The following is a 116,188-nucleotide window of genomic DNA, read 5'->3' on the forward strand; positions in this document are numbered from 1 at the left end:
ATCTGTAAAATGTAGGCAAAGGAATGCTTGAATGAAGAAGGGAACCGATATGGCGAGTACAAGAAAGGCCCGTATCACAGCTCTTCAACAGTGACTCCAGTTTTTTTCAGCTGCAAATCAAAGGCAATGCGAGAAAACGCTGTGGCTGAGAATGAAATGCCATTCTTGTACGATCTTGTTGAATCCCGGCTCACGCGCACCACCGGTATGGATACGGATGCCGACGACGACCACTTTTCTTGACGGTGACCGGACCGCTAGGGGAGGTCACCCAGGTCCAAGCACGCGAGCTTGGGGAACAGGCCAGACCGGGGGTGTAGGAGAGCACAGGGACAAGGCCCGTGCCCCTTTCACGCGTGCGACTCCCGAGCAGAGTCAGTTTAGGTTATAACCTAAAACCTCTTCCCTACCCCACCAAGAGCTTCAACCTCCAAACTCCCTCCTGCAGTGCCGTCTCAAGGTTTTCCTCTCTCAGTCAACTCATTTTTTCCTTTATTCCTTCTTTCGTCCTTTTCAAAATCTTCTTCTTTCTAAACACCATAGCGTTTTCAACATGGTTGACGAAATGGTAAAACGAGCAACTCGTGAATTGGCGTAGAAACAACCGGCGACGGGAGGAGCAATAGTAGGCGTGGAGAGAGCGAGTGCGACCCTTGGTTTACCTGAAGAAGACGATTTAAGTGGTAACTCGGGTGGTTAGTCACATTTTTGCAACCTAAGTTATTGGCTTGCATATTGATAGAGGCCCAAGTTGTTGGCTTGCGTTCACGACATGGAGAAATTCTAATTAGAACAATCTGTTTATCAGATTCGCGTGTGGATCGCAAGACTAGAAACAATGACCGTGAGTTTTGAGGAAGTTTGGAAACTTCATCAAACGGTTAGTTATCCTTAATAACTCCCTCAGTAGCCTAAGTTGTTGGCATGCTTATTGTTGTCATCGTTTATGATGTTCATCGTTTTGATGATGTCCTTATGCTAGATATGCGTCACAAGAACAATAATCGTGATGGTACCCGACAGGTCATCAATGAAAACACAGACAGCAATGATAGTGATGCTTTTAAAGGTTAGCCCTCTAAGTCGAGGAGTGGCAATAATAATTATAGGGAATACTTATGTATCAAACGTGATGGTTTATCAGAAATTCCAGGACCAATTGAATCCGTTGATAAGTCTGCTGAGGCGATAGCAGCCAAGTACAAAGCAATAATTTCAAGTGTTCCCCAAGTTGGGCTCGGAGGATCGGAGGTTTGGGTGACGAGAGGCGACGTCAACGCTACAATCCCATCAATTGCAATTGATGATCCTGTGGATACTCCGGCAACTCACAATCGTCCGGACGTTGGATCTCTCAGCTTGGTGAAATCAGATAAAGGGATGATGTGGGAAAAAGTAGCCGAAGCGGTGGCAAAAGGCGATAAACAAAACGCGGATTTTTTCTATAGGATGTACAACAAGATGTCTGATCCTTCTTCCAATTTGGCAAAAGATCAATCATCTGGAGAAGTCACAAGTGATTGTTTGAATGTGTCAAAACCCGTGATTGCGAGATCAAAGTTGACAGATGGCAACAGTCCCTCTTCTAACACTGCTAAAAGAGACAAAACAACCATCGTTTTTATCAAAGGATTGCTCCCAAAACATTTTGATGTGGGCTTTACTCCGTTTTTCGACAAGAACATCCGTGAATTCAGAGGGCCCTTACCTTTGACCATCTTTGACAAAGATTGGCAAGAGGGTGTGATTCAAGCGCATACAACTAAGCAATCCAGGTCTGATGAGAAGGACAGTAGTTACCCCGGATACAATTATCCTAACGAATGGACTCAAACATTTGCGAAGTGGACCTCTAACCACAGAGATTTCTATAGGACGTACAAAGATCTTTACAACTTCCCAGAGTTTGCGGAATGTATCTTACAACATAAAGCTGACCGCCTTGGGGGTGAGGATTCTGCAGTTTGAGCACTTGCAAGGTGTAAAGCGTACATAAACTTCTCATGCCATCTCTTGTTTGACGTTAGGGTCCTCATTAGACAGAGGGAGGTAAACCAACCTTCATCAAAACACAGTCAGTTGAACTCTTCATTAAACCCCCAGTAATCCATCAAACTCACATGTTATCAATTGCAAAACAGACACGCAGACAAACAGGAGTGATGGCGAGTGCATCCATGCGGTCATCATTGTTTTGGACCTTGTGATTGGTAAAGTCGGCAACATTGTTCTTGCCATTCCGTCTGACCAGCTCAATAAACAAAATTGCTAGACCTCATTGCTGCCATGTCCGCATTGCCCGATCATTTGAAAAGTTGTTGCTGGATCGCCATGCCCAACATGAACAACCCTTTGGACCCAGGACCGAATCTGACCTAGGCCTAGCGCCATCGTACTTGAAATTACCGGTGTGGTGAACAAGACGGTGGAGGCCCTCAAGGAGGCTAAACTCAAGACATCAAGCCCTCCCAGGATCTGGCCCTTCCAGCTCGAGGCTCTGGCTTTCTGCGTTTCAGGATCAAGACGGCGGATACTGGTCGTGGCTTTCATTTCTGCTGGGTTGCTCTCATGTTATCTACTTGTTTCCCTTCCCTACTTGATTCTTTCTGTCTTCTTTTCTTATCTTCTTTCTTTCTTATGTTTTGTTGCTATGTTTACTTTCTTTTTTTTCTTTTCATTCATGCGCGCGTTGGAGAGGAGTGTAGGTGGTGGGTTGGTTTATTTAGTAGCCTTGTTTTGTTTGTTTTGTTCTTTTGTCTCATTTCTTCTTTCATATCATCACAAGTTGTATGCGCGCGGCGGGCACGAGGGCCTGTCGCGCAGCCTGTCGCGGATCTGGAATCCAAGTTCAGCTGAACTTGGAGGATGGATCCGCATGGTATTCTGCTTCCGACGAAAAGATATCATCATGTTTTTGAGCTTATTGATCCGGATCGTGAAGATCCTTCCTGAGACTTCCAAGTTATCTCTTTTCCCAAGCTTTCAAATCCAACGATATACTTCCTGAATCTATTAAGAGAACACTTAAAGAGCTTAACAACCACACTCGCCAAGGGCAATCCAACTCCCTCGTTCTGTCCATCTCACACAAAATCCTCTCCCATACTGCTATCCATATTCTCGATTCTTAGCGCTCACCAGATCCGGACCTTTCGAAGAGGGCAGCTGAAGCACTTTCCCCTCAACCCGCTGTCTACCGCGCACAGGTAGAAGCGCCATATTGGTCCCCCGAGCCGGGATCAAACCAGCGACCTCAAGATTTACAGTCTCGCCTCAGGATTTTGAGACGGACTAGTGGTCTTAGGGCGGATTTGGTTTCTTGAGATTTCTTTGAAGGCGTTTTAGGATCCTTGTTTTAGGATCAAGATCAACCCAAACTTCCTCGGTCTCTTTCGGTTATTGCTTTCATTTTTTTTAGTTTTTCAGCCGCGGGGCACAGGAGAGCTATAAGGAAGTCCCCTCCATTGTGCACCTCTAGGGTTTTCTACACTTGTCAAAAGCATCACCCGCCACGCTGTGAGCCGCCCTTTGTTGTTCCGCTTTTGCCTTAATCTAGTGGATCCAGCGCGATGGTCAAAATCAAGTCGCCAAACAAGCGGCTATGTTTTGACGGAACTAAGGTTGAGAGGTTTATTGAAACCTACGAAATGGTGGCGAGTCTGGATGAGGCGACAGAGCTGGATATGGCGAAGCAAATACGGTTATTCCTGGCAAACAATGAGTTGTTGGACATCCTCAAGACGTTGGATGGTTTCAGCCCTCCCAATTGGCCAAAGCTGAAGTCAGCCATGATCGCGTATTGGGGAAAGGTGGACACTGCGCGGTTTACGACGAGAGACTTGACGTCCCTAGTGACTGATTGGTCGTCGAAAGGAGGTGTGGCTACGGCAGAAGACTATCAGGCTTTCCGTCAGTCATGGGAGCCGATACAGTCTTATCTTTTGTCCAAAGCGCATATTGATTCCGTGGAAGAAATCCGCAACTCCTACTATCAGTCTTTCTCGTCGATGGTTCAGGATGAGATCAGGCGTAAACTAGTTCGGGATAGGACTATGGTGACCACTCTTGATAACCGGTTTAAATTGCCAACTTTCCAGATTCTTAAGGAAGCCGTGGATGCAGTCATGAAGGAACAGACCGCGCTCACGTTCGAAGAGTCGAAGACCAGCCGACCTGTGGCGCCGTCTCAGTTCCTGGACGGTAACTCGGTGATGAGAAAGATGGGCGAGGAGAGGCGGCCTAGAGAAGCTCCTGCCGTGCCGAAACCTGCGCCGGATATGGACGAGCTGTTGAAGTTATTTGAGGCTTTCGAGCAGCGGATTGACCAGAAGATCGCGGCAATACCCGCTAAGCCGTCGCAGCCGTCGGGCACGAGACCGCCTATGGTGTTCTTTTACTGTCATCGTGAAGGGCATGGGACCAAGAGCTGTTTTGAGCTCCAGAAAGACAAGGAGGAGAAGCTCGTCGAACAGAAAGGCACGAACTTTTTCCTGCCAAACGGCGCGCTTATTCCCTGGGATTCTAGCCGACCCATTCAACACGTTGTGGCTTCCTTTCCCTCTCCGCGCGTGAATCAGGCAACCGCGGAACCTTTGGGAGAGTATAAGGCGGGGTGCGGCTCCCTTCAACAGTGGTACCCACCCGCAGTTTCTTCCCAGTCGTTCTCAAGCGCGTATGAGGCGGATCCGGCTGGCAGGAAGCGTCACAAAGACCCTAAACTTTATAAGGCTCCTTCTGTTCCTAGTAGTGCGGCTAAGCAACCAATCAGGCGCACTCCAGTCCCGAAGGAATCCCAAGAAACGCAGACGATGGAGGAGGAACCAGAGCTCTTTGAGCGTGGTTCTGGCGACGCACAGAAGGAATCAGATTCACGTCCAGATACACCGTCTCAGGCGGTGAAGCCTGTCGGCCCAAAGGTCCGTTTTGAGCGGGACGTTGCTCGTGACCATCCTAATGCTGTCAATGGTGCGCTGAAGAAGATATTTGACTTGCCCGTGCCCCACATGACCGTGGCGGAGTTGCTCGCTCTAGCGCCTACCGTCGCAGAGGGTGTAAAAAAATGGGTGTCGCGAAGGCGCGTGGAAGTTGGCGCGGAAGAGCTCAAGGTTCACTCTGGCACTCTAGCCGAGGGAGACGAAGTACGGGATTTGGGGGCGGATCTAAATCTTTACTCCTGCCCGCTAGGTTATCTGTCTTGTCTCATAGGTGTTGAAGGGAACAAGGGATGAATACTGAAGTTCACAGACAAACAGTCTTGTGACACTCAGGAGTGAGAGAAAGATATGGTTCTGATTCACTAGGGGAAGAAACTCCTAGAACAACTCAGTATAGACTATATACACGTTGTTAGTGTTATGGATTGAAGCATACTACATAATGGATATAAGCATATCTCAACAATAGGCGATGGAGAAACTCCAGCAAAGCCACTTATTGATTCTGGTTCCCAGCTTAATTTGATATCCGACACAATGGCAAATCAGTTTAACTTGACTCCGAGAGTTAACTTTCAGTCTGCGGTCTATGGTATCAATAACCAGGCCTGCGAATTGATAGGTGTGGCTGAGGATGTCCCGATTTGCGTCGGAAAAACTATCGATAGGACTTGTCACTTTTGGATCACGCGCAATGACGGACTCCTGATCTTGGGTCGTCCTTTTCTGATGGACGTGGCAGCCACCCTCTCTTTCAACCCGCAATCCGGCGAGAAGATTATCATCCCAGATGCCAGTGGTCGCGACATCGAGTTATTGCTGTGTTCAACTGGGTCCGGGCGATGGGAACGTGAATTCCCTGGTCAGGGATGCAAGGGGGTGCTGGCGCACGTGGCGCGGCTTCCCAACGATTCTAACAAGGATCATCCTTTTTTATGAGCTCTGCTGGTTCGATTTACGGCGGTCTTAATTTAGGTCCTCGCAGTCTTGCCGTTGAATCAGCTCAAACTTTAGAGGATCATCGGCCCGCTTTCCCAATTTCATCATTCTTTCTTGATCAGCAAAATAGAAAACCCAAAAAACATTTCAAGATACTCAAAACCATCAAAAAGAAAATCTCAGCTCGATTTCAGTTCAGTTTTCAATCTCAAGTGTACATTAGACAAGGTGCAGCGGAGGAGGATACTGGAATTCCGCGGAGGCAAACTGAAGCAAAAGTAAGTCCTCCCAGTTTATGCACCTCCAGGGTATCTAATACCTTTGTGAAAACCCTGCCTCGTGCCACTCTTGTGAGCCGTCCCTATTCGCCCGCCTCTGCTTGCAGATCTCAGAAACTGCTTTTGACGGATTCAACTCGCCATGAAGATAAGAAATTATCCGTGTTTCACCTCAAAGAGGACTCAGCTCTTCATAAGGAACCCTCTGCGCTCTCTCAGCTCTTGTTTCAGGAAGCTTTACACGATTGTCTCCGTAACGAGAATAAACTTCTTAAGCTCCACGATGAGGGTAAACTCGTGCTACTCCGCAACGAGCCTAAACTAGTACCGCTCCGCAATGGGCATAAACTTCCTTTGCCCTGTAGGGAGTATGATCCGGAAAGCCTCCGCAAAGAGGGTAAACTAGCCCATACAACGGATATGGGGTACAATGTACCGCTCCGCAACGAGCTTAAACTATGTTCACATCAAGTACGCGGCGAGGGAGGCATGGTGTTTTTTGGGCCATCGTGGAGGGCATTTGGGGTAAAAGTAAGTTCCCACCAATATGCACCTCCGAGGCGTGATGCTCCGTTGTTTTAGAAAACCCTGCCCCGTGCCACATACGTGAGCAAAGAACTTTCTTTTGGATTTTCTTTCTCAGACAAGGCGGTTTTCGAAGACCTGTCGGAGCATCGGACCTCTCTTCTTGTGGAAGCTGGACTCAGGCATAAGGCGCAGGTTGCCTTGGCGGAATCTTGGTGCAGCGGCGACTACTGACTTTCGCGGCAAAGTACAAGCCGGTATCGAAGAAAATCAAACTGGTCAATCAGCCTATGCCGCAAGGATTAAATCCCCCTCTCCAACGGCCTCCGCTTTCGCGTGATCCGTACTGCGGTCTGCCTCGATCTCTAGCGGGACCATTTGTGCCAAAGGGAAGGGTCACAGAAGAACGGTTAGGCGTAGTCAATTTCGGACCGGCTGGTTGGCTTTACCCGGCGGAATTAGCTCTGATCAAGAACGTGCTGGCCGAACGTAATCTGGCAATAGCTTTCACCGAAGACGAGTGGGGATTATTGAAAGAATCTTACGGAATGCCGTATATCATCCCTGTCGTGGAGCACGAACCGTGGCAGAAGCGGAAGATCCCTATTCCCGCTGCTAAGATGGACGAATACTCAAGGCTGATCCGCGAGAGGGTTTGTAATGGGTTGTACGAGCAGTCTACGTCAAGCTACTCGAGCCCTGTTTTCTGCGTTCTCAAGGGAAATGGCAAATTGCGGATTGTTCATGATCTTCAATCGCTCAACAAGGTCACCATTTGAGACGCTGGACTCTTGCCTGCCACGGAGGAGTTTGTGGAGTCATTTTCAGGACGGGCTTGTTACGGATTGGGGGATATCATGGGCGGCTACGACGAGCGCGCTCTCCATCCGATTTCTCAGCCACTCACTACCTTCGACACACCGCTGGGGCGGTTTCAGCTTACTCGATTGCCCCAGGGAGCCACCAATTCCGTGGCAGTGTACCAAGCGCAAATGGTTTGGATCCTTCAAGACAAAATCCCGGATCACGCGGGTATTTTTATAGACAATGGAGGGATCAAGGGCCCAAAGTCTGATTACAACAACGAGTTGCTGTCGTGGCATTCTGGTATCCAAAGGTTCATTTGGGAGTATGCAGAGACCTTGGAGCGCATACTCTTCCAAATAGAGGAGTCAGGATTAACGGTTTCTGCTTCCAAGCTCGCGGCTTGTGTGCCGGCTCTCAAGATCGTCGGGCACGTAGTGTGCAAGAAAGGCCGAAGGATGGCGCCAGCTAAGTTTAATAAGATTGTCTCGTGGCCGACTCCAACTAGCGCAACAGAAGTGCGCGGCTTTTTGGGCGTTGTAGTATATGTCCGGATTTTCATTCCTTCCTTATCTCAAATCTGTCTACCCCTTCTTCGACTGACGCGGAAGGACGTGGACTGGCTTTGGACTGAAGAATGCAAGAGGGAATCTCAAGACCTCAAGCAGATCTTGGGCAAAGACATAGTGCTGGTTAAAATTGATTACAGTCCCGATGCTGGTAAAATCAAGCTCGCGGTAGATTTGAGCGCTCACGCGGCTGGCGCGGTTCTCACTCAGGCAGATTCAAATGGACTCGACCGCCCAGCCCTCTACGAATCTCTTTTGTTCTCAGACGTCAAATCCCGGTACTCCCAAGCCAAACTGGAATTATGTGGCGTGGCGAGGGTTCTGAAGAAGCTCCAGATGGTCCTGTGGGGGCAGCATTTCGAGTTGCAGGTGGACGCGCAGTCGTTGATCCAGATGATTAACGCACCGAGCTTACCAAACGCGCCCATGAAGCGATGGGTTTCATTCATTCACTTATTTTTGTTCGACATCGTGCACCGCCCTGGAAAGTCTTTCACTATGCCCAATGGACTGTCGCGGCGTCCCCAAGGCAACAACGAATCCGACTCCCCGTCCGATTTTGATGAAGAAGCTCCTCATATCCGACCGGCCTGTGTTTTCTCAGCGCAGCAAAAAGAATACTCAGGTTACCAGGAAGGTTACTGGCGCGCAATGGAAAAGTTTCTGGCGACATTGGAGAAGCCGGAAGACATGTCTTTGAAGGACTTCCGGGCTCTGAAGCGTAAATCCTCTGAATTCTTTCTGCAAACGGGTAGGCTCATGAAGCGTGGAACTCCACTACCGCGCGTTGTTGTCACCGTTCCAGCCAAGCAGGACTCAATCCTTCATCAGTTACACGAAGGCCTAGGTCATAGGGGTGTGGCGGAAACTTACCAACGCGTTTCTGAACGATTTTGGTGGCCCTCATTGAAGCAGTCTGTTATCCGGTGGTGTCAAAGCTGCGACGCCTGCCAACGACGCGATCTGAGACGTCCTCAGGAAATTCATTATCCGACTGGGGAAGCTACTGTCTTCGGCCGCGTTGCAATGGATGCAGTCCACCTCAAAGCTAGCGGTGCCAAGTACTTAATCGTTGCGCGAGACGATTTCTCGGGTTGGGTATAAGCAAAAATTCTAAACAGCCTCACATCAGAAGCAGTGGCGGCGTTCCTGCAAGAAAATTGGACCATGTGATACGGCCTCGCCCAAGCCTATTCAACAGACGGCGGATCTGAGTTTGGAGGCGCGTTAGCGGAGATGTTACAAGCCCTTCCCGGCCAGCACCGTGTATCTACTCCGTACTATCCTGAAGGACAGGGTATGGTCGAGCAAGGGCACGGTCCTCTGAAGGAGGCTCTGGTTAAATTGGCTGGCGAGAGTGGCAAGAATTGCTGTAAATTCCTACCCTTGGTCCTTTTTGCAGATCGGATCTCGACGAAGCGCACTACAGGCTACTCCCCTTACAAATTGGTATTTGGGCAATGCGCGGCGCTGCCTCTGGACTTAGAGATTGAATCCTACCTGGGTGTCGACTGGGACTCTGTGAAGACGACTGAAGATCTTATAGCAGCGCGCTTCATTCAACTAGAGCGCAGTGAGGAGACGCGCGGGATCACGTATCGGAAAATGATGGAGTCCCGTGGGGACTCGGTGCGCTACTGGGACGAGAAACGCGCTGACCGAATTCGAGACGCTCTGTGCCCTGGCAATATGGTCTTAGCATACAATCGATCTCTTGAAACCCAGTGGGGTCAACTGTTTGCTCATAAATGGAATGGGCCCTACCGCGCCGTCAAGCAAGTGGAAGGGGGATCCTACGTGTTGGCTGAGCTGGACGGGACGGAACTCAAGAGGCGTTTCTCGGCGGATCAGGTGAAGAGATATCATTCGCGCGGGGGCATTGGAGTACAGAAGTAAGTCCTCCCATGTGTATGCACCTCAGGGTACTTGCTGCCGTCGTTTTGAAGCATTACATTCGCCACACATGTGAGCCATGCGGGATTTTTTTCTTTCTTCATCCATTCTTCAACAGGACGACGCGAAGGAAGGAGCAGACTAGGGACAGTCTGCAAATGGTGGGCGGATGTGGTGAACAAGACGGTGGAGGCCCTCGAGGAGGCTAAACTCAAGACATCAAGCCCTCCCAGGATCTGGCCCTTCCAGCTCGAGGCTCTGGCTTTCTGCGTTTCAGGATCAAGACGGCGGATACTGGTCGTGGCTTTTATTTCTGCTGGGTTGCTCTCATGTTATCTACTTGTTTCCCTTCCCTACTTGATTCTTTCTGTCTTCTTTTCTTATCTTCTTTCTTTCTTATGTTTTGTTGCTATGTTTACTTTCTTTTTTTTCTTTTCATTCATGCGCGCGTTGGAGAGGAGTGTAGGTGGTGGGTTGGTTTATTTAGTAGCCTTGTTTTGTTTGTTTTGTTCTTTTGTCTCATTTCTTCTTTCATATCATCACAAGTTGTATGCGCGCGGCGGGCACGAGGGCCTGTCGAGGATCTGGAATCCAAGTTCAGCTGAACTTGGAGGATGGATCCGCATGGTATTCTGCTTCCGACAAAAAGATATCATCACGTTTTTGAGCTTATTGATCCGGATCGTGAAGATCCTTCCTGAGACTTCCGAGTTATCTCTTTTCCCGAGCTTTCGAATCCAACAATATACTTCCTGAATCTATTAAGAGAACACTTAAAGAGCTTAACAACCACACTCGCCAAGGGCAATCCAACTCCCTCGTTCTGTCCATCTCACACAAAATCCTCTCCCATACCACTATCCATATTCTCGATTCTTAGCGCTCACCAGATCCGGACCTTTCGAAGAGGGCAGCTGAAGAACTTTCCCCTCAACCCGCTGTTTACCGCACACAGGTAGAAGCGCCATACTGGAAACAGTCCCAACTCAAAATCTCAGATGACTTCTTCCTTGTCTAGATTGCCGGTACAAGCATGAAACCGCCGAGCAAAGCTGCTCCTTGGATTCAAGTGTGCTGTGCTTTTACCTTGAGCATTGTTCAGCACGTTTAAGACTTTCAAGGTCTGGTGTCTAGTGGAAGAATACACAATTGTTGGCAGTACTTCATCATCTGGGATGGATTCTTCAAGACCGAAAAGCTGGAGGAGATCATCTTCAGAGCTGAGGGCGTTTTTCATTGTAATGCGCCTGTTGGAATTTCACAGCTTGTTCTCTTCCTTCTCCGCTCCTCCATCTGTCACACTCTTTCCTTTCCCTGCAGATGCATATGCATTTCATCTTCTGTCCCACAACCTGGCCCCTAGTTGTAATAGGTTATATATCACCAGCATAGATAGAATAAAGAATCATCAGTTCCTGCGCCTGTTCCCTGAGACCTGAGAGTCTCTTGTAGTGAGGGGCCTTTTTCCCCTTCACAGCTCAGCAGCTTGGCCCTTTCTTGGGCTCCCTTGTTTTGTTCTCCGCCTTGAGCTTTCTTCCTCAGGCTTGTTTTTCACTCATCCCTCCGGCTCTGAGTCCAAAATTCTTCACAATTAACAGTCTTGCGCTGCGCTCTCAAAACCCTCTGGTCTCTTGACTTCATCCGGACTCCGTTTTTTTTCTCAAAACCAGAACCTCGTCTCCTCATCTGAATCCCTGGCCGAATGCCTCACACGCACAATCCTCAGCATCTCAAGCCCAACTCTCATTCTCCGGTTCAAAGATGGCAGCAAGAAGAGTTCCGCTATACCTTGATGAACACAACTACGAGTTGTGGTCATTTCTCATGACCTCGAAACTTGATTGGATTGGTGCTCTAGGTCTTGTTCAAGGTACCGTCAAGCCACCCTCCGCAACCGATAAGCCGGACGAGAAGAATATGTATCATGAGCTCAATCGTCTTGCGTATCACGAGATCATCAAACATCTGGACGACGCAAACTTTACCTATGTTGCTCAGATGCTCACAGATCAGACGTCATTCAACGGATACGCTGTATGGATGGTCCTCAAGCAAACGTACAGCGGCGACGATCATGTTGCCAGGGATCTTGCTCTCAACACCTTTCTCAATATAGAATATCAATCCCCCCCGGCCACCTTCATAGCTGAGATTTGAGCTGCCAACCATTGACTTGTCTCTGCCAAAGTCGGTCTCAACGAACAAAGCAAAACGGCGCTGATCCTTTGCAAGCTTCCATCGGCCAAATACAAATTGTTTTGGGATGGAGTCAACGTTGGGTTTCCCAACAACACAGTACCCCTTCTCCTGGGCCGACTTGAGAAACATGTTGCTCAAAATCGACTCCATTGATCGTCAACAATCACTCAAGCCACGTTCCTCACCACAGATGAGAAGTACTACATGTGCCCCCACTGCAAGAGGGACTCCACTATCTGTTCCCACTGCGACAAGGCCGGCCATCAAGAATCCCTCTGCTACGAGAAACACCCCGACCAAGGACCTTCCGGCACAACCAATTCTTCATCCTCCAAGCCATCCGCTTCCAAGTCAAAACCCGCTGCTCAAGCTCATCTCGCCGCAGTCCATTCCAACTTCTCATCAGTCAATCATCACAGTTTCACTGACAATCAGATCAAGTCGGAAATGAACTTTCAAGCAATGATCAACAACCCAGAATTCAAAAAGCTCAACATTGGTAAAGGTCTCTAGGCTTCAGTTCTGTGGTTCATCAGCTGGGGGGGGTGTTGGAATTTCACAGCTTGTTCTCTTCTAGAGATGGCACTTGGGTACCCGTTTGCGGTGTGATGTGCTGTGCCTGTTGCAATGCCAAAAGGAAATATGAAAAGGTATTATGATAGTACAGTTACATACAGGTGGAACCCATTACAAGAGGAGGAGATAATCTTACACAACAGTTACAACAGTTACACACATACACCCTTTGGTAGCCATGGCGGATTGGACGGAAGAATACACGACATAGATACAAGGACGAGGGAGGAGGAAGGAAGGAGGATCAGAGAGAGGCTTTGACCCCCAAATCATGGAAAGGAGGAGTATTATAGTTGGGTGCAGAGTGCATGGAAGGTGGCTTGGTTACATAGCAACACATTCTGAAGGATATGGAAGGTGGCTTGGGTACATAGCAACACATGACATCAGGCAGTGCAATATATGCAGGCAGATAAGGTGTACAAATAGTTCACTGCAGCATAATTCCCTCATTGTTTGTGTGGCTGTCCAGTACAGGTGTACACATGCTGTGCAACTGAGATCCCCTGCAGCTAAATTCCCTCAAACACATCCCCCTGGAGTTAAAATCCCTCACTCTTCAATATAAAAGAAGCTCTTCTCCCCCCCATAATTTCTCTTTTTTTCACCATCAACCTATAGAGGTCTGGTCACATATGGTAGTTTAGCAGTAGTAGTCTTGAGTAGCGTAGAGTCAGTCAGTCAGTAGAGTGTTAGTACAGTAGTAGAATCAACAACCAATCAACCAACCAACAACCTATTCTCCTTATTAGCATATTAGTAGTAGTAGTAGAAGTAGAAGTAGAAGTACAAATTATAACATCAACAACAGTAGAGGAACTTCACCATAACAAACCACATTATCCTTAGTTATAACCGGTCCAAAAACTCATTGAATTAGATATTTAGGTCTGATAGAGATTACTATATAAAAGTAAGAGCTATCTTGGAATCTGCCACATTTTCTTAAATATTGATTACAAGACTCTTGGTTATTTGCAAAGTACTATTAGAGGGGCAGGTCTTTCAAACCACCCGTAGATTGTAATAGCCTTTCAACCTATCATACAATTTATTTCCCCCTCAAAGGAACTTTGATTACCCATCCATCCCTGGAGTGCTACAGCGGGTACCTGGCACCCGCCAGCAGGTACCCGGAACACCCGCTCAGCACCCGCCGGCGGGTGCCAGGTGCGGGTGCGGGTGTTCAGATTTTGGGCAGGAAAAAAACGGGTACCCCCCCATCTTGGTGGGCCAGATGGATCGGAGGGATCTCTCCATTTGAAGAGGTGGGAGGTGTACATACCACCTCAAGCGGAGCGATCCCTCCGCCCAGAGGTGTGTACACCTCCTCGACCGGAGGAGTCCCTCCGGTCAAAAAGCTTGCGCACATCTTTGACCGGAGGGATCCCTTCGGTCAAGAAGGTACTACACCCCTGGGACTCCGGGAGGAATCCCCGGGTCAGCGAGTATATTGATGACCGGGAGGATTCCTTCCCGGTCATCGATCTACTAGATGGCTGGGAGGACTCCCTCCCGGTCATCAATATAATTGATGGCTGGGAGGACTCCCTCCCGGTCATCAATATGATCAATGGCTGGGAGGACTCCCTCCCGTTCATCAATATGATCAATGGCTGGGAGGACTCCCTCCCGGTCATTGATACACTACCAAGATGTATGAATTTGCGATGTTGTATATTGATCAATATAGCGTATATTGATCAATTCATATTGATCAATTTTTTTTTTTTTTTATTCCTCTTGATACCTTTGTCTGTTTTCCATGTCTCCTGGATACTATTCTATAATCTCTCTCCTTCTGCCTGTGTTAGCTTCAAGCCACAGGAATTTTTTTTTTCTTTTGCCTGATAACATTCATAAATTTCTACATACACCACTCAATTCTTCCTGAAAAAAAGACGTTGCAAGTTTTAGGATTAATCCAGGGTAGCTGAGGGGTCTCAATTTTTTTTTCTTTTTTTTTTTACTTCAACAATTGATGTTATCAGAAGTCTCCAAATCAACTGTTTTTCAAAAGAGGAAAAACATTGACCCCTGACCTCTCTCATGATACCATCCTGCACACATTTTTAATTTGGCTGGTTGAACTTGCTCAAGATATTGCATATCATACTTGGAGTGCTACATGCATAGAAGGCCTTTTTGAAATTAGTTTACCATGGTTTAGCATATTTTTGTCAGGTTCTTTTTTTTATCTACTTTTGTTATCAACCACAGATTAATGAGGAATATTTCCACATAAAATTTCATTGGACAATTTTTCTGCATATAAAACCCAGAAATATTTTAAAATATAATTTATTTGGGGTCGCATCCATTATACAGCAGCAACAATGTGATCAGTTCCCAAATATCACTAATTTGGTAGTTTCTGGCCCTTTCTGCCACTATATCTCAACACAGCGTGGGAGTTCTTCCATGATATTGGTATCAAAATGATCAATAGCCCCCAAGGATTCATTTTGTACCTTAAATTACCACATAACCCAAATGTAGCAGCTACAATCTGATCAGTTGCCAAATGTCACTAATTTGGTAGTTTCTTGGTGTTGCTGCCACTATATCTCAACACAGCCTGGGAGTTCTTCCATGATATTGGTATCATAATGATCAATAGCCACCAAGTATTTATTGTGTACCTTAAATGACCACAAAACCTCCAAATGTAGCAGCTATAATCTGACCAGTTGCCAAATCTCACTAGATTGGTAGTTTCTTGGTGTTTCTGCCACTATATCTCAGCGCAGCATGGGAGTTCTTCCATGATATTGGTACCAAAATGATCACATGCCCTCAAACATTCATTGAGTACCTTGGATGACCACAAAACCCCCAAATGTAGCAGCCACAATGTGATCAGTTGACAAATATCACTAATTTGGTAGTTTCTCGGTGTTTCTGCCACTATATCTCAGCGCAGCATGGAAGTTATTCCATGATATTGGTACCAAAATGGTCAAACACCCTCAAACATTCACTGAGTACCTTGGATGACCACAAAACCCCCAAATGTAGCAGCCACAATGTGATCAGTTGCAAAATATCACTAATTTGGTAGTTTCTCGGTGTTTTGGCCACTATATCTCAGCGCAGCATGGGAGTTCTTCCATGATATTGGTACCAAAATAATCAAATGCCCCTGAAGATTCATTGTGTACCTTGAATGACCACAATACCCCCAAATGTAGCAGCCACACTGTGATCAGTTCAAAATATCACTAATTTGGTAGTTTCTTGGTGTTTCTGCCACTATATCTCATCACAGCATGGGAGTTCTTCCATGATATTGGTACCAAAATGATCAAATGCCCGTGAAGATTCATTGTGTACCTTGAATGACCACAATACCCCCAAATGTACCAGCCACACTGTGATCAGTTGCCAAATATCGCTAATTTGGTAGTTTCTTGATGTTTCTGCCACTATATCTCAGCGCAGTGTGGGAGTTCTTCCATGATATTGACACCAAAATGATCACATGCCCCTGAAGATTCATTGTGTACCTTGAATGACCACAAAACCCCCAAATGTAGCAGCCACAATGTGATCAGTTGCCAAATATCACTAATTTGGTAGTTTCTTGATGTTTCTGCCACTATATCTCAGCACAGCGTGGGAGTTCTTCGATGGTATTTGTACCAAAATGATCATATGCCCTCAAAGATTCATTGAGTACCTTGGATGACCACAAAACCCCCAAATGTAGCAGCCACCATGTGATCAGTTGACAAATATCACTAATTTGGTAGTTTCTTGATGTTTCTGCCACTATATCTCAGCACAGCGTGGGAGTTCTTCCATGATACTGGTACAAAAATGATCAAATGGCCTCAAAGATTCATTGAGTACCTTGATGACCACAAAACCCCCAAATGTAGCAGCCACCATGTGATCAGTTGCCAAATATCACTAATTTGGTAGTTTCTTGGTGTTTCTGCCACTATGTCTCAGGCCAACATGGGAGTTCTTCCATGATATTGGGACCAAAATGATCAAATGGCCCTAAAGATTCATTTTGTACCTTGGATGACCACAAAACCCCCTAATGTAGCAGCCACAATGTGATCAGTTGGCAAATGTTCTAATTTGGTAGTTTCTTGGTGTTTCGGCCACTATATCTCAGCGCAGCATGGGAGTTCTTCCATGATATTGGTACCAAAATGGTCACATGCACTCAAACATTCATTTGGTACCTTGGATGACCACAAAACCCCCAAATGTAGCAGCCACAATGTGATCAGTTGCCAAATATCACTAATTTGGTAGTTTCTTGGTCTTTCTGCCACTATATCTCAGCGCAGCATGGGATTTCTTCCATGATATTGGTACCAAAATGATCACATGCCCTCAAGCATTCATTTGGTACCTTGGATGACCACAAAACCCCCAAATGTACCAGCCACAATGTGATCAGTTGCCAAATATCACAAATTTGGTAGTTTCTTGGTGTTTCTCCCACTATATCTCAGGCCAGCATGGGAGTTCTTTCATGATATTGGTACCAAAATGATCAAATGGCCCTGAAGATTTATTGTGTACCTTGGATGACCACAAAACCCCCAAATGTAGCAGCCACACTGTGATCAGTTGCCAAATTAGTGATATTTGGCAACCATTCACATTGTAGCTGCTACATTTGGGGGTTTTGTGGTCATTCAAGGTACACAATTCATCTTTGAGGGCATTTAATCATTTTGGTACCAACATCATTGAAGAATTCCCAGGCTGCGCTGAGATATAGTGGCAGAAACACCAAGAAACTACCAAATTGGTGATATTTGGCAACTGATCACATTGTGGCTGCTACATATGGGGGTTTTGTGGTCATTCCGGGTACTCAATGAATCTTTGAGGGGATTTGATCATTTTGATACCAATATTATGGAAGAAATCCCACGCTGCGCTGAGATATAGTGGCAGAAACACCAGAAACTTCCAAATTAGTGATATTTTGCAAAACAGTCACATCCTAGCTGCTACATTTGGGGGTATTGTGGTCATTCAAGGTACACAATTGATCTTTAGGGAAATTTGATCATTTTGGTACCAATATCATGGAAGAACTCCCACGCTGTGCTGAGATATAGTGGCAGAAACACCAAGAAACTACCAAATTAGTGATATTTGGCAACTGATCACAGTGTGGCTGCTACATTTGGGGGTTTTGTGTTCATTCAAGGTACACAATGAATCTTCAGGGGCATGTGATCATTTTGGTTCAAATATCCTGGAATAACTCCCACGCTGCGCTGAGATATAGTGGCAGAAACACCAAGAAACTACCAAATTAGTGATATTTGGTAACTGATCGCATTGTGGCTGCTACATTTGGGGGTTTTGCGGTCATCAAAGGTACTCAATGAATGTTTGAGGGCATGTGATCATTTTGGTACCAATATCATGGAAGAACTCCCAGGCTGCTTTGAGATATAGTGGCAGAAACACCAAGAAACTACCAAATTAGTGATATTTGGCAACTGATCACATTGTGGCTGCTACATTTGTGGTTTTTGTGTTCATTCAAGGTACACAATGAATCTTCAGGGGCATTTGATCATTTTGGTACCAATATCATGGAAGAACTCCCACGCTGCGCTGAGATATAGTGGCAGAAACACCAAGAAACTACCAAATTAGTGATATTTGGTAACTGATCACATTGTGGCTGCTACATTTGGGGGTTTTGTGATCATCAAAGGTACTCAATGAATGTTTGAGGGCATGTGATTATTGTGGTACCAATATCATGGAAGAACTCCCAGGCTGCTTTGAGATATAGTGGCAGAAACCCCAAGAAACTACCAAATTAGTGATATTTGGCAACTGATCAGGTTGTAGGGCTACATTAGGGAGTTTCATGGTAATTTAAGGTACACAATGAATCCTTGGGGACTATTGATCATTTTTAAACCAATATCATGGAAGAACTCCCAGGTTGTGTTGAGATATAGTGGCAGAAACACCAAGAAACTACCAAATTAGTGATATTTGGCAACTGATCAGATTGCAGCTGCTGCATAATGGATGTGACCCCAAAACATTATTTCTGGGTTTTATATTCAGAAAAATTGTCCAACAAAATTTTATGTGGAAATATTCCTCATTAATCTGTGGTTGATAACAAAAGTAGATAAAAAAAAGAACCTGACAAAAATATGCTAACCCATGGTAAACTAATTTCAAAAAGGCCTCCTATGCATGTAGCACTTCAAGTATGATATGCAATATCTTGAGCAAGTTCAACCAACCAAATTAAAAATGTGTGCAGGATGGTATCATGAGAGAGGTCGGGGGTCAATGTTTTTCCTTTTTTGAAAAAAAAAGCAATTTGCAGACTTCTGATAACAGATCAATTGTTGAAGTAAAAAAAAAGAAAAAAAAAAATTGAGACCCCTCAGCCACCCTGGATTAATCCTAAAACTTGCAATGTCTTTTTTTCAGGAAGAATTGAATGGTGTACGTAGAAATTTATGAATGTTATCAGGCAAAAAAAAAAGATTCCTGTGGCTTGAAGCTAACACAAGGGGAAGGAGAGAGATTATAGAATGGTATTAAGGAGACATGGAAAACAGACAAAGGTATCAAGAAGAATAATAAAAAAAAATTGATCAATATGAATTGATCAATATACGCTATATTGATCAATATACAACATCGCAAATTCATCCATCTTGGTAGTGATATGATCAATGGCTGGGAGGACTCCCTCCCGGTCATCGATATGATCAATGGCTGGGAGGACTCCCTCCCGGTCATCGATATGATCAATGGCTGGGAGGACTCCCTCCCGGTCATCGATATGATCAATGGCTGGGAGGACTCCCTCCCGGTCATCGATATGATCAATGGCTGGGAGGACTCCCTCCCGGTCATCGATATGATCAATGGCTGGGAGGACTCCCTCCCGGTCATCGATATGATCAATGGCTGGGAGGACTCCCTCCCGGTCATCGATATGATCAATGGCTGGGAGGACTCCCTCCCGGTCATCGATATGATCAATGGCTGGGAGGACTCCCTCCCGGTCATCGATATGATCAATGGCTGGGAGGACTCCCTCCCGGTCATTGATATGATCAATGGCTGGGAGGACTCCCTCCCGGTCATCAATATGATCAATGCCTGGGAGGACTCCCTCCCAGTCATTGATATAATCAATGGCTGGGAGGACTCCCTCCCAGTCATTGATATAATCAATGGCTGGGAGGACTCCCTCCCAGTCATTGATATAACCAATGGCTGGGAGGACTCCCTCCCAGTCATTGATATAATCAATGGCTGGGAGGACTCCCTCCCAGTCATTGATATAATCAATGGCTGGGAGGACTCCCTCCCAGTCATTGATATAATCAATGGCTGGGAGGACTCCCTCCCAGTCATTGATATAATCAATGGCTGGGAGGACTCCCTCCCAGTCATTGATATAATCAATGGCTGGGAGGACTCCCTCCCAGTCATTGATATAATCAATGGCTGGGAGGACTCCCTCCCGGTCATCAATATAATGATCAATGGCTGGGAGGACTCCCTCCCGGTCATTGATATGATGATCAATGGCTGGGAGGACTTCTTCCCATTCATCAATATAATGATCAATAGCTGGGCGAGGACTCCCTCCTGGTCATCAATGAGCTTGCTGACTCTGAGAATCCCCCCCGGTCAGCAAGTGCATGCATTGCTGACCGGGAGGGATTTCTCACCGGCAGTGAGTACATATATCAGAGCGGGTACCCGCCCCTGCACCCAGCACCCGCCAGCAGGTACCCGGTATACCCGCCGAGCACACGCCGGCGGGTGCCGGGTGCGGGTGCGGGTGTTGAGAATTTGCAAAATTTCAGGCGGGTACCCGCACCCGCGGTGGGTACCCGGGTGCGAGAGGCCATCTCTATTCTCTTCCTTCTCCGCTCCTCCATCTGTCACACTCTTTCCTTTCCCTGCAGATGCATATGCATTTCATCTTCTGTCCCACAACCTGGCCCCTAGTTGTAATAGGTTATATATCACTAGCATAGATAGAATAAAGAATCATCAGTTCCTGCACCTGTTCCCTGAGACCTGAGAGTCTCTTGTAGTGAGGGGCCTTTTTCCCCTTCACAGCTCAGCAGCTTGGCCCTTTCTTGGGCTCCCTTGTTTTGTTCTCCGCCTTGAGCTTTCTTCCTCAGGCTTGTTTTTCACTCATCCCTCCGGCTCTGAGTCCAAAATTCTTCAGCACCATATCATGATTTCTGGCCGAGACAACTCACCCCGGACAAAAGTTATATTATCATGAGTTATTTTTAAGCTAACAATGATTGAATCAATTGCCTGGGGTTGGCAAGTGGCAGACATCAGCAGAATTGGTGTGCCAATTGCCATCAGTTTAGCTCCCATGTTCTCATAACCAGGCCGGAAAATTGATAGGTCTTGAATCTTCCCATGCAAATTCAAGCCTTTTGCTTGCCCACTAGCAACCAAACCACACATGTAGATCATGTGAGCCTCATCTACAACGGCTAGCTAGTAGTACAACTCTTGAGAGCAATTTTTCATTCAAGAATATTTGATGGAAAATATGGTTGTTCAAGAATACTTTGGGGCCATGAGAAGATCCAACTGGGGGTAAGGTTAAAGACTGAAAGAACATTATGAAAGTATAGTCCCCTCTCAATATTTTTTTTTCTGTCTTGCTATTCAAATTCATCTTGGTGAGGTTCACCGCTGAAATGCCAAGCTTGCCCTTTTCTTGAACCTATGATCATATAAATTAATTGTAAATGTTGGTCCATTCATTATAGTTGTATAAGAAAGATGCTCACCTGTTTATCCCCAAGCAAGTCCAAAGGGTTGATAACCAGGACTATTGGATTTTTGGTTTCATCATACAAGTTAGAATACATTTCAGCAGTTCATGATTTACCAAATCCCGTGCCAGCAAGGGTAAAACAGTGTTTTTCTTGCGCCAATGCTACTACTTCTTCAATCTGAAGGGCCTTTGGTGGTTCATTGAATCTCAAAGAAGAATTAGCTTTGATTTCAGCGTATAACTTGACTGGGTCTTTCTGTTGGAAGTCTTTGCCAATAAGAAGTTTGTTTCTTGTTCTTGGTCAATTTTTGTACGGTGCAAGCCTCAGGTGGCTGCAATAGACATGATGTGAATGCTGAATCGGTAGAAGGCTCTGAAGCGGGTGTGTCTGATGGTGTTTCTTGGATTGGTTGGCTTGGAGGTGTGAGGCTAGACACTTCCTGATGTTGTAATATCTTTCTGGATTCTCCATGGAATGGGCACTTGTTGCTTGGATTCTCCTTCCTTAGTTATATATCCGTAGCACTCTCATCATTTCTCACGGCATATTGTCAGTAATCTTGAGAGAGATAGACCTGCATACAACTGTCAGTGAGGTTGTGAGATTATGGAAATTCAAGTTGTTAAGATTGGTTGTGGTGCTTTTTTGCCTTTGAAGCACCTGTACAACCAGGGTTGAGGAGCCAGAGGGTTAAACAAAAGACAAAGATTTAGCCATGCATCTTGGCTATTATTTGGTGTAACACACTATGAATAAAAATGATGAAGAGAGGTACAAAAACTGATGTAAGTTTTTTTCTACTTGCATGCGGCTCGACATATTTTCCTGCCACACCAACATTCACCGCTTAGGTGTATCTCCCTCCTGCAGGGGGGCCTTTGGGCGCCCCTTGACTTGAATAAGTTTGTGTTGTAGCCTAAAAATCCTTGGTCCTGTATTGCTCCAACTCGCCCGCCTCCTATGACTGCCACACTCCAAATGTGGAGTTTGTCCACCCCACCGTACAACATCCCCCCTCAAACTCCACACCCTAAATACAACCAAAAAGTGAAACTAAAAGTGAAATGAAAACAAGTATTGAGGAGGAGTAATAAATGGAAATGTTGACAATAGAATATTGAAATAAAATGAGACATAAAACTGGTGAAAAGAAATAAGAATCATGATGAAATAACAATAAGTTCTATCATAGAAAAATTTTACCCATTGATACCGCATGAAGATTTGGCCGGAGTGTTTTGGTGAAAAAATCCGCCAGATTTTCAGAAGTTGATACCCAGTCGAGTTTGATGTTGTGTTCCCGGACTGCGTCATTGACAAAAAAGAAATTCCGCTCCAAGCTTTTCATGCGTCCTTTAGAGGCGTTGTTGTCTGAAACCAAGACGGCCGCACGGTTGTCGCATTTGATGTTGAAATTGAGATCAATATTGAGAGATTTAAGAATTGGAATAAGAAATAAGAGAAAATCGACCGAGGAACCGAGAGAAATGAACTCGGCCGCGCACGTGGAAGTCGCAACTACTTTTTGCCGTCAAGATCCCCAAGCAACTGGACTACCCAAGATAGTGATAATGAATCCGGATGTTGATCTTTGAAATTCCCCTCCCCAGTTTGCGTTGACCCACGCAGTCACATCATTTCCAACAGGGTGAAGTCGAAGCCTTTTCGAACGGGTTGAGTGAATATATTGGACTAGATGTGATAGCGCGTTCCAATGAGAATCATTGGGGTTTGAGCTGAATCGTGCAAGGTAGTTGACCGCAAAACTGATGTTGGGACGAGTCCCTAAAGCAAGGTAATTAATCGATCCAATGAGAGATTAGTACAGAGTTGCCAAGACCGGCTCCCCCCATGAGGTAGTGAGATCGCATGCCGGCAGTGGAGTGTTGGTAGGAACAAGCGTTGGGTTAACTTCTTCTTTATATTTTTTAACCAGTTGGTCAATCAGGAGGTGTTGGCTCAACAAGATGGAGTCGTTTTCGTACTCGAGCTTGATGCCGACCAGCTTGTTGGGTCTTGAATCCCATTTAACCCGCAAACTGCCCTCCATCTTCTCCCGGAAGAGGTTAACGTCTTGCTGATGTGTACCAAAAACAATCCCGTCATCCACATGGATCCAAACAATGATAACCGAATCGCCCTTCTTGTATTGATAAAGGCACTCTTCGACCTCATCGCATTCAAAACCCCAACCATGTAAAAGTCCTTTGAAATGTTTCCACCAGCAACGGCTGGCCTGGCGAGTACCGTACAGAGCTTTTTTGAGTCTGAGGACTTTCCCGGCCAAGTGAGGAAGTAAATCAACCGGCGGATCTACAAAAATTGTCTCCTCAATCGGGCTGTGAACAAATGCCCCCGTGATGTCAAACGAGTTAATGACCCATTTGTTCTTCATGGAGAGAGTGAGCAGAACCCGGAGTGTCAAAAGTGAAGCCGTAGGGGCAAATGTCGATTGAACATCTTTACCGATACGTTGCTTGAAGCCGCGAACCACAAATCTTGCCTTTAGTTTGTTAACAGAGCCGTCAGAGTTCCTTTTGATGTTGAACACAAAGCAAGTACCGATCGAGTGTTTGTTCTGCTTATCTTCAATTTCGAATGTATCGATTTCTTCCAATTGAGACCATTCGGACATGCACGCCTTACGCCATGCGTCCGAATCAGGAGAATTAAGGGCATTCTTAAGTGTGGTCGGAATGTCGGCGTCGGAAATAGCTTGTAAATGACTGATTTGAGAATCTTGTTCCTCACATATTTCTTTGGTCCGCTCTTGTCCCAAAGTCAGAACTCTACGAACAATGGCATTATTAGCAAAATCGGGGGGAACTGGAAACAAAGGCTTTCCTTGAAAATCAAGGAATGTTGCACACTCAGAGTTGACAACCTTCTGGGAAATCGGATTCCAGAAAAACCAGCCCCGTTTGTCATCTTGATATCCAACCAAGTAGCTGGTCCACCTGCGCTGATCGAGTTTGCGTTGTCGTTCTTTTGGAATATGGACAGCTGCCCGGGCACCAAACGGATAAAACAAGTTTGCTTCTGGTTGACGACCCGACCACATTTCCAGAGGTGTCGTCTTGCAGCGTTGATTCGACAGGCGGTTGACCAAGTAGCAAGCACACCGATACGCGTGAGACCAAAGCTTTGACGGAAGACCAGAATGAGACAGTGTCAATCGGGCGATATCACCCAAAGTGCGATTGAGTCGTTCCGCCTCGCCGTTCTGTTCAGGGGTGTAGGGAGAAGTGAAGATGATCTTGCTGCCAATTGAGTCGAGGTAATCGGACAGAGGTTGAACGGTGTACTCCTTGGCGTTGTTGCATCTGATGAATTTTGGAGCCGAATTGAAATGGAGAAGGAATTTTTTTACTAGAGCAATGATGATATTCGGTGCCTCGGAGCGAGATTTCATGGGGAATACAAATGAGTACGTGGTTGCATGATCACGAACGGTGAGCAGAAATCGATGGCCGGACACGTTGGGATCAAAAGGTCCCATCACATCAGTAATGAGGAGGTCAAGATGTTGTTTGCGTGGAATGACTTCTGGCAGTGATTGTCGACAACGTTTGCTTTTTGTTTGTTTGCACGTCTCGCATATGAACGGCTGCCATGATTTTAGATTGAAAGACGGAACAAAGCGGTGAAGAAAATCTTTTACTATTGAATCGGAAACGTGGCCGAGGCGACAATGCCAATCATATGATGGAGACGAAATCTTGGTGGAAGAACGGGTAGAAACTTGATACGCGGCCGGTTGGAAAAAATGGAAGGAGTCTGGAGTAATTATCCAAGATTGATTTCAAAAGTGAGCAGTGATAGAAGCGAAAGAGGATGTCAAGATTATGTCGTTGTTAGGAAGGAAAAGTGGTTGAAAACCGGTCTCAATGAGCTGTCCTAGACTAAGAAGCGTTCCGGTCATTTCCGGACTGAATAGGACCCTTGGGATTGTTAGGGTACCATCCCCATTGACCATCGTCAGGTGAACACTGTGCGTCGCCAACATGGAGCCCGTAGACGATGCAAGATTCAGTTTCATTGGTGGTTGGATAGGGCGGAGCGAAGAAAAAGATAGGAGAGATCCGCTCACGTGGTGGGTCGCCCCAGAATCCAAAACAGTGCCAGCGCCGGCGGCACCATTCGCATCCGCACCCACCGCTGACCAAACTGCCGCATTCTGGTCAAGACCGGTGGGTGGGTTGTTTGGTGGTGCGGCCTGACAGGCGTAACCGGAAGCGGGGCGACCAAGGTTGGTGTTGGGAGGTGGCAACTTGGCATCGTCGCGGAGGGTTGGGCAAGACGACCTCCAGTGTCCCAGCGCACCGCAGTATGAGCATGGCTTGCCCTCATGCACTGCCGGGTCAGATGGGCCTTTGTTGCCCTTTTGGATATTGTTGAGTGCCGCAGAAATGTTGTCGACCGTGGGATTTCCAGGCCTACCCACGTTCTGAGGACGTTGTGTCGTGTTTCTTGCCGGAGGAGGTGGCCGTTGTTGTCCAGCGTACCCACCGCGAGTATTGGGTCGAAGATTTGGTTGTTGCGATGGATTCCAAGGTGCTTGTCTTGAGGCTCCCCAAGCTGGAGCCAATCCGTTTGGGGTTGGATACGCCCGGAAGACTGAAATGTTTTGTTGTTGGCCAGAGTCAAACCTAATGCTCTCGCCGTAAGCCAAGGTGATGATAGTTTGGACGTCCCGAGCCGTGATGTTTTCTTTGGATCCGAGTTGAAGAGAGATGTTTTGAAACATTTGCGACCGAGACATAGTAGGAGGTACTGGAGAGACTACTTGAAGTATAAGGCTTTCGACCAGAGGAGGCAGCGCCACATCGACTTTCTTGAGATCGGCAAATGTGTTGAACAGTTTGTTGAAGAAGCCTTGAACCTGAGATGGATCAGTTGTCAGGCCCGTAACGCGAAATTCAAGAAGTTTATCGACGAGTTCCATCTGTTGGAATCGGACTGTGCCCTGGAAATTTGTCTGGAGGGCATCAAACGCTTCCAAACCGGTGGTGAATCGATCCGTAATCAACTGAAGCTCGTCGTGGATGGTAATTTGGATAAGATATAGGATGCTCGTGTTTTCTTGATCTTTGACCTTGGTGTAGTTTTTTGGATTGTTGAATAGATTGGGGATGCTGAGCGTAAGTAGCAGAACCCGATTGAGACTCCTCTTCCATTTCGTGAAGTTAGATCCATCGGCTGCCAAGGGTTCTACGTCTTGTTTGTAGATACCTGGTTGTTGAAGGAACTTGGTTCTAGGCGTTACTTTGGACGTTGACTGTGACATGGATAGACAGGGAGATTTTGGATCTAACAAGAGTTCCAAAACGTTTGATGGATCTTCTGTTGACGATGTATCAGAGGGTGAGTGGGATGGCAATGTACCTCGCAGAACGTTGAGTTTTGGCCGATATTCTGGAATTGGGATAAGAGTTGTTATTGATAGGCCGAAAGGGTTCTGGACTACGCGGTAATTGATGGGAACCGGAGTCGGATTGGATAAGCCTTTGTCTATGTGCCGAGTAACAGTTTTGGAGAAAACGTAGGATAGAGCCGATATGAATGGTGACGGAGGACGGTTGATGTCTAAAGGATCCGCTTTTTCTTCGAACGGTGAAGGAGGTAATGGGGGCAGGTTCAGAAGCGCTTTATAAGCCTTTGTCTGTTTTGGCCGCTTCGGTCTTGTTGCTGGAGGTAAAGGTCCCAAGAGTTCAGGTTGATCTCGACAAGTTTTGACCATAAAACGGGTCGTATATCGCCGGAAGTCAATCAGTGAAGGCTAGCCCGTTGGTAGACCGAGAACTCTTAATCTGTTGTAGCCTAAAAATCCTTGGTCCTGTATTGCTCCAACTCGCCCGCCTCCTATGACTGCCACACTCCAAATGTGGAGTTTGTCCACCCCACCGTACAACAGTTTGGACTGGAGGTCAAGGAGAGCAGAGGCAGGCGCTTCGCGCCCAGGAGGGACTTAGTTTAGTTCAAAAGATTGTCCCACCCAGCCCCTTCCCGATGCAAGAATGCCTCCTTGGCCTTCAGTTACCCCTCCCGATGGCCGCCAATGTAATAGGTCATCAAAGGGAGAAGACAGTGGCCATTGAGAGGACTCTCCTCCTGTAGATGTGCAGTTGGAATGGCCATTGAAGGGAGTGTTTACTCCATTTGATGGCCAGTATCCTTGTTAAGCATGTACAAGCACCAAGGATTCTGCCCAGTGGGAATGAAAAAGTCTTGGCAAGCATTATATATGTGCAGGTGATTGCCAGGGAGCAACCTCGGCAAGGATGTAGACTAGCTGGTGAATTGTAAGGAGAAATATTCCCCCCGGGCCTGGCGAGCCAAGTGAATTACAAGGAGCAATATTCTCCCTGGGCCCAGCAAGCAAAGACACCTTCTGTTGTCCGGCCAGCCAATACACATAGCTGCTGTCCGCCTGGAGCAGCCTTCCTTGGCTAGCTGGTACAGACTGCTTCATAGTGGAATCCTTCCCAATGTGCAGGTGCTCACTGAAGAACACTCATCCCAGTGTAGATAAGGTGCACCCGCTGGACAAGCCACAGATTCCATTTACCTTTTTTTACACGGTTTTTGTTCCGGTGGAGACTGTTGCTGATTTGTCCTCGCAACTGGCTCTCTTTTTGGAATTAGAGAAGTTTTATTCAATTCCTCATGTAAATGTGGTCCCAGCCAGAAACCACAGTGATCTCCATACAGGTTGGCACATCTCTGACTTAAGCACATACATGCAGAAATCCTCCCGCAGGTATCTCCGCTTGTGAGATTTGTAACTTGAAAGGGGTTCACATCTTTCTTGAAAAGATCCGCAATCTGGGATATTTAATCAAATATGGCAAAAATTCAAAGGTTCTTCAAAGTTAATTTGGAAAATACCATGACTTCCACTCCAGACTGCTTGATTCTTAAAAATCAAAGTCTCACTTTATAGCTAGCCTGCTCAAGGCATGTGTTTCAGAGCTTATGTAGCCCACTCAAGATAAAATCTGCTTGTTGACAAGCCAATAATTTTGTATTGAAGACAGGAATCATGTAGAGGCATTGTGCATGGAAAGATAAGGGAAGTGGAGTTGAAAATGGACCATGTTATTTTGAGAATTGAAGAAAGATTTACACCTTTTATGCAGATCAGAACCAGTTGGATTGGTGAAGTTTGGTTCCAAGCAGGCTTCCTTATTTTCAACAACAAAACTTTTTTTTCAATTTGATCACCAATGCAACAAAAATGAGAGATGAACAAGGAAGAATGATTAGATGATGAACAAGGTGAAGGAGATGAATGAGCCAGTCCCTGCACTCAGTTATGTCAAATCCTTATTTTGCCAGCAAGATGAGAACTTGGTCCAAATTAAGAGGACATGAAATGTGGCTTATTAACATAAATAAAATTGCCTGCACCAAATGTATTCACTGGGTAGGTGCATTTGAAGCCTGCAAGTATCAAATTGCTTCATGGTAAATGGTTGCGTGGAACCAGGCAGATCTCAACATGAGGAAAGTCAGAGAGGGGATGAAAAGGATTCAAAGATGCCATTTTTGAGTTTTGCCAGATAAAACGGCCCCAACACAGGTAGTTTCAAGAAGAAAAGAAGAGAATGTAAGATAAATGGGATATGTGTGCTTTTTGTGTTGCTACATAAATGAAACATTTGATATTGATCTGAGCCAATGGGCTTGTGCAGATGTGACAATTCCCAGAATTTTCAGGTTTTTTGTAACTTCTTCAAGTGGCCCAAACAATTTTGAGCTGCCTTTCACAAAGCCCATCAAGCTGTAGTGTACACCAAGCCCTCTTGCTGTCACCACAGTTGGACGAACTGTTCTGAGGCTAGCCACCTCCCAATGGCAAAAGCCATTCTTGGTGAACCAGCCCAAATCTTTGTCTTTTGAGACTTCTGATGCTTGCTCATCTGGGAGGAAAGCCTAAACTACTGGATAAAATTGCAGGAGTTCCAGCGTTGTTTTGTGGCCTTGTCCATGCATCTTTGGTGGCATTGAGAAGTTGTAAAAATGCAGATACATTTTTGCAAAGGCAATCATAATGGAAGTATATAAACCTTTCTTGCTTTTTTACCACAGTAATACTAGTTGACTGCCATGTTGTCCAAGTGAAACATCAGTTGGATAAATCATTTTCAGAGTCCAATTCTTTGAGATTTGAAGTTTTTGTGTTAGCCCATTTCCAATCCCTCTTGTCCTTGATTGCATCATTGTGTTTCTGGCGCAGATGTTCTGTCAGAGTTGACTTCTTTTTGTCATGCGCAGTATTGATTTCAAAAGTAGCTCAAAAAACCCAAGTGGCATCATCAAGATGTTTTTTTATCATGCAAGACAATCAAGCGCTTACTTGGACTAGGTTCTAATAAACGTCCTCCAAAGATGATCCTAGGTCACTGGATACACAATGCTGTCATGCGGTCTCTCAATGCTCAGCTGACAATCAAGAATTGATAACCCCAGATTCCGGATCTTTGTTGGTGGGATAAAAAAAGATTGGCCGCTCCCTTGTGGATTGCTTAACCTGAGTAATAGTCCGAGATTTAACAGAGCCGCTACCTCCCAGGTGAGATGGATGGATGAATGCGCTTGACAGCATAGGCAGACAGGCCTCCTGCTTTTCAGGTGCGTAATCTTGCCCAGATGGCAAGGCCTGTATTTCTGCTTTTTTGGCTGGCCTGAGGATATTGTCGTCCAGTTCCATCTCCCCCAAAAAATCAGTCAAGCAAAAAACTGTATTCTCAACTTCTTTTGCTTTGAACATGTTGGTCAAATGCAATAGTTGAATGGCAGATGTGTGGTCTGTGATCTTCCTGTTTCTCAACACCACTATTTTGGAGTTTCCTTCAATGATCATTGAGTTCAAATCCAGTGGTGCAGTGGGACTGGTCTGCAGATCTGGGCTGTCTGATAAGGAACCAGATCCCACTGCAAGAAAAAGTCAGGCAAGTGACAGCAGTTGACATGAGGCATTCCCCTGTGTAACTTCCATTCTAGCTCGACTCAAGCAGACATCAGTTTTTTTGGCACAGTCACTGTGCATCATGCACAGTCACTGTATGCACAGTGACTGTGCATTGAAGCTTGGTCAAAGGCAAAATATGACAAAGGCTGAAGTTCCATCACCAGATTCCTTAGAGCTCTCACATGTCAACTGGTGGCACTTGCTTGACTTTTTCTTGTAGTACCCAGAACCGGTAACGGATTCAGAGCTAGCACCAGATTCAGTAGAAGAAGCGCCGCTTCTAAGGCGCAGCGCGGGGACTTTGAGAGCCCCGACGACAAAAGAACCTCATCCGCATCTTTCAACTTTTGGAGGGTGCAGCTAGGAAGTGGCAGTTGCTTTTCTTGATTCAAATCACCCACATTCGTTAGCCTCCGAACAATGAAACCGTCTTCCCCGAGCTGGCATTCCCACATCGGTCGACTTGCCTGAGTTCTTTTGACGTCTTTGGCTCCGCCAATAAACCCCAACTTTTCAATTGACATAGCTCTTAGCCCTGGGATGTGAGTCTTGCAGTTTTTGACCGTAGCACGATAGACGGTAGGATTAATACGAATCCCTTTAGCACGCGTCGGGACTCGAGTGCAGTCAGATGGTTATTTACATTGGCGCCCTATTTCTACAGAAAGGATATAGGGGATGAAGAGCGCCGGTGACAATTAGGAATATCGGAAGTGAGGGCTCTGGATCCTTTTTCCATCCTTAAAATTGTTTTAATCAAAATTTTAGTCGGTAAGATGGTAACATCCAATTGGAATAGAAACCCGGGGTCAAGGGATTAAACTGTACGGTACATTGACGTCTTGCGACTCTGAACTTTTTGCAGGTCATTAATTCCATGATCGGACTTTCGTAAGCTTTGGTCCCTCTTTTACGTGCGCGAGACTTGGCAAGTTTCCGTTCCAGTTGTTGAGCAGCTTTGTCTTCGCAAACTCTGAATGATTCTTTGTTGGGATCGACAAATGTGGTGATGGGCAAGTTTGCACGCTCCCTTTTGACTCTGGCGACGTAATGCGGTCTTGCAGGCGCAATCCTCGAAGTGCTTTTTTTGTAAGTCGTAGCAGATAATAGGTTCATGTGTGAATCAAGCATTAAAGGGACTGACAATATTTTGATCACATTGGAGCAGAACGGTTGACCCCTACATCGCTTGACTTGAAAATCTGTTGAGAGGATATCCACGAACGCGTATCATAAAGGAGAGCCTAGCTCAACGTACATACGAGCAGGAATATGAGTACAACATGACCAGATTCCCAGTAAAACAATTTGTGAAATAAAAGCTAAACTTACCATTGACATCCAGCTTGGCCACTCCATCCACCTTGACGACGGTTCCGAATGGTGAAAATCGGTTCCGGAGGTCTTGAGAGGTCTTCACTGTTGCACCAAGGCCACCAACGTGCAAGCGAAACTCTTGCTGCTCGGCCATCATGCCGCCTAGGTCGCCGGCTGGCCCAATACTGCTGACTGTAACTTAGCTGCACATTGCACAAACACCCTCTGCAGCTGATTGCGGCGCTGGCAACAGCATGGAAGGTCAGGCCAATTTTCGGCGTGGGCTTACATGGACTCGTCACCCACTGAAGTTGGGATTCACTAGCTAATCTGCTCAGTGTGCAAACTAGGTAACCCAAAAATGCATGCATAACCTGCAACTGTCAATGGTTGATCACTCGCATAGCTTGGGCCCTGCGCAGAGGGAACATAGCCGTAAAAGACATCTCAGATTAACCAAGTAAATGTGGAATGAGTGCAAAAACAGAACAAAAACCTCCTTGCAGCCAACAATGGCCGCAAAACATTCATTAAAGATAAATGGAAAGAGGTAAAGGGTATGTTCAACAACTTCGAGCAAATCTGATAAGTAATCAGAGTCATCATTGTAACACAAGCCAGTGTCGACATCATGGTGAATGAGAGACCCGGTCTACAGCATGCAAAACGATTAAGCAAAGACAGCGAGGGCACCAGCGGTGGCAAGCATGAGAAATCCGGGGCTAACGAAAGGGAATTTAGGGATGGGTGAGTTGGGGTCAAATTGTAGTTTGAGATGAATTTGCAGGGCTTACATTGCTCGAGACGCGTCGCTCTTGGGGGCCTGGCCTGCTGGTGTACCGGGCGTCGTAGTAGCAGTGTTAGTGGAGCTACCTGCACCGGATGAAGGGGTGGTCGTAGAACCGGTGGAAGGAGTAGGGGTGGTTGCACCGGTGGCTGGCTTGGCAGAGCTGTTTGAACCACTGGGAGAAGGTGCAGATTTGTCGCTAGAGCCGCCGCTGGTGGGGGCGGCGGTCTTGCAAGTCTGGGTGCTGGATTGAACGGAAAATTTGTCCGAGTAGTTCAATTGGCCTTTGCTGTCTCGGATTTGAACGGTCAACGAGGTACCAGCGGGTTGGTCGACATCCCTAGGAAGATTCAACGGGAAGAAACAAAGTAATTAGTGAGAAGCTCGTTGAAGAGCGGTTCAAGATTAAAGGACACAGATGATGGGCGAACCAAGTGAGGCTGTTATCGGAGTGTTGGCCAAAATCTTTCAGAGCGGCACTAGTGGGCTCACCACCTTTGATAATGCTGACATAGACAGGCGGAGTACCACCAGTCCACTGCAGGATAATGCAACACGATGGTCAGTAAGACTCGTGCAAATGTCAACAGAAACGATGAATACTAACCGAAATGGCAACAGGAAGACAAGCTTGGACAGAGACTTTTGGCAAGTAGTGGCAATACGTCAGTGGCTAGTTTGCGTGCGAGAGACAAGTCAAACCGAGTTGCTTACGAGGGGTGTTGACAGTCAAAGGAGTTCCATCTCCGGCAGGGGCAGCGGAGGCGGCGGGGGCAGCAGGAGCGGCACCTTGACTAGCGGCTAGGTTGAAGAGAGCGGCCAAGGTGATGATAATTTGGAGAGACATGGTTTCTGAATTTGATGTGAATGCAGAGAAGCGAAGAAGATTGAGAGGTCAGGTGTCAATAAAGCAAGCGACTGATTGATTGATGGCTAAAGGGTAAATTGGAGATTCGGGACTCGGGACTCGGAAAGGTATGATAGACAGAGGGAGTGGGTTGAGGAGGAAAGGAAAAAAAAGACGGGGGAAGTTTGATTTGGAAAGTGTGCGCTCGGTTGGGACAGGGGTACGCGGCAGGTCTTATAACGCAGGGCGGACTGGGGCAGTGGTTCCACGTTGGCGAGCCGGATTGGCAGAGCCGATAATTAGGTTGTGGCTGAGATGCCTGATTGAGAGTCAAGACTGAGACTTACCAGGGTCGATCTTGGGTTGGTAGCGAGGCGGAGGAGTGGTGGTGGGAAGAAATAGGTAATTGGGAACAACGAAGGACAAGTCTGGTGAGTGAATGAAGATGGTATGTAGTGGTCAGTGGTCAGTGGGCAATAGGGGCTGGCAGCGATGGCTGGAGCTGGGTATTAAAAATGCACGAGTTTCCTCTTTTTTTTTTTGGTGGATGGTGGTGGCTTGGCTCGCCCGGACGTCAACCCAGCAGCGACATGGCGCACCCTCGAAGTCTCATGATAAACAGGGACCACTCTGGCAGCCGTGGAGCCATGACGCTTAAGTGCATAGAGACACTGTCAGCATCAGTGACAGGCGTGAAAAGCCAGAAGAAGCGGGTGGGAATCGTGGACAATGACGCTATCGACATGAGCACCGCTGAAGTATGCACTTACACACGAGTAGTATGCGGCTCTTGCTGTCCGGAGATCGCTCCTGATCGCTCCAATGGGTGGCCGTCTGTGCGATCAAGAATGGCTTGCGGCGAATGAAGAAGAGTTAGAGAGAGCGTGGTGGCTGGCTAACTTAGCTAATTTCCCTCCTCGGGGGAGCGAAGGAGGGTCCCTGCGGGACGGTGTCCCCCCTCCACATAGAGAGGGACTTAGTTAAGTTAGGGTGGCTGGACTGATCGGCTTGACATGAGTGTCGGCTCTTGGACTACAATACTCCAGGAGCTTCTTATGCATCATCCTGCTGACCGCCAAGTCTCCGAGGCCGAGGCAGGGTCATCATGAAGCTCTTGACTTTATCCTGCTTCTGCCACTTCCGCCGGCTCCTCAGAAACAACATTGACACCATTTGATTCTGACTCACTGGGGCCACTGTCGACGGCCGTCACAGCCTACAGGGGAGTCACGCCTCTTTTTTTGCTGAGACAAGTGGTCTCGGTCTGCTCTGGCCCTTCCCAGGGTTCGTTGCCACGTGAAGACCCAATGACATCGGAGACCGCCCCTGACCGCCCTCAATGTGGCTGTGATCAAAATCAATCACACGGAGATAAGTCTCATCGAAGGATTACATCTGGGTACATTGCGTTCTGTCTGCTGGACGCTCGGCTTCCGATGAATTCAGAATCGACTGCAGCTCGGCAGCAGATTTCGCGGTTCGAGTGCTCTCATCGATCATCTGTCCGTCCACATGGTGATCAGTTTCCGGAGGATCAGCCATCATCAACCTCAAATCATCCCACCCTTCCCGAAACATCAATCCAATCGAAACCATTCCGTAATCCCCCAAACCTAATCCAAAGGGTTTTTGATAGCTAACCTCTGCTATGTAAATATACTCATCACAAATTTCCGATCGTCCTTATCTGAATCCAGCTACAACCACGAACAAAAGTATTCCCAACTTCGCATTCCTGCTACCACTGTGCCAACCAATGATGTCTTACTCCTTTTGAAGTCCATGTCTCCAATATACTTGTGGGTCATATGAAACACCACCCAATGAATTTGGTCACACAAACTAAACCATCCCACCAGACTGGCTTGCTGTCTGGTTTGAAAAATCTGTGATTGAGTGTAGTTTACCTTGGCTTTCATACAAACAAAATGCCCCAATTCCTGTGACAGAGTTATGAACATTGATCCATTGAGGTAATTAGCATAACTCAACATGCATGGATATATCAAGAGAAGGAATCTTGCTTCATTTCACTCTACCATACATGTAACCATCCACCAATTATTTCCAAAAATTCTACCTGAAATGTTTTTTGGGAGAGCACTGGAAGAATGACATGAAACCAAGACTGGGCCTATTGCGCTAAATCACATTAGCTCTGCTCAAAGCTAAATGTAGTTGAGAGCCACTGAATTTTCAGGCTATTATAATCAGGGGGGTTTGCAATAGGATAAAAATAAAAATTTATTGTCAATTTTAAGGCCTTTATCAACAAATTTTTATAAATATGGCAAGATGTACAGGATTGAATGTCCCCTGAAAACCAGAGCAACTTCTTCATTTTTAAAAAATTGTTCATCAAGGCCTTAAAATTGGCTCTAAAATTTTACTTTTATCCTATTGTGAACCCCCCCCCCCCCCCCCCCCTATTAGCTTGAGCTGTGATATCAGACCCTCACAGGTGCGCAAGGGGCTATCACTCAATATTGGCGCGGTACAAATACCACACCTAAAAGCGCACTAAGACAACTTAAGGTTGTAACCAACCAGAAAGAATCACAGAAATCCAAAGAACCTCCATCAAGGATAGTCCAATGAAGGTTTGTACTGTAAACTAGCCTCAAGAATAGAGATGACCGCCGCGGAGTTTATCCCGCATAACAGAGACTGACTCTATATAAGTAAAGGTCTCTATTGAAGAGGAGAGAGACCCTTGATTTCCTGATACCAAGCCCGCGCATATTGTAGACTACTTATTATCTAAAGTAGTATCCAATTGGGGCTTTTGACAAGAGGTCCTGTTACATTTTTCCTTCTACCTTTCCTCCTTACTTCTTACTTCACTCCAACTCTTCCTCCAACTCATCCCTTTCCTTTTGCTTAAACCAGCCTACTTCCCACCTCCCACCTCACTCAAGTAAGTCTTTTCATTCCTGATACTATCTGAGTCTATCCTTGAGTTCCCTATCTCCAGAGGTCTGCCAGACCCGGTAGCATTTTCTCTACCAGTCTCCCATGCTACAGGGGGGTTTTCATCTCACAATATTATTATCTTTGGTACTTGTAAAGTACTTTCCTATTTGTTGGTTTACCACAGAAGATGTGCCTGCCGACATGCTGAGCTCCACTAATCCTACATTGCAACTAATTAGTTGGCTGCTTCAGCTGATTAACTGCAATTTGCAGCCAAACATGTACTTTTTCTTGAAAATTTTGTAGCTGTAATTGTAGCTTACTATCAGCTAAAATGTAATATTAGCTCAGGAGCCATAACAACTGCTATATTGTAAAAGCTACAAAGCTAAGTGTAGCACAACCAGAATTCTGATAGGTTACTTGTGCTACTAATAATATAAATGATTGACTGCTGGATAACAAGATCAATAGGGGCAAATGGCCCCCTATGGCTAATATATTTTCTGATATCTACTCCTCTGCACTGGCAGATATTGTGTCAGACATCAAAAAATAAAATTCCTCAAAGTGCAATATTGTAACACACTTCCTTTAATGTTAATGGTAAAAGTAAAAAAAAAAAAAACTGTGTGAATATTGGTATGTTACCAATAACCGTACCATACCTACCCATGGGTGGTGTGCTACTTCTTTTGATTTTTAGTAAAATAGAACACACCTCACCCATCATAGGAACCTACAAGGGCAGACAGATACCTGCTGAAGGGTGGCAGATACCTGCAAACAGGTTTGAAAGTGCCATCTAAAACTTGAAATGAGTCTGCACATCTGGCCTAACTGGCCAACCAATATGAATTCTTGGTTTTACATTTTGCCCTGGGTAGATTGAAGGGTGAAATCAAAAAGAGATTTTTGAACTAGCAATATATTTTCTTCACTGGCATCAACTTATATTGATAGGTTGAACTCAATTTCCTTGCAACATGTTCTGGGGTGTGCAAATTGCACATATGGATTATCATGAGTAGAGGAGGTGTATACATGGAAGCAATACACAGTGACACACCTGAGCATTCCAGCTACAACACAACACTACCAATCAAACTTTCAAAATTAGAGATCACATGCAATTTTGGTCATAAGCTGTTGCTCAACTTGGTTGACCCACCAAAGGAACTCCCAAAAAAAGTGAACAAGTCATTGAATGACTTCCTGTCCAATCTAGGACACTTCCAGATGTCAATATGGACCAAGAAAGTCCAGATTTCTGCATGCAAATCAGCTTTTGAGGATCTAAATTAATTCAATCTTGAGGGGAGCCCCAGGTCTTGAGGGGAGCCCCAGGTCTCAGCAGGAAGTCACCCATGTGTTGAAACTTGTGCTCCATTGTGCGCTCTGCTTGCTCTGTTCTGTGCTTTTCTCTGCGCCGCATATCACAATCACCATTCTTAACCTAAATATTCATCCCGGCCACTCACTCACCATTCTTGCTCCAACATCACCTTCATTATCAATCATCAACTACTTACTCAAGATTCCAACATTGCTCAATTCCAATCCACATTGATCCGCTGCTATCTAAAAGATCAAGATGCACTCTGAAACCACTCCTCTCACTTGTCTATCACACAAGTCCAGCAAAGGTCTAACTTGGAACACCTGCATTAGCTTCCAACTTGGTGAGAAATGTAGCCCATCATCTCCATACTCCCTCCTCTCATTGACCTTCAACACTAACTTCTTTTTTTATTCTTATTAGTCTTCCATCTTAGATCTCTCAATGCTATTTGTTTTACTTCTTATTTCTCTTGTTTCCTATAATCATAGGGTTTGTCTCCTCTTATTCTTCATCTCAAGTTATCCACTACTAATCTTTGTCACTCGTTCTCAGATTCATTAGACTCATCTCTATCCTCCTATCTGTTGTCTATTTTTAGATTTATAGCTTCTTTTTCAGGGTTGGTTTATCTCTTTTCTTCTTTTCTCTTGCTTGACTTCATTGTTCTCACAATCCTGTTTTTTCTCCAGCTTCTGGTCTTTATCTTTAGTGAAATACAGTCTTAGGTCCAATACCATGTCATCCCCCAATCATCAACCAGCAATTCCCCCCAAAATCATGTGCAAATCTGTGCAAATCCATTGACTTTGGTCCTTTTGGTGTCATGCTTTTTTTTCTGATTACTTTGATGATCATTTTTTTCTATAAATCTTTTGGGATTCAAAACTAGATAAAACACAAAATCTCAACATCTAGACATATGAAGAACAGGAAAAGAAAGAAAGAAAAGAGAGAAGAGAAGAGAAGAGGAAAAACATAGAAGTGCTTTTGTATGTAGGAAGATATATCTGTTTTGGAATTTAAAGAAACACAAGAGCAAGGAAAGATGGATGTATGTGAGGCACTTTCGACCTTGCTTTTGCAATGTAAGATTAGTTTCTTTTTTTTGAATCAGTTGGTTTCCCTCATGAAGAAAAAAAAAACTCAGGAAGAGAAATAAAATGGAGTTTGGTTTTATATACATCGGACTAAAACACATTTAACCTGTTGTCTAAATTTACATATATATTGATATATGTGAAATACGTCTTGATGCTTTGCTTGTTCGACTGGATTCAACCTGGGATATATGGGTTTGCCTCATTCAATCTTCATAATCCTGTTGTGCGGGGTAAGATCGATCTTGAAGTCAGTTGGAATCGCAGGAATTGGGACAAATGATGGTGAATAGTTACTTACCTGTAGCAGTTCGGCATCATCATCCAAGCTAACTTGTCGGTATCCTTGTCGACCTCCACCAACCCACTTAGTGACCAAAGGACTCGTGATTAAATAGCCCCACAACGCGCTTCCGACGCCGAGCAGGAACCAAGGAATGCTGGCTATCGTGTCTAGCATTTCACTAACTCCGGTCTCACCACCTGGTCTGCGACCTCCATCTGGCAAATGAATCACTCCTCGTCTCCAACCCGAGACATCTCCGCCTGCTCTTCGTCTCATCCACCAAAAGCCGCCCAGCCCAAAGAGGATCGCCGGGGCCACGACCACAGTTCCCCACCAGAATACCCCGTGTCCGGATGCATTGGGGCAAATGTGCTGACGGCCCTTGTCGAGTTGAATACCTCCTTCACAACTTGAATAAGGTATTTTCCTGAACTCCGTTCTTTCATGCCAGAACGATTCATTCCAGGCGCAATTCGGTTCGGAGGCTAATGGCGTAGCGCCGGGTACCAAAACACATTTGTGACTGATCGGGTCCCGTCTATAATTGAATTCGCACTCGAAATCCTCCTCGGAACACAAACAATTCCGCTGGATTTTGTGTGGCTGGGGTAGTTTCTCGCCGACGTAACAAAGACGTGAGGGTGATCGGACTCTGCGGTAGTATAAAGTCTGGCGCCCAAACAGGCACGGCTCGGTTCGAGTTTCTGATGGTGACCATAATTCAAAATCGTCATGATTCGGATCAGTTGTATCCAAAACACCTGCGGCCCAAAAATTACCGATTCAATTTATCAGCCACTTCAGTCAATAATTTGTGATCCCTTATCCATGACAAGACAAACTGACATTTCACATTTGTGATCTTCGAGAAGTCCAAGTGAATGACTACGGTACTCTGTCCAGATTGCTTTGTGAAACCGAATAAGATGAACTTCCGGCTCGTATCGTCAGGGACAGTCAGGATTGACGTCACTCTGATCGGCGTATCCCCGAAGACATATTCACTCCATGTAAGACCTTCATCAAGGGTATATTTGACTCGATCAGTTGGGCCTTCATCGTTTACCAAGACCAAGATCGAGCCCTGATCTCCATATTCCCACATGTGGGCATCTTTTGCAACCTCTTCCCATGTGAAGCCGCCATCCCGAGTTAAGAACGTGTCCGACTCCTTGTAAGGCGCAAGACTATGGCCGACATTCCCAACAGCCATCATTAAACCAACGGCGGAGGGGGAGCTGTAAGTGGCTCGCGGATCGACTCGCTCGGTGTAGCCATGGATGTGAAGTGCGCAAGCCGTCGACGAACAGCTGTATGGCTGTCCAAGAGAGTCCTTGGCCGGTGGGGCGATTGGCTTCCACCGACCACCATCATTATGTGTGATTCGGGTGACTAGTTTCTTTTGTCGAGTGACGATTGCTTCATCTGGATTACTGACAATATTCATGACGGCTATTCCGTCAAGACCCATCATCTTCTCAAAGTCGACATATCCTTTACTATTGCGATTGACGTGATCGAGGGATAAGGAATAATAGGTACCGTTTGAATTAGACTTGAACAGAGATCCGAATTCCGATCCAGCTTGTCCATTCGTAGTCACGTGCAAAAAGACGGCATCCGTTGTCGACTCCAAGACCGTGTATGCTTTATTCTCAATCTTGAGGTTCGGGGGGAATTGGGCCAACGCAAAATGAGATCCGTCCATTGATGCAAACAGGTTCAAGTGTTCTCCGTTTGAAGCGATTTGGGCGACAACCATGAATTCTTCGAACGTAGCAAATCCAACGATCGACTCGAACAGCCTCTTCTTTTCATCATAGAAGTTGCGACCTTCGATTAATTGAAGTGGATTATCGTCCATCGCTTTCTGCGAGCCCCGTTTGTGTTGATATGCTTGGCAAAATATGAGTCGCTCGTCAGCCTTGAATTTCTTGTCGCGCCCCCAACTACAAACTCGAACATAGTCGTCGATTTTATTCCAATAGCGACCGTTATCCTTCGAATAATAAGCCACCGCCTTGCAATTGTCACCCTGACTTTCGATGCATCCCTCGCTACCAGTCCAGATCAGCCAATCTGGCCGGGTGGGATGGAAATCCAATAGAGGTATCCCCAGAAGATTCGCTTCCAAGGGAGTCCTGAGATTATTCCAACTGGAGCCTTTATCGGTGGTATAATAGATCGTTCGATCCGGTGCAATAAGATAGGCCCGATCACGAGAATAAGGATGAATTTGCAGCGAGATAAACTTGACATCTTTCACTGGTTCATCCCAGCTAAACCCTTGATTTTTAGACTGCCAGACCTGGTTCTCGGATGTAAAGACTAGCACGGTGTGACTGTCTTCAAAATAGACCTGCTCCAAAACTAATCCGGGGAATTGGAATCGTTGATGGGTTACTTGACCAGGCGCGGCGTTTCCTTCGGTACAATCCTTGAGCTTAGGTTCATCCTTCTTCAATCCAATCGCACGGTTACATGTATTTCCTGGTATCAGTCGATATCCAGATGAGCCAAGAAACTTGTCGTTGGGGTTGGCACATTGGCCGGCTGGAATCGTCTCAGGTGCCGACAGGATACATAAGCCATTGTCGGGTGCATAGTTATAATCACTAATTGTTAATTGTCAGCTAGAGCTTTGCATATAAACTTCCAAAAGAAGACAATGAAATAACAAACCATTCAAAATCTTCGTCGGTACATGGACAATTCTCTTCATGACTCTCTGGTTCCTGGAATTTCTCTCCGACGTAGCAATCGGCATCAGGTTTTCTGCGTTTGAAAAATTGCTAAAAGTCCGGGCAGAGAATTCTAGTCTCAGTAAAAGAAAGCTTGAAAATTTGGGTGCAGCAATAAAACCAAGCCCGGATGGAAGCACCTTATGACCCATCAAACAGTCGGGATGACCATCCACCTTTCTGGCATACCAGTTTTCAAAATCCGAATCTTTGCACTTCTTTCGATTCATTTGACTGAAGTCTAGTTGGATCACTACTTGTCTGTCGGCCTTTGACGACGAAGGTAAAGATTTTTTAGGTATCGTTCCCAACAAGAGGAATTTTTGAGAAGTTGCGTCGGGTACAGAGGTTAATAGCTTGACTCTCAGCTTTTGGTTGAAGTTGTAAGTCGACCTATGAATGTAGTGCGATGTATATATCGATAAGTGAGACGAAGGAGTATGCATTAAAACGGAAATGATAAGAGATAGGGACAAACCAAGTTTTCCCAAAATTGAAGCTATAATCCACCTCATCCGTGGTTTCCTCGTCATCGACCATCACCAGTAGACCACCTTGATCTCCGATTTCGTATTTCCTTGCACCCTCTTTAACCATTTTCCAATTCAAGCCGCCATCTATGCTTAGGAATGTATCGCCTTCCACGTATGGTAGCAAGTGTTCTCCGACATTTCCTATCCCCATCAATATCCCCGGGGATGGCGTCGAGAATACCCGTCCAAAATTGTGCGGTTGAGTGACGGAATGGAGATGTAGAGCGCATGATTGAATATCTGAGACATCACAGTGAAATTTGCTCCCATGGGCATCGACGGCGGGGGCCTTGACCAAGGACCAATGGCCTCCATCATCGAAGGTGATTTTAGTTTGGACTTTCTTGCGCTCTTTGGAGCCTTTGACTTCGTCGACGTTCAAAACGGTATTTGCGATGGAGATGCCTTCGATGGAAACAACTTTCTCGAAATCTACGATACCGGATGAGGAACGAGAGGTATTTTCTAGACTTTTGATGAAATGAGTTCCATTTGAATCAGAAGTAAACATCGTCCCTGCGCCGGCGGCTGGGTTGGTTAGAACGTCGACCATGATTGAATGGGGTGTTGATTCGACGATCGTGTACGCGTTTTCTTTGAGACCGTGACCGTGTGGGAAGTTAGCTCTTGCCCAATTCAAGCCGTCACTAGTGACAAAGAGTAGCATTTCATCTGGACTGGATTGGCCGTCGATCGCCTCTGAAAAGATGCTACCAGGCTTCAAGGCTACGACGATGTATCGCTGTACAGCACCCATTCCGACGACACCCCGACCGTTTTTGCCGAGACCGAGATCGACATACTGACGGTCTTTGACAAAGAAATCTTTGCTGCTGTATAGACGGGATTCACGATCGTTAACCATTTGGCCGGCCAATGCTTTCAATCGATCGAGTAATGATGCCGAGGTGGATTTCAAGCTTTTCGAATCAGACTGATCGCCAGGGGCCTCCTTGGTTATACAGTAAATCATCTCTTCTGGGACGGAAGACGAGAAGTGTTTGTTTGAATACGCCCACATGCATTTGGTCGAATGCTGGATCATCATTTTGGGCTGCGTTTCGAATGCATCGGAAGTAACCCAAGTCTAATTATTTTATTTTATTTTGAAAAGAATTGGAATGATCAGCATATTGCTCGGAATAAAGCGAAGACGTGGCTTACTTCATCGTAACATAATTTGCCCTTCCAACTTCCCAAACTTTCGCACTTCTGACCGCTGAAGAGGATCCAATTCCATTTGGTGGAGTGGAAGGCTAAGGGGGATCCAGAGATGCTCGGTTGATCGGAGGTGGTAAAGCTCTGCCAGCTATCTCCCCTGTTGATCGTCCTCCAATGTTTACTGCCCCGACTGAGGATGAATGCAACCCGGTTATCCCAGGTATGTTCGACGACCAACCAAGCGTCACCGGTGGGTACGGCTGAGATCAAGTTCCAGGTTTTGCCTTCGTCAGTCGATCTCCAGACCTCCCTGAGGATTGAATCGTGAGATAGGATGATCGGTGTATCCTCGAAGTAAATTAGCTTGGATGGCATATGCTTGAATTTTGTGATAGTCGAGCTGGGATCTTTGGCTGCATTGAGAGGGAGGATGAGGCTTGAGAGGATGAGGAGGATGATGGTGAGGAGGCTGATGGTTGTTGATTTGAGAAGTGGATATGGGTAAATTGAGGAGCTGGGTGGATTCCGGGATGTGGTTGGGAAGGTTCTTTCGGTTTTCGAGGAGGAGGATGTTGCTGTTGTCTTTGGGCGTGTTCCTGGCTGAGTTTTGTCATCGTGGTAGTCCATCCTTGTGTTTGTTGGCTGATCTGTAGTTCGTTCTGCGTGAGTTGCTGTTGACCATCCACCACTAATCTGCCGCTGCCAGCTGGCGTGGTCTTGATGACGACAGACCCTGGGGGACATGTCACACACATCCACCCCACCGAGCGCGGGAGTGCCGAACGCCCATTGCCCTCCGGATGTCACAGATGTTGGCATGACAAGTCCCCGATTGGCAAGATCACTCTGTCGGTAGTGGTACCCGGCGGCAGAGTTCACGACTTGAGAACCGTCGATAGACTTTTCTCGGTCTTGGTTGATACCGCTGCTGGAACTTCGGAAGCGCTATTAACTAAACAGATCAAGTTTGAACCCATGTGAGTCTGCGCTGCCCTTTTTGATCGTGTAGCCATAACATGTGACCACTGGCTCCAAATCATGATCAAGTTCTCGTTTAATTTTGGGGATGATTGAAGAAGGTTTGTCAGACGGTGGTCATATAATTTGATTTTGCAATTCTTTTGGTGGAAAGCCCTGGCGGCCACATGTTGGCATCAACCAGCCAACTGTTTTCTGTGGTCAGGAGAGTACATACTCCCCTTACGAATCGACCGCAATCGGAAACATAACATCCTCCAGGCGCTTGAGCTTTGGATGAGCTGCTGATAAGCTAGGTCATTTTGGGTAGGGTTTATAGGTTTGCTACGTCATTTTGGGTACACAGCAGCAAGTGTTGACCATGATAGAATTGTTAATGTGCGTATAGACTGTACGGTACATGTCAATATAAGCTGGTCGGTCTGATCATATATAGACTTCGATAGATACATATGTCGTAAAGAATTATAAAGATTATTAAGAAGGAAGTGATTATTTTTGGTACATTTTCATATAGAACACTATCCTGACAAATCACCTGGGCAAGCCATGAAAACTCTGGTCTCTTGAGTGTTCGCCGAGTCACTATTGTTTATAGTGCTTTGGTTGATCTTCTCCTCGGAGTCGAGCCTCGCCAGCAGCAACTTCGTGCTCTTTTCCGAAAGCTGTATTTTTTGCGTCGCGCCCCAACGTCAAAATCCGAATCCAAATCAAAATCAAAACAAGCTGTCAGCCTGACCGCCGCGCGAGTTTGTTCGGATGTGAAGAGGAGAAGGCAGCAAGTCTTGCGCTTTGGACATTCACTCAACTCTTTCCGGCAATCTTCTTGGCGTATCCTTCCACCTTGGCTTTGAAGGGCACTCGAGTTTGCGTCTCATCGACCTTGGTTATGCTTCCTAGAGGATGAACTACGTCAGAGGGTCAAAAATGAGCAAACGTTTTTCGGAGTCATCAACCTCTACTTCTGGATCTAGGGGTCATAAGCGATCATCACGACCGATCTCAACGACATACCGATTACATTCTCGTCAGGACGGCTTGCCTCATTCTGGATGTTAGCACCCTGAGTGTTTCCAGCCAGACCGGGATGATGGTCAGCTGCAGGTTGGGTGTGGTTGAAGTGAGCACCGTGGTCATGAGCTTCCATGATAGGGTGATGTGGAGCGTGTGACTTGGTATGGTCGGTTGAGTTTGTTGGATGCGGCTGCTTCTCTGGAAAAGCTGATCATGAGCTTACACTCACGGAGTGACGTCATATGTTGATCACGCAGCGCTGCCCTGGTTTATCAGCACACTCAGGGGGCCAGCCGCTTCCCGATCGCACTCCCCGAGGCCATTGGGCACTTCCCAGTGCTTACTGACAAATATTTAAATAAATATGTATATGCTTCTCGCGCCTCCTCGGAGAGACTTACAATTCAAGCTCGAGACTTGAGGGCCTTCATTCGAGACTCGACGGAGCTCCTCGCAGTCTGAGATGTGTGAATGTGATCAAGATCAAGGGTCTGCTGACTCACGGCCACTCTCGGGGTGCGTCCGGTAGGCTGGCCATCGGGGGAAATCTCGGGTACATAGACCGTGGACTGCGAATCTGGAGGCGAGAAAAAAAAAAAGAAGAAAAAGGAAGAACCCGGCGGGAACCAACAACAGCAGCAGCATGGCCACATCGATCACAAGAACCATCTCAACAGCAACCAGACTGATAACAGCAGCAGCAGCCTCAGTACCAAAACAGCCGCGACTTGCAAACCAGCCCATCAGATTCTCCTCCAACTCACCCTCGACCCCATCATCCGTCGACCAAGTATCAAATAATCAAGCCAACCATGTCGTCGGTCGGTCGGGGAAAGTCTATTCGCTACGAACGGTAAAAATCGTCGGAGCGATCGGAAGAATGCTCGGATATACCCTCCAGAAGAGTACCGCGGTCACACTCACCAGCGATTATTATGATCGATGTGCGGCTAGGTTCGAGATTGAGAAAGAGTTCTGGGTAAAGGGTTAGTTCGCGTTCGAGAACATCTATTGATCCCATCCTACTGAAAATCAGTCACTGATATTATGGCATTCAACCCAAGAATGCGGATTGCCTGACTCATTTCAGACCTGGTTCCAAGTCACCCAGTTGCACATGTGGTTGATCACCGTCCGATTCAGATCGATGAAAGCCCCACTGGGGAAATACTACCTCCAAGAATTCATCAACCATAGCTTCTTAGACACAGAGGATCGGATTCGAGGCCCGCAGAATAAGATCACCAAGGGCACGTTGATCAAGAACTATATGAAGATCCTCCTGCACCAACATCGTGGTTTCCAAACCGTCCTGGACTGGGCTATCTCTCATCAACCAGAACTCAACCAGAGCGACCAGTTCCTTGCCGGCGTGATCTGGAGGAACTTATTCGGTGCCGCCTGGGGAAGAGGCATGGGCGGTGTCAAGGGGATCTTCGATTCGAACGAGGAACCATCAGTCAACTCAACTACACCTCACCAACTCTCGCCCTCGACTCCTTCAGCATCCCCACCATCATCTCCATCATCAACAACAGCTGCAATTGACGATGGGGAACCCGAACAATCACACTCCTTGGAGAATGATCTCAAGTTCCCGCAAACCTTGGAGCGATTGGTGATTTTTATCCGTAAGGAACTCGTCAGACTCGATCAAGTGTCTGATAAGACGATCATCACCGGCCAGACTTCTGTCGATCAGCCTGGATTAACCCAGTTTAACAAAATTTGAGATTGAAGTTAATCCGGAAAAAAAAAAACACCCTCGAGCTCAGCCCTTCTCTACTTCTCACCACCATCTCACGGCGTGCCATGTTTAAATTCTTCAAAACTTTATCATAGACTAGGGTTTATGGGCGGCGTATGACAGTACCCTGCCCAACCATTCATTAAGCTCCAACGTCTCCCCACAAGTCAAGTATAATTTAGACATTCACATATTTTCACGGGGTCATTTATTTCAGACCCCTCCAGGCAGCGGCGGAAAACCCAATAAGGCTATCGCCGTAGCTCCAGCTCCTGATCAAAGGAAGAAGAAAAGTGTCATCATTCTCTTCTGCTTTTCAAAGATTCTTAAAAAAACGGACAGTCTGCTGAGCTCTGAGATTGTCTGTCTGTAGTGAAGCCTGAGGCCAAAGGCAAATGCTTCTCCAAGTTGGGTTGGCAATTGATTCGGTCTATTTGCCTTCCCCTGTGGACAACTGATGCACTTGTTTCCGGAGTTTCACGACAGAAGTCCGCCTGGCTTGGTCATGCCACTCACGTCACGCGGAATCACACTGATAGTATTGACCGGTGCGAGTATATCTGCCCTTTAGGCCTTGTGGAAGTCTATAGGCAATGTCGTGCTATGAGTGTAGGCAGAACAGTTGCCGCCATTCGATGAAGGTCGCCTCCCAATGCTTGGCCACTTGGGTAGTGGGAACTGCCAGCCTGCCAAGCATTCCAGTAGATACCAGTCACCGGTGCAGTCCCGCAAGTATTTATCTGGGGATAAGTTTGAGTATCGCCTTTCACCACGAAGCAAACGGTGTAAGACTGGACTTATAAGCTCCGATCCTCACCGACCGACATGAAAGTTCTTATTTGAACACTTGGCGGGAACGTGTTGTAGAGTGCCAAAGGCCTGGATCCGCTAACCGAGCCTCAACTCCCTCTGTACAGCCATGCTTTCTTGTTTCTGCTGTAATCGGAGGGGTTGCTTACCCGCCGCCGCTGGGCGCAGTGGTTTGAGCTGGTTTCCCACGTCTCCGCCCGGCTAGGGAGGGAATTGAGTTTTAGCAATCCCCAGATGATTTCGAAGGTCTATGATACTTGTCTGATGCCTACGTATCTCCTTCCTCAGTCAAAATACAAAATAATTCGTCAACAAGACAAATCAACATTGAATCTAAATTGACGAGCTGCCCCTGCTCTTGTTTCACGAATCTCTCAAATCATAATTGACGATCAAACGTCGCTTGGCCTTGAATGCGTGAGTCGTGACAAGTACGTGTCATGGCGAACTTTCAAGTACATAACTCGGAAACGGGGCTAGTTATATGGACCGGCTCGAAAGTGTCCGGAGTCCCTCCTGCGCCCTAATTCCGTATCATCGATGGCTTCAGATAACTTCGGGGCATCTTTTAACCCCCACTGTTTGAATTTGACTCTATAAATAAACGTAGAAAGAAAATAAATAAATGAGCCTCAAAATCCAGCCACCTCAACGAGCTTATAACATATAAATTAAACATACCCCAAGTAATTAGGCTGAGCATGAGACACAGCACTATCTCTATCGGATTCTTTCTACTATCGATCTTATCAACCGTTGCGGCAATGTTTTCTCCCATCAGGCTTAACCCATATCGTCGGGCTAGTTCTTATTCGTTTTTCAAGGGGCAGACCGCAGAAGAGGGAACCAGCCACATCAATCCAATCATTAAAGAAAAACCAAAAGTGAAAAATAGTAAGTCGAACAACTCATGCTGCATGTAGCTCTTGTGACAAATCTTTTGTGTATCTCTCTTCTTTTTACTGCTGTGAAGGCATTCTGCGGCCATTTTACCAAAACTTTCCGCTGACAACTTTTTCTTCCAGGCGTCCCGAAGCACCCCAAAAACAAGACCAAGAGTCGCCCGCGTAGGTACCCAACCACCAGATCAGTTTCTGCTCTTAAATCTTCAAAATTTAATGCAATGACTGTTGGTTTGTTGGTTTGGATAGATGTCGAAATAGTCCAATTAGTGGAGTGCAGACATAGCAAGTCTTCAAAGAAGAAGGGGAAAGGTGTGACCAGTTCTCAATCCAATTTCATACCTATTCTTTTAATAGTGCGTGCTGAAATAACAAAAAATAATTGTCACAGGGGAAGCACCAATTAAATACATTAAATAGTCATCAATCATTCAAGGCTTCTTTCTCCAAAAACACTCACAATTTTCCTCATAATCTGTATCAAACATGATCAATGGATTGCTCTGACTGGTCTTGAAAATCAACTTCTTTGGGTTCAAAACAAGTAGAAATATGTATGCTGCATAAAATAATTATAGTCTCTGAAATCTTGGTTCAGCATAAATCATTCAACAAACCATCATTTCATCATTCAAAAAGTTTAATTCTCCACTTCTAATTGTGGTTGTCAAAGATGAGTCAATATATTAGAGGAATTCTTGTCAGGATCTGCAGATCACCCTGCAGAACCATATCTGAAGCAGTGAACCCTCTGAAACTACATTTCCCCACAAAAATTGATATTTTTCCTCTCTAAATAAATTTCTGCAGGTAATGCATGTTCAATGGGAAAGCCCCCCCACTATGCATACATTTTTCCAATTGTATAGGTTTAGGGTTATGTTTACACATTTCACAAAGACACTAACTCAGCTGGGTGTAACCTCACACATGGGCGCAGGATATTAATTGCTCTGGTCTTTCACCCTACAAGGGTTATTTTGAAATTACATTTGTTCTTACTTTTTCAGTGCTAGTTATTTTAAACCACCCTTTGCACACATAATCCACTGGATTAAACCTTTAAATCATCAAAAAATCACTTATTAGCATATTTAAAGCTTTGTCCTTATAAGTAGTTGCCATAAGAACTCTGCCTCTGTCAAGCAGCCAATCAGCTTAAGCGCTTAAACTACCACCTACTTTTATGCCAATTGAGTTCCCTGTAATCAATAATTACATACTTAACCTTTCCTCTGTTACAGAGTGTCCTCAATTGGCTAGGTTGGGAAGCAGCACTCCCTGCTGTTCCAGGCTGGACTAGGTGTTAGACCTTAACTAGCGCTGAAAAAGTAAGAACAAATGTAATTTAAAAATAACCCTTGTAGGATGAAAGCCCAGAGCAAGTAATATCCTGCGCTCCACAAAACCGCTGAGCGCCCACATGTGAAGTTGTGCCCAGCTGAGTTAGTGTCTTTGTGACATGTTGTCCACCAGAACCTACTCCACTTGGCCCCCAAACCGCAAGAGTAACACAGATGATCAAATTATATTGGTCTTTTTTTTATTCCTCTTGATCCCTTTTTCCGCCTTCCATGTCTCCTCAATACTCTTCTAAAATCTCTCTCCTTACCTCCACCAGGTACCTGTCTGTTTTTTCCCCAAAGATTTTGAACCCACCAAGAAAAGAAAGAAGAAAAGCAAGGTATGGTCATATTTCATCTAAAAGCAAACTGATGGTAAATTGAAAGCAATTTGCAATTATGTATGATCTAAAAAAAATCTTTCTATCTTTTTCCTTCCAAAAACCGTGATAATCCATGTGCATGATCACAGATGATCAAACTTGTACATAGTGACACAAGGCAGTTCTATGAAATCATCTTTCAGGACCAACCCATGAGCCAACCCAACCTGGCCTGCCCCACTTTTGATGGGTTGGTTCTTGATATTTTGAAACTCCAACCCAACCCACCCCTGCCCATTTACGAATGGGGCGGTGTGGAACTCCTACTGTGCCAGGGGGTAGGCAGATTGTTGAGGAGATGGGTGCTGTTGAGGCTGCCCTTGTGGTGGTATGGAAAAATGACAGGAGGATCAAAACATGATAGCGTTGGGCGTGGATTTCTGAGAGAAAATGGGGATGGAATACCCTTGGCAGTGGTTGGTTTTTTGAGGATCAGATGATGATGAGAAGGGGATAAGGATCAGGATTTTGCTGGGGATACTGCCAGCGGATCAGAAAAGAGTGATGGAATTTCTTGTGGATCAGAGCAAGTCCCATGCTGTCCCATCCTCCAAGTTTGAACTGAAACTTACATGTCATCACATCCCTAACTATTATCTTTACCTCTAGCCACTAAATTTTTCAATCAGGTGGATGTAAAGTGATGGAAAATTGTGCAATTTGTATTTGCATACACAAGATGCATGGTCCCAAATGAACAGCTGATGGCACGGCAAACCTTAGCCTGCACAAGTTGACCATCACTTGGTAATAGAGATGGCATCAGGTACCCGTTTGCGGGTACCCGCTACCCATTTGCGGGTACCTGATTTCAGGAGCAGGTACCCGGAAACAGGTGCCGGGTGTGGGTGCGGGTGTCCAATATCAATGAAATTTCAGGCAGGTACCCGCACCCGCCACAGGTACCTGCGCAGAAAGTGCTGTCCTACAGGGTAGGGATGGCGCTGGGTACCATTTTGCAGGTACCTGTTGCCTGTAGGCGGGTACCTGTCTGGCGTGGCAGGTACCCACCAGCGGGTGCCGGGTGCGGGTGCGGATTTCCTAATTTTGTGAAAATTTGGGCAGGTACCCGGGTGTGAAGTGCCATCTCTACTTGGTAAACATGGTGGGTAAAAAGGCATCTTATAGTGGTCACATTTCTCCAGGGAGGAGAGACAGGTTACACAGGTTTTCCCAGCTTTGACACTGTTTGATACTCAAAAAATAAATACTTGATTTTACATCACTTCCCTCCCAATTTATGACAGGAAGAGGCAAGGCAGAAGTATTTGTTTTGTCTACCAGTTAGCTGAGACTTTGTGGTCCCTATATTCTGCAGCCATCTTTCATTATGTGATTTTATGTGGGTTTTGATTGAAACAAAATCAGCCCTGAAAAGCCTTCCTTGTTGCTTGGTCAAGGATATCTTTGAGAATCAGGATAGTTACATTCTTTGCAAAAAATGTTGTGAATCAAAGTTTGCATTCAGAATTTTGCTCAATATGAACCAAACAAAAAACTCCAACAGATTACATGATATTTTCATGTGTTGGCATTGAGTCACAGATCATCCCCCAACCACTTCACCTACAGCTACCCTTGTGCTGTGAAGAAAGTTGAACAAAGAGTTACAGCTGACATCTCACTCACATCAGACCATTTGACTGATAAAATTACGGCCTGGCACTCTCCAGAGTGCCACTCATTCCTCCCTGGTGGTTATTAACACTTCCAGCTACAAAATTGGAGAACCAAATTCTAACAAAGAAGATGACCATAAAGTGGGTTACTACCGCAGTTGAGATAGCTGCAGGGACACCAAATTGTTTGTAAAAAAAAACTGGGAAAGAAAGATGCTATTTTCATCCCCCATACTCCCAAATATTCTTTTGTGTCAAGAGATTATTCATTTCTTCTTTATATCAACACTGAAACAAATGCAATTATGGTGTTCAAAGTTGGTTTGTATGCATGCATAAATCATAAAATCATAAGAATATGTTGGTGAGGAAATTTTGTATTTCATAATCAGACAGTCATATCCCCTGCAAAACAGATTTTATGATTTTATGATTTATGCATGCATAAAATTATGCAAACCAACTTTGAACACCATAAATACATGGAGTGTGTTTTTTTTTTTTTTTTTTTAAAGTGCAGATTTGATTTGACATTGCGCACTATGCATATGCACCTAACAGACAAAAGCTTCTACCACGCGTACAACGTAATAGCAACCCAATTGTAAATGGAAGGGAGGAGGAATAACAGAGATTCTGGACAACATACATGACGGTAACAAGAGATAAGAAAGAAAGAGAAAAAGGAGAAGAAGGAAAAGAGTGGGAAAATGAGGAGAAAGAAAAAGAAAAGGGGAGAGAGTTCCGGCGGTGATCCTGTTTGAAGTCGGATGAGGGCTATTGATGGGTTCCTTCGGCATCTCCGTCCCGCCGGAACTGCGGGAGCCTAGCCGAATCTCGGATGAAGCCCTCCGTGGCCCGGAAAGCCCTGAAGTTGTTGAGGAGCGTCCTGGTTGTTATCTCGGTGATTCTCTCCTCGAGGAGGAGCCGCCTTGCTGTTGTCCTAGCCTCGCGGAACCTGGAGCAAGAAACCAAATAATGATCATGGAGTGTATATGGTAAATGTTTTTCATTGAAGACACATACCCACATGTCCAATTTTTTGTTTTTAGGTGTTATCATGGCTAAAAATAAAAAATTGGACATGTAGGTATGCCTCTTCAATGAAAAATGTTTACCATATACATTCACTCCATGTATTTAGGCCCCGTTTGGAGCCGATATAATCCAGGCGATATATGATTTTTTTTGCATGACATCCTATGTGACATCTGATCAGGTCCGCCAAAACTTGATCAGATGTCACAAGTTTCCAGATTATATCGCGCAATTATATCGGCTCCAAACGAGGCCTTATATAGTTTTCCAATACTGCCACCCTGCAAATTCCCCTTCCATTATGTAAAACAGTGCAACTTCAGGGTCCTTCTTTAGTTCACTAGGAATGATAAGATAACCAGGAATGCAGTAACCAACTGCACAACTGCTAGCTGCTTGAGATACTTGAACGACAGAAATACATACAAAGAACAAGTTTACAAAGATTTGCGACGATATGAGAGAAGGATGTGGTAGAGAGAGTCGAATGACGATCTAAGGATACTATGGACAAATATTAAGCAAACGGGGGAAGTCTAGGGGTGATGCATATAATAGAGCAAGGTGTTTGGGGATATTCACAGAGAAAAGGGGAAAACGAACTGCAGCACTGAATACCGACCATGAGAAAAGAAAGATAGGATGAGTCGCACTGAGGAATGAGCAGACAGAGAAAATACTGATTACTAGGCGAGACAAGATCAATCAAGGAGCGCATCTATATTGATAGTCTGATTGAGGTGAAGCGAAGAAACTAAGCCATGGCCCCATTGGCGGAGCAAGAAATCGGTCATCCAGCCAAACAGCTCCTTATAAGCATCTCTACAAACCGAATAATCATGTTCGCGCCCGTTCGTCGATGTCAACATATTATGGTGTTCGTTTGAAAGCAAAGCAGGAGGGGAGATAGTTACCTGGTCGAGATACTGTGGTCCGAGTCTGTAAACATCCTGAATTGGAAACCATGGATGTGGGCACCGGTCAATCGATCCAAAAGACTGGCCGAATTGAGGAAATGGACTGACACAGACAAAAAAAAACCAAGTAAGCAAACCAGAGAACAACAAAGGAATAAGATATATCTGTAGTGGCGACAGACCATTATCATCGGCGGAACCATGGGCCAGAGAAAAGCTCAAGTTCCCGAACCCTTCCATCCGACTGACGGCCGAGTTCTGATACCCGAGCGGATTCAACGCGGGGGTCGACATGTACCGTTCGGTGTAGATGCTGTCGTAGAATCGCCAGTCGGTCACGGGAGCAACGGCCAAGGCCATCGAGAAATCCTTGGAATGCGATTCGACGGTCTTCATGGAATCCAACCAGTCAGTCGAGTCAGCTATCTCTCCCTTTTTTTTGATCGCTCTTTTTGAGGGCTTACCTTGCACGTCAAATAACCGCCAACTGTCGAGGAAAACCCCACAATCTTGATCAGCTCTCCCAATCCAAAACAGACCAACCATCGCGAGCCACTTACAACTCCACCCCCAAATGCCGATACGCTCGGGATCAACGTACTCTAAACCTGCATAATATCTATAACCACAAAAAAGATCCGTCTCATGATTAGATGAAAATGACATTATGCGATCATCAGAGTGATACAAAGTGCAAACGGGAGAGAACTCAACTGCGCAGCGGTCGAAACGTCGAGTGCCTCGATCTTGCCAAGTTGGTTGCGGACACCGACTCGGAACTCTCTACCTTTAAGACCAGTCCCTCGTCCGTCGACATAGACCACTAAATACTCCATGCTCGAGGCTAAGAAATGGCTCCAATCTATCACAAATCTTTTCGATGCCGTCTGCGTTTTATTTTTCACAAACGTTATCAATCGAACCATCCACAACTCATAAGGACTAATCTGCCTTACCTGAGAATTCGGTCCACCATACCTAAAGATGAAAAAATAATATTAGACAAGCAGCAGAGCAGATGGTAAGTAAGACGGAACCTCAAGGAACGTCTGACGGGAGTCAACGAAACAAACTAACACTTTAAACAGGACAGGGTATTTAGTTTTTCCGGACAAGTCCATCTGATAGGGACGAATCTCCTGGATGTTCATATCTTTGTGTACGTGGCACCCAGCCCGTTATCGATTAGCTGATCGCGCAAGTTGGTACAATAGGCATATATAGAGAGCAGGGTGACTGACCTTGTTGGATCGAATTCTTGATCGATGTGAAGTGGACCGTCGGAAGAGCGTACTTACTCAGCGTCTTGTTCAGCGCAGAGTTGTCTTCGATTAAGGTCTCAAAACCTTTGGAGGAAACGCAAGAATAAGAAGAAGAAATCATAAACTCGGAACTGTCAGCAAAAAGGGTCAGGAAGGCTTGATAATGAAGAAGGAATGAGCTCAACTAGGGTCTGCCACTTTGACGAGCTTTTGCCAGGGAGTACTTGGCCCATTGTAGCTCAAGAGATAGAAGCCACCCATCTGAGAAAAACTGACGTCATAGTAACCGACCCCAGTAGTGATGGGTGTGACTGGGGTGACTCCTTGTAGATCGATGTTTGATTGGGATTCCAATTTTTTAAGTTCGGCTTTTGTAGGCAACTTGACTGAATACAAGTGTCTTTCCATGCTCGGATTCGCAGCCACGAAGTATCTGAAAGGGTGGTGAAATTCACGGAAAGAGGAGAGGGCGTCAATCGTCTCACGTAGTCTTCTGCTGCAAGTAAGATAATAGAAGCTAAGACCAACACTAGGTTTTTCTCGAAATCGACTGCAGAGATCTTCCCGTCGACCTCCCAATTCCCGTCGGACAAGAAGATGGGCGAACGGGAATCAGGAGGTGAGAAGTAAGCAATGTGTCGGTAGCCAGCATGGTTGATTCGGATATCTAGATATCCGGGTGCGAAGTCCTTGCCAGTTATGATTGGTTTGATGAATTGTCCCTGTCATCATAAAAAAAAAAAAAAAACATGTTTAGAGTGGAAGTTCTAGATATTGTGACAGAGATTGGTTGCACTCACCGGTTCAGCCCATCCACCATCGAATTTCACAAAATCGATGTCCATGACCACTTTCCCGTAAGTAGAGGGAGACACGGCTCGGGAGGCAGCCAGCTGAGAGAGATCGAAGTAGCCAGTCTTCTCACGGGTGGCGATGCGATTAGTTTGACGGATGATGAGTTCGTGGGCGGAGACCCAGGCGAGTTCGCCGACGATTCGGTCGGCATCCTCGAATTCGGAGTCGAGCTTGAGTTGGCTGACGGCATCTTTGACGGGGTTGTTCCCGTCTGCTCGTTGGTGGGCCTCGATGTCGAAGAGATGGACGCTGACGATCGGGTTGCTGAAGCCCGGTTTGGGGTACTTCATCTTGGTCTTGTCAGGATAGGGCATAGTTTTTCCGACTTGTTCGGTCGGGTTGTACGTTCTGAGTTCGTAGATCGGTACGTCGGACTCATCCAGGCTCAGCCAGACCAGTTTGTTTGAGTCTGGAGACCACCACAGTGCTTCTGAGGCCTCGAAGACTTCCTCCTCGTAGACCCAATCACATATCCCGTTGAAGATGGTGGGCGTACCGGTGATCGTTATCCTGAGCGGGGAGTGGACGTGGTCGGGGGAGGTGAGCAGATAGATATCGTTGTCGAGAACATATGCGATCGAATGGCCGGTTGGGGACCAGAGTGCAATCGAAATGCGAGGTTGATGGGGTGGACTGAGGACAAAGGAATCAGCTGGGATGGGTGGAATGGCTGTTTGCGGGGATATGCAGCTTACATGTCTGGACGAAGAGAGGTGACGGTGCGATGCAAGGTGTCATAGATCCAATAGTGGCGTAATTTGGAATGTCTCCACTGTTGTTGGGAGTTGGTGGAGACGAGGATGTATCTGAGATCAGAGGATACGGTGAACGCTTCTGGGTAGATAGGACGACCTTGAGGCTGGATAATAAAAAAAAAAAAAAGGAAATGAGTGGTCTGTAGATCTTGGTTGATGTGAGACCTACATCTACTAGTTCGGATGCCCTGATGAGTGGTTTGGATGAGTTATTCTTGAGGTCCTTGAGGATGATTCCGGCGGGGGTGATTTCCGAGTAGACGCCGTCGCCGGCCTCGTCGAGCCAGCTGATGGCATGGCGGTTGACGTGGAAGGAGCCAGAGAGGGCGTCGTTGAGGGAGATGCGAGAGCGGCCGTCCGGGGACTGGTTGAAGAGCTTTGGGTTGAAGGGCTTGCTGGTCGTTTGGAGGTTGCTGTTGCTGCTGGGCGGGTGGCTGAACCAGAGCAGCAGGCCGATCGCGAGTCCGGCGAGGGTGCAGATGGATGCGATCGATCTAGTCGATGGGTTCCGCTTCCCGAGTATCTTGGATAGCCTGGCGTGGATGGTGCTGTTCTGCTGATTGCGCTGGAGGGGGTGTGATGCTGGGCTGGGCAGGAGTGGGCTGGGCTTGTTGCTGAACAGGAGTGTCTGGTTGATGATGAAGTCTTCGTCGTCCTCGCCGGCCTCCAGTTCGGAGTCATCCAGCGAGTCTCTGCCTGGCTGGAGGGAGTCGTAGCTGCTGCTGGCCATGCTGGGTGGTGGGTGGTGGGTGGGTGGTGGTGGGTTGGGTGGGGAGTGTATGCGTTGGAGGAAATATGTAGTGCCTCCGAGCTTATGTAATCAAGCACCAGGGGCTTGGCTGAGACATTTTCACATCTTCAAGCTACATACACACTACACTTCCTCATTCAGAACAACATTGCACTCATTCCAAAGTAACAACAAAACATTTCCCCAAAGGGAATCCAACAAATATTGATGTATACATTTCTATCTCATCGTCACAAGTTCTGAGGAGGGAAGGGGGAAAAGGGCCAAGGGGCATGAGTATGATCATATGAGGCTCTGGGGCAAAGAAAGACTAAGACTGACCTTCGCCACTGGTCGGATGGATGGCAATCGTATCGTCAAAGTCTTTCTTGCGTGCCCCCATCTTGACGGCCACCGCGAAGCCCTGGATGATCTCATCCGTCCCGAGCCCAATCATGTGGATCCCCACGATCTTCTCCTCTGCACCCAAACAGACCAGCTTCATCCCCGTCGGCTCCTTCTCTTCCTCGGGCATCATCGAGTAATACATTGCCTTGAACTTCGACTCGTACACCTTGATCGCCTCCTTCCCGTGCTTCTCACGCGCCTCTTCCTCGGTCTGCACAAGTCATCCATTCAGCTAGCTGATCTCTCTCTCTCTCTCTCTCTCTCTCTCGAAGAGCCCAGCCGGGGAAGAGCACACTCACCAAGCCAACCGTCGCACATGGCGGATGAGAAAAGACAACCGTCGCGATGTTCTCATAGCTGATCTTATCGTCCTTCACCCCGCCGTATAGCCGATTACTGAGCCTTCTTCCCGCCGCAAGCGCCACCGGTGTCAGCAGGGCTTTCCCCTGCACGTCCCCGATCGCAAAGATGTTATCCACATTCGTCTTCTGGTACTCGTCCACCATCACGTTGCCCTTCGAGTCCAGCTCCACCCCCGCCTTCTCACAGCCCACTAGGTCCGAGAGTGGCTTCCGGCCGATCGCAAACAGCACGCAGTCCACCTCGAGCTTCTCCCCCGCAGAGGTTTCGAGCGTCTTGGGAAACGGCTTGGCCAGCCCGTATGGCCCCTTCTCGCTCGTCGAGATCTTGACCACGTGAGACTGTTTGTGGATCTGGATGCCGGCGTGCTCCATGTGCTCGGTGAGGGTGTCCCTGATGATCGAGTCAAACGTCCGGAGGGGCTGATTCTGCCGGACGATCAGGTGAGTCTCCGCGCCCATCGCATGGAAGATCCCTGCAAGCTCGACGGCAATATAGCCCGCGCCGACCACCGCGACCCGTTTGGGCAGAGCTTCGAGGGCAAAGAACCCGTCCGAGTCGATCGCCAGTTCGGAACCCTCGATCTCCGGTAACACCGGCCGGCCCCCAACCGCAATCACAATCTTGTCGGCCGTCAATCGTCGGCTACCCTCCTTCGAAGACACCGGGAGATCGGACTGTGCTTGGGCATGGAAGTGCGTCGATTGGACCCCTTGAGAGATCTCGAGCGTGTTTCGATCGATAAACCTGCCGTGTCCACTCAGATAGTCCACCTTATCGTTCTTCACATTACGCTCGTAGATCCCATTCAACCGACTGATGTACGCATCCCGCTTCTCTTTCAGCTTCAACCAATCCACCTCGGGCAGTTTCCTGCTCTCCTCCGGTGTCTGACAGTAATGCACGGCCGCTCGCATCTTCTCCCGAACATCAGCCGCATGCCACATCACCTTCTTGGGCACGCAACCTGATCAATCATCAGTTGCGATCAAGTGATCATCAGCGCCAAGAACCTCTCGATCATCCTTCCTATCCGTCCCACTCACCAACATTCACACAAGTACCACCCAGCACCGGAGTCCTCTCGATGATCCCCACTTTCGCCCCGTATTGGGCCGCCCGTCTTGCACAGCCTAGGCCACCAGAGCCACCGCCGATGACCAATAAGTCGTAATCGTAGTTGTGCTTGGGAAGTGGTGCCATGACTGTTTGGTTTGAAAACGATCTTAAACTACCGATCACCTTAAGCAGTGAAGATCAAAAATTGTCAGAGTCCTTTGAGATCATCATACATGGGAACCTGGAGGAAAGAACACATGAACACTTACGGTCTTGAAATGATGACGACTTGACGCCAGTTTTGTGGAAGACTTTGTCGAAGTTGATAAATATGTATCGAGTTTGGTTTGGAGGCTGTGCCGAGCCGAGCTGAAACCCGTGAGCGCAGGGTCCGCGCCGCCGGGCCTTGATTATGTAAGCTAAATCTGTGTATGTATGCGCCGGCATCACTGCCCAGAAGTCCGAAAAAAGGCAAACAGCAGGCCAGCTTGGAATCGGAGGCAAGACACCTTGGAGGCCACAGACTTCAATCCCCAACCTCACATAATCAAAGTGACTTGAATCTGATGAGGCTTTAATCCTGTTTGGGACTTAGGACTGTGTTACACAATGCTGATGATGGGTTGATTTCTGATAGAAACAAATACTATTTCGTACTTGAGAAATTGGAAAGAAAAATTGAGAACATGACCAAGCAATCAAAGGAAAGAAATGCATGCAGACCCATGCAAAGAATCAACCCCTCCCCTGCACAACGAAAAACGTTCACATACATACACATACAACCATAAAATTACATAGCTTTGAGCAATCAAAGAAATACATGAACATGGGAAATCACATCCTAAAGACCCCAAACCCACTCATGGTTTGATTGCTCTGGCGACCATCGGCATGGTTTGCCCGTTCGGAGTTAGCCAATGATATCCCAAGGCCTAGCACTGATCGGGTATCTGTCGGACTAATTATGCCATCATCCCATCTTTGGATTTATCGAAAAAGATAGCATTAATAATGTGCTTGGGAATTTGTTTCTTTCGTTAGTCTTTCATTGCGTGAAATTTACTGACAATCTAGCCGACGTATAGAGTGAAGTGGATTCGTTCTCGATCTGAGCTTTCAGTTTTTCGGTCTTGCTTTGGTCTCTGAAGATACGCAATTAAAGATGATTTCTGGCAGTCAATCAAAAGACTCCTGGATCAAGTCCTGTTTGGTCTTTTTGGAAACTCAACTGAGAAATGGTAGACATGACGTGACTGAGCTGTTCGCCTCCCATCACCGAAACCTTTGCGTTGGGCCACATCCATAAAAACCTCGATCCATATCTGTTCAATTTTGGCAATCCGAATCAATTTCTCAGTATTCATTTTTTGTTTTTGGAAAGGTATCTGCGACTGAGATCTTTTCCACTTACGCTCTCCCTGCCATCCCGTAGTTCCCAGCTCCGAAAGATCCACCCACAATAACCGTAAATTTGGGAACTGATGTGCACGCGACGGCCCTTACCATCTTTGCACCGTCCTTCGCGATGCCACCTCGCTCAGCTTGTTCACCCACCATGTACTTCAATTATTGATTTGTTTGGGAAGAAATTCTCAGAATATATCAAAAATGTTGACAAGCCTTTCGCCGAGCGAAATTGAAAAAGACGCTTACACCTGTTACATTGACCAGGAAGATTAGAGGTATCTGTCTTTGTTCACATAGCTGAATAAAGTGCGTGGCCTTCAGTGCTGACGGCGAGAACAGGACTCCATTGTTGGCGATCTGCAAACCTCAACCAGTTATTATTGCATGTTGGTTTTTTGGGGAGAAAAATTGGCCGAGCTTACAATGCCACAGGGTTGACCATGAATATGAGCTGGGTGCACTTCGATTAGCCGTCGGTGCTGGGACAGTAACCGGTTCGAATCGAGTAGAATCACCTACCGAAGCCAGTCACGATTGTTTTCCCGTATTCCCGCTTAAACTCATGAAACTTGAGGTAATGGATTCAGGGGAGCAGCCTTGTTAAAAAAAAAAACCCCCGAATAACTCATAAATGAGATGATTCCAAATCGTAACTCACTTGTGATCCATCAACAATTCTAGCAATCACTTCTCTAATCTCAAACGCTTCCCTCAAATTGGGGCTCACGATACCGTTTAATTCTGAAGGATCGTATAGGGGCTCTTCCCAACCACTCGCTTGAGTCGTCGTTGAAAAAGAACTTCGGCCGAGTTGATGGTTCAGATGAAGAATTTCTCTTCGAGCGAGTACAAGGGCATGTTCATCGGATTCAGCCAGATAATCACTAACCCCACTGACTTGGCAGTGCATTTCTCCCCCACCTAGTTGTTCGTCATTGATATCTTCGCCTATCGCCGCTTTCACTAAACTGGGTCCCGCCAGGAAGATTCTACCTTGATTTTTAACGATTATGTTGACGTCTGACATTGCAGGCATATAAGCCCCGCCGGCAACTGAGATACCATGAACAACTGAGATCTGCGGGATTCCCCGAGCTGACAGTCGAGCCTGGTTGTAGAATATCCTTCCAAAGTGATCCCGGTCCGGGAAGACTTGAGATTGGTAAGGTAGATTTGCCCCGCCAGATTCAACTATCAAGTCACACAGAAGAGACCCGTTCAGCAAGACCACATTTTAAGGGGAGACGAGAGAAAAAAAAAAAAGGAATAAGATTAGCTGACCTAGGTAGATGCAGGGTAGCCGGTTCTCTTGAGCGATTTCCTGAGCTCTTAAGTGTTTTTTGACTGTCTGAGAATCAGAAGAGAAAAGCAAGATTATCAATCAGCATTGATCATTTTTATACTTGAAAGAAACCAGAGCCTACTATTGGGTAATATGAACCTCCTTTGACGGTTGGGTCATTGGCAATGACCATACAGGGAATTCTATTTAAGCGGAAAATGTGAGTTTCATGATTGAAAAAAGAAAAGAATGGGCGAATACACAATAATGACGAACCCATGGACTTGGCCAACTCCAGTGATGATCCCACCTGCTGGCAAGTCTTCATTGGGGTAGAGTTGATAACCGGCGGTTTGAGAGAGCTCTAGAAATGGGGAAAATGGGTCGAGTAATCTCTCGATCCTGCGCGAAAATGGAGACAGATGAGTAATTAGAACCATAATTTTTAAATTATCCATAACATAGAAGCAAACGGAACATACCTGGTTCTGACTAGGAGTTTTCCCCGATCGAGGTGTTTCTTGCGAGCGGTTGGACTACCACCTGGAAGAATGTGTTGATCTACGAGGGACTGATGAGACTGGATCAATTTGGACATGGACTCGAGATTGGTTTGGTATTGCTCCGAATTGGTGGTGATGTTGGTGGTGAGTTGAGCGGATAGATGGTCGAGAGCATAGTTGAAGGAACGTCTGAAGACCGTTGCTGATGTGCGTGGCGTTGATCGGAGGGGATGGGTGGAGTGCAGGGTGGCTGCCCTCAAGCTTGGGCGGAACATGATGAGGCAGGCTGAGTGCTGGCTTGTTGGCCATCGCCAGACTCACATAAACAGGGCGGGCTTGTCATGTGGCCTATGACGTCATGGTGCATACACACAGCTCAAGCGACGAGGCCAGCTGACCAGCCTCGGTCCGACTGACCACTGCCCCCACATCACACGCAGATACATCGATCGACAAAGGAAAGATGGCCATCGACTGGTCAAAAGAGGAAATCATCCAACTCAGAGCAGTCCTCCTCACTCAGATCGACATCCTAGCGTAGGTGCAAAACACGAAGGATAACAACAAGCACATAGAGAAACTGACACAAAGTTCCGCAAATATCTAAATTTCGATTAGGGACTGGGATTGGAATCACGCCAAACAAGATTTGAAAATAATCGCGGACATCCTGGAACTCAAAGTCGAGCCTTACGAGGAACCAAGTCCATTGATTCTAAGCTCTGGACTAATGACCTTTGAGCCCAGCAGGTCCGCTCAAGCCCAATCAAGACTCCCAAGATTTGACCAAGCAGACCAGACACGACGCCGGAGACGACCAAAAGTGGATTATGATCCGTCGATACTCGCAGCTGCTCAGTTCCTCTTCGGACATATCCCGGCGTTCAACTCCCATCTCGATAAGAATATCTTCAGCCTCGAAACCGACCAGCCAGTTCTTTTTAAACTGATTACCGTGAGGATTCCCCCCCCCCCCCCCCCCCCTTCTCGAAATCTGGCCAAATCATCTTCCTGACTTTGCTTTGCTTTATGTCCACAGGAGTTTTCCAAGGTTTATCGGGTTCGTTTGATGATCTATGAGCTTTGTTCAACCGATTGGGCGTTTAACAAATTACTTGCCTGGGATGAATCTCTCAAAACAGTGGAGTCAATTTTATCTCTCTTATCACCAAAGAAAGAAAAAAAAGAAAAAAAAGAAACGGCAATTTTTGATGGAATTTCCTTTGTCCTTCTCACCAAGAAAACCCTCTCTTTGTCAGTTCCATTTCCCTTTTGGCTTCCACCTGGAAGAAAAAAAAGAACTAAAGCAAACTGTTAAACCTTCCTGATTTTCGAATACGCGTTTGTGATTGTATAGTTTTGATGACGAACCGGACCGATGGTCCAAAACCAAAGAGCTATTTGATCGTGAACTTGCACGAGGGACAAACGATGAACCGGTGGATACCTGGTGATCAGGATCAGAGCAACCAAACCAGTCAACTCGTACTTCTTCCGAGATTCACATTTATAATCTTGGTATACTTCTCCTTGTTTTACGCAGCGCGTAGCTAGCTTGTTTATTCTTATTTACAAATTCATTTGATCTAGTGATTGTTGGAATGCTTCAGTCAAATTCCCGAAATGCAAACTATCAAACATCCAGTTGACTCGCCCAAAGATTACCCTAGATAAATTCGTGGGGAAAATAGAAATACAAATTAGTAATTTTGTTTTTTGTATGCAGTCGAGGGGAGTTGCCTCGCGCCTCTTCAAAAGAGACGGCATGCGGCTTAGTTTTTGAACGTGAATCATGATTAACTACAAAGTATTAATCTGGGACAAAAAGAAAACACAATCGGTGTAAAAAGCAAAAAAGTATGTATGTACATGAGTACATATAGCCTGAGCAACAACATCAACGGTGGCCGGGTGGGAGTAGAGCATAGTGACTGCTATAAATAATGTACCATTAAGAATGAAAGAACCCCGGAAGTCTGTACAACCCCTCCTTGATCAAAACAACTTAGTGGCAAGGAGGGAAGGATCAATTGGTGAGTCAACTGAGGATTAGTTTGCCGAGCAGCTGGCCAGGAAGACAACAACAAGAATGTAATATTTACATCGGAGAAAGATAAATTGAGGATCTGGCCAGGTTAGCATGACATACGTCTCGAGAGAGGCTCGGCCTGTCATCGGAATTATGAACCAATTTTCTTATGTATACTATTATGCATGTACATGAAAAAAAAGAAAAAATAGACCAATGCGGGTCCGAGGGCAGTAACACCATCGATATGTGGTGACATGTGTTTGTTCAGCTCTGGTTGCTCTCAGTCACGTGGGTTTAATTTTTCTTGATTGCTAAAGCACTGGGGTTTTCTAGAGTTGTAAAGTATATGTTTATCTGATAATATAGCGTAGGATTTATTATTATTTTTCGAGATGCGAGGGCATTGAATCGTGAGAGGATGATGCGACTCGTGAGTGATGGTGATTTCGCTTTTTTTTGTATTTCACTGCTTTTTTGGGATGAACGGTTATTTGCTCTATTTCAAACAGTTGAGAATGATATATGCGGAGATGCTCTGAAGAAGAATGGCGGAAAGTGTTCGGTTAAGCCTCTTCACCCCACCCTTCAAACTCGTCATCGTCTCTCATCATATTGTCACGTTTCAACATTGCGAATTCAGCGTCATGGACGAGTTCCTCTTCTTCTTCTACTTGATCATCATCGTCGTCATCATCATCATCATCCTGGGGAGCAGCGGCTGGTTTGCTTGAATTGAGCAGCGATCCGTGGGCGGGAGCGGCAATGGATTGGGAGCGCTTGCCTGCCGGCTTCAACTTCGCCTTTGAAGTCGGCTGCGATGGCGATGATGATGATCCCGCTTTTCCGAACAAGCTGTTGGCTATGTCATAGTTGATCTTCGAACTCAATTTCTTCTTCGAGTTGATCATGTTTTTGACTGATTCTTCAACTGTCGAACCGGCCGGATTCTCCGAGTCTCTCGGCTTCGATTTCGTTTTCTGAGTGATAGTCGCCAAATGAGTTGTTTTTATTATGAACCGTCGCAAAGAGAGAGAGAGAGAGGAAATCGACTTACGTTATACTTCTTGGCTACTTTTATTTCACCATTGGCTTCTCGTTCCTTCTTCTGAGCAACTTTTTCCAAGTATTCTCGATTGAGTTCCATCCAGACCCTAGTTTTCATCTCGACCTCCTTTTCGCTCAGGATGAATTGATCCAATTCTTCGTCATCCAAGTCATCTAGTCTGGCGTCCTCTAGCCTTTGAGCTGCTTCCTTTTGGAGTCGTTCTTTCTCGTCAAGTTCAGTTTGTAAGGCGGAGACGGTACCAGAGATCAAATGTGATTCGACTTCCTGCGCGATTACCTGCTCGAGCTGATTTTCGTACCAGTCAGATCCACCATTCGAATTCTGGTCGGTATCTTTGAAATCGTGTATTTCGATCTCTGTTTCAGAATCAGCAATCGATCCACCCCAAGTCTCCTTTGCTGGAGTTTCGTCATCAGGAGCTTTTCTCTTGAGAGTATTGAGTTGAGTGACGACCGATGAAGTTCCTTGTTTTGAAGATATATCTTTTGGGGCCGGACTTTGAGGAGGAGGCTCGATAGACTGAGTGATCACTGAAGCTTGATCATCATCATCCACCATATCCTTCTTTCGTTCCTTGCGTCTGTTCTTCTTGAGTGCCGGTGGATTTTCAGCTTCTTCCAACCAGACGTTGCGGAATTCTTCGATCGTCATTTTTCCAGATGCTGTGACCCGGAACTCTTCCAGTCTTTTCTTGATCGTCACATCGGCCATCTTGACCACTTGAACGATCTCGAGTACGCTTCTTCGGAAACCATTCATCCGTGCGGCTATCAATAAGCTCGCGCCCGCGATACCTGCGGGTCGTCGACCGGCTGTCATCCAATCCGTGTCGAATCGTTTCACCAACCTTGCAGCGTCGGCCGCTACCCTGTTTGTGTCTTCACCGAATTCTAGGAGAGATGCAAAGCGAGAGATGTACAAGGAGGGATCTACGAGTGGAATGTTTTGTAAACAGAGCTGTTTCACGAGTTTCAAGTAGGTACCTCCAACGACAAAGACATTGACCTGGATAGCACGCAGAAATTGGTTGATTGGGTAAGTTGTTTGGTTTTCAAGAAGAAGAAAAGAGAGAGCTGGAAGGATCAGGAGATGAACCTGTAATATATCACTGATGTCGATCAACATGGTCGGTAATTTGGCTAATCGACAGGCTACGTAGATGCAACTGGCCAAAACATAGGGACTTCGTCGCCCGGTGACTGAATGAATTGTTGGATCTTAACATTGGCATACTCTGGTTTTCGGGGATCTTCTATTGAAAACATGAAGGGTGTTGTTACTGACCAAATCCATTGGAAACGGCGAGAGTGTAAAAGCGATGCGCTGATTCGGCGATTGAGTCACCCAACCTCAAACCGTGAGCCATGTATGTGAGTTTCCTCATCCCTTGAGCGAGAGTCTCGGCGCGAGATTCCGCCGATGGCTGGGGCCTACCACGAGGGCCGCCGATCCTTGCTCTCACTTGGGTAAAGCAGGAAAAGCGAAATTAATCAGTTGGGTTTGTAAGCGGGGGAATGGCGGAATACGCACAGTCGGTAGCACCCAATGAGCTGCCCTGTAGCACTGCCGCTCCATTTGACGATTCTCCAAAGGTGACCTCGGAGACGATCGTATTTTCATCGACCACATATCCGCAGGCTGGAAGATGTTTATTTAGTGAAAGAAGGGTCAGCTTGAATGCTTGACGGCGGCTTGAGCAAGTATCTGGACGAGAGAGACAAGGCTTAACTGGTGCAGACGGCGTTGCCCGCTGCTGAGTCGTACTCGATCACGGCTGCATCCCCACACACTGGACAGGCGGGGCGAGCCATCGAAAGCTTGTTTGGGGTTTAAAGTCGACAATGTGGAGGCAAGTTGTGATTACTCGCGGCGAGAACTTTTAGTCGGATCGGGAGATGGTGCAGTGAGGTGGGCTCGTAGGAGCGCACGCGAGTTCGATGCTCCTCGTCGGCCAAGGTGCACCCAGGTGCCCTCGCGGGGCGTCGTGCGGTCGAAACATGCGCCGCCCGACCCACGCGGCGTGTACAGGGCCCCCCCTGCCCCTTCGGTTCCACCCGGGCCCTGGAACTTGTTGCAGCAAACAACACTCAACAGCAACAACCTAAGGAAGGAGGATGGAGCCGGTTTCAGCAAGATTACCTTTTTGCCTGTATAACAGACTAGAGGGTTAAAGTTGTTTACGTAGATCCAACAGCACTACTAGGACAACCCACTGAGGGAAAAAGCCTGTTGAAGCAGCTAACTTCTAGGTTTGGGTCTCAGATTGACTACACTTGAAAGACCCTACGCCTTTGCTGTCTCTTGTCTTGTTTAAACTACTGGAGCTTGATTAGCCAAAACTGTTGAGCAGCCATGTTTGAATCACAGGCACCAAAGGCTAAAACTGTACTCTACCTATCTCAAATCCACTAGTCCCACAGATATGCTCAGGTGAAAAGGTGCTGTATGGTGAATTCAGCTTGAAGGCTGTCCATGGATAGAGAAAGAAATCAGGGACCTGCTTTAGCTTGAAGTCTCAGATTAGCTACTGACTGTTTTTTAATTAATATGAATATTTCCTGCTTTCCCCATCAGAGAATCTTTTATTCCGTATGATGTTTTGTTAATGGAGGACTTCCTGTCAATCTGGAAAGTCAGATCTGAGCGGCCAGATTTTGGACTTTGCAGGGAAATCTAGGTCCCCAAAGATCCCCAAAGTGATCCAGAGTTCCGGATTTCAAATTTCCCTGCAAAATCTGAATTTCCAGATCTGTTCAAAAGTGACAGGAAGTCCTCCAATTGCAAGCTAAACATTAAATTAATTAGGGCTGGCATGTTAATTAGTGAACTCAATCCAAACAACCCCAATTATGATGCAAAATAAGCTATAGCTTTGAAGCACTTGATAGTCTATACAGATGAAATAAGTTCATCCACTTATTTATCTTGAATGCTCTTGAAGGCCAGGCTTGAAATGCTGTTTGAAGTTTCTAGCTGGCAGGAGTCATGGGTTGATAAGCATTATGATGTCTGGAACATCATACCAGATTTGAAGTCAAACTGGTTTATCAAAATGAGTTGCTACATAAAAATCATCAAACCCAATGCAAATCATTTTTACCTCACTTCTAAACTTGCCTAAAATTTAACTGAAAGCTAAATGTAGTGTAAATATACTTTTTGAAGTTAAAATCTTCAGATTTATAACTTTTCCCATGGGAGAAAACTCCATTATTGGCATGCCACATGCGGATTTCCTGGGATTTTGCTAAGCTATGTACACATCCTAATTTTACCTTGTGTGACTTCCCATTGTCATTTAGAGAGCTCTATAAAATGCCCCTCTAAATCCTAAACTCAAACACCTGCTTTGGTGTTCAGACCAGTACACACAGCAGAATGCAATGTTTAGGGCAGGAGTAGCGGACCCACCCCTCAAGACGTTTTAGCACCAGGAGCTCAAGCTCTGCCTTCACCTCTGCCAAGATATTCAAGGTTTTGGACTCCGCCTCCACCAATTCAGGATTCCGTTTTTCAGCACAATCTTTTTGGCTATACTTTCTTTGGTTCCTTTTCCAGTTATGTTTCTCTTTCTCTATCCCACTCCGCTTGTTTTTTCTCACTTCTCTTTGCTGCAGACTGCCTCCACTTTGGGAGCTCCATTCTCTGTTTTTTTTTTGTTTGCAGACTGTTGTGTGGTGGTTGTTTTCCAACAGTTGTTGGTGTCATAGCAGCGGACGTGCATTCAAAACAAGGGTCAGGTGCATGCTGCTCATCTTAGACTATAGTTCAAGCTCTGCCTGAGCTTGAACAAGTCTACCATGCATTGCAATTTACATCCTAACACAAGGAGGATACCATCATTTTCTGAGCATTAGTGATTCTGGCCCTGATTCTTTCTGAGTTCTGCCAAGCCTTTGAGCTTATTCCCTGATTCTCTTCTGCATCTCTGACCTCCAATCCGGCCATTTTCATAGTTTTCAACCTTGCAAATCCCTTCTCTGCCTCTTGGCACCATTTGTTGGATCTTATACCTTGGATTCTCATTCCTATGTAAGTCAGAAAAAAAAAATGTATATTTCATTGAGCACGGATCTCTTCTATTACTTGACTTCAGTAAGCTTCAAGATTTTATAATACTTTGATAATTTATTTAGGGAGTTGAAAAATCAACTCCCAAGAATTAATAAATCGACTCCCAAAAGTCATTTATGTTGCGCGGATCGTCTCGGGACGTCCCCCCTGGGTACTTGGGACCTTGCGCGGCCCCAAAAGAATTTTGGGAATTGGTTAATTAATTCCCCTCTCAAGGATGGGAGTCAATAAATTAATTTAACAAAAAATGACGGAATATACAAAAAATTTTATATCTTGTCACTGTTGTACCAAAACGCCCTAAAATTTTTTACAGCAATCTAGTTACACTCTTTAGAGAATACTAGGGTTCAAGGGCGGCTCCGCCGCCCCGTGACCAATATTGCAAGGTGTTGCAGGCGGAGCTCCTGCTGGTGAGTAGAGATAAGTAATGCATTTGTGTTTTGTAGGGACATGGCGTAGATTCAATAGCGGGATAGAGGCGCTGAATGTTGGGGAAGCCATTGAGTTGATGAAGTTGTATTATTGGTAAGAATGGAGGGACTGGTTTTTTTGGCAGGGCATTTATTGAGAACTGGCCCTTTTATTCAATTCTTGGTGCCCTGAAAGGAAGTCCGGAATTGTGTATAGCCTGAGGCGCGACCTCCAACCTATCCTGCAACACGGTCACAGCTTTCTGGTATTGGCAAACGGCCTGTTCCGGGAATTGGTAAAGCCCAGAAAAACATGCTATCCCTGTAAGGACTCCAATTAGGGGTCCTTCACTGTCTGTTTGAGTGGGGGCGCAGAGGGTGAACCTTGAGATGAGTTCTGGTTCACAGGGCTATGTATTGCTCAGGAGAAAGGGGAAAGAGCACTAGCCGGGAGAGATGTGTGTCAGGGATCTCTGCCGGCTAGGAGAAGTGCAAGGACCAGAGGATATAGTTGAGCGGGAAATGCGCCTGTGATTGTTCTTGTGAAACCTTGCGGTACGCGGAGGCTTCACAATCCCGGGACACAGTTGCAGTATCCCGGAATTGGCGAACATCCTCTTCTGGGAATGTGTAGGGCTGGGATTAAATCCTGGGTGGGGAATAGCATCCTAATTTTATCCCGGGAAACACGCTCAGTTTCCCGGATTTGGAGGAGGTATTGGCGAATGTCCTCTTCTGGGGATTGGCAAGGCCCGCAGAAAAATGCTACCCCGGCACAGTTGCAGTTTCCCGGAATTGGGGAACATCCTCTTCCGGGAGTGTGTAGTGCTGGGATTAATTCCTGGGTGTGGAATAGCATCCTATCCTGGGAAACAGTCTCAGTTTACCGGACTTGGAGGAGATCCAAAGCTTCCCATTCTTGTAGGTGATATTTCCATATTTCAACAATATGCAAATGGGAATGCCTCCATGTTTCAACAATATGCGGAAGTGAATGCCGACAATTTTGGCATTTTTGGAAGTGTATGCATACATCAGGGGGAAAAGGAAAAATTAGATTTTGATGGAGGTAATTGGTTTGGAAAAGGAAGGAAGGAATGTATTGGGGGGAAAGGTATAAAAGGACATGGAGTGTGGAATAGTAGAGGTCACCGCTTGGCTCTTGCTCGGCGCCAATTGCTTAAAGAGTCAATTGGTCAACAAGATTTTGTACCTGTAGTGTTTACGGCTGGGGGAGATGCTGTCAAAAATATTTTTGGGGTGTGCCTTTCGGTCTGCTTAATGTTAAACTGTTAATTGCGAGCTTCACGGCATTAGTACTCCTCAGGGAGACCCTGTGTAGCCGGGGGGGTTATTTGGCGGATTTCCTACTAAGGCAATCCGCCAAATCCTTAGCTACGGTGGTCCAAATGCCCCCAGATTTTTTCTGCCACATAGATACACTCTCTATAGCATATTTTAGGCTTCACAGAATTAGCAATCCTCAGGGAGACCCTGTGTAGCTGGGGGGCGGATTTGGCGGATTTCCTACTGAGGCAAACCCCCAAAACCTTATCTACAGTGCTCCAAACGGCCCCAAATTTTTCTCTGCCACAAGAATACACTCTCTAGAAAACATTTTAAGCTCCAAGGAGGTATTACACATCAGGAACACCTTCTATTGACTGTGGTGTAGTGTCGCGCAGCGCAAATGCGCTATATTTTAGCATAGCGTTAGTGCAATTGCGCGTATCTGCGCTAACGCTACGCTAAAAGCTAAAATAGCTTTGCACCCTGTGCGCGTTGTGGTAAGACTAATCCACTTACAAACACATCAAACATAGGGAAAAATTAACATAATAGTATATTATAAAGTACAAACAAAACCCTTCTAGCACAAAATATAAGACAACCTACATATCATAAAGAAGTGTCAGTTAATTTATCACCCAAAAAACCAGTAACAGTCTATCTAACTACATAATCAAATACATAGTAGAATCTTAGTTTCACACACAAATCACATCCATTACATAGTACAAATCTACTCTAGGACTGAATGGGACACTTCTGAAAGGTTTACTTATCACACATTAGCAAATCTACTCTTAGATGTGATTTTCCACCCCAAAGAGGAACAAGCCAAGTGGTCACAATCCAAAGTAGTATACTATTTCACATATATCATGTACAGCTTCCCAATATAGGTTATTATTTCACACCACAACTGTACAGCATCCCAAAGTGGTATACTATTTCACACATGTAAAATCCACTCTCAGACTAGTTTATTTACTATACAAGGAGGTCTTTTCTGCCCTTCTTGTTCCCTTTCTTCCCCATGCCAGCATAAATAGTAATATTAAGAAATTACTTCTATTGAACTTGTGAAAAGTATGGTCTGAGTGAAGTGGGTATTGAACCCACAACCTCGTGTACTGTGAGAGTCAAACTCACATACTCAGCATTCATGAGTGATGCTCTAACCATTGAGCTAAGTACACATTGCATAGAAATGAGTTTGAGGTGATGACACACATGATATGCGAGAGGTTGCAAACTAAGTGCATTTAACATTGGCATTGTGGTACGCTGCAACTGAGCAGACAATCTACTCTCAATAACTTCCGCTTCCATCACCCATCTAAATAGTAAGATCATCATAGTAATAGTTATAATATAAATTGAAATCAGACTTGAGAAATTGATAACATAACAAAATTAAATTGACCATTTTAAAAGTCACTTACGTCAAACTATAAAACCTCTCAACCCACGCACAGAGTCCTGGTTATTACAGTCTGTAGTAGAAATACTTAAGAATATTTCTTCTGATTTAGCCACACTAAATTCTTAGTGTAAATTTCTCCCAAAGTTTATTTGACAGCTCTGTTTATGAAGCTTAGGGCAAAAACCCGTCAATTTTAAGGGTTTTGGGCCCTAGCACTATAACTGTGCTGATGTAAACACTAGTAATGTAAATTAATAAACTTGCTACGTGGTAAATATGGCCACTACAAGGGTTTTAAACACTCTTTAAAAGAGGAGGATTTATTATGTAATTAATAATACGGACTTACTTTGCGCACTGCGAAAAGCTCTTCGCGCACTGTGCAGTGCGCGAAGTTTGCAAACACTTCGCGCACTGCGCGTGAAGGGCGCAACTTTTTCAAATTATTTTTTGACCAATCAATAGACAAGCTTATTATTGTCCTCTGTGAATTTATTTGGAGTTTTTTGAAGCTTCCTTGTATGCTTAAAAATCCCACCAATAAAAAAAACAAGTACAGCCATTTGGGGACCTGGAATTCATATTCCCACAGGCCAAAAAATCCAATTAATTTATTGAATCATATTAAACATGTATTTAAAAGTTTTAGAACTTTTTGGCCACTTTGTACAAGGACAAGGCTTTCAAAAACCAGTAACTGTTTCTCAAGATATGCCAAAATGCGCCAGTAAGTGGTGAACTTTCCTAATTTTTGAAAGCCTTATTCTTGCACAAAGTGGCCAAAAAATTCTAAAAAGTTTGAATTCATATGTATCATTATTCACTAAATTATTTGGATTTTTTGACTGGTGGGAATATGAATTCCAGGTCCCCAAATGGCTGTACTTGTTTTTTTTATTGGTGGGATTTTTAAGCATACAAGGAAGCTTCAAAAAACTCCAAATAAATTCACAGAGGACAATAATAAGCTTTTCTATTGATTGGTCAAAAAATAATTTGAAAAAGTTGCGCCCTTCACGCGCAGTGCGCGAAGTGTTTGCAAACTTCGCGCACTGCACAGTGCGCGAAGAGCTTTTCGCAGTGCGCGAAGTAAGTCCGTTAATAATATATAATTATTGATTACAGGGAATAAATTTGGCGTAAAAAGTAGGTGGTAAGCGCTTAAACTGATTGGCTACTTGACAGAGGCGGGGGTCTTACGGCAACTACTTATAAGGATAAGGCTTTAAATATGCTAATAAGGGATTTTTGATAATTTAAAGGGTTTCATCCAGTGGATTTTACGTGCTGGGGATGGTTTATAAGGAAAAGGGGCTACGATAGTAGCAGAGGAGAATATTCACGGCAAACTTACAGTTTCTGGGTGGTGAATGATCTGGGGGATCTTTTCCTGAGGGCCAAATAGGCCTCTATTTATAGAGGGGACCTCAGTGGGCGTAAACACTAAGTCCTTTTCTCCCTATGGGAGTATCCTGAGGTGTAGCCGTGAACAGGGCTTGGCTGTGGGCAAATTATTTGTATTGTAATAGACTTCCCTGACTCTGTCACATGACATATTTATAACCAATTGTCATGCAAAAGAGCTTCAGTAGAAGTCTACATAATACTTTCACGGGGTATTTTTACATGAGTAATATTACTCATTAATGTACAACAGTTTATTTTTATGTACTTTGTTTGTTTTACTAATTTTTTGTATGTAATACTATTTTTGGGCGCTTTCTGGGGCCAATTCTTATTTATACAATTAGTACATGAAGGAATAGGAATAAGGGGTTAATTTGAGTGGGTTAACCCCCTTAATTTATGATGAGGAATCTGAATCTGCAATAATAATTTAATTATAAATATTATTTACCAAGTTATTGCAGTCTTTTGGATACTTGACGTATCTCTAAGGCTGACATTATTCAAGGAAGGCAGCCCTTCAAGCACCTTTAGCCTAAACTTACCTAGTTTTTGCTATATTCCCTTCCAAGCTCAGATCACGCCTTGCGTAGAAGTTCCACAGCGTAGTTTTAGCGCAGATGCGCGCAATTGCGCTAACGCTACGCTAAAAAATAGCGCTTTTGCGCTGCGCTACGCTACACCACGGTCAATAGAAGGTGTTCCTGATGTGTAATACCTCCTTGGAGCTTAAAATATTTTCTAGAGAGTGTGTTCTGATGGCAGAAAAAAATTGGGGCCGTTTGGAGCACAGCAGATAAGGTTTTGGGGGTTTGCCTTAGTAGGAAATCCACCAAATCCGCCCGGCTACACAGGGTCTCCCTGAGGAGTGCTAATGCCGTGAAGCTTATAATATGTTCTAAAGAGTGTAATCTTATAGAAGGAAGAATTTGGGGCTGTTTGGAGAAACGTAGATAAGGTTTTGGGGGTTTGCCTTAGTAGGAAATCCGCCAAATAACCCCCCCCCCCCGGCTACACAGGGTCTCCCTGAGGAGTACTAATGCCGTGAAGCTCACAATATTCTCCAACAAGTGTATTTAGATTGCTGTAAAAATTTTAGGGTGTTTTGGTACAACAGTGACAAGATATAAATTCTTTTGTATATTCCGTCATTTTTTGTTAAATTAATGTCTCAACTCCCATCCTTGAGAGGGGAATTAATTAATTGACTCCCAAGATGCTTTTGGGGCCGCGCGAGGTCCCGAGGACCCAGGGGGGACGTCCTGAGACGGTCCGCGCGACGTAAACAACATTTGGGAGTCGATTTATTAATTCTTGGGAGTCAATTTTCCAACTCCCTTTATTTAACCTTGAAGAAATGGTGTAACATAACTCAGATTGTGTGGGATGACGCGCAAGAAGCAAGGCTTTGTCCCAAGCAAATTTTTAAGGTATAAGGTTTTGAGGGCAAGGAACTGTGATGGTTGGAAAAAACCACCCAGCCAAACCCAAATTCTAGGCTCTGCGAAAGGGGGTGCTAGCGCGCAAGTCTCCCCTCCCGAGGGCTATCGGAGGCTTGCTTCGCAAGACCAGACGCCCGCAGCAGCGAGGGACTTGGGTTAAGCTCGCGCAGCTACGGATATTCAGGCAAGACAGCCGATTCCTATCCCCCCGTTGGCTCACGGACAGCCTCACGCCAGAGGGAATACCTCTCCATCGAGCCGTGGCCAGGCCTGGCACGGCGCCCGTGCCAGGGCCCTATAATGTTATCCGTCATGGGACGGCGCGGTCAGACCGTCCACAGATGTCGACTTGCACCCGGCCGTGTGTAGTAGTCCCTGCGTGAGCATGTAACACTACAGAGAGTGAGCGTGGCATCCCACGGTGAAGGGTGAAGATCAGCAGGCCTGGCACTGGCAGGGGATCCATTCACTTCACACAAAGGGTGTTGATTTAGGCGCAAGGCATATGGCGCACCTGCCTGATATCCATCCTTGTAGACCTTTGCCAAGGCAAGTCAAACCCTCCGAGTCCGCTTTTCAGCTTAGCTGCAAGTTGCGCACTTACTCGGATCTTGTTTATAAGGAAAGGATTGCGTCCTTTACCAATCTGATCACAAAACACTTTCGCCCCCCCCTCCAAATGTTAAAACAATTCATCCCCTTCAATGTACTGGTCGTATTATTCTTCGGTTGCAGCTTGGTTATAGTCTCACTGTCACAGCCTTTGATTTCCAGCAATACGTCCAAGGATTTCATCCTCAAGGGTAGATCCCACTGGCCGGTGGGACAAGCTACTACGATATATAAACGACAACCACTACCACAGGAGGACAAAACCTTGGTTTCTAAAACTAAAACTCCTTCAACCAATTTCAAGCGGCCAACGTGAGTTTTGCGGCATCAGCCTTGTGTAAAAACAGTCCGGATATCCAGTGCTGATTTTTTTTCATAACTTATAATTACCACTAGGCTCGAAATCAGGGAGCTATCTCGACTTGTTTGAACTGAAAATCTGGCCCGCTCCGCAGCATGATGTCCACCTCACTATTTCTTTGTTTTTCAAACCAGCAGAACCATCAATCACCAATAGCTTATGAAGCATATTCTTCTCAACAGAAATTGTATATAGTTATAATATGAAGAGAATATCATTCGGATCATATCATTTAAGAACTGTAAAACCATCAATCTGCCCCATGTTTTTGTCTTGCATTAAATAATTAGAGATAAAATGTATTTAAAACAAAAGGAAAATGGCTGTTATGCATCTTCATCTTCCCCATTGCATGGGATCATTGTCTTCAACCGAAGCTGCGCTGATGGCTTGGTCGACTGCAACCTTGTGTGTAATTCATGGAGTAGATTCCAACTCCAGAAGAGATCTTCTGTTCTAGATCTAGAACAGAAAAGAGTGTGCTTACCTGGGAATTAATTGGACTGACATTCTGTGTCTTAAAAACTTGCATGAAAAAGCAAAAATTGTATATTTAGGCCCCGTTTGGAGCCAATATAAATATAGGTGATATAATCACTTGTAAACTCAATAAAAAATACAAAACTCAACATAAAGAATCCAATTTTTTTTGTAGGAAACCTACAGTAATGGTCTCATCAACCATGAATTCAGATTTAACTGATTCAGCCATCTTCAGCACCATAATACTATTATATTGCTTTTTTTTGGTCAAAAGCAATATAATGGTACTACAGTACTGAATATGGCTGAATCAGTTGAATCTGACTTCATAATTGAAGAGACCAGTATTGTAGGCTGCCTAGAAAAAATATTTGGAGGCTTTATGTTGAATTTTGTAGTTTTCATTGAATTAACCAATGATTATATCACCTATATTTATATCGGCTCCAAACAAAGCCTTAGATGATAAAACTACTGGGTCTAACTTTTTTTTTCAAGGGTATTTGGATCACTTTCCGATCAGGTATTTCTCTTCCTGATCGGAAATGTAGCGTGTGATTATTGATACGTATTTATCTACTGGCTACTCTGATCAAGCGTATATATATGCTCAAACCAATTCCTGGCAAAACACAGCACTATTACACCTCTGAATTGCGAATGTTTAGGCGCGATTTTCAGAGACTGAAATTTCAATTTTCAAAGGCCGTAAAAGTGGATGCAGCGGGTGGTCGGCGTCCAAGGGCTTCCTTTGAAATTTCCAGGCCCCAGCCAGGCGTTCGGATGGATGTTGCAGGGCTGTTGCTCGTCATGGGAATTTGTGACAGATCAGAGCACCACCCTGGACTCCTCTTGACCATTTCTCTCGAAAAACTACCACCACCACCCCCACCTGCCACCGGCCACCGCCACCACAGACCAGAACCAAACGACGAGAGAAGCCGCCCAGGAAGGAAAGGAAGCAAGAAAACAGACTCAGACACTTCGGAAATGGACTCAGACTGCTAGGCACGAAAAACTCGACTTATTCTCCTTCCGACTGTTTAAATTAAATACTGAATCCTGATGGCAGTCAGCTTTCAAGAGTCTGTACTTCATCCCTCTCCTGACTTACAACATGTTTTTATCTGCTGCGGTGAAATTCAGAGGCGGTGATCAACAGACTGACTAGAGTTTAATTCTGTTGACACATACAACCCTAGGACTCATCAACGTTATCAAGCTGCACTCGACAGCGCACTTCAGCACTTCAAAAAACTCGTGGATTCTCATCACTCGAAACACTGGCAACTTGTACCGCCCACCTCCACCCAACCTAATCATTCACGCTCTCAATTCTCACAGACCCAACAAGCCAACCCTCATCATCAATTCCTCAATGGTCTCGCTCCAATCGACTTCTCGAACGTCCAAGTCCATCGTCGCAAGTTAGACGGATCATCTGTCGTCCGAGCTATCTGCGATCTATCGATCGATCCAACGCGCTTCGATATAGATGACTTCAAGGCTGTTCTCCAGACCGCCGAGGTTAGAGGCGTTTGGGATAAGCTAGTGGATAAAGCAACGGTGATCGAAGTGCTTGACCCTCAAAGCAGGATAGTTAAAACTGATTTTAGATTAGGCTGGCCTGCCAAGTTGAGTAATTGATTCTCTTTTCAAGTTTTCATCTCGCTTTTCTTTCCTTGCCCGCTTTTTTTTATATTCTTGATCTGCTTGATCCTCTCGGATGTCAGCTCTTGCATCCACAATACATCTGAGCATCGATCGGTTTATTTATTTCTATTCTTGTTTTCCATTCTCAACCTTTCATACGTTGCATCAGACCTAAAGAACACTACTGATCATAATCCTCAAACGTCTCTAGTCCTCGAGATTCAATTACCATATCAAAAACATTCACAGATTCGAATACAGTCATTGACATCTCGACCTCACTTCCTCGCTCAGCTGATGAACCGGCCTACCTTCGACCTTCCCCACCATTTGTTCGCTCGCATGTTCACCTCCTTGCTTGGTGTATCCAACTGGTCCATGATCCTCCACAACCCTCTAACAATCCTACTCAATCCTCCCAAGCAAAAGAAGCTGTACAAACTCATGACCACCCGACCGATCGAGACTCATCTACCCAAGCCCTCCACAACAAGGCTCCGCCAAGCAAAGCTCGAATTACTGTGTTTTGGAAGGTCAACTGGAAGGGTGCCATCTTCTCAACTCATCATTCTCAAATCGCTTCACTTCTCAACGGATTTGTTGATTACGTAAGAAACCAGGCTACCGAAATTCCAATCATGTCATCGTATGCCGATGGAGTCGATTTCAGCTCAGCTTCTTACGATAAGGCAGACGAGAAGTTGAACCTCTCTTATTCAATCTTACCCGAAGATCCTAAAAACGATTTGTCGGAACCCACAAGTGGCACTTCTGAAAACGGAAAATTTCCATCCGATGGCACGCGACTTCGACGCGCGATCGAGCTGAAACTACCGGTTGATCAAGGCTGGGATATCCAAGTCAACGTTTATGGCCAAGGAGAGGATGTCAATGAAAATTGGGAAGTGATGGCTGAGAAACCACCGGACGCACTTCGTACAATCTTACGGATCACCCATGCCAAGTTACCAAAACCTGATCAGCTTGTCAGGGTCAAAGTCGTTGTTCAACGGCTTGCTGGTGGTAAAACTGTCAGAGTCAACCAAACTCCCGTCAAGGCTGCGACGATAGAGTCAAGTGGCAACGAGGCATTATCTATTCTATTCAAAGAAGACGCCCGAAGTATCAGTGAACTGAGCTTGCAAACCGGCTCTACCGGAAACTCGAAGCTCACTAATGATACGGCCTCAACGGTAGATGCCCCCGCCCGCGAGTCTGCTTCGCCATGTCCACAGGCGTCGGCACTTGCCAAAAGACTGAATGCCTCTCGCGAAAATGTGATATCTACTCTTTTACGAAGGAGTTACATATATTTCAGTTCACTACTACAGGAACCTGAAGCTAAATGGAAACATACATCTGATTCGCGCGGTGTTAGTGTGACCCAACTCCAGTCCATTGATCCCACCTTGACGGTTTATAGAGCTGAGGCGACGTTTGTCGGAGTCGGCGTTTGGAACGTACTGAGCGCGATCACCACAGCAGGTGCGCGCCTTTACTGGGACAAGAGCTTAACTGAGGTGAAATTGTTGGAGGAATTGAATGATCTGAGTTCGCTGTGGCAGATCAAACAGAAAGGAAGTTGGCCGATTGCACCTCGTGATAGTATTCTGATAACTACCACATACAAATCCCCTGCTTCGGTTCATATATTCTCAGTTTCAACTGACGATTCCAATCTCTTCCCAAGTATCCAACCCCCCACACCTGGATACATCCGCGCCCGGACTGAAATTTTGGGGTGGTCCATCGAGTCATTATCTCCGACGACTACCCAAATCACCCTCATTGGTACATCCACATTCCTATTCTTGCGCTATGTTAAATACTGAAACCATGTTTGATTATACCCACAGATCAACATGATCCACTTGGCTGGTCTCCGAAAAGCTGGACTCCGGCTCAACTAATCGCTCAAGTAGCGAATGTTGGGGAGTTTGCTATGAAATCGGGTGGGCCGCCGTTGATAACTCGTATTTCGGGTGCCAGGGTAACCTTATCAAAGTACGAGCACGATAAGGGGACGTTCCGTGCAGAATACACGGCTTCTGAGAGTGCACTCACGCCGGCCATCATGGATCCTTCACATTCGACTACATGCTCAATCGATGCCTCAGATACATCCTCGGTTGAATGCGAGATTAGGTGTGATTGTGAAAGCTGGGCCGTTTCATTGGACATCGTGGTCGACCCACCCCCGACGAAGGCAAGCTGCTTAAAGCGTCACAAACTCTCATCCGGCGGCGGGTGGTGGATTACGATCGAGCATGATCCAAACTTATTGGAGCGCGACAAAGCCAAAATACTCATCCGGAGAGGAAGAACTGGACTGGATGAGAAGGGCTCAGTTACCCTGAATGGTACCAATTTAAAAGTCGATATCGAAGAATTATCCGCAGAAGAAGCCAAGAGTTTGGCAACCCAACGACGAGTCAAAGCAAGTCTGATCCCGTATGCGATTCCCAAGCTCTGTCTTCTCCCGCTACTTTGATATGCTGATCCACAAATGATGATGAAAACTCGCCCATAGACTTGATCAATATTCCCTATCTGGTCCTCGAATGTGGAGGGGTAGTCCATCTGTCAGCAATCCTGGCACACGATCTTCGACTCCGAACCCTGTGCGCGGTCAAGAAGAGTGCACTGCCCCTGTTCCAGACGTCGCATCCTTGCATCCTATAGCAACTTCACTCAAACTATCTGAACCTCTGCGCCCTTCGCATCCAATGGCTAGCGCTTTAGAAGCCCTCGCCGTTCTCCAGACTTTCCACATTGAACAGGGACCTGACATCATGGTACCCCCCGCTGGATGGACGCTAGTCGCTGAGAAGGGTAGCGCATCTGTCTACAAGAAAAGGGTACCTCAGATATCTGAAACCTTTCCAGTTTACCGGGCGGATCAAGTCATCCAAGGCGTCACTGCAGAAGAAATGGTTTCCGTTTTAGCTACTTTTTCCAGTCGTCCGCTTTGGGATGATGGTGTCGAAACGTCTTATCTTCTTGAAAGCTATGGTAATGGCTGTACTACTCGTCTGCTAACTACAAAGCCCACCTTTCCATTCAAAGCCCGTCTGTTGCAAACTGCCAACGTCCACGCCCTTCTTCAACTTCCGTCATCATCAATCAGCTCAAGTACAACTGCTGTCCACTTTCTAGCATCTGCGTCCTTCAAGCAACCCGGCGACGGCTTATTGACCAATAGCAAGCTGAATCCTCAAGGCTTGGTCGAGGCACATGTGTTTCTCGAGGGTTGGATCATGGAAACAGTCGATCCCTATTCTTCGAGTTCCCATGAGATTCCTTCTACAAGATGCACTCACTTCAGTGCGATCGATTATGGTAGCTCATTACCTGTGGCTCTGAACTCAATATTGAATTCTAGTTTACCCCGAATGATCAGTGGGTTAGCAACCCTGGTCAAGTCGCACGGACCGGTTCCGAGACTTTGCCAGCCAGTATTTGGACTACGAATGAACAGCTCGCTGCGAACCGATGGACTTGCTGATTGGAAGTGGAAACTTGATGGGGCCGATACTTCGAAAATAGCCTTATCTGTCGACGCAACCCCGGACTCGCCGTTTCGGGCAATGTTTTTACTTGAGAAAGGGGCCAACGAGCCTACGTCGAACGATTCTCCAACGGCGTCCGGTGGTCCATCTAGCGCACATTCTGCCTCGAGGTACGAGACCATCCGGCAATTAGGCGTAGCATTTCCTCCGACAAGCGATTCAAGCAGTGGATCAACCTTTGTGCGTCGATTAGTATCGAACCCTGATTTACAACGGAAAGCTAGCACGGGTCAACTGAGAAGGACTGGTGCCAGTTGGACATCCAATCTGCATGGGGCCCATGTGATAAGTCCGAAGGCGAGCGAGTTGGTTGTTGCTGAACTTGCATTGGATCGAAAGTTTTATCCACACGGGTGTCGAGTCTCTTGGAAGGCATGCTTTCTGAAGCCTGGAACCAAAGCGATCATCGAAAAAGATATCAAGTTTCCGTTTCCACCCGAAGCCGACACGTTGATGCTGCCGTTAAAAGTCTCCTTTCACCAGATGCCAAGCCCCACCATCTTTGCCGCCTCCTTGGACCCAGCTGTTAGGAGAGAACACATATTGTTGAGGATGACATTACCGGTGGGAGAGATACACTCTCCCATCAAAGACCCTTTGACTAGCCATTCGGATTCGGAACCGTCACCTCCACCCCTCTGGTACACTCGAATGAGCAAGCGGGCAACAGTGGTCCACCTCTCAATCGAGCAGATTACGGCGAGCAAAGATGGCGATATGCCCGGACCGCCACATGAGCATGCCAAGGGTCTCAAGAAATCGCAAGATTTACAAGCGATCGTCAATGGTGAAAAGAAGAAGGTCATCCCGATCGAAGAGAGTCAAGCAGAACTTGAGCGTCGGGAAGTGGATGATTATGTGGGGGTCTACCCTTCAATTTCTCGGTGAGCGGTGTTTCATGAGTTTGATGTGGAAGCGATCACTTGCTAACGGCACATTCTTTTTGAATGCTCAACTGACCGGTAAAGTCTTGGCCGAATTTCAAGCACATTACCTAAGCGACAAGTATCACAACCAACGCTGAGTTCTAGCGTGGTGGAGAGTGTCTTACCGCCTGAGATGGAACGGCCGTTGGCTACCTCGATAGATTTCAAGAGTGACTCGGATGATCACCCGGGATCGTGTTCTTTGCCAGGCTCAGCCATGGAATCACCCCACCTGTTATCACCCGTCAATGAAGTTCGAGAGCCAGAGGAAGAAGGTGGAAAACAGAACCTCATCCATGGCTCCCATAACCTGGTAAGTCAGGAATTATTTTCAAATTGCTGCACCTGGATGCTTACATGAAAGTTTTCGCTGCCAACGATGAATGTTTCACAGGAGGTCGAATCGATAAACCGGCCCCAAAACGGAAGCTTTGAAGCGTTCAAAAACTTCATTTTCAGAAGCCATATCAATAGTCATCCAAAAAATAATGCCACGGCGAGTAAAAACGAGCAGGCCAAACAATCCACGAGTTTTTTGCGTCGATTTATCTGCAGGAAAAGGACTTATACCAATCGCCATCTTGTCCTCACTGCCTTGATCTCTTTCTTGCTAGGTTCGATCCTAAGATCGATGTTAATTCCAAGCGATTATTTGATCATCCCGCCTTCTCCCCCACCTTCATCCAAGCCCTGCTTTTCATATCCTCCGTCATCACCATCGTCCGCTGTTCTCAGCACCACCGCAACCCTCAACGAAGACATCAAAGCTGACCAAGGTGGCGGTGCTCACCATGCGAGTGATTTCTGTGCTACGCCTAGCAACCAGCATCAAAGTTATTTTAGACTATCCGAATCAGATCAACAGTTGCTAAAATTACTAGAAACTAGAAATCATTGGAAACAACTCCGAAAAATCTTCGACTTCAACCTCAACTTTTTCTCTTACTTCCTCTATTCTTCTTGGAGTATCGTCATTGCTTTTGTCAAGAATTAGCTGTCCATTTTCCTGGTTTGTTTTTAGGTACCTCGAGTCTGGATGTTCTCTGTTTGAAACTTTTATCGCTTTCCTTTATACTTCGGAGTGTGTCCACTATGTTTAAAAACCTGTACATTTTACTTCAAATTACAAACTCTACAGTCTGATTCATTGTAGGAAAAAAAAATCCCATGGAACGGAATTCATAGCTATCCCATAAATACTTAACTAGATAGCAATGTCAGTTCAAGTCTTCATCTTGAGGAACATTAGATCTTACTGCCTTACTTATTGTAATTGTGATTTACTTTTGTTCTTATTACCCTTTCCGAGGTTTTTATTCTTATACGCATGTATATATATAATAATTTATTTGGCAAATGTATTCAAGATATTGTGTTTGACTATGGAGAGACCATATCAATGATAGTCCAATCACACCAGAGGCTAATTGAACGCAAAATTTGTATATACATACATCCAATTGCCTCTCTCCGCCAATAGTCTAATCCAACCTATCTTTCCGGGCCTTGACTTGTTATCAAATAAGAGATACCGATTCTTTTTGGATGCTCATCAGGATCACCGGGAACTAGCTACTTTGCCACAAACATCCATCTCTAGGACCGTTTGCTTCAAGGCAAAAAGCTTGAGAGCATTCTGACTTGCATAACTAATACCAAAGTACAAGAATGAGATAGGAGTTTTTCTTTTTCTAACTGCATGGCAGAAACGCGTCAAAAGAAGTTGAGAGTTTGTAGGTTTTTTTGCGGACAAGTGACAAGATCAAGTTGTCTGCCTAGGCATAATGATAATAGTCTTGGTGATACCAATATGAGACAGCCCATGAGGTTCATCGGTGGAGTTCAATTCATCCAATGTTCGAGCTCGGGTAAGGATTGGTTCAGTATGGTGTTTCAAGATTGATTCTTTGAGCATGGCCCCCCTGTGTTCGCTCAGCAAAGCTCTAACGGCGGCAGCTTGATCCGGTGTCCGAGAGGAGCCCTTCTGAGTTTGACCGGATTCCAGTCCAAGTGGCTTTGGTCTGTCTGGAAGGGATGAAGTTAGGACCTTGTGCTGGCGAACCCGAAGATGCATTTTCTCGAGGTCGATGATATGCTGAGTGAAACCAAGAGTAATGCAGCGTATACATCGGTTAATCATATCTAGAGAAGGGGTCCTACAGGATGAAGAATGGCGTCAGGCGGTTTAAACCTCAAGCAAACTAAAGGGAAACACTAACTGCATTCTATTCCTACATGATTTTGCCTCCCGGTGTCGAGAATCAAACGACTGGAGGACTTCGGACATTTGAGAAATACCGTGTTTGACATCCTAAAAAACGAGCGTGAGTCGTCAGTGGAAGCCAAGTTCAACCAATGCCCATTCACACTGCTTACTCTAATCAGGCGCCGCATGTCTTTTTGATGAGCACGCTGGACAGGCCCTAGTTGTCTTGAGCGTATTACTTGTGAAAATGTGGGGTCACTACGAAGACGCCAAAGTCGCTTGATTTCGTCTAGTTTCATGTCAACTGGAAGGAAATCTCACGTTAATATCACATCTAGTCAGATAAATTAAGGTGAGACGAAGCTTAGATACTTTTTATGGTAACACCGTCCAAAGCTGCGATAGCCTGACCGCGTGACTCGTATTCCGCCTTTTTTTGCTTAGTATGTTCTGCGAAGTACTGAACAAACTGGTACAAGAGCGACAAGTCTCCGAATGCCCAGTTTTGGAACTGCGATAGATCCGCAACCTGTGGTTCGGATTGCAGTTTCTTCTGACATTCTTCCAAATAGCGCCGACAGACCAAGCCGACCGGAGCTAACTGGAAATGTTTGGTGAGAGAGTGTTAAGTAAAGAGACAAATAACAATAAGGATCCTCTCATCTCAAAGATGCCACTCACACAATCTATTTCCGACGTTATCGAATCAGTGATTGCCGATAAAGCTTCATCCAAAGGCTTTCCGGCGACATCAGGAAATCTCTCACTCGAATCGAGATTTATTTTGGGGACATTATTTGATTCTAAAGTTTTCATTGGAACTGTGAATTCTGGTCGTGTCGCCAAAAAAGGTGGCTTCACAGTGGAAGTAGGAGGCGTGGGGGAAGGTTCCTCGCGGGGCGTGAGAGGTGGCGCATGAGCCGGCATGGATGTAGGTGACTGTGGGGAGGTAGATACCGCCGAGATAGATGACCTTCTAGATGACTGATCGGATGTGGGCGAAAGCGTTGAGGTGGGCGACTTCGAGCAGGCTCGTGGTGGCGTGGAAGGAGTTGACTTCGGGGAGCCAGATGATGGCGTAGAATTACGTGAATTTTGGGAGGATGCAAGCGGTCCCAAAGCCGCTTGATTATTGTCTAGGGAAAGTTTTCCAAAGGTCAGAAGACTCGAGGAGGCAGAAGCGCCGAATCCAGATGGTGTAGAAGTAGGTGGCTTGGGTGAGGATGGAGGCGATTCCGATGAGGATGAAGGCGGTCCAGGTGACAGTGGAGGCGGTCCCGATGATGGTGGAGGCGGTCCCGAGGGTGATCGAGGCGGTCCCGATGACGCTTGACTGTTGGCAAGGGAGAGTTGACCAAAGGCCGCAGAACTCGAGGAGGCAAAAGAGGTCAATCCAGATGCTTTAGAGGTCGGCGCCTGAGGGGCAGTGTCAGAAGGGGTCGAAGCATCTTTGGCTGGGGAAGGCTTCTCAGAGGCCGTCACATTGTTTGAGGCAAAAGAGCTTAATCCAGATGCCGTGGACGGAGGTGGCTTCGGCGAGGATGGTCGCGATCCCGATAAGGCTGGGCTACTGACTCGCGAGGGTGAACGAGAGGCCACGGGGGTTGAGGCGACGAAAGAGCTCAATCCAGACGCTTTAGAGGGAGTCTCCGCTTGAGGCACAGGGTCAGAAGAAGTGGAAGCACTTTTGGCTGGGGAGGGTTTGCCGAAGGCCGACACATTCCCTGAGGCGAAGGAGCCGAATCCAAAAGCCGTAGAAGTAGGCGGCTTCTCAGAGGACGAGAACGGTCCCGAGGAGGGTTGACTATTGGCTAGCGACGGTTGACCAAATGCCGCAGGGGTTGAGCCGGCAAAAGAGCCGAATCCAAACGACGTGGAAGTCGGTGGCTTCAGCGGGGATGGACGCGGTCCCGAAGAGGTTTGGCTGCTGGCTAGAGAAGATTGGCCAAAGGCTACGGGTGTTGAGGCGGCAAAAGAACCGAATCCAGACGCCTTGGGAGGAGTCGCCGCTTCAGAGACGGGGTCAGAAGAAGTCGAAGTATCCTTGGCTGGGGAGGGCTTGCCAAAGGCCGTCACGTTACTTGAAGAGGCAAGATAGCTTGTTCCGGATGGCGTGGAAGTAGGTAGCTTATCGGGGGTTGAAAACGGTCCCGAAGAGGGTTGACTGTTGGCTAGCGAGAGTTGACCAAAGGAGACGGGGGTTGAGCCGGCGAAAGAGCTAAATGTCGTTGCTTTAGACGGAGTCGCCGGGGTCGGTGCATCTTTAGCTGGGGAGGGCTTGCCAAAAGCCACCACATTCTTTGAGGGGGCAAAAGAGCTTAATGCAGATGACGTGGAAGTAGTTGGCTTCGGCGAGGATGGACGCGATCCCGAGGAGGCTCGGCTGGTGGCTCGGGAGCTTTGGCTGCTGGCTGGAGAGCTTTGGTTGCTGGCTTGGGAGGGCTGATCGAAGGCTACGGGGGTTGAGGCGGCAAGCGGACCAAATCTCGATTCTTTAGGAGGAGTCGCCGCTTGAGGTGCTGTGTCGGAAGATGTTGCAGCATCTTGGACTGGGGCGGGTCCGCCAAAGGCCGATACATTCTTTGAGGAGGCAAAGGAACCGAATCCGGATGGAGTTGACGTAGCTGGCTTTGCGGGAGTTGAAAACAGTCCCGAGGAGGTCTGGCTACTGGCTTGCGAGGGTTGACCGAATGCTGCGGGGGTTGAGGCGGCAAAAGAGGAGAATCCAAATGCCGTAGAATTGGGTGGCTTCGGCGAGGATTCACGCGGTGCCGATGAAGCTTGGCTGTTGGCTAGAGGGGTTTGGCTGCTGGCTACCGAGGGTTGCCCAAAGGCCACAGGTGCTGAGGCGGCAAACGAGCCGAATCCAGATGCTTTAGCAGCAGTCGCCGGTTGAGGTGCAGTGTCGCCAGAGGTCGAATCATCTTTGGCGGACGAGGGCTTGACAAAGGTCGACACATTACTTGAGGAGGCGAAAGAACCGAATCCGGCTGGGGTGGATGTTGCTGGCTTTGCGGGTGTTGAAAACGGGCCAGAGGAGGTCTGGCTGGTGGCTAGGGAGGGTTGCCCAAAGGCCACGGGCGCTGAGGCGGCAAACGAACTAAATCCAGACGTTTTAGAAGCAGTCGACGGTTGAGAGACAGTGTTGGCAGAGGTGGAATCCTCTTTGGCGGAGGAGGGTTTGCCAAAGGCCGACACATTACTTGAGGAGGCAAAGGAACCGAATCCGGATGGGGTGGACGTCGCTGGTTTTGCTGGGGTTGAAAACGGGCCCAAGAATGATTGGCTGGTGGCTAGAGAGGATTGCCCAAAGGCCACGGGCGCTGATGCGGCAAACGAACCGAACCCGGATGTGGTAGAAGCAGGTGGCTTGGCAGGTGATCCCGATGAAGTTTGACTGCTGGCTAGAGAAGATTGTCCAAAGGCCACGGGGGTCGAGCCGGCAAACGAGCCGAATCCGGAAGGGGTGGACGTCGCTGGGGTTGAAAACGGTGCCGAGGCGGAGGGCTGGCTGGTGGCTAGGGATGGTTGGCCGAAGGCTAGCGAAGGCTGGCCAAAGGCGGCAGGACTCGAGCCGGTCAACGCGCCGGATGCGGATGATTGAGAAGCAGCGGGCGGTTGTTGAGGGTTAACAGTCTGGGAGGTATCTCGAGCAGAGTTGAGAGGCTTTGCGGGTGAGGGTGGTGAGGGGGCTTGTTGGATGCCCTTGTCGGGTGCGGCTGATATGTCGCTAAAGTTAGTGATTTCCGGCCAGAGTTCGAGGTCCTGGGGTAAAGAAGGATCGGTGAATGCGAGTTTCCAGAGGCTGAGTACGCCGTCGGTGGTGTAGCACCATATCAGGGGCGACCTTTGACGGCTGCAATAGCTCAGTGCGAAGCCTAGGGGGCCCGAGGGAGCATAGTCTTCTTCGGTGACCGGGATCTCCGGGCGGCCTTCCTCAAGATCTAGGTAGAATGGCTTGTCGAGCTGGTCATATCCGACGAGCGTGAGGGAGGTACTGTTGGTGAAGGATGAGATGGCGATGTGTTTCCAATGGGACTGTGGATTGACGGAGATGGCTAGCGTCAGAAGGCCGGGTGGCAGAGTTGTGTCGCCGTCGGTGGTGATCGCATCAACCACTCTGGCAAACGTGCATGCTGGGGACTCGGATTGCTTGGGGACGTTGAGACAATATGTTTCGTTTGGTTCGTCAGATGGTTGATCGGCTGTCGGAGCGAAAGTGACGATATAATTCTTTTGATCGAGCCACTTGAGATGCATAACTAATGATACAAATAACATGTATGTCAGATCTTATTATTCTTTTTTGTTATTCTATTTTGTTATTCTTTCTTATTTTTTCTGATTCGATTCTATTTTTTTTCTTATTGTTTTTTATCTTATTGTTTTTTATCTTATTCATTTTTGTCTTGTCCTTTTTTTTTATCTTATTCTTTTTTATCTTATTCTTTTGAATTTTTTAATTTAATTTAATTTTTTATCCCTTTTTCCAAATTATTTTTTTGTATGCAAAATTGAATGTTTACCTGAAAGGGCCTCCTTCCCCAAGAGTGCTGGGCAATCGATCTTGCCTTTGCTGATCCCGTCGTGAGTCAGGAACTCGAGCGTGCCGTGATCATAGCCGACCAGGAGACGTTTGCCCATCGGACTCCACTCGGCTGCGGTGGCGCGTTGGCTGGTCGTATAGGTCTTCTGGCCGTCGTAGCAGTCGACCACTGTGATCGTCCCGTCCTGATAGACCAGGGCGATGAGGGCTGCGAGCGGGCCTCCCTTGCTTGGATTGGGGACCAGCATGCGCAGAGAGCCATTCGAAGAAGCGGGGCGGATCGAGCTCGATGGGGCGGTGTTTTTCTGGGTGACCAAGTGGTGTAATGAGAATATGTGTAGGGCGCCGTCTGAGGTGGCTAGGACGACGAGCCGATCGCAGGCAGCGAAGGCGGCATGGGTTACGAATACCGAGGGGTCCGGACAGAGGGGGGCGGTGGGCACGACGATGGATTGGGTTTTGTTGAGGGCGGGGGTGGAGAAGGGCTCTGCTTGGTCGATGGAGCTTTGCAAGTCGTCGATCCGGGCCAGAATTAGGGCGGGGGCTGGGGAGGAGATGACGATGAGCGCCCATCCAAAGAGGTTGGAGAGCGCAAACAAGGAATGGTGGGTTTTCGGCAGGGCCTCCGGCGGTGGACAGACACGTAGATTGGTGGCAGGCTTGTATGGGCTCAGAGATATCGAGTCCTGGGGCGAGCAGTCAGTTCTGGGGACACGGAGAAAGAGGGAAAGCAGAAGAAGAACTCAACTCCGACATCCTTGGGGTCTGCGTCCATCCTGATTCCTGGCGGCGGTATGGAGGAAGTGATCGCTGTGAAGGGTGAGGTGACTGGCTGGGAGATGTCGCGCGGCCTGTCACCGATCTACAGTACTCCCGAGCTTAGCTAAGCCTCCCGATCGGGGGTCGGGGGGACCCCGCGTCTCTTCGGGGACGCTCCTCCTCCGGCGCCTCCTCGGAAGGAAGGGACTGAAGTTCGGCATACTCCTGAAGCCGACGATGTTTGGGAATATTGGCGAGGATGGGCACTGCCAGCGATGCAAGCAGCCGCTGCGAATCGACGACGAGCTGGCGCCCTCGGCCTACGACCTCATCGCCTGTAAGCAGCACACTCAACCCACCTCACCATCATACACACATACTCACCACCATCATCATCCACCCACCAGCACTCTCCGACAGGGGCGGCACTCCCCAGCCCACTCCCCAGCGCGCCCGAAACCAGCCCCATACCCGAGCGAACAGACTGCCAACCCCACCCCCCAGCAGGGACCAGTGCACCCATCCGGGGCCCGCCGAAAGCTTTGTCGTCCTCTCCGAGAGCACGCTCGGCGCTGCACGCGCTCAGCCCGACCTCAGACACGAACCCCCTCAATCCCACGGCCACCCGTGCCCCAAAACCACCGACCGCGTCTTCAAACTCGCCGAACTGCTCTCCGGCAACCCCCCAAAATTCAAACATCCGCTGTGTACCGAATGCACCGACAAGCTGCTCGAGTGGATGCACAACCAACTCCAGTCGGCCAAATCGAACAGAGACCGATATGCGATCTTCGAGCGAGAGCTCAATCGGGAGAAGAGCGCGGCAGCTGAGGGGTCCTACGAGAGCTGCAAGAAAATCAAGCAGGACATCGAAGAGGTCAGCCTGCCTGCTACATATATCATCGCCTTAATTTCACCGGGTTTGATCATTCCACCACCCTCAAAAGCTCAAAATCAGGGAGTCTGTGGCGATTGAAAAGCTGAGAGAGACAGAGACTGAATGCGAGAAGGTCGAGGCCGAACTAAGAGAGATCGAACGGCTGGAATCCAAACAAGACAATGAGGAAGAGGAGTTGAGTGCTCATCCCTTGAGGGAAAAAAAAACCCTCATCCTTACTCACTCTTGGATCACACAGGTTCTGGGATGATTACAACCAGTACTTACTCGAATACGAAGATATCCAGTCCCAGCTAGACTCGCTCACCACCAGATACCGCAACGATCAAAACGAGCTAGCAAAACTGAGAGCCACCAACGTATACAGTCAGTCGCCCTGCTTAACATCTCAGATCACTACCCCCCACGCGCCCTGAATGTTTCCGTTGGTCTTGCCATAGAGGATGCATTTTGCATCGGATGTGAAACGGGCGTCGGGACCATCAATGGCTTGCGACTAGGCAGGCTGACCGATGTTCCAGTAAGTAAAGCAGTCAATTCTAGCAGTCCAACTTGCCATCAGAGTCCGGGCTGAAACGCTGAGAGAGAGTAGGTGGAATGGGTCGAGATCAATGCAGCCTGGGGCCATACGGCTCTACTGCTCCAGACCTTATGCAAACGGCTCAAGTTCACCCTTGATGGGTTAGCAGCAATCACCAATCTGCTCATCGGCCTCACTCGACTAGAAGCAATTCATTCACACATCATCTGTTGGGCTATCATCATTGCAGATACCGCTTGATCCCCATGGGCTCCTTCTCCCGCATCGAACGCACCAAGGGTGACAAATCCTGTCTAGAACTGTATGTCTATCTACTCCCACTCAGAGAGAACTCGCACTCAAGGGAAGGGTATGCACTCAATCGACTGGGCGGTGCATATCGGTAGGTTCGGATCAGATGATTTCGCATTGGCTCGAATGTTACACAATCGCCGATTCGATAGCGCCATGGTCGACTTTCTGGAGTGCTTGAGACAGGTATCGGAGCAGGTGGTCAAGCGAAGCCCTCAGACCAAGATTCCGTTTCGGTCAGGTTTTGGTTTTCTTCATCCTTTCTTGCTCAGATTTGGAAACTCACTTTCACACCCTCTCTTTACACATCGAGTAGTGTTCACAAGGACAAGATCGGCGAGGCGTCGATCAAGCTGTCCTTCTCCTCTGATGAGGCGTGGACGAGTGCACTCAGACACGTCCTGTTCACATTGAAAATCATGAATGCGGCCTTGGATCATGTATCGAATTGAATCAGTGTACTTGTAAGTGTAGATACTGGTAGATTTTCAGCCTCTCTCAGCCTCAAATTTATTTTGATAACTAGTTAAATACCTAAAAATTTACATCAATCAAGACTTGTAGCTCTCAATTCTACTCAGACCAGATGACTTCCTGTTGAGATCTGCGGGCCTCCCAGGAGTGATCTAGAGCCCAAAAGGCTAGATTTCCCTGCAAAAATCTAGACTTTTTGGGTCTAAACCAACATCTGCTGGGGTCCCAGATTGCATGGGAAGTGCTCCACTAGGCATGTAGATCTAGCAAAATATTGTCGTGTTTGAGATGTGTAGTTTCTCAATTGTGATGATTCATGTGTACTAGCTGAGGTGTGTAGTTTCTCAGTTGTATTATGGTGTTCAAAATTGATTTTCAAACTGCTTTCTACATAAAATCATAAGAACTACATGTCCGAAGTTCTGATGGGGTGAAAGTTGAGGGTTCTCTTCATTTAGAGCATCCACCACCATCTCTGTAAACCCGCTTGGTAAGGCATATTTACCAAGTATGTAAGCAATTTTCTACCCCTGTGCCCTCTTTAGGGCTCTTTAGCTAAATAGTTGTTTGGTAAATCTTTAACCAACGGCTACAGAGCCTCTGTAAGACCATTCTAGTGAGCCTGCTGACTGCCCTCGCTAAAATTTTCACAACTCCTACAAACACCCAATGGCCAACTCTCCCCCCCCCCCCCCCCCAGAAGACACACCAGAACCAACTCCTGTCAATTTATCTCAGCCAAAGAAAAAGTGTTGATCAAACTGGCTTCCTTGTGAGGAAGATCAGCTTGCAATATCCTGGATCTACACAAGCAAACAACCCAAATTCGCCACAAACCAGTCAGGCAAGACATTCTTTTGCAAGCTTGAGTCTCACTTCAACACTCACTCCAAGGCACACTATTGGGATCATACTCAAATTAAAACTAGGTAAGCCATCTTGAGTAAGTCTTGTCATCATGGCATTTGCTAATGCTACTGTGCCAGATGGACTGCAATGAATACAGCTACACTCAAGTTTTTGTCTATTTACAATATGGTCAAGCGTAATCCTCCGAGTGGGTCAAGCCCAGACAATTGGATGCAAGAATCACTGTGAAACTATCAAGACCAGAACAAAGGAGTGGTCTTCAATTCCCTCTTGGCTTGGCACAAGCTCTGATTTGCTCCTAAATGGCGAGCTGACAGTTGAGTCAAACAGCCATCCACACCACTGCACCCAAACCAGTTGCCCAACTCAAATGACCCCACTGATGCTTCAACAACGGGCATCACTCCTAGCACCTGATTGGCCGCTTTGATTGATTGTCCCATTGGTGGGAAAGCAGCCAAGAGACGTCGGATTGAAGGTTATAAACAGGATGAAGCAATTGCGCAAGCCAACAATCTCGCCAAGATTGCCCAAGAACGCCTTGGTGCCTTTCAAAAGGGCAACAAAATACTCATTGCAAAGAATAACATAGAAAAAGAGAAGTTGAAAATAGAAGAACTGAAGCTAGAATTGGAAAAAGAGAAGGTGTCTATAGAGAAGGAGTACCGTCAAAGTGAGACCCAGATGAACAACTTCAAGCTGCTCCGCAAAGACAAGGACATTGACAACAACAATACAAAAGAATTCCTGATGATTATGAAGGAAGGAATAAAAAGCAAATGGTGATCTCATGCTTCATAGAGTCGCTTGATGGTTCAAGAACAATCCCTCTTGTATCTATCACGTGATCAATAGATCTCTCTCTCTCCTCTCTTTCATCTAACTTGTGATCAATCAATCAATCAAGCTCGCTCTCTCCTCTCTTTCATCTAACTTGTGATCAATCAATCAATCAAGCTCGCTCTCTCCTCTCTTGTTGATTTGATTCATCTCTCTCTTGTTTTTGCTTGCAACAATTCAATTTATTTTGGTGCAAGCAATAACTACTACACAATAAAATTGAATGAGATAAAAATGAAACTATGGGAGTCATGAGATAACAATAAAAATAAATGAGAGCTAATTAATCCATCTCATCACCTCGGAGCAACCAGTTATAGATCTTGAGGTCCTTGCGCAACTGGGCATTTATTTCAGGGTTGTGATGTAGGTCCCGGTTGTTCTGGAGATAAGTTGCCCAGGTATGTGCTAAGGTAGGATCACAATGATTCTCAATGATTTCAGTGTTGGTTTTGTCTAGGAAGGGATCCAGCGGTGATCCTTCTTTGACAATCATATTATGGAGAATGATACAGCAGATCATCAACTCCATCACTTTGTGCTTCTGCCATATTCGGCAACCATGAGTGAGGACATGCCAACACGCCTGCAGTACGCCAAATGTTTGCTCAATATCTTTTTGGGTGGATTTCTGTAGCTTGGCGAAGTGCTTGGATGTGCCATCCTGCGGGTTCTTGATTGATGAGACTAGTGTTGACCAAGGCGGGTAGATCTTGTCAGCCTTAGAGATACATCAAAGTATCCAAAAGTCTGCAATAACTTAGTGAATAATAATAATTATTAAATTATTATTGCAGAATCAGATTCCTAATCATAAATTAAGGGGGGTCGCCCACTTAAAGTACCCCCTTATTCCTATTCCTTCATGTACTAATTGTATAAATAAGAATTGGCCCCAGAAAGCGCCCAAAAAATAGTATTACATACATAAATTTAGTAAAACAAACAATGTACATAAAATTAAACTGTTGTACATTAATGAGTAATATTACTTGTGTAAAAATACCCCGTGAAAGTATTATTTAGACTTCTACTGAAGCTCTTTCACATGACAATTGGTTATAAATATGTCATGTGACAGAGTCAGGGAAATTAGTCTATTACAATACAATTAAATTACCCACAGCCAAGCCCTTTTCACAGCTACACCCCTGGATACTCCCATAGGGAGAAAAGGACTCAGTGTTTACGCCCACTGAAGTCCCCTCTATAAATAGAGGCCTATTTGGCCCTCAGGAAAAGATCCCCCAGACCATTCACCGCCCATAAACTGTAAGTTTGCCGTGAATATTCTCCTCTGCTATATTTGTAGCCAATTTTCCTTATAAACCATCCCCAGCACGTAAAATCCACTGGCTTAAACCCTTTCACCAGGAAAAAACAATGATCACTTGTCTGCAAGTGACATCAAAAAGTACAAAGGCCCCTTTGTACTTTGCTATGTCACTTGTTGGCAAGTGATCATTCTTTTTTCCTGGTGTTTAAATCATCAAAAATCCCTTATTAGCATATTTAAAAGCTTTATCCTTATAAGTAGTTGCCGTAAGACCACCGCCTCTATCAAGCAGCCAATCAGTTTAAGCGCTTACCACCTACTTTTACGCCAAATTAATTCCCTGTAATTAATAATTACATATTATTAATTACATAATTAATTCCTCCTCTGTTACAGAGTGTTAAAACCCTTGTAGTGGTTATATTTGCCACGTAACAAGCTTGGTAATTTAAATTACCAGTGTTTACATCAGCACAGTTATAGTGCTAGGGCCCAAAACCCTTATTTTAACGGGTTTTTTGCCCTAAGCTTCATAAACAGAGCTGGCAGATCTAGTCACATAGATAGTACCCGTTGTGATAATTGTGGCCATTGATTGTGTAGTTGATCGATTCTGATGCACCGGCTGGTAAACCATCAAACAAGTGACTCCAATGAAGGACTTTGATATTGTTAAGAGCCCCAGGAGTACCAAAGAATGCGTGCCAGATTTGAAGATTTTGGCTTGCCACTGCTTCCAACACCATTGTTGGCTTCCTCTCCTTCCCTTTGTACTGGCCTGCAAAACCCAACGGGCAGTTCTTCCATGCCCAGTGCATGCCATCAATACTGCCAATACAACCTGGAAAGCCTTGGGCTTTGTTCTTGCTCAGGATTATCTTCATTTATTTGCGGTTTGGAGGTCGCAAATATTTGGAGGCATAGAGATAGATTATGTGTTTGATGAAGTGCTTGAGAGTTTGGAGCAACATTGTTTCTCCAATTTGCACGTACTCGTCAAGACTATCCGCGCACGTCCCATAAGCCAGTTGTTGCAGTGCAGCTGTCATCTTCTGATGGGTTGAGAGGCCTATCTGGCCACAGCAGTCCTAAGAAACAATGAATAAGTTCAGCCAAGGTTTTTCAAACAGAGGACACAACATAAAAATTACTCACTGCTTTGCCAACCCAGAATCAATCATGCTGCTGAAGATTCATCCGGAAACGCCGCTTGAAGGTATGATTGTTCCAAACTGGATTCTTGACAAAGTAATCCGCCATCAAATGGTTGTGGCCTGCAATGCAATTGCGGAGAACAATCTCCCTGGGTTTGGGGCTGGTATTTCTGGGTACAGATTGGGATGCTCGGAGTGCTAGGAGGCAAAGAATGCATTCTTCCTCCTCAAGGTCCCAGAGGTAATGAAAAAGGTGGGTGTCGGGATCCATTGTTGAGGGAAGTGTTATGTTACCAAGGGGTGCAGATGCAGACAAGGGTGGTGGCGGCTCAGTATGTAAATATGTGTTAGCTATCAAGCCAATACCGGCTGGCAAGGGTGGAATATTTCTTTAGGAAAGCTACCAAGCCTTGCGGGACTCACTGGCTACCTAAAGATTTACCTCAACGGTGGTGGATGCTCTTATGGTGTTCAGAGTTGGTTGGCATAATTTTATGCACACATAAATCATAAAATCTTTTTTGCAGGGGATATGACTGTCTGATTATGTAATACAAAATTTCCTCACCAAAATATTTTTATGATTCTATGATTTCTGCATGCATAAAATTATGCAAACCAACTTTGAACACCATAATTTCAAACACCTCCCAAAACTCATATGAATCTTGGTGATATTCAAAACTCAATGTTGAACACCCTATATCTACCTGACATAAGTGTGACATGGTTGTATAGTTTTTATAATATCCTGATGTCATTTTACTTCAAGCATCAAATCAGAGCAATCTCTCTTGTTGACCACCCTCAGTATATGATCAAGATAGTCAAAAGACCCAAGCTCCTCTTTCACCCATCATGTCCTCAATCTAATAAGAAGTCTGAAACGTCTGAAATTTTAACTGATTTAAAAGTCTCAAAGACGTTCACCTGATCCAGACCCTCTGATTAGAGATGTCAGCAGGTATTATTTACCTGCATTGCAAGCAGCTGTCGGGTACAAGTCATTACCTCAAATGCACTCCACCTGGCTGATCCCGCACCCCATGCGTTCGATGGAGAGGCTGTGCACGCTCGTCTTTCATCAAACTTAAATAAGTCCGAAGGTGGGGGCGCAAAGCGCCTCCACCGGAGGGACTTATGCGGTATTGGTGATTTAGGACTGAGAGCAAAGGCCAAAAACGCTGATTTTGACAAATGTTCCCATAGCTCCTTCACCTACAAGGATCCCAACAATGTTTTTGGATCAAATGAAATATCAACATCTTGTCTAATTTTTGATGCATCAATATCATCATGAGTCCTCCTGCCTCACTCACAATGATCCATCAAAGATGGTGGATGGCAAAAGCCAACCCGGAGACTGTTAAAACAGCATTTTTAGTGGAAATCCATACACTTGCCTCAAGGAAAAAAAATGACAGGTATCTGGGACTCACTGCTCTGACAGATCTGAGAATGTCATAAAGCTGCAGGATGCGTGTGGGAACATGCATTTTTGGCCATTCACTCCAAATCCCGAGGGAGCCAGTTCGAAAAACAGTGATCAATCATCTGTTCTAGCCAGGACAAGTTTTCTTGTGTTTACATCCCCTGTATCTCAAGTTTGGCCAGGAGAAAAATACAGCAGAGGGTGGCTGAAGATAGCCATGCTTCTGATGAGTCTTAGTGAAAATGTACGGGGTGATCACAAAAACACACCACCGTACAGGGACCTTAGCACAAAAAGGCAAGGATTTGGGGCATAACTCTCAGGCCAAAATCACCTGTAAGGCATAAGTCCCTCCCAGAGGCCTCCCTCTGGGAGGGACTTAGTTGAGTTAGGTCTTTCATCAGGGCGGCATCCAAAAGTATCCGATCTAAATTTTGAGCACTCCCCCATGCCCTAGTCTGACCAACCCTTCGCGAGTCTCGATATTTCCCTTCGGTCGCTGCCCATCCAGCTCTGCCATGGCCTGAGGTCGCCGCAACCGTCAGCTCGGCGGACTCACCGAACCCCCGAGGGTGGGATGATCCCGAGCCCGGAGGCCCCGAACAAGTCCGCAGCATGAGGCAGCCCCGGGCTGGGAACACGCCGGGAGCACTCCGCCCCCGAACCCAGCCCCTCCCCCACCCAGCACGGCCAGTGCCAGCGCCCACAGCCAAAGGTCAGAGCCAACCAGCATGTCAGCAAGCGCACCACCCCCACTCCCGCCCCGTCTATCCCATCATCACCAGCGACCCCAACAGCAGCCAGCACCCCACCAACACCCAGCAGCCGCCATCCCGGAAGCAGACGAACCACCGGTAAGCAGCCTGGCTCACTCACCCCGCCGAAACACCCGTCTCACCACCCGTGTTTCATCTCCAGCCGGCCTATACACCCGCACCCGAAAACGACGCCTGCGTCCTCGAAGTCGGGCCCCGATATCCTTATGGCCCCAGCCAATCATCATCATCCATCCACAGTACACCCCGGCCGACTGAACTCCAGCAGAACCATCATCATCCATATTCTCAACCCCAGCCCGACCATCACCAGCCACCAATCCAACCACCTCCATCGTCATACCACCATTCCAGTACTGTCCAAGCACCCGCCGTCTCGAGCCCTTCAAACCCCACCCCTTTCCCCGGCCTCAGTGAACCAACAACCGTGCCGACCCCGGGAAGGCCCCTGTTGTATGAGGACAGGATATTGGTGTATCCTTACGTGAATGGCACAGCCTACTTCTGTGCAAAATGCTGTAATACCGGATACAAAGGATTCGACCCCTACAGACCGTGTCGCAAAGTTGAGCGAGGCCCTTCCCCCCTTTTTTTTTCTCAAACTGCTTACGTAAGGAGATATACACTGATCAATCTGATCTTCTGTATAGTGTTGGTTGAAGTATGGCAAGCCTTGGCAAGTCGTCCGGCTCTCGCCTATCACCAGCTCGTCCCCATGGACCCCCCAGCGCCCATTGCCGCCCACTCAAATGGCGGTCAACCCACCTCCGCTCGTCGTCCGACCGGGCGACCCGCGCATCGGCGGCCGGCTATGCCTCAACTGTAACGGATCCGGCCAGAAACTCGAAGAACTCACGCTCTTCAACGTATTCCTGGGCGGCGGCGGCCAGGAGGTCTGTCCTAGCTGCAGAGGCACCGGGAGGATCTTCCTCTGATCCCCTTTCCCTGCCTCGGACTATCTATTCCTTTGTTGTTGTTGTCGTCGTTGTTTTTTAGTCATTCCAAGAACTCTCGTCCCAAATTAAGAACTCACAAATTCATCCCAAACCATCCTCATATCACATCCCAAATGTACTCTAACGAAACCAATTCAGTTCATACTTATTATGCCCATTCTTGTCTCTTGCACACAACTTCCAGTCCTCAATCACAATGTCCTCTTTCCCGGCTGAAAGAAAGCGTGAAACAAAGACCCCAAGCTTATTATTATTCTTCTCAATTCTTAGATCACCTGCTCTTGTCTTTCATTGTGTACCAATGTGTACTACATGTATGAACATTTGACTTCATTTGTTGGTTTTTGATGTTGATTGGCATTGATTGTTAACAACTTGGTAAATCATCCATGAGTTCCTGTTACCAAAATGTGCTCATGACTCATAGCTCCTGTGCCTCTCAGTAGATACAGATCATGTGAGATGGGCTGAACATCATGTCATGATGCCTCATCATTGCAAACCTGTAAGGCAGAACTTGTGAACTGGGGCTTTATATTCAAGCATTCAAGTCTATTCAAGCATTCAAGTATGTAAGCCAATCCAGGCCCATTAGATATATATGGCTGTGGTGTAGGTGAGCCTGCAAGAAGTATCATTTGAACTGGTTGTCACTACATTGCTTGGCTTTCCATATTAACTGGATTATTAGCTGATAAAAGTGTTGCTGGGAATGCTGGTGCTGAAAATTGATTGACAACCATCCATTCCACTGGACAATGCACCCACTGGTCATCAACTACACGCCAAGCCAAATAATCCCAAAATAAATTTGAGCTCTCAATTGTTATTTACCTCCATGTTTCATAATGCAAATAGCAGTATAACCAAATTTATCATGTAACTCAGATTCATAATGCCAAGCTCAACTAGTAGAATTAGTTTCTTCTATTTCTGAACCTGACAAACACTTCAGGTGCTACTGAGTATACTACCAGTCACAGAGAGCTCAAGGCACAATAGAGAGGGAAATTTGAAAGAGAACCTGTGAATTGGAGCAGGTTTTCATTATATTTAAATATGCAAGAAGACACTTATATGGAGTCCATGAAGTCAAAAAAAGAGATGTGATTTGAAATTGAGTTCATCTGTTAATTTGTAAATTCAAGTTTTTGATATTCTACATTGGCTGGATGGGTGGGGATGGGTCTTGCTTGCATTTATTGGCTGCTGCCTTTGATTTGATCAAGATGATGAGGATCACTACACGGCAGTTGCGCGGATTGAGGTTTTGCCCGTCAAAACTGCCGTCAAAGACAAAACACCCGCCTGATTGACCGCCCACCTGTCGGCCTCCGGTCAGCCGTCAAACTGCCAGCCAAATTAACAGCCAAACAGCCGGCACTTGACTTCAGGCAAGTTTAACATAACTTGCCTGGGGTCGGTTGGCCGACGAACGCGCTTGACCTGACAACAGCCGGTGGGAACAGTGGCAAGATGCCGGCCTCCAGGCTAACCCCAAAAAAAGGGCAGAGGGCCAAGACAAAGTCCGCCCATCAGAGGGACACGTCACCCTCGGCCCTCTCATTTTTTCCAAGTCCGCTCATTGGATCACCGCCACCCTCCATCTGCCCCACCCTCACCAACCCACATCCTCAGATGTGTCCCTCTGCCCCTGCCTCCTCCTTGCCCGGCCCACACCCCATCCACAGCACGCCCACCTCCACATCACATCCTCCATCAAGCTCCGCACCTCGCTCGGCTCTCACATCCTCCATCGAGCTCCGCACCTCGCTCGGCTCCATCGGCTCCTTCCGAGCCACGTTCAACTATCCCTCCTCCTCGTCTTCCTCCTCGCCTGCTCGCTTCTGAGCTTATTTTTACTATTGGTCGATCTTTCCAACCACAGGGAACGTTGCGAGGACCCGCCGAGATTCGTGCGGTCACTGATGGCCAGGCCTTTTCTTCTCATCACGGCCTCCAAGCTGAGGGAACACCGCACCAGCCAACCACGCCAAGCCCATGATGAGCCCATCCCGCCGGCTGAGTTCGAGCAGCACTTCGGCTCTGTTATCGGTTGGTCCTTGAGAACTGGGTGGTGTGGCTGAGAGACCGAGAGGCTGATGCTCCTCATTTGCTTCTCCCCCGCAGAGTTGTCAAGCAAGGCATTGGGCAGCTCAATCGTTGCCGTCTCCATAAAGGGTGATCATCGAGCTCGGCGTTCCCTCAGGCACGATTGTCGGGTTCGACATCAACACGACCCTCTTTAGTGGCAACGAAGCGACGGCCTGCTCGGTCTATGGCCTCGACAGACTCAGCCCTGCCCCGGACTCGCCGGATGATGCTCAGGTGTGCCCTCCGCGTATAAATAAGTATGGGGACGAACCGCCGCAGGCAGAGTTGTTGGCGCTTCTGGAAAGAGAAGCCGCACTCTCCCTCTAGCTCGGTATCAAATTGATTTTTCTCTCCCATTTCCCTCTTGCCATTTATTCATAGAAAAAGCTGAAAAAAAACATAGAAGAGCCAAAAAAAGAACAAAAGCGATGTAAAAAAACCATAAAAACCAAAAAAAAGTGCCCTGGCGGCCATAAAAACTTTTTGAGAGTGCCATGCGAGTCGACCCAACAAACTGGGTCAAACCTGCGTGATTAGCGGGCAAATCGCCGGCGATTTGTGGTCAAAGGGCGGTCAAAAAGCCCTGACCGGTTTTTGTAGGGTCTCGGGTCGGACGGCGAGTTGCCGGATGGGTCAAGGTGCCCTATGTTTCGCCAGCGCGTTCTCTGATTGCGCATTGGCGGGGGTGCCGCCAAGTTCGGCGGTCCGCTTGACGGTTGACCGGAGGCCGGCATGTGAACGGTCATGAATGGCTGGGGCGCGTCCGTCAAATTGACGGCCGAACTTTGGGCGCTTCGGCGGCGATGTGCAACTGCCGTGTAGTAATTCATACAAGAAAAGAAAAGAAAGAATCAGTAATTTTAGTACCAACATGCAACTCTTTTTGAGATAAGGAAAGAAAAAAACACCATGATGCTTACATTTTGTAATAGTAACTCATAATGTTCGTTTTGAAGATAGGCTCCTTTGAAATCTTGGGTTCTTTCATTGACGACATGGAGTTGAGCGTGAATTGAAAAGTTTGAGATAGATAGAACCACAATGTTCAAACCATAAGCTTCTGACAAGGCTTTGATCGAGATCTCATCTCCCCAAGCGCCATTCTCCATCTTCAAAAGATAGTTCTTCAATCTAAGTTCTGGTTCTGATTCCTCTCCTTCAACAAAGTCTTGGAATTCCATCGGCTTGGTTTCTATGTATTTGATCATTTCCTTCCTGACTTGGATATGCCTCTCTTGGTCTCCATACTTGAAGTGTGCGAACGTCCTAAATAAACAATTTCCATCCATCTTTATATAGCCCTCGGTTTTGGAATAACCTGGAAAAGACTTGATTGGCGTAACTCTGGCCGGGGCGAGCGGTGGTTGGGGAGTTGTTATTCTTATACCGCTCAGCGTTCGATACGCATGCTCAGAAGATGGGAAATATGATTGACTGGCTTGTGCGAGATCGTCGACTTCGGATTGCAAATCCTCGACGTGTCGAATCTCGTCGGTCGGAGCCATTCCACTTTGAATGTAATCTGGGCCTTGGTCCCTCCCTCTCATCCTGGCTATCAGAAACATGACCATCATCAAGCAGGCCAAGTAGACTATCTTCCGAATATATACCGGATAACGAAAGCCGATGGCCGGATAAATTTCGACCGCGTGTTTCTTAGTTTTTCTAACCGTCATTTGATTTTGTCTTGTGCTAAGTGTTGGATTTGTGAGTGATAATCAATGTTTTTGGTGGGTCTATTGTGGTTCCCTTATCGATTAATGAAGAGAGAAAGGAAATAGCACAGCAAGCAATCTGCGAGACAACCGTTGGCAGAACGGAGGACCGTGGCTTAGGAGACGGAGAAACCATCGCAACTCGTATGTACCTGGTGAAACATGTGCTAGTGTTTTGCTTAACTGCCACCCATATGAGAAAGTTTTGGACTGCGGCTCTGGACAATGTCAGTGGAGTACATGAGTCTTGGGCCGGCTCCTGGCAAGGGTATAAAGGATTGAAGCAATGGTGAAAATTCTCTAGGGCATCCCCCGTTGCACTTGCACCGGGTGGATGTCCTCACAGCCCCTACACCACGGGTGCACTAAAAGTTTCCGAGGTGGTCTTGAGAACCAAAATGGTTTGATAGTGGTTTTTGGGACCAAATTGGTCTGAATTTGGTTTGGGAACCCATTTGCTTACCATTTTGGTTCCCAAAACCATTTTGTGAGAGAATGACCACTGTCCTCTAAGAGATTTGGTTTTCAGAACCAATCTCACAACTTTTTCCCAAATGTTGTGGGATTGGTTCTGAAAACCAAAATGGTTGGTGTAAAGGATATCGAAACTATTGGATTTTCAAATCTTCCTTCTGCCTTCTTTTCACTGAGCTACTTGTTGCCTACATCATCATCTCTACTTATGCTCATACCACCTGTGTTTCCTTTTAGTTTGGTCATGCTATCTTGCCGTACTAGCCTTGTGACTTTGATCCCTGCCTAGATTAGCTGTATTGCTTTCCTTCTACTGTGTTCTCTGGTGCGCGCGCTCTGTTAGTGATTGGTTGTATGTCACCTGTTTGCTCATCCTGATTTTCCATCAGGTTCTATTGTCTTCTTTCATATTCAATATTCTCTCAACCACTGGTCCTTGTATTGTAGCCTACTTAAAACATAGCCTACAAACCTGAAATCAACCATTGGTTCTTCCTCCCTTTCTGTCCGCGCCTCTGAATCCAAGCCAATCCGGTGAGCTCTCAAATCTCACTGCCCTCTCTCAAGCCCACAAGCTCATCTCAGTGCCTCATTGTGTTGCGGTCTTCAGTCCAAATCCCTACAAAAACCAAAAATGTTGGCAGAGCGGTTCCCAGAACCAAATGGAAGTTTCTGGAAATATCACCACAGAGGTTTGCTTAGCACTTGCGTGCAAGTGCCTTCACCCCTCTCTTTAGGAATCCTTTAAGATCTCTTTAAGGACTTGGCTCCAAGTGATGTGTAATTTTGTGCTGAATTTTTGCTGAAGTTATGCTGAATGTTTATGAAGTCATGTTGGAAAGGGTCTGATATCATATTGATACCAACTGAAACTTGACCGTATATATTACTTTAACTCTTTGAAAACATATGTACAACCACACTGCAATGAATTGTCAACTGCTTGGCAGAAACAATGGTTTCTTCTATTGAAACTATATAATATATTTTGATTAATCATGGGGTTATACCAGGGGAGCTTGCTCAGCACTTGCATGCAATTCCAATCATTCAATAATTTTTTTAACCTTGTAAACTTACTTCCGGAACTCTATCAGCAAGTTACACTCAATTTCCACTCAATTAACTTGTGGTCAATCCATGCTGAATTAATGTTGAATCAATGCTGAATTTAGCTCAAGGCAAGTTTGAGATGTGTTCAATCTGGCTTGAGACTGAATTCTAAGGCTCTCGCAAGGATAAAAAAAACTTTTCCATGAGAAGATGTTGTCAACCTGAATTCCCAAATGTCCAGGAGATATTCCTCAACTTCTTGTGAAAGAGTGAAATTCACCCTTCTGAGGTTTAGAAGATGCTCAAGATAAATCCTTGAAGCTTACAAAGAGTCATTTCATAAGAAATAAAGCTGTATATAAACTTGATATGTGAGCTTGGAAAAGAGAAACGCTTCGACAAAATTCCTGATTCATCTATTGTTTAAAATGAATTTCAATCTGAACACCAAGATTTGGTAGTAAATTTGAAAACGTTTTGATGTATTAAATATTTAACAATGAATTTTTGGTGGGTTTTCTCTAGAATTGAATTCCTCTCTAACAGTTCTTTTAGATTGAATCTTCATTACTATCTGTGCCAGTTTTCTAGTACGCATGCATTTCCCAGGTTGGGTCTGCTTGGCATGATGAGTGGACAATCTTGGGTATCAATTTCAATCTGAACATGTTATTCTTACTCAAATTTCTGTGGCTCTCTGTGCTAATTTTATATTGAATCATCATATTCTAGATTGGCTCCCTTTGATTGTTTCAGGAATGATGTGGGGAGTAGTGTTTTAAAATATTTGCTATTAATTGAATGTGCATCATTTTCCATGCTCGTTGTCCGATGCTATATTGGTTCTGCTTGACATGTTGTGTCAATGGCCCGCAAGCAATCAGCTCTGCTAGAATTCCAAGAGCCTCAGCTGTTGTTTTCTTTGGCCGAAACCCAAACCTTGAGAAATTCAACATGTGAAGGAGCCTACCCAAAACAAGAGCAAACATTACAAGGTTTCTCAGGAGCTTGGTAGCAAGAACAATTGTAAAAGATACAAGCGGAAATCTTACCATCAGGTTTCAACTAGCAGACATTCTTTATTCCTCAAAGGAATTCAAGAAGAATAAAAGATCAGCTTGTTTAACAGGGTATCCCCATGATTTTTTTTTTGGTTGCAAGTTGGTTGTCTGATTATTCAAGGTTAGCTGTTACATGAAAAAATTGTAGCAAAAAATCACAAGGCTTAGATACAATTAGGCAACACTTATCAAGGATGAAAATATGGTTACTGAAAATGTGACACAAAAATGCATGGAAACAAACAAACTGTGATTCATAGTCAAAAGCAACATCCCAGAAGTGATCTAGTTCACCATTTCTGAGATTTTCAACGGTTGAATCAACATATAGCAAGATGTGTCTCTGGAAAACTATAAGAAGAAGAATCATATTTACGCCTCAAGTCATTATGTTCACTTGGATTTAAGGAAAGAATTTGTACAAGACTCAAAAATCTGGTTGTGATTGATTTATATGTTGGGTAGAAGAGGGAGTTGACATGCAAGTTGATTTCAAATTTGAATTTTTACTTCAAGTTTGTTGGGCGGAATGGGGTCTTTTAATGGTGCTGATGTTTAAAGAGAGTATCATTTTTTATCTGGCTGGTAGTGGCTGAGCCTGTGTTTAAATTGAAGCAGACCGTTTGAAAATTTCATAGTTAAGTTCCATTTGAGAATGATGAATGCATGCATTGGCAATCCCCAATTCAGTCCATTTAAAATATCAGGGATGTGAGATCTCTCTTCTAATTTATTGGCAGAAATGGGCTTTGGGTATGAGGTGGAGTGGCTCTACCATTTGCTGGTTGATTCTTGAAATGGCAACATATAACATTTACATGCTTGGAAGTGGGTGGTGTAGCCACCTTGGAGTATAGTTGCAAATTCTTTTTGTGTGCCGTAACTGGCTCCCTGAAGCAAATTTTCCAAATTTTCTTTTTTTGGTGGGGATTTAAGGGCAAGCCATGCACAAGTGAATTGAGGCATGTTGAATCACCCTGAATTCCAACTTCCACTGCACATGGATCTTTCAGAAAAAAAATATGGATTGATTCAATTCAGAATGAGGATTAACAATTTTCAAGACACTCAAGGTGTGAATTCTGAATCCGTGAGTTGTTTTGTAGTGAATTAGATGCCAAGTTTATAAAAAAACTGTCTTTCCAGAAGGATCACATTTCTTCACATTTTTTCTGGTTTACTGCACCATTTTCTTCTCCCTGATTCAAGAAATATTTTTAAATAAAGAAAAAAATAACATATCTGACTTACAATTGACATTGCTTCAAAGTTTGAGCCTGAACTACTGTTGATTAGTCTGGAATTTGGGAATTGCTGTCTTCCCAAGTTGTGTTAGTAATTTTTTCCTCTTCAGAATTCTGTCTATTGTAGAAGTAGAGTAATTTTTTGAATTAAATTTTTGACTTCTTTTGGTTTTGAAGCAGTTGACTTGAATTGGCGTGTGCCACACTAACGTACGCCCGTACGTTTGTGTGACAACGGGGAGTCCTACACTGTGCGCCTCCTCGGAGAGGCTTATGTAATAAGCTCCTCAACTGGCCGGGTGGATCTCTTCAACCCACACTCCAATCGATGGCCGACCATCGGGTGGAGTACACACTCCGCTTGATGAACGGCAATCGAGCGGATTATACATCCCACCCAATGACCGGGCATCAACTGGGGTTTGTACTCCACTAATGATGACCGGCCATTGAGCCCTGTGCACACCACTCGATGACCGGCCATCGAGCGGCGTTCTGGGGTTTAATGCCGCTCAATGGCCATTGAGTGGAGTACATACCCCACTCAATGCCCGAGTGCTCCCCCCTCAATGACCTGTCTGTACAGGTCATCAAGAGGACATGTGACTCCCCTCGATGGCTGGCACAGACCGGTCATCGAGAGGAGATGTTACTCCCCTCAATGGCTGGTACGGACCGGTCATCGAGAGGAATTATTCCCCTCGATGACCTGTATTGACCGGTCATCAAGAGGTGTAAGTCCCCTTGATGACCGGCACAGACTGATGATCATCAAGGGGAGGTGTTACTCCTCTTGATGACCCGTATAGACCGGTCATCAAGAGGTGGAAGTGCCCTCGATGACCGGCACAGACTAGTCATCAAGGGGAGGTGTTACTCCTCTCGATGACCTGGACGGACATCGAGGGGAGAGAGGAGTAACACGTCCTCTTGATGACCGGTCTGTACCGGTCATCAAGAGGTGTGAGTCCCCTCAATGACCGGCACAATCCGGTCATTGAGAGGTTTGAGTCCCCTCAATGACCGGCACAGACCATTCATCGAGAGGAGGTGTGTCGAATCTCCTCGATGCCGGTCTGTACCGGTCATTGGGGGGAATCACACCTCTCGATGACCTGTACAAACCTGTCATCGAGGTGTAACTCCCTTCGATGACCATCACGGGCCAGTCATCAAGAGGAGGTGTGAACCTCCTCGATCCAGGTCTGTACTGGTCATCGGGGGGAATCACTCCTCTCAATACCTGTACACACCGGTCATTGAGAGGTGTGAATCCCCTCGATGAACGGCATGGACCAGTCATCAAGAGGAGATTCCACTCCAATTAACTTTTTTTTTTCTTTTGCCCCTGTGGTGTACCGGTGATCAAGAGGTGTCAGCGGGCATCCGGGTGGGCCAGACAGGGTGTGTACATAGTATACCCTGCTTGACTGGGGTTCAACTTGAACCCCATATGCACTCCAGCTCTGGCTGGAGAGCTCTGCACTCTCCTTTCAGGGAGGAGAAATATCATGAATGGAGTGCTGGGGATATGCACTCTAATTTTATGGAGTGGGACTCACCGGCACTCAATACATTTGCTGGCCACTGCAGTTCTTTGTGGTGCACTCCAAAGACTCTTGAGTCCCTGTTTCTGCACTCCAGCCAACTTGGAGTATTCTACTCTGTACTCCAACAATCATTGGAGCGCGCACTCCATACACTCACTTGTGAAGTGCTTTTGGGATTTTTTTGGAGTGTACTTAGGCTGACCCAAAAAAATACCAAAACATGCATCAGAGCAATCTACAGGGTATGGGTATACACAGAGGTAAAAAATCAGGTCAAAAAATTCATATATTTGGTCAATATTGTGGATCAAGTCCACCTGATCACAGTTGGGCTTAGTTTCAGCATAGGTATGGTGTATGTCTACATGTAACTTCCACAATACATCCCATACAATTCTAGTTAGGATCCGGTTAGATTGCGCCTGACATCAACCATTCTTTGAACAAAGATCAGACCAACTTCAAACCAACTTTGAACCAGTACCTTGCAAGGTTCGGATCAAACCTCGGCATGAATTGAGAGAAGGCACTCGTAAACAGGTGCTGAGCAAACATCCGTGGTGTATTTCTTGGAACTGTCCTGACATAAGAAAAAATTTGGGTCCATTTGGAGCACCTTACATAAGGTTTTGCGGGATTTCCTTAGTAGGAAATCCGCCAAATCAGCCCCCCGCCACACAAGGTGTCCCTGAGGTGTGCTAATGCCGTGAAGCTCAAAATATTATTTAAGATTTTATTCTTATTGCTGAAAAAATTTGGGGCCATTTGGAGCACCGTAGATAAGGTTTCGCGGGATTTCCTCAGTAGGAAATCCGCCAAATCAGCCCCCGGCTACACAAGGTGTTCCTGAGGTGTGCTAATGCCGTTAAGCTCAACATATGTTTCAAAGAGTTTATTCTTATGGAATAAAAAAATTGGGGCCATTTGGAGCACCTTAGATAAGGTTTCACAGGATTTCCTTAGCAGGAAATCCGCCAAATTAACCCCCCTGTTCCACAAGGCCTTCCTGATGTTTTCTACTGCTGTAAATCTCAACATATTTTATAGATAGTGTATTTAGATTGCTGTAAATCTTTGGGAGCGTTTGGGTGCTCCAGTGAGGAGATATAAATATTTCTCTATTTTCTGGGATTTTGTGTAAAATTAAAATCCCGACTCCTGTTTGGGATCACAGAATTACAATTCCAACTCCCAAAACTTCCCCGGGTCAATTTGGAGTCTTGAGGACCCGTGGAAAACGTCCCGAAGCGGTCCGCGCGACGTAAACTGCGTTTGGGAGTTGATTTTGTAATTTGAGGGAGTCAATTTCTCAACCCCCTTCTCCTAACATTTTGCTTGTCAAATTTTGCTGTACAGAAATTGGTTTGCGCAAATGTTTCCTGGAACCAATGATGGCCCGGGAATGTTTTTGGCAACCAAAATGTGGTTATTGAAACCATTTGGCTCACCGATGTTGGTTATCCACACAGCTTGGCCAACCAAAATGGTTTCAGGAACCATTTGGCTGACCAATCTTGATTTTTCAAGCCAAATTGTCAACCAAAATGGTTTCTACAACCTTTTGGTCAACCAATTTGGGTTTTCAAAACTGTTTGGCCCACCAAATTGGTTTTCAACACTTATCAGCCACCCAAATTGGTTTTGAAAACCATTTGAAGTGGTTTCAAGAATACTAGAGTACAAGGCGGCTACGCCGCCGCAACCCCAGGGCGTCAACTCCACAGCCCACCGCCGGCCCAAGGCCCAAGCCCAGCGGCCAAAGGCACAAGGGCCAAGGTTGCCACCCGCGCAACGAACACCCCCGCAGGCTTTACGCTCATTTTAATCAGCCATCTGGCAATGCCCCGCAAATATGCCCAAAATGACCGCAGGTACCCGCACCCGCCACAAGTACCCGGGTCCACTCAGCGATCTCTAATTGACAGTAAGTACCCTCTTTCACTGACCTTGTTTATATCAGAGGAAACCCTGTTGCTCTTGACTTCTCTTCCCTTCTTCCAACCCTCAAAGACCAATCAGGTTATCTCTTGTTAAGACCTTAAAAACCAGAGCAGAGTAGAAACCCTACTTCTGATTACCACCACTGTTTCCTTGGTGTGAGTGGAGACTGTTGCACTCTTTCAGCACAGTTGGCAGCCTACATTTCCAGTTAGAGCTTGGCCCATATTAAATCTTAATAAAAGATCATCTCTCTCTACTGCTTGTATTTCTTTATCCCAAAAAATTCAATCAGTGCCCACCCAACTTACTTTTGTCATGTTGTCACTTTAGAGACACAGGCTCACAGATATCAAGGTAAATACAAGCATGAGTGTTTTATAATTAGGGGGTTTCACAATTGAAATTTGTAGGACACATTTTAAGGTATTCATGAACATTTTTTTCAAAAGTTGATTAATTGCATTGATTGATCAGTATCACCTGCTGCTTTCCATCTTACCAAAATTCTTGAATTCTGGTCATATAGGTCTTAAATCTAGCTCCAAAGTTTTGTAAAATTTGACTGTGAATAACCTTCTTGTTTCACTGCCTGCATGTAAAGTACTGCTCAAAAGATACAAATTTTCAGATGTGCTACAGCCACATTGGTCTTTTTGTCATTCATCAAGTGTTGCAGAAACCTATCCTCACTTTTTCAGTGGAACCAGTTGTAATTCACATTGACAGAAAATTCAGCAGCTTATAAAAATGAGCCTCCATTCCAGTCAAAATTCTGTCCAGTTTCAGGATTGTTTTTTTCCCTTTTGTCTGATGATTCATGATTGTTGGGCTGCAAATATATTGAGTCCAGGACTCAATTCACTTGACCTTTTACAATATTCAAAGTTTGTTTGACCTTAAAAGCTTCACAAACAGCATAATTTCATGTTGGGGTAGGTCTGAGCTCAAGACTCAAGTTCAGCACCAAGTTGTACTCCCAATAAAACAAGATATATCAGTTGGGGTTGTTGCATGAGCCCAATAACTTGGACACCACCGGCTGGGGCCATCAAATGGTCATGAGGCCTGGCACCACTGGCTTTGGAGGTGTCACCCTGGGATTGGCCCGCAGCTTCGGGAACTGGAAGATAAAGTAGCGCACCCCGTTGAGGCTGATGATGGGGGGGAAGTGTCTGAAGGCGCCGGCATGGGTGGTGCGAGCCTCGCCGCTGGCGCGCGGGCCGGAGACGCCAGCGGCGACGGGAATCGAAGGGCCGCGTGTGCGGGGCGAGTAGCACGGCTTGGACCCGCCGGGCTCATCTGATAAGGGCTTGCTGGATGGTGGTGTGTCCGGAGAGACCAGGCCAGCGGGGAAGGTGCGCGGACTGTCGGGGAGGTCCGGGTGGCTTGACTGGCCGCCACCGCCGCCTCCGTCGAAGCCGGGGGATTAACGCTCGTGGGGGACAAGTATGTAGAGTGAGCTAGGCGAGTAGACGGGCTCCTAATTCGGGTTTAAATGGCGCAGCGTCGCAAGGGTGCGAATGTTGGAGGCGCCACCAACCCGCAAGCAGTTTCTTGTTTTGATTGCTCCGAAAGGGTGCGGACTGTTGCGGACGATGTATCAGGGCTGCTGTTTCAGGTCGTCCGCGAAAATGAGGGGTTTGACTTGATGGGGTGAACATAAAAAGGCGTCCTGGCCGTGTCCTATCCTCCACGGATCCAGTTCCCCTCTCGCACTTGCGGAGGTAGAACACAATCCGTCGGTCGATAACCCTCTCCACCCTTGCCTTTGTAGGGGCCCGAGGGGGTTAATCTTATTTCTCTCTCCCCTGTCGCACTTGCGCAGGCTGATAGAAACCCCTCCGCCTTTGCACTTGCAATTGCCCCAGGAAAAATGTATTATTCTGCCCCCCTGCTGCACTTGCACAGGCTGGTCAAAAAAAAAAAAAGAACACACAAAAAAAACCTCCCCTGTTGCGCTTGTGCAGGCTGAGCAATTCATTTGAAACCAACCATTTGCCCGCCTCTCTCCCCTTGCATTTGCAACAGGCAGAGGAGGGATAATCCGGTCCCTTTTCATTCATGTTTCATGAATTGGGGGATCAGTCCGAGGCATTAATGTTTGAGGACTTTAAATTTAATTTTCACAGCAGCAAAGTCAAACATACTTCTGCCTGAAAAGATGGGAAATGTGGGAAACATTGCCAAGTTGGCCACTGCCACACTGGCAGCCCCCTTTTGGGGCCTTTTTGGAAAGGGGGAGGGTGAACCCATGAACCAAATTTCCACAAAAGTGTGGATTTAATATACTTAGATTTCTTCAACCAGAATGGTTTTTCAGATATATTCAGAACCACCTGAGGCGGTTCTGAGAATATATTAAAAATATCTGAAAATGGTTAGTCCGACTCGTTCCTCAGGACGTCCAGGACTGAGTGTATTGGAAATATTTTGAAAACCATTCAAATTGGGTTTCAAAATATTTTTTTGCACCTGTGGTGTAACTGGCCCCGTTTGGCTGCCGCGTTATCTACATCTACATATCTACATGTAACTAAAGGAATAGGGTCTGGGGGCCAAAAAAACCTGTACAAAATCTGTCTATGCAAGTAACGCCGGCGTCGATATCCTGTACAAAATCTGTCTATGTGAGTAACACCGGCGTTGGTATGCAATTGGCAAGATGGTATTAGTATACTTGCCACTGAGAGGGGATTTCTCTTGGTGAGCAGGTGTACATATACCAGCTCGTTGAGAGGGATTCCTCTCGGCGAGCACTGGTATACACACACTAGTTTGCCAAGAGGGATTCCTCCCAGCAAGCACTGGTATACACAACAGTACTAACCTACAGGCCAATGGATATCCTGCTTGCTGGGGGTGATTATTGACGAGCCGGGAACAGTTGCTCATCGCGAATTTAGCTAGCAAAGTCCCTTGATTGATTCGCAGGCGCGCGGCCGCTGTCGCGAAGCAACACTCTGAAGGGACTGGGGCTTACCTGATCCATTGCGTGTGTTGACCGGGTATCACTGGCTGGTACCCAGGTACCCTGACAAAAACCATGAAATCCAGATACCCGTACCCGTACTTGGTACACGTGGAGAGGGTACCCGCCAGAGCAATGAGTACCCGGCGGCGGGTACCGGGTACCCGCCAATGGGTATCCACGTGCCATCTTTAGTGAAAAAGCTGAGTATGTACTATGAGCAGGGTACAAAATCTGAGTATCAGCTGGACCAAACTGAGGATCAGTTGGGCTCATCAAAAACTGAACAGGACCTCCTTGGTAAATTTTGGCAGTTGAGGAGATGGTTGCAAGATTGGGGTAGATACTGGATAGATGGTGAGTAGCTGGCTGGAGCTGGTGTGATGTCACTTGTCATCAACTGACTATTTTATTTTTCTGGTGCTTCAAGGTTTATTAGTAGTAAAAATTAGGCTAAAAATTACCAGAAGATTGTGCCACACTTAAATTCTAGTGTATTCCCAGAGCTCATTAGAGGAGGCAAGCCTTTCAAGCACCCTTGTATTGTGTCATTATTTGTGACATCTTACATTTTCCCCTACAAGCTCATACTTACCATTGTGTGAGAGTTCCACAGCGTGTAGGATGTGATGAAATCTATGTGAAAGGTTATCACTCAAAGTCCCAGTTTGCTGAACTTGGAGGATGGGTGTGGCATGAAATTTCTGATCTCCAGAAAATGAGTAATCACTTTTTGATCATCCACATCCAGATTCACATCCAGGATCACCATCTTTGCCTGTGCTCTTATCAGCAAACCAAAACCATCATCAAGTATCAACCCTCAACAAACATCTCAATTTCAAAGCCACCTCCCAAAAACTATCTTTGATCACACCTTGTGCTTGGACTTCAGACCATTTTCCTGAGGGCAGCTTGACCAGCAAATTCCCCTCACACAATTGCCACCCTACAGCTCCAAAACCAGGGTGGTATCTCCTGTTACAAGGACAGGACTTCAATAAACGTCCCAGGACCCTTGAACTGTAGCAGAGTCTTGAGTCAGTACAAAATCAACTCATCAAGAAATGCCGGTTCCCTGGGGATATGCTGGCCACTCAACAGATCTATTGCACCCTTGATGATATCAGCATTTCCTTCCTATCTTTTTTTGTTTCTTTTGTTGTTCATGGGTATTCAGTTTCTCTATCCAATATTCTCCTTGGTTGGCTATCTTGTATTTTGTGTTGGAAGCTCTGTGTCAAACTTATCCCTGGTTAATCCAACCCAATGCGGGTGCGGGGTCAAGATAAGTGCCCTAATCCGGGATAGTTAGTTTCCAATGTGGATTTTCTTACAAAAAAACCTACGTGTATCAGTGTAAAATGTCCCAAGGTTTCCATTGGATACTCTCAAAGAAGAGTGACCAATCATCAATGGAAAGAAGCTCTTGATTTCCATTAGAA

The 116,188-nt window shown here is 46.2% G+C and overlaps 17 protein-coding genes across 17 annotated transcripts; 7 read left to right on the forward strand and 10 right to left on the reverse strand.

Annotated features, from left to right (window-relative positions):
* Window positions 1-31,233: 31,233 nt before the first annotated feature.
* On the reverse strand, window positions 31,234-31,608 carry PtA15_2A2 (uncharacterized protein; the record flags this gene model as incomplete). Its single annotated transcript, XM_053166307.1, has 1 exon — window positions 31,234-31,608. One exon carries the CDS (start codon window positions 31,606-31,608, stop codon window positions 31,234-31,236), a length of 375 nt encoding a protein of 124 aa, XP_053017246.1.
* Window positions 31,609-31,707: 99 nt separating this feature from the next.
* On the reverse strand, window positions 31,708-31,951 carry PtA15_2A3 (uncharacterized protein; the record flags this gene model as incomplete). The annotated part of the gene is made up of 2 exons (XM_053166418.1): window positions 31,708-31,721; window positions 31,810-31,951. The coding sequence occupies 2 exons, from the start codon at window positions 31,949-31,951 to the stop codon at window positions 31,708-31,710; spliced, it is 156 nt and encodes a 51-aa protein (XP_053017247.1).
* A 513-nt stretch (window positions 31,952-32,464) lies between these two features.
* On the reverse strand, window positions 32,465-33,428 carry PtA15_2A4 (uncharacterized protein; the record flags this gene model as incomplete). The annotated part of the gene is made up of 5 exons (XM_053166525.1): window positions 32,465-32,516; window positions 32,589-32,921; window positions 33,013-33,119; window positions 33,189-33,223; window positions 33,296-33,428. The coding sequence occupies 5 exons, from the start codon at window positions 33,426-33,428 to the stop codon at window positions 32,465-32,467; spliced, it is 660 nt and encodes a 219-aa protein (XP_053017248.1).
* Window positions 33,429-38,986: 5,558 nt separating this feature from the next.
* On the reverse strand, window positions 38,987-44,291 carry PtA15_2A5 (uncharacterized protein; the record flags this gene model as incomplete). The annotated part of the gene is made up of 8 exons (XM_053166636.1): window positions 38,987-39,001; window positions 39,082-39,827; window positions 39,913-41,681; window positions 41,749-41,858; window positions 41,948-42,200; window positions 42,286-43,427; window positions 43,505-43,914; window positions 44,255-44,291. The coding sequence occupies 8 exons, from the start codon at window positions 44,289-44,291 to the stop codon at window positions 38,987-38,989; spliced, it is 4,482 nt and encodes a 1,493-aa protein (XP_053017249.1).
* A 773-nt stretch (window positions 44,292-45,064) lies between these two features.
* On the reverse strand, window positions 45,065-45,626 carry PtA15_2A6 (uncharacterized protein; the record flags this gene model as incomplete). The annotated part of the gene is made up of 3 exons (XM_053166747.1): window positions 45,065-45,144; window positions 45,289-45,375; window positions 45,494-45,626. The coding sequence occupies 3 exons, from the start codon at window positions 45,624-45,626 to the stop codon at window positions 45,065-45,067; spliced, it is 300 nt and encodes a 99-aa protein (XP_053017250.1).
* Window positions 45,627-46,136: 510 nt separating this feature from the next.
* Window positions 46,137-47,225, forward strand: PtA15_2A7 (uncharacterized protein; the record flags this gene model as incomplete). The annotated part of the gene is made up of 2 exons (XM_053166857.1): window positions 46,137-46,479; window positions 46,558-47,225. The coding sequence occupies 2 exons, from the start codon at window positions 46,137-46,139 to the stop codon at window positions 47,223-47,225; spliced, it is 1,011 nt and encodes a 336-aa protein (XP_053017251.1).
* A 1,526-nt stretch (window positions 47,226-48,751) lies between these two features.
* Window positions 48,752-49,372, forward strand: PtA15_2A8 (uncharacterized protein; the record flags this gene model as incomplete). The annotated part of the gene is made up of 4 exons (XM_053166968.1): window positions 48,752-48,944; window positions 49,076-49,117; window positions 49,202-49,264; window positions 49,344-49,372. The coding sequence occupies 4 exons, from the start codon at window positions 48,752-48,754 to the stop codon at window positions 49,370-49,372; spliced, it is 327 nt and encodes a 108-aa protein (XP_053017252.1).
* Window positions 49,373-54,036: 4,664 nt separating this feature from the next.
* Window positions 54,037-57,854, reverse strand: PtA15_2A9 (uncharacterized protein; the record flags this gene model as incomplete). Its single annotated transcript, XM_053167034.1, has 14 exons — window positions 54,037-54,157; window positions 54,250-54,355; window positions 54,435-54,642; window positions 54,717-54,739; window positions 54,813-54,871; window positions 54,967-55,139; window positions 55,209-55,230; window positions 55,330-55,405; window positions 55,494-55,598; window positions 55,700-55,947; window positions 56,043-56,236; window positions 56,315-57,002; window positions 57,065-57,228; window positions 57,294-57,854. 14 exons carry the CDS (start codon window positions 57,852-57,854, stop codon window positions 54,037-54,039), a joined length of 2,748 nt encoding a protein of 915 aa, XP_053017253.1.
* A 240-nt stretch (window positions 57,855-58,094) lies between these two features.
* Window positions 58,095-63,151, reverse strand: PtA15_2A10 (uncharacterized protein; the record flags this gene model as incomplete). The annotated part of the gene is made up of 9 exons (XM_053166097.1): window positions 58,095-58,114; window positions 58,197-58,473; window positions 58,562-59,589; window positions 59,669-59,864; window positions 61,819-62,282; window positions 62,373-62,439; window positions 62,516-62,576; window positions 62,650-62,775; window positions 62,856-63,151. The coding sequence occupies 9 exons, from the start codon at window positions 63,149-63,151 to the stop codon at window positions 58,095-58,097; spliced, it is 2,535 nt and encodes an 844-aa protein (XP_053017254.1).
* A 188-nt stretch (window positions 63,152-63,339) lies between these two features.
* On the forward strand, window positions 63,340-64,330 carry PtA15_2A11 (uncharacterized protein; the record flags this gene model as incomplete). Its single annotated transcript, XM_053166108.1, has 4 exons — window positions 63,340-63,413; window positions 63,495-63,831; window positions 63,916-64,022; window positions 64,234-64,330. The coding sequence occupies 4 exons, from the start codon at window positions 63,340-63,342 to the stop codon at window positions 64,328-64,330; spliced, it is 615 nt and encodes a 204-aa protein (XP_053017255.1).
* Window positions 64,331-65,471: 1,141 nt separating this feature from the next.
* PtA15_2A12 (uncharacterized protein) lies at window positions 65,472-67,785 on the reverse strand (the record flags this gene model as incomplete). Its single annotated transcript, XM_053166119.1, has 6 exons — window positions 65,472-65,885; window positions 65,963-66,979; window positions 67,070-67,173; window positions 67,259-67,435; window positions 67,505-67,612; window positions 67,704-67,785. 6 exons carry the CDS (start codon window positions 67,783-67,785, stop codon window positions 65,472-65,474), a joined length of 1,902 nt encoding a protein of 633 aa, XP_053017256.1.
* Window positions 67,786-76,699: 8,914 nt separating this feature from the next.
* PtA15_2A13 (uncharacterized protein) lies at window positions 76,700-77,062 on the forward strand (the record flags this gene model as incomplete). Its single annotated transcript, XM_053166130.1, has 2 exons — window positions 76,700-76,944; window positions 77,029-77,062. The coding sequence occupies 2 exons, from the start codon at window positions 76,700-76,702 to the stop codon at window positions 77,060-77,062; spliced, it is 279 nt and encodes a 92-aa protein (XP_053017257.1).
* A 1,479-nt stretch (window positions 77,063-78,541) lies between these two features.
* Window positions 78,542-84,618, forward strand: PtA15_2A14 (uncharacterized protein; the record flags this gene model as incomplete). Its single annotated transcript, XM_053166141.1, has 7 exons — window positions 78,542-78,561; window positions 78,679-79,110; window positions 79,341-80,920; window positions 80,986-81,580; window positions 81,660-83,582; window positions 83,667-83,937; window positions 84,019-84,618. The coding sequence occupies 7 exons, from the start codon at window positions 78,542-78,544 to the stop codon at window positions 84,616-84,618; spliced, it is 5,421 nt and encodes a 1,806-aa protein (XP_053017258.1).
* Window positions 84,619-85,386: 768 nt separating this feature from the next.
* On the reverse strand, window positions 85,387-91,151 carry PtA15_2A15 (uncharacterized protein; the record flags this gene model as incomplete). The annotated part of the gene is made up of 7 exons (XM_053166151.1): window positions 85,387-85,780; window positions 85,844-85,935; window positions 86,001-86,134; window positions 86,203-86,431; window positions 86,512-90,092; window positions 90,357-91,062; window positions 91,125-91,151. The coding sequence occupies 7 exons, from the start codon at window positions 91,149-91,151 to the stop codon at window positions 85,387-85,389; spliced, it is 5,163 nt and encodes a 1,720-aa protein (XP_053017259.1).
* Window positions 91,152-91,372: 221 nt separating this feature from the next.
* PtA15_2A16 (uncharacterized protein) lies at window positions 91,373-93,317 on the forward strand (the record flags this gene model as incomplete). Its single annotated transcript, XM_053166162.1, has 9 exons — window positions 91,373-91,472; window positions 91,543-92,012; window positions 92,083-92,207; window positions 92,272-92,399; window positions 92,474-92,553; window positions 92,626-92,714; window positions 92,804-92,875; window positions 92,961-93,101; window positions 93,182-93,317. 9 exons carry the CDS (start codon window positions 91,373-91,375, stop codon window positions 93,315-93,317), a joined length of 1,341 nt encoding a protein of 446 aa, XP_053017260.1.
* Window positions 93,318-99,642: 6,325 nt separating this feature from the next.
* Window positions 99,643-100,622, forward strand: PtA15_2A17 (uncharacterized protein; the record flags this gene model as incomplete). Its single annotated transcript, XM_053166173.1, has 3 exons — window positions 99,643-99,765; window positions 99,830-100,252; window positions 100,338-100,622. The coding sequence occupies 3 exons, from the start codon at window positions 99,643-99,645 to the stop codon at window positions 100,620-100,622; spliced, it is 831 nt and encodes a 276-aa protein (XP_053017261.1).
* Window positions 100,623-103,597: 2,975 nt separating this feature from the next.
* Window positions 103,598-104,413, reverse strand: PtA15_2A18 (uncharacterized protein; the record flags this gene model as incomplete). The annotated part of the gene is made up of 1 exon (XM_053166184.1): window positions 103,598-104,413. The coding sequence occupies one exon, from the start codon at window positions 104,411-104,413 to the stop codon at window positions 103,598-103,600; it is 816 nt and encodes a 271-aa protein (XP_053017262.1).
* Window positions 104,414-116,188: the final 11,775 nt, after the last annotated feature.

Source organism: Puccinia triticina, chromosome 2A, assembly GCF_026914185.1.
Source record: "Puccinia triticina chromosome 2A, complete sequence".
Taxonomy (NCBI): domain Eukaryota; kingdom Fungi; phylum Basidiomycota; class Pucciniomycetes; order Pucciniales; family Pucciniaceae; genus Puccinia; species Puccinia triticina.